Source organism: Microchirus variegatus (genome assembly GCF_963457635.1).
Source record: "Microchirus variegatus genome assembly, chromosome: 16".
In the NCBI taxonomy this organism is placed as follows: domain Eukaryota; kingdom Metazoa; phylum Chordata; class Actinopteri; order Pleuronectiformes; family Soleidae; genus Microchirus; species Microchirus variegatus.
In genome coordinates this window covers 2,287,277-2,425,236 of record NC_139817.1, presented here as the reverse complement: position 1 = coordinate 2,425,236, position 137,960 = coordinate 2,287,277, and the positions used below count along the sequence as shown (strand labels likewise).

The window sequence follows — 137,960 nt, the reverse complement described above, 5'->3', positions numbered from 1 at the left end:
GCAACAAAGTTCTTCGCGCGGTTTCAAGATTTACATTTTGGAAAATTCCGAAAAACGGTTCAATGTTTCAGGTGCAAACGTGTTTGTCCTCAGATCCTGATCCTGGATCCTCGTCTGGTTTCTTTATTTACGTCCTAAAAATACGCATTTTGTAGGTTTATCGATACGCAGATGACGCCACGCTGTTCGTATAACAGTATAAAATGTAAAGAGATATGAAGTTTGATTTATAATAATACATTCATTTCTAGATTTGATCACACAGCCCGGTGTTCCTCAAGGCTGGATTCTGGATCCGTTTCTTTTCTTGATTCATACCCTGAACATACGCATTCTGTAGGTTTATTGATACGCAGACGACGCACAACTGTTCGTATAACAATATAAAATGTAAATAAATATACAGTATAATTATAATTTCGGACGGACAATCAAGAACTTTGTTGATTGATACCAGAAAAACGACATAAATTCTTTTCTAGATTTGATCAAAGAGCCCGGTGTACCTCAAGGCTGGGTTCTGGATCTGTTTCTTTTCTTTATTTATACTCTATATTTACACATTCTGTAGCTTTATTTATACGCAGACGATGCACAACTGTTCATACAACAGTATAATTGTTATTTCAGACGGACAATCACAAACTTTGTTGAATGAAAAACGGAAAAACTAGAATCGGACTAAAATCGGACTCATTTCAGTCCGCTTTAAAAACAAAATTCAAGGATTAGCTTTGATTGGATTTTTCGTAACAGCGAATCACAACAACAACACGACGTTCGCGATGTCATTAAGTTCTTCGACACCGCGACACTAACCGTGAAAGCAAAACGTACGGTTTTTTTCTAGTTAGCATCGGTTCTCGATTCGATCACAGAGCCCGGTGTACCTCAAGGCTGGATTCTGGATCCGCTTCTTTTCTTAATTCAAACCCTGAACATACGCGTTTTGTAGGTTTATTTTATACGCAGACGAAGCACAACTGTTATATATAAGAGTATATGTGACTAACTTTTAATTGTTATTTCATTACGGATGACATTTATACCAATAACATATAACGACTAACATTTATCCGCATCAACGCATTCTGTAGGTTCATTGATACGCTGATGACGCACAACTGTTCACGTAAAATTATCATTATTATTATTTCAGACGGACAATCAAGAACTTTGTTGAATTAAAACAGAAAAACTACGATTGGACTAAAATCGGACTCCGTTTTGAAGCAAAATTCCAGGATTAGCTTTGATTGGATTTTCGTAACGCGAACATTTATCCGCAAAAACGCATTCTGTAGGTTCATTGATACGCTGTGACGCACAACTGTTATATATAAGAGTATATTTGACTAACTTTTAATTATTATTTCATTACTGGTGACATTTATACCAATAACATATAACGACTAACATTTATCCGCATCAACGCATTCTGTAGGTTCATTGATACGCAGATGACACACAACTGTTATATATAAGAGTATATTTGACTAACTTTTAATTATTATTTCATTACTGGTGACATTTATACCAATAACATATAACGACTAACATTTATCTGCATCAACGCATTCTGTAGGTTCATTGATACGCTGATGACGCACAACTGTTCACGTAAAATTATCATTATTATTTCAGACGGACAATCAAGAACTTTGTTGAATTAAAACAGAAAAACTACGATTGGACTAAAATCGGACTCCGTTTTTTAAAACAAAATTCAAGGGTTAGCTTTGATTGGATTTTCGCAACGCGAACATTTATCCACATTAACGCATTCTGTAGGTTCATTGATACGCAGATGACGCACAACTGTTATATATAAGAGTATATTTGACTAACTTTTAATTATTATTTCATTACGGATGACATTTATACCAGTAACATATAACGACTAACATTTATCTGCATCAGCGCATTCTGTAGGTTTATTGATACGCAGATGACGCACAACTGTTAATAAAAGAGTATATTTTACTAACTTTTAATTATTATTTCATTACGGATGACATTTATACCAGTAACATATAACGACTAACATTTATCTGCATCAACGCATTCTGTAGGTTCATTGATACGCTGATGACGCACAACTGTTCACGTAAAAGTATAATTATTATTTCGGACGGACAATCAAGAACTTTGTTGAATAAAAGCTAGAATTGGACTAAAGTCAGACTCATTAAAGTCTGTAACTAAAAACAAACAGAAATTTGAGGATTAGCTTTGACTGGATTTTCCTGAACAAACTGCATCAGTGAGTCACGACGACGACAACAAGTTCTTTTTTTACGGGCGGCCGACGCTTTGGGTTTGACGTCGCCAAACAAAACCGCGAACTGTTCGTATAGAATGTAGGTTTCCCCCGGCTGAGTGTTGCATTGTGGGCCGGGCCACGCCACGCCGGGCCGGGCTGGGCTGGGTGGACACAATGATGTCACAGACTCTGGACGGAGGTTGTTTAAAGCGAGACAGAGCAGCCATTGACGTCCAACAGACTCCTGTTGTCCCCCCGAGAGACAACGGGACACTTTCTGAGCGGCTGCATGATGCATTAACTCTGTGTTCAGCACTAATGTGCCTCTATACTAATGGAACACCATGTTCTGTCCCCCAACCTATCGCCCCCTGGTGTGTGTTTTCTTGATTTTTTTTTTTTTTTTCTTCCTTGTTTGTGTTTTTATTTTCTTATTTGAACCCCCTTCAGGCGAAGAAGCCTCTTTGCCTTCCTTACCCTACTGCCATCCTGCCTTTGGACTGACTATCTTTTGGCTTTTTATATTAATCCTTGGTAAGTAAGCACCTGCTGGCCAGAACCACTGCACCTCCGGGGCATGACTCAGCAGAGCCACAGCCAACAGTGTTGATCACAGACAGAGTTTCAGGCTCCATTTCAACCCAATATTAGAGTTTAGTCAGGATTCTTCTGGTTTTGACCAAATCCCCTGAAAAGAATCAACCCCTTTTCATTTCTGGGTCATTGATTTTTTTTTCTCCATGTTCTTTTTTTCTCCATATTAGCACTTTAATTAAATATGTAATATCAATCATACTTTCATTTATGTCACTTTTATGCAAAGTTCTAAATTGTTTTAACTAATTAAATAATCAATTAATTAATTAAATAATGAATTAATTAAATAATTAATACATTATTAAATTAAATAATTATTAAATTAATTAATTAATTAATTAATTATTTTATTTATTTATTTATTAAATAATAATCAATACATTATTTAATTAATTAATAAATACATTATTTAATTAATTAATTAATTTTTGGGTCATTGTATTTTCCTCCATGTTTGCATTTAAATCAAATATATAATGTCAATCATACCCCCATGTATTTTGTTGATTTTAACGCAGACAATACTCTTCTATGGGGGCTAACCCCAAAGACATCAAACGTTTTAGGTAATAAAAAAATACTTCCCCTTTACATAAAAAAATACAGAAATACAGACTTAATTTAGTAATAAGAAGTAGAGGATAATTTTTTTTTTTATCAACTTAAAGCTTTTAAATTAAATATAATTTACTAATTTATAGCTAATTTAATTTAATTCAAGGAAACACTTACAAATTGCAAAAAATAAAATGAAATTAAATAAATAAAGGTAAAAAAATGATTCTGCATCTGTGACACATTTACTTTTACTGTTTCTGTCCAATAATAAAAAGTATTTGTCAAAGAAAATACTAGATGCAGATCATTTTGTCAACAACAAGGGCCCTAAATATGAGCCTTGTTGAACACCAGATTTAAAGAACAGTTTTATTTATCTGTAAATTATATTACGTTAATATTTTGATATCCGTCTGATCATGGGATTTGAGAAAACCAGAATTATACTCTATTATATATTATACTCTCTCCTACACTGAAATTCCACTCTTATTCTGAAGGAAACAGGAAGTCTCGTTGAACTTTGTCTCGTCAACGCTGTGTCTGTGGGTCAAGCTCTTAAAAAGTTACACTCGGCATGTTCCTTTTTTAACGTGTGCGCGATGTAGCATGCTGCTAACTGACGATGCTAACCGTGGCTTTGGGTTGTGTCTTGCATGCCGTCGTGTGTCTTTGCCGCCGTAGCAGCGAGACTGTGTTAGCGCTCCGTAGAACAGTTTAACGTACGTGTTCTATATGTTTAACGATGCATGCGTCACAGAGTTTAAATCAGATTATATCTAAACACAGACGCATGACGTGTTCCGTGTAAATAGAAGCATGTTTCATGTTTTAGGCGACATTGTTTATTGTATTAGAAATATATATATATTCATTGTTTTTATAGGTTTTTAGTGACGAGGTGAGTTTTCTGAGGTTAGAAGGATGTATGGGGGGCCAACGCTGCCAGAATTACAATGAATACTTTTAAATACATATCTCAATGTGTGACAGGAAGAAACATATTTAATACAAATACACATATGTATATGAACTTTAAAAATACAAAAATGTATATGCTGTAATTATATTTCATTTTAATGTTGGCAGACTTGTCCCCACATTTATTAAACTTAATCAATTACTATTATTATCAAAATATTTTTTCAAATTTAATAATTTAACATAAAATGCACATTTTTTGTCACATTGGTTGACAGTAAAATAAAGCCATAAATTAAATTAAATTATTAAATTATTTATGATTTTATTGTAATTTATAATCACGAGGACAATTGTTGTTTGTGTATTTTATAGGAGCAAGACAGCTTTAAAGAAACGGAAGCTAACAAGGTAACACGACTAAACAACAACGTGTGTTCGTGGCCTTCATCGTTCTCTTTTCATTCATTCATTTATTTATTTACTCTGTGTGTGTGTGTGTGTGTGCTGCCGTAACGCTAATTCAGCCGGAAAACGTCGGAAAAAAGTGTTTTAAATTCAAGTCGAAACAGAATCAACAGATGAGAAGAAACTGAAGGAGAGAAAAACAAGAATGTGGGAACGTAGAAATGTTAATGTGGTTAAAGTAAAAAAAAAAAAAATTTCTTCTATTACCACAAGGTGGCAGCACAAAGTCAGGATTTAGTTAGTGGACTTCATGTGTTTGCAGAAGTGATGAGAGATTTACCAGGGTCTCTGAATGCATCTCGTTAGCTGCTCTCGTTTAGCTATGAACCCTGCATTATTTTTACTAGCTCTAAATTTAGAATATATATTTATAATAATAATAATAATACAATTTAGAATAATAACGAAATATACCATTGAATATTTTTTTTTTCTTTCTTTCAACTCATGAACATCATATTTTTAGTTATATTTTTTATTCATTCCGTGAATGTGAAGCATAAACAACAAATATTTGTAAACAATTGTATGCCTGTTTTTTACTTGAATATTTAATTTGTTTTTTTTTGTTTTTTTTTTACAATTTTTGAATTCTGTCTATTTTATTTTATTATTATTTAATGTCTTTTTAGTCTGGTACAGCTCGACGACTTTGACTCTTACTTCAAAGAAATGGGCAAAGACTCGGCGTATAAGTTCTCGCTGCAGTTTGAGGTGAGTTCACTTGCAATTCGTAAGAATTGTTATATTATATATTTTTCACAAGATATTAATCATAAAAACACCTTTTTGCCTGTAAATTTTATTTAAAAAAAAATGTGATTAAATTATTTAATTATTAATTATAATAATTTTTTAATGATTCATTTTTAATTATAATAATTATTTAATGGTCCGTTATTAATTATAATAATTATTTAATGGTTAATTATTAATTATAATAATTATTTAATGGTTAATTATTAATTAAAATAGTTATTTAATGATTCATTATTTATAATAATGATTATTTAATGATTCATTATTAATTATAATAATTATTTAATGATTAATTATAATAATTATTTAATTATTAATTATTTTCCTTGTTGAATTTTGTCATGTGATGGAAACAAAATTAAAATGTTTGTTTTTAAGTCTTTGATTATTTTTATTGTATTGAGATTAACCTTTTTTTGCTGAACAGTAACCAGGAGGAAAAATCTAAATATAAAATTTGTGTTTAACTCTCTGGTGACGACATTGTGATTCTGTGTATTAACATAATTATTTAATCATTATGACGACATACTAAACGTCAGGAGCTGAAAAGCGTCGGCCTGGATCTTTCCCACGACGCAGCAGATCTGCCCATCAACAGACCCAAGAACAGATACACCAACATCCTCCCATGTGAGTCACACTTTCATTTCATTAAATCATTAAATATTCATGCGATTCTTAATCACTGATTCCTGGTTTACAGAAACAGTCTGTACGACAGACGCATGCTTGTAAAATCACTTAGCGGTAAGCGCTATTGTGCGGGAAGTTTTGCGCAGAACCGTCAATGTGCAGCAAAGTAACCGGGCACTTCCTGTTTCGGAAGAACTACTTCCTGTTTGGAGATCATGGTCCCTGGTCTCACATACTAAATTTCAAACAACGGTCAATGTATGGAAAAGTTAGCTCCTTTATTTAAAGCCATAATCGCGCGTTTTTGCTCACATTATTTCATAATCCACGTACATCTGTAGCGTATTTTTCTTAAAACTACGATGTTTTCTTGTTTTTGTGCGATTTATTTCCCCAGACGACTTCAGTCGCGTCAAATTGATCTCGATGCACAACGACGAAGGTTCCGATTACATCAACGCTAACTACATACCCGTGAGTACACGTCAACAAAGTGTACGATGACGTAGAAGTTGTTTTTTTGCGTGTAATTATCGTGTAATTTTTTTTGTTGTCGTTGTCGTTGTCGATCTTCAGGGATACAAACACGCTAAAGAATACATCGCCACCCAGGGTCCGCTGCCGGAAACTCGCAACGACTTCTGGAAGATGGTCCTGCAGCAGAAGTCTCCGATCATCGTGATGCTAACGCAGTGCAACGAGCGTCGGAGGGTCAGTCTCGCGTCGCTATGTACGAAAGAGTTCGTTTTTCCTCGACGTTGAACCAACAAAGGTGCTTTGTTTTCAGGTGAAGTGCGACCACTACTGGCCGTTCACGGACGAGCCCGTCATGTACGGAGAGATCAGCGTGGAGATGCTATCGGAGACCGAGGATCCGGAGTGGATCATCAGGAAGTTCAGACTGGGATACGTGAGTTTACCAAGCTGAGGGGCGGGGCCTAACATCAGGTCGATTTTAAAGCTAAAAGTTTGAGTAGCTAAACAAATAAAACTGCATGTTTACGATATTTGCGAACTTACTACCCTGACATTTGTACGATGTTTTTGACGCCTAACTAACCTGACATTTGTACGATTTTTGACATCTGACGAACCTGACACTTGTACGATGTTTTTTGATGCCTTACTAACCTGACATTTGTACGATGTTTTTGCCGCCTTACTAACCTGACATTTGTACGATGTTTTTGCCGCCTTACTAACCTGACATTTGTACGATGTTTTTGATGCCTTACTAACCTGACATTTGTACGATGTTTTTGCCGCCTTACGAACCTGACATTTGTACGATGTTTTTGATGCCTTACTAACCTGACATTTGTACGATGTTTTTGCCGCCTTACGAACCTGACATTTGTACGATGTTTTTGATGCCTTACTAACCTGACATTTTTACGATGTTTTTGCCGCCTTACGAACCTGACATTTGTACGATGTTTTTGATGCCTTACTAACCTGACATTTGTACGATGTTTTTGACGCCTTACTAACCTAACATTTTTGAGTTTTTCGTCACCTTACTACCCAGACATTTTTACGATGTTTTTGCCGCCTTACTAACCTGACATTTTTACTATGTTTTTCGGCGCCTTACTAACCTGACATTTGTACGATGTTTTTGCCGCCTTACTAACCTGACATTTGTACGATGTTTTTGCCGCCTTACTTGCCTGACATTTGTACGATGTTTTTGACGCCTTACTAGCCTGACATTTGTACGATGTTTTTGCCACCTTACTAACCTGACATTTTTACGATGTTTTTGCCGCCTTACGAACCTGACATTTGTACGATGTTTTTGACGCCTTACTAGCCTTTTTTACGATATTTGACGTTTTTCTACCTAGGCTTTTTGTTACGATCACACCTTACTAACCCGACACTTTTACGATGAAAATAAAAGGCCAACGTCAAATATAAGACTGAAGAACCTCTCGTTAGACATTACTTGACGTCTCCGTCGCCCCCTACAGGCTGATGAGAGTCAGGACGTCCTCCACCTGAACTACACCTCGTGGCCGGATCACGGCGTGCCGACGGTGAACGCCATCGAGAGCATCCTGCAGTTCGTCCACATCGTGCGTCAGCAGGCGAACAGGACCAAAGACCCCATCGTCGTCCATTGCAGGTTAGGCCACGCCCACTCACTCCGTGTCATTCTACACTGTAAAAAGCAAAATGATCGGAAGTGTCAAAAATGTGGTTTTTCGCTAACAGGAAACGAAGCGTCTCGACTGAAAGACTCTAAAGTCACCGAGCGGGAAATCAATGCAATAAAAGCTCAATTAGACGAATGATGTCACGTCCATTATGTCGTATATTCTGGTCTGTTTGTGGTCGTTACGGTAACCGAGTCTGATGATGTGTGTGTGTGTGTGTGTGTGTGTGTGTGTGTCAGTGCCGGAGTGGGCAGGACCGGGACCTTCATCGCTCTGGATCGACTCATGCAGCACATCAGAGAACACGAGTTCGCCGACATCCTGGGGATGGTTTCTGAGATGAGGTCACATCGTCTGTCCATGGTCCAGACGGAGGTGAGTCTGAAAACACACACACACACACACACACACACACACACACACACACACACACGTCAATAAATAATAATAATAATAAATAAATAAAATCAGGTTCAGGCTTTTTATGAACGTCAGGGTCACGAGGGAAATCGCGAAAAAACATCTGCAGAATGTAAACGTAAACCGCTTTCGCTAAATTAGCTTAAAAAAAATCTCCACAATTAGCTTAAATTTGATAATAATTTTATGCTAACGCTATTTATTTTTCTTTTCCTGCCAAAATTTTAATTCACCCCCGAGTTCGTGAAGGCTAACATATTTTGGGCCCTACGTGATATTTCACGCAAAGAGCGTAGCTATATTTCCGAATAAAAATTAAACGGTACGATGTGTACGACTTACTGTTTACTTACTGATTTACTGTTAGACCAATACGATTAAACAAGTTTGTTTTGACGCAGCCATTTTGGAACGCTAACTCAGGTCACGTGAGATTACTCCGAGTTTCAGAGTTTTCCGAGTTCCGACAACAACAACAAACGGAATGCATCTCTTCCGTAATAAGAGTTAGATGGCGCTGTTTTCATTTTCGTCTCAGTCCCAACGCCGTTTGGCTTTCGCGACATCAAAAACAATATTTGTGCATACCGAACTCGAGGCTAATGTTGCGTTCCATTTGTAGTCGGAACTCGGAAATTTCCAACTCAGAAACTCTGAGTAACCTCACGTGACCCGAGTTAGCGTTCCAAGATGGCTGCCTCTGCTACTTTTACCTTTTAATCGTATTTGTCTCACAGTGAATCAGTCGTACTGTTAATTTTTATTCGTAAAATATTGCTACGCTCTTTGCGTGAAATATCGCGTAGAGGTTGTTATCGACTCGTACTGCTAGCTTGAAATATGTTAGCCTTCATGTTTTTTTCGCGACATCAATAAAGTTTGAGTAGCTAACAAAAATAAAACTGCATGTTTTAGATGTTTGCGAACTTACTACCCTGATATGCGATGTTTTTGACACCTTACTAACCTGACATTTTTACGATGTTTTTGAAGCCTTACTAGCCTTTTACGATATTTGACGTTTTTCTACCCAGGCTTTTATTATGATCACACCTTACTAGCCTGACATTTTTACGATATTTGAAGCCTTACTAACCTGACATTTTTACGATATTTGAAGCTTTACTAGCCTGACATTTTAACGATGTTTTTGAAGCCTTACTAGCCTGACATTTTTACGATATTTGAAGCCTTACTAACGTGACATTTTTACGATATTTGAAGCCTTACTAGCCTGACATTTATACGATATTTGAAGCTTTACTAGCCTGACATTTTTACGATATTTGAAGCTTTACTAGCCTGACATTTTTACGATATTTGAAGCCTTACTAGCCTGACATTTTTACGATATTTGAAGCTTTACTAGCCTGACATTTTTACGATATTTGAAGCCTTACTAACCTGACACTTTTACGATGTTTTTGCCGCTTTACTAGCCTGACATTTTTACGATATTTGAAGCTTTACTAGCCTGACATTTTTACGATATTTAAAGCCTTACTAAGCTGACACTTTTACGATGTTTTTGCCGCTTTACTAACCTGAAATTTTTACGATATTTGAAGCCTTACTAGCCTGAAATTTTTACGATATTTGAAGCCTTACTAACCTGACACTTTTACGATGTTTTTGCCGCTTTACTAGCCTGACATTTTTACGATATTTGAAGCTTTACTAGCCTGACATTTTTACGATATTTAAAGCCTTACTAAGCTGACACTTTTACGATGTTTTTGCCGCTTTACTAACCTGAAATTTTTACGATATTTGAAGCCTTACTAGCCTGAAATTTTTACGATATTTGAAGCCTTACTAACCTGACACTTTTACGATGTTTTTGCCGCTTTACTAGCCTGACATTTTTACGATATTTGAAGCTTTACTAGCCTGACATTTTTACGATATTTAAAGCCTTACTAAGCTGACACTTTTACGATGTTTTTGCCGCTTTACTAACCTGAAATTTTTACGATATTTGAAGCCTTACTAGCCTGACATTTTTACAATATTTGAAGCTTTACTAACCTGACATTTTCGCGATATTTGACACCTTATCGTGACCCACTTGACATTTAACCCAAACGTTGCGTTCACGTCCCGCAGGAACAATACGTGTTCATCCATCAGTGCGTCATGTTGATGTGGCAGAAGAAGAAGCAGCAGTCCATCACGTCCGACTTCATCTACGAGAACGCCAGCAAGACATAATGACACGTGAGTCGCACCCGTTTTTTTACGTTTTCGAATTCAAACGCCGTCGCTTTAAACCCGACGCGTCTCACCGCCCGCCCTGTGCTTCGTCTCGCAGGCCGTGGCCACGCCCACTCTCCACAGACGGCTTCAGGCGAGGAAGAAGAAGAGGAAGTTCTTCGTCGTCAGAATCGAGAAAAAAAAACCTCCGAACATCGACAAACAAACAACAACAACACGAGCAAATTCACGAAAAAGAGAAGAAGAAAATTCTTTGTTTTGGTTTGAATTGGTTGAAAAAGCCTGACACGAGGACCGAGGAGCGTTAGCGTTAGCGTTAGCGAGCTCCGTCTGCTGATTGGACGTCTGTGCTGTGACGAGTCGTCACGATGAGTCAGCAATTTTTTGTTTTTTTTATCATCTGTGTTTTTTAAATCTCAGGAGTCGCTGAAAGGAAAGACGACGACGAAAAAAACTAACAAACAAAAAACGCCGGGAATCTTCATCGCGATCAGTTCACACGACGACGACGACGACGACGCTCCACTGCCAAAGGTTACGAAAGAAACGTGCCGAGTCACCGCGAGGACGACGACGACGCGGCGAAATCTTCACGGAAACACAAACCCAGCAAACGTCAACAACAACAACAACAACAACGACGAGGAATCTGGATTTTACGTTTTTAGCTATTTTTAAAAAAAAGAAGTTAGACTTTTATTTCCGTCCGGGGTTGTTAGCGTTTTTCCCGAACTTTCCTGAACTCGACGAAAGTTCGGATTAAAGGATTCTAAAACATCTGCACAAGAACTTTTACAAAAAGGCACAAAAAACAAGAATCGAAGGCTGAGGCCGGAAACTACGAGAAGAACAACGTGAAGATCGCTCGATGCTACGTCCGACGAAGATCGACGTCGAAACCGCCGAGGGAGATTTTCACCTCGCAACAATCTGCAGAGCGACAGATCATCTCCGACAGTAAAGAGACTGAATCAGTTCAACTGTCTTCACCGGAAACGACGATGACTCAGCAGATTTCTGCTGCCTTGGATTTTTCGTAAAACACTTTAATAAAACTGCAATTACGATCGTTACGATTATCATTACAATAACCTGAATGTTTACAAAAAACGTAGCATCTTACGGTCGCTGCTTTTGTTTCCACGCCCCCAAATTTTTTTCTGTGTTCAAAAATTTGGCGAAAAATCTTATTTTAGAGAATTTAAGTTTAGAGTTAAACAAAAAAAGTGTTCACGTAATAACCTCCACGTTTCATACTATTTAAAAATTTGGCACCAAATTTGACGAAATTCAAAAATTTGCGTCCTTTTAAAAACAGATAAAAATATAAAAGTACTTTTTTTTTTTAAATTTCATAAACCCAGAATTTTTGTTAAAATGTGAAATAAAAAGCCAAAAAGAAATATTGTCATATATTAATTATATGTAAATGTAAATGTCATTTGAAATTGTAGACAAAATGTTAGCATTGAATCCAAATTTTCTATAAAAATGAATTCTTGCGAAATTTAAAATTTTGTTTGACAAAATTAAAAAAAAATGTGGCTTCTTAAAAAAGGTAAATAAATAAATACTCTGTGCTTCCGTAAAATCCTCTCGTATTTTTCACGGAAAAAGATTTGGGGGAATTTTAACTCAATCACCGGCTGTAACGTTAAACGCGATAAACATAAACGACATTAGCGCTAATATTTGGATGTTTTTTCGACTTAAATCACATCCCAGTTATTGACGATAATTTCACCGAAGATTTGACTCACGTTGACCACGGAGAACGTTTCCGAGTCGTCGACGCCATCGAACCAAACTTTGATCTCCATAAACAGGTGTCGTCAAAATAAAAGCACACAAACTTTAAAAAAATAAAATATGACTTTACTTTACGTTTAAAAATTTAAAATCTACTGCCAGAATATTTGAATTTCACATGACCATGAAAGTAATAAAAAAAAAAGTTTTTGGATTATTCTCCAATAATCTGATTTAATTGCGATTTTTGCTTGTATAAAATATTAGATCAAATTATTTGCCTCACGTGTTTAAAAATCTAAGACATTTCACGGAAATCAAACAGAATTTTTTACTGAAATGTAAAAAATTCTCCAATAATTTGGCCGTTTAAATAATTATAAAAATTTTTTTTAATGTGGTTTGATTTTTCTTTGCACAACTTACGTACAAAACACACAACAAATTTTATTTTTTTTATTTTTTTAATGCACTGCATTTTTTTGATTTTTAGATTAATTCTAAATACGATCTAATGATTTGAAATTTATTTAAAGGAACCTCAAATTTTTTAAGAAAATAATTTTTTTAAAAGTGTCTAAAAAGCTGATTTTTGTCGTAGCTTTGTGGTTTGAACTGATTCCGTTTGTTTTGTTTTTTTTAAATATTAGATTTTTTCAGTTTTTAAAAAATTTGGGGGCGGCGCCAAAATGAAGACGCCGTTTATTTTTGACGACACCTCGTACGTTGATTTTCAGATCGACAGATTTAAACCAAACGAACAAACGCGTGAGCGCGGACTCGTGACATCGTTCATCTTTGTGGCCTTGTGGTTTTTAAAAAAAAAACAGCCGACGTCCGTTTCCTGTTTTTTTTGCTACGTCGTCGCCACTCGATCTGGACTAAGTTACGTTTTCCTCTTGGATTTCAAACGTACTGTACATATTCACTACTACGACTACTGCGTTCTTTACGTTTCTACTCGTCACGACAAAGTAAATTCTTGTGTTTTTGTTTTTTTTTGAAAAAAAGAAGCTGTTGTGTACGTGAATCATCATCATCATCAACTTAAAACCACAAGACGAGTTCTCGGCGTCGCCCGCGTCACGCGAAGACGCCGAGAACTCGTCGGTAGGAAAACGCACTTTTGTACGATGGTCGAAAAAATGAGGAAAAAGTAAAAAAAAAACTTTAAAAAAAGACGTCTGCAGCAAACTGTAAAAACTCTTCTCCGATTCTTTCTCTTAGTGTACGTCAAACTTGTGCGTCATTGGTGCCATTTTCTCGTGCTTTGTTGTCACTTTGGATTTTTGACGACGATCGGAACGCGATCGGTCGTCGTCGCAGAGTTTTAATGTGTGTGTGTGTGTGTGTGAACAAATAAATTGTTGCAGTTAAAAAGTGTCGCGTTTTACTTGTGTTTGGGTCGTAAAAAAATCGGACATCGAGAAAGATATATCACGATATCCGTCTTCTATCGCAATATATCGATAATCGCAGAATCGTCGTATCGTGAGCTAACCTGCGATTCCGAACGCTTAATAAAGATATCAATGTAAACGTACAAAACCACGTTATCACAAAATATAGTTACGATTATAGAGAAAGTTATTCCAAATTAGCGATAATACAAATTTTACATTGGTTTTCCTTTTTAAAATTGTGTATATTTATAAAATGTTGCGTTACCAAATGCGATGTTAGCTTAGCAGCTCCGAATACCGCGTATTTCGCAAAATTAACACACATTTGAAAAAAAAAAACTGTTAATTTTCCTTCTCCACATTCCACTGCAAAGCCAATAGCTAGCTAGCTAACGTATTAGCTATATACGACAGTGACATAAGTGAATTAAATGTGGAAAATCACAAATTAGCGATAATACAAATATTACATTGGTTTTCCTTCCCAAAATTGTGTATATTTATAAAATGTTACGTTACCAAATGCGATGTTAGCTTAGCAGCTCCGAATACCGCGTATTTTGCAAAATTAACACACAATATTAATTATTTTTTTTTTAAATGTTAATTTTCCTTCTCCACATTCCACTGCAAAGCCAATAGCTAGCTAGCTAACGTATTGGCTATATACGACAGTGACATAATTAAATGTGGAAAATCACAAATTAGCGATAATACAAATTTTACATTGGTTTTCCTTCCCAAAATTGTGTATATTTATAAAATGTTACGTTACCAAATGCGATGTTAGCTTAGCAGCTCCGAATACCGCGTATTTCGCAAAATTAACACACAATATTTAAAAAACCAGTTAATTTTCCTTCTCCACATTCCACTGCAAAGCCAATAGCTAGCTAGCTAACGTGATAGCTAGCTAGCTAACATATACGACGGTTTCCACATTTAAGAGAATTAAATGTGGAAAATCACAGCAATTTCATGTGCACAAAACAGACGTTTCTTTTGTCGTAAAAAAAAAAAAAGATTTAGCGACATTAGCTTAGCTCCAAATAGCAGTGACATTAGCTCATTAAATGTGTTGAAAACAGCAATAAGTGAACAAAGATAAAAGCACTCACCTGAACATGTGACGCAAACTTACAATAGTTTTGACCTCGAATCAAAGTTAAGATTAAAAAACAACAAAAAACGCGACAAACGCGGAGATTTTTGTCAAACTTTTATTGCAGGATGATCAGAGTGAAATGGAAAAGGCACCATGAAAACTACACAAACGCTTTCACGTGGTTTTAATTCTTCTCCGATCGACTTCTACAACCCTTTCAACTTCAAAGGTTTCGCTACAAACACGTTTACAGCACTGATTTAGCTACGCTTCGTTATTATTATTATTATTATCGTTATTAACGTCGTTACAGTTTTGTGCTACAGTTCGGACTAAAAATCTTCTCCGTTTACAAACGACGCCCCAGTGAGTTCAGGTCGTGTTCACAAACATTTCTGCTGTCGCTTCTTTTGCCGACGACCGTTTGATTTATATCCCCAAATCGGGGGACGCTCAGTCATTTTTGGGAATTATCGCGATTCTCGGACATTCACGAGCCAGCATGAACGCTGAGGGGTGGGGGCGGGGCTACGCTGGCTAATCTGACCACTGTGGGCGGGGCCTGAAGAAAACAGCAGATTTTGAACACTTTGAATGATTACGTGTAAAAAAAAAAAAAAAGATAATAATAATAATCCAGGTCTGACGATAAATTAAGAGATTATTCAGGTTTTAATAGAATTATCTTTAATAAATAACTGAAACTTTTGGTTTAACAACAAAGGATTATTTACGATGATTAGCACGTTTATCTCGGACCAAATGTCAATTTAGATTTCTACGATTCACAAGAGGCTCCTCCCTCTTTAGGAGTGGACACCAGATTTTTTTTTTCCAGCACAATCACATTTTATTTATTTATTAATTAATTTTTAATCTTAATTTACTTCATTTTAACATGTTTTGTCGTCGATTATCGACGACAAACATTCGCTCCTTCGTCCCAAACGTCGTCTTTTTTTTTGGTCGTTGCCGTCGTTTCTACGGCGACGAGACGAGCACTTCCTGCCGACGCCGCATGATCTCCACAAACTCGGCGCGGTCGGCCGCCGCCTGGAGGTGAAGAGCGAGAAGAAAACAAAACGTAGGAGAAAAAAAAAAGAAGAAAAAGCAGCAAAAAGAGTGAAGGAAGGAAGGAAAGGAATCAAGGAAGCAAGGAAAGGAAGGAAGGAAGGAGCTCAGTGGGTGCTGCCTTCGTCAAAAGACTCCACCCCCGAGTCGCAGGTGTTCGCCGCCAGTTTCTCCTGACGCCTCCTCATGATCTCCTGGAGCTCCGAGCCCGAGACTTTCTGGAGACACAGAGGACGAAGACGAGGACGAGAAAAACACAAACAAACTGTTAGGAAAACAACAACAATAACAACAACAACAACGTTAAAGAAAAGGTGAAGGAAGTGATGTCAGAGACTCCCGAGAGACGGAAATTCGGAAATCGTTTTTTTTCTGTTCACCGCGCGACAAAAGCGCCGGGTTTTCAGTCGTTATCGTTCGATGCTTTTTATTTCACTTCCTGTTCCCTCCAAAATAAAAGATCTTCCCTTGAAATGTTAGAATGCAAACAAACTTTGAAATGTTAAATCACCGGAGATCTAGAAAAACGCTGCCCCCTACTGGTTCTCCGTGATCGGTGACGACCGTTTATCTCGTTGCATACAGAGAGTTAGCGTTAGCTCGATCGTAACGTAGATATTTCGCTAATTAAACCTGTTTTTTTGGTTTGCTTTTTGACCTTTGGCTAATTTTTTTGGGCCAAAACGTTTATTTGTTTGTTTTCTCGTAAACTTTTCAATCTTGTACAAAAATTGCAAATTTACGAGAGAAAAAACTGGTTTAATTAGCGAAAAATCAACGTTACGATAGAGCTAAAGCTAACGCTAACCCTCGGTAAGTAACGAGATAAACGTTTGTCACCGATCATCATGCGCCGTGGTTCTAAAAGGGTTAAAACTGCTATTTGACCGTTATTTTCAGAATAAAAGCCTAAAAAACAGGGCAGTGTTTTAATGCTAGCGGGCCAGTTTTGGGCCCACGGGCCACCAGTTGCAGACCAGTCGTTCCCTCGAGAGTCTCTTCCTGTGACTGAGGTCACGTGACTCCACAGTTTATCACGTGACCTCAGTCGAATCTCATCTCCTTAAGAAGCGTTTGCCGCCGTCGCCGCCGCCGCTGCAAGCTGTGGAGAGCGTGAGGATGAAAAGCATGCTGGGAAATTTTCTCTGAAACTGGTCACACAAAGATCTGAAGTTTTAACCGTTTCAAAAATAATAAAACTTTATAAATTATAAATAACTTTTTAAAATAAAGTCAAATTTTAAATAGTTTAATTCTGTGTCTTTGTGGAAGCAGCTTTAAAGCGTTAAAAGCCGATCATTAAACTCATCATTTATTTATTTATTTACTTTTAACTCATTTGTATCTTTATTGACAAAAATGATCACGAACAAAATAATTTTAAATAATTAATTATTAAACCTAGTTCTTTGATTTTTAAACATTATGCAGCCATTAAAACAATGCTAATCAATGCTTAGCTAACACATGTTAGACTATCTACATCCTGGTATCTACAGGGGTCAGGTGAAGGTCAGAGGTCAGAGGTCAACAGGAAGTGGGGGTCAATGTTCTGGAGGGATTTAAGGTGGACTGACGTCACTAAAACAGCCACAGCAGCTTAACAAACACTGGAGCTACCTTAAAACCACGAGAGCCTCGCTCTGACGGCCAGAGTCTGAAGGTGTCAGCGAGTCCAGAGTCTAGATCCAGGACCAATGAGGTCCGAGTCAAGTCCAGTGAGGCTAGACTTAAGTCCAACGAGTCTAAAGTCAAGACCAATGGCTCAAGCTAGTCCAGGGTTAGGACTGAAGGGTCCAGAATCAAGACCATCAAGGTCCAAATCAAGTTCCAACGAGTACGAGTCAAGTCCAGGAAGTCCAGAGACGGGACCAGTGAGATCTGAGCCGAGTCCATTGAGTCTAGACTTAAGTCCAACAAGTCTTAAGACAAGATCAATGCAACAAGCTAGTCCTGAGTCAGGACCCATGAGGTCTGTCAAGTCCAATGAGGCTAGACCTAAGTCCAACAAGTCTAAAGTCAAGACCAAGGGATCAAGCTAGTCCAGAGTCAGGACTAATGGGTCCACAATCAAGACCAATGAGATTTAAATCAGGTTCATTGAGTCTAGACTTAAGTCCAACAAGTCTCATGTCAAGACCAACAAGTCTAGAATCAAAACTCAATGAGTCCAGAGTCAAGTCCAGCCAGTCCAGAGTCAGAGTCCTGAGACAAGACCAGTATGTTCCAAGTCAGGACTAAAGAGTCCAGAGTCAGAGTCAGGAGTAACTAGTCCAGAGTCAGGACCAACGAGTCCAGAGTCAGGACTAACTAGTCCAGAGTCAGGACTAACTAGTCCAGAGTCAGGACTAACTAGTCCAGAGTCAACAACAGCAACTTCTGAGTCGGGATATTTGATCAAACTCTAGATCAGTGATCCTTTAAATCTGGCCGACAGAGCGATGGCGCTAACGCCACGCGATGAAAATACCTGAGTAACCGTGGAAACAGACTCAGGAGATCAAAGGAGGGTCAGAAGAAAACCTGCAAGAGGAAACAAACACCAAAGACCAGAGGACGCAAAACGGTTTGGGGACAGAAAAACTCAGACACAGAAAAAAAACACTCTGTCAAGTTCCTGCCACTAGGGGTCGCCTTTGTCTACACAATTAAAACGGTGCGGGATCATGGGATTTGTTGTCTCGCTATCGTTAGCTCGGCTCGTCTCTTTAAAAAAACACTGCCACCTACAGGTGAAACTTCATTTCACAGAGCATAGTGCCCCCTGTGGTGGAGACATGCAAATGCAGCAGTAAAAACTGATGAAATAAAATCTACCTTTTTTTCCCCGATAAAAAACTGTTTGGCCTTTAACAGGATTAAAATATAAAAAATATACGATTAATATTTGATATGTATATTTCAGGCTGAAGTAGATCGAGAAGACCGAATCATTTTAACCAATCATTAATCATTTGACCAATTTATAATTAAAGATTACACAATTTTTTAAGTAAAATGTTTTAAATTAAAAAAAATAATAATAATGATAATTATGTCTGGAAATTCAACATAATAAAAAACTTTACACTTTAAATTTCTTTTCCAAAAATTATTTTCCAAGAAATTTCTTTTCCAAAAAAATTATGTTCCCAAAAAATATTTCACAAATTTTTTTTCACAAAAAATATTTCACAAATTTTTTTTCCCAAAAAATATTTCACAAAAATTGTTTTTCCCAAAAAATTCAAATTTTTTTCCCCAAACTTTTTTTTACAAAACTTTCAAAAAATGTTCAAAACATTTTTTCCCAAAAAAACTTTCACAAAAAAATTATGACAAAAATGTTTTCACAAAAAAATTATTTTCACCCAATAAATTATATTATAAATTAATATAAATTATAAAATTATATTTCCAAATGTTTTTTTTTTCTTTGAAATTTTTTTCCCCCCAAAAAAAGTTTTCCCCAAAATGTTTTTCCCAACACTGCCACCTACAGGTGAAACTTTTTTACGCAGTTTTGAGGGGTTTTTTAAACGCTCACCTCCAGCGCCGCCTTCTGCACCGTCACCTGACTGAAGACTCGGGCGCCGTCGTCGGGACAAACCGTCTTCAGCTCGTCTTTGTTGAGGGAAAACAGCTGAGCGCCGGTGAGGACGCCGAGGCTAGCGATGGTGCTGCGGACGAGGAGATTGTACGACAGCGTGAGCGTCGACGTACGACACGACAACACTTTAAGAAAAAAAATAAATAAGAAAAAATCACGTAGACTCACACGGGGCTAAAACCTTTAGCTTCCATCCACGATTTCACGTCGGCGGGCGTCGAGTCGTACGTGATGTTGACGACGGGCGCGTTGGCGCCGCGACACGGACCCGGGAACTTCTTCTGCGCGCTGCGGCCCAGAGTCAGTCTGTGCAGCAGCTCGTCCTGAACCTCCTCCATGTTGGACTTCCTGCCTGCAGGGGGCGACGAGAAATGATTAAAAACGCAGATTAAAATAATAAAAGTTTATTTTTTTTTCTTTAAGTGAACTCACGGTTGAACTGCGTCGGTCTCTGGTTGTGCTCCCTCATGGCGACGCTGCCTTGCTCGCTGGACGCGGTGCTGTTCTGCCGGCTAACGCTACTGCTGCCGCCGCCGCCGCCGCACGTGGCCTCTTTGGCGGGCTCGGCGGCCGGAGGAGGAGGCGGCGTGGGGAGCCTGGCGATGGGGGCGGGGCCTGGGGGCGGCGGCGTCGGAGGCGTTGGCGTTGCGGCGGGTTTGCTGCCGATGTGGTCGGTTCTGTTGGTTTGTTTCTGAGGGGAAACGGGTTTGTGTTTAGCGCGGCGGCTAAAATCGGAGCCCGACATCAGCCGTTTGTTTGTTTTGTTTGTGTCGTTTACCTCGTTCAACTCGCCCAGTAGTTGCTGCCGACGTTGAAAAACATAAACATTAGCACGGTACAGATGGAAAAATATTTAATTTCACTTCACGGCAAACTCACGGCAAACTGGGAAAAATCTACGGAGGATTCGACTCTACGCCGACGACTTAACCAACTACACTCGACATCACACGCGGCCTCGCCGTCCTACCTTAAACAACTCAAACTCCTTCTTTGGCATCATTAGCTTCATTTTTTTTTTTTTTTACAAACAAGGAGGAGAAAAAAAAAAAAAGTGACGTCATGAGACTCTGCGATAAAAAAAAAAAAAAATCACGTTAAATACATCGCGTCGAGTCGGAGAAGCCGCTCACCTGGATCGTGTGGCTGTAGACGGGCTCGGCGCGGCCGGTCACGTCCACCGCTTTGGTGATGTCGAGGATGTTGTTTGGCACGTAGCCCGACGCTCCTTCGCCGTTACGAACTTTCCACCACTGCTTCCTGTCGTCGAGGACCTGGAGGCGGAGTCACAGGCGGATTGAATTAAATTACCGTATTACAGCTAATAGTATACGTAACAGTGACACGAGTAAAGGGATATTTCAGGGTTTGTTTTATTTTATTTTTTTTTTTTTTTTTTAAGTGGTTGTATGAGGTACTGACACAGAGCATAGTGCCCCCTGTGGTGGAGACATGCAGGTGCAGCAGAAAAGACCAAATCATTTTAACCAATCATTAATCATTTGACCAATTTATAATTAAAGATTTCACTATTTTTTAAGTAAAAATTACAAAATTTAAAAAATAAGAATTAGAATAATTCTGTCTGGACTTGCAACATAATAAAAAACGTTGCACTTTAAATTTCTTTTCCAAAATTTTTTTTCCAATAATTTTTTTTCCAAAAAAAGTTCCCAAAAAAATATTTTCTCCAAAAAAAAAATTCCTAAAAAATTTCCCCAAAACAATGTTTTTTTCCAAAGAAAACAAATATTTTCCAAAATAAAATTTTCCCAATTTTTTTTTTTTTACAAAAGATGTATTTTCCCAAAAAAAAATATTTCCCCCCCCCAAAAAAATTGATATGTATATTTCAGGCTGAAGAAGATCAAATGGACCAAATCATTTTAAGTGGTAAAAAATATTAGCGTGATGTTTTTACAGCAGTTTTTGTGAAGGTGACGTTTTTTGCCGCTAGGAACAAATTAGTCAGTTTTTTTCCCGACGGCCAAAACGGCTTAAAAATAAAAACGGAACCACAGAAAATGTCCCTCAGAACTCTTAAGGGTTAATGACACGTATAATAAAAATAAGCGTAAACTTTGGTTACCTCGACGACCTCGTCTTTGACGACCGACAGCTCCGTGTTGTTTCGTGCCACAAAGTCGTATTTGGATTTGGCAAAAACTTTGGGCTGGACGGACTCGAAACCTCTGGAATCAACAATTCAGATATAAATAAAAAAAGAATTCTCATCAATATTTGACTCTATGACAAAAATACGTACAAAATGACATCATTATTTCAATAAAATTCAAAATAAAAGTGGACTTAAATAACGAGATTTGATGAACAGGAGCCGTGGAGAAGTGTTCCCACAGAAAATCTGATTTAAGAGTCTTTTTTTTTTTTTTTTATGATTTGAGAAACAGTTAAATAGTTAAATAGAATCAGAGTTAATGGAAAAACAGAATTAAAAAAAAGAAGTTCAAAATTAAAGAAAGATTTGCAGATTGAAGGGAGATTCTATGGAGGACCAACAACGACATAATTGCATAAAATATGAATATAACTGAATAAATTAATTTAATATTTCACACAAAAGTAAAATAAATGTATAATCACAATAATAAAAGTACTTAAACTCAACTTTTTCATGAAAAAAATAAAATAAAAAAATACTGATTTGGTCGTAAATTCACAAATACGGAACTAAAGTGTTTTAATGCAATTTCATTTTTGCCCAATTAATAATTAGAGATTTTACAATTAAACTAAAATTTATTAAATAAAAATAAAAATAATAAAAAAAAACAAAAAAACTTGACACTTTAAATTTTGTTTTGTTGCAACATTTTTGATTTTATAGATAAAAAAAAATTATATTCTTTTGTATTTAAGACATAAATCATTTGTACACAACTTTTATGAAATAATTAATATATATTTGCATAATTATAATATATTAAAATGAGATAAAATATAAAACAATTGTAAATAGAATACAAAATGTACCACGCCTAATATAAATAAATATAGAAGTAATATTTGTCATAGTTGATCCTCCAAAGGTTAAAGGTCATTTTTTTTTTTAAAAAGGGGCGGGAACAGTTCTCCAGGGCGTGGGGGGGGTCACGTGACCTCGTGTTACCGGTCGACGCGGCGGCTGACGGCGTGTTTGAACGCAGCCACGGCCGTGTCGCGGTCCAGCGTCTGCGTGCGTTTGTGCGAGAAGTCGGAGAAGACGTACCCGTCTGCGGGAGGGTATGACTGCAGCGCCACCTGCTGGACAAACAACAACAAAACAGGTTAAAACGTAACATTTAACGTTTCACGTCACGGGTTTAAAAAAAAAAAAAAAATAGGACGACGCCCACCTCCTGCGCCAGCCGCGTCGCCAGCTCCTCCTGCCGCTGGACGTCGGCGTTGGCGAGACTCTCGGCGAGCTGCGTTAGCTCGCGCTCGCGGCTCGGCGTCACCCCGGGCAACGCCGGCGGCTCCCAGCCGTCGCGGAACCTCAGCGGACACGGCGGGAAGAAGTGGTCCTTCGGCCACTCCAACCTGACAAAAAAAAAAACAAACGGAGAAAGGTCACGTGAAGGTCGGAGACGGCGGCGACGGCGGCGGCTTCTTCTTCGTCCTCGTCGTCCTCACCTGCTTTTCGTCCACCCGTCTCCCAGGGCGACCCACAGGTGTCTCTCCTCGGGCGTGCCCGACGCGTGCAGGAAGTCGACGGCGTCCCGTGTCAGGAGAGGAACCACGATGCTGCGCGCCAGATCCACGCCGCCCGACTCCTGGATCACCTGAGGACGGAGGGGAAGGGGGAGGGGTCAGACTGAGGCCCCGCCCACATCTACTTTTACAAGTGCTTTTTATCAGAGAGGGGGCGGAGTCTGACCATCCTGAGCGGCGTGAACAGGAAGTGAACCAGATCCTCGGAGCTGGGATTCTGGATGTGATCTTTGAGTTTGGCCTGTGTGGGGGGGGGGGGGGGGGGGGGAACAGAGAATCACAGGAGGTCAGTGAACGCATCACCACTACAGTGTGTGTGTGTGTGTGTGAGTGGAGGTCAAAGTTCACCCTCACCAGCTGGTTGAAGGCGTGTTTGAACTTCTGCAGGCAGTCGACAAACTCGTCCTCTGTGGGGGGTTTGGAGCGCAGCGTCAGGACGCCCTCTGGTGGACACATGCAGACACTACTTTAATGACACTGTTCATTATTCATTCATTGTTTTAATCATAAGGATGATATTTAATTAAATGAATTAGTTTGTAAATATATATTTAAAAAAAAGGTAAAATCATTTTTGATAGAAAAATACAGATTTTTTTAAAGCTGAAAATCTACTGATAAACACTGAAATAAGACAATTAACAATTAAGAGTCAAATGTATTATTTTATTTTTCCAAAAAATTCCTTTTGCAAAATTTATTTTGCATAAGTTCTGTTTCCAAAAAAATCATTTCCTAAATGTTTTTTCCCAAAAATGTTTTGCCAAAAAGATTATTTTCCCCCAAAAAATTTTTTTTCCAAAAAATTTATTTTCCCAGAAAATGTTTTTCAAAAAAAATGTTTTTCCAAGAATTTTTTTTCCAAAAGATTTATTTTCAAAAAATAAATGTTCAAATTTTTTTCTCCCAAAAATCTTTAAAAAAAAATGTGCCCAAATTTTTTTTTTCAAAATCCGTACTTTTTTTACATTTGCCCATAAATAACTACGAATTTTTATTCTTTTAGTGAACATGAGCGTTCTCACCTCCTGGACTTTTCTTCTTGCCTTTCTTCACCTTCTTCCTCTTGTTGAGTTCGTTAAAAGCTTCGGCCGCTTTCTGAAGTTTGGTGACGAAGAACTCCACGTCGTCCAGGATGTGGTTCAGGATTTGCTGTAAAAAATACAAATGAAGTGAAGCTCAGATTTAAGCCTGTTGACCTCTGACCTCTGACCTCAGATCACACATGGACTCACCACGTCTCTGTCCACTCTGGCCGCCGTCATCTCCACGGGTCCATCGTCCTCCGAGAGACGACGCTGCTGCTTCTCGTCTGAGGATGAACGAACAAACGTCCGATATCAGACTCACTTCACGCTAACAGAGAAATGAAGATTTAACTCTTACTTTGAATTTTTGTTTTGTTTTGCAAATTTAGCCATTAAGATTTTTAAGTAGTATAACATTACTTAATTCGACCTGACGAAATCAGCAAAAAAAGGGTTTTTTTTCCAAATGTTAAGTAGTATTTCTAAAAACATTGTTTTTTTCCCAAATATTTTTTTTTTTCAAAAAAAGTCAAATTTTCTCCAAAAAAAATATATATATAAAAAAATTTCCCCCCAAAAAAATTTCCAAATTTTCTCCCAAAAAAATATATATATAAAAAAAAATTTCCCCCCAAAAAAATTTCCAAATTTTTTTTTGCCCAACATTTTTTTCCAAAAAGATTTTTTCAGAAAATTTATTTTCAAAAAAGAAATATTTCCAAAAATTTCTTTCCAAAATATTTTTCCCAAAAAAATTATTTTCAAAAAATATTTTCCAAAGAAATATTTTCCCAAAAAATTATTTTCAAATTTTCTTTTTCAAAAAATGTTTTTCCCCCCCAAAAAATTTTTTGAAATTTTTTTTTTCAAAAAAATATTGAATATAATAGTAATAATATTTTACGATAAGGATTTTAGCATTTAGCCTGTTAGCGTTCAACATTTCAACAAACCTGATTGATTTTACGTATGTGCGAAGCACGGCTACTTTCGCACATACATGTCCGACAAATCGGGTTCTAGTTCAGCCACAGTTTAGCATTTTAGCATGCTAACATGTCACACACACACACACACTGACAGTGGAATCACTCACAGTCTTGCTGCTCATTGGTCCAGGCCGACCACGCGGCCGCTCGGCTCTTCACGTCCACCTGATCGGACACCGTCGGGGGTTCGGGGGCGGGAGCGGGAGGGGGAGGCGGGATCACGCCGTCGCTCTTCAGGATCATCCTGCGAACGCAGGGACGCACAGGAGGATCAGCCAATCGGCCGCTAAAAAAACAAACGGCGACGCTAATGAAACGCGACGACTTACTTCAGAGCCTCGGGTCGTTTCTTGACTTTGCCTCCTTTGGCGTCGGTCATGGCACTTTCGATGTCGGCGTGGATCAGATTAGCCTGAAGGAAACGACGTCAACATCTGTTTACTTTGTTACACTGTGTCCAATACAGATGATGAAAGTCCATTTTATGACTTTTTATGACCTACTTTTTTTATATTTTACACTTAATTTAACATAAAAAAAGTGTCTTTAAAAATGAGAACAACTCTTACGAGTAATAAAAAATACAATTACTTATGCAACACAATTTCGTACGATTGTATCATGCGCTTTAAGTCTGAAATACCTAAATTCGGCCCTGAGGTGTACCACAGGGCTCGACCCTGGGCCCCCTAAACTTTACATTAAATCTGGTTTTAGCACAAAACGAGACAGTTCTGTCTTTCTGTCTTTGTCTCCCTCCCGTTTTTTTTTACGGACCAATAATTCAACGCTTATCCGAATTTCCGTCGATTTCAAGAATTTCGTCGCGAGGAAACGAGAACGTTTCACGACATAAGAAACGACAACAAAAACAACTTTGATTCCAATGATGCACATTTTTTTTTTCCTAATTATCAGTCAATTAACAAAAACTAAATATTGTTTTCCGATATCGTAAAAAAAGACTTTACTACGAATGTTGTTAGCTTAGCATTAGCCTCGGGAGAGAAGTAGCCGGTTGCGTCTACTCGCAAACGATCTCGAAATTATTTACGTAAATAACGCGGCGTAAAAGGCATAAAAAAAAAAAAAAAGAGGCCCCTCAGTTCATCAGCTGATCACGTGATCACACAGAGGAGCCAATCAGAGGCCGCGTACCTTGATGTCGTCGCACTGGAACAGGTGCAGGTCGGGTTTGTTCTGACCCGACTCTTTACAAACCAGCGCGAGGATGGAGTCGTAGCTGCAGGCGTTCATCACCGCCTGACAGTGCTGCACCGTCCCGATGGGGAAGTTCTCCAGCTCGTTCTGATTCAGACAAACAAACAAACAAACAAACAAAGGCGTCAGAACGTCTGTGGACCGTGCATGAAGCCCCGCCCCCTCCACCCCCCCCCTCGCCAACAGGTGCGACGCCCACCTTGGTTTCGTGGTCGACGAGGCTCACGCTCTTCTCCTCCACCTGCAGCAGCATCTCCTGAGTCCAGACTTTCCCTTTGGCGTCCAGCAGGCGGAGACGTCGGACGCCGTCGTCCACCGTGATCATCCCGTCTTTACGGTCCAACACGAACGTGGTCAGGTGCTGAGGACGTGGGGGGAAAAGTCGTTATTTACTTGTTTATTTGTTTATTTATCTACGGCGACGTGGTGGAGATAAGAGTTTAGAGAAAGTCTCACCTCCACGTGATACTGCGACGTGTCCGTCAACCCGTTGATGCTGTTTTTGGTGAAATGTTTCCTTTGTTCTGATTAAAAAAAAAAAAAAAACAACCGTTAAAAGTCAACAAATGTCAGGGTTTTTTTTCATCCAAAGTTTTTTTTCTCAAAGTTTTTTTATTTTTCCAAAAAACTTGTTTTTTTCCCCAAAGAAACCCAAATATTTTTAATATAATAATATTTCAGAATAATGAGTTTAGCATTTAGCCTGTTAGCATTCAACATTTATAATATACTGTGTATATATATATACAAACACACACACGTATATATACACACACGTGTATATATATATATACACACACACACACACATATATATACACACACGTATATATATATATATACACACACGTATATATATGTATATATACACATATATACACACACACACGTATATATATACACACACATATACACACACACACGTATATATATACACACACATATACATATATACACACGTATATATATACACATATACACACACGTACATATATATATATATATATATATATATATATATATAAACACACACGTAAGTATATATATGTATACACACACGTACCTATATATAAATATACTATACTTGTATATATATATATATATATATAAACATATATATTCACACATACACTCACACATATACACACACACGTATACATATATACACACTCACACACATACACTCACACACATGTATATATACACTCACACACACATGTATATATACACACACATACGCATATACGTGTATATGTGTATATACATATACACATATACATATTTACACACATGTATGTATATATATATATATATATATATATATGTATATCAAGATCAAAGTTCTGTCATTTGTTTCCCTGTAAACATCAAAGTAACAACACGTTTCCTGTGACACTCAGAGGTCAAAGGTCAGAGGTCAAAGGTCAGAGGTCAAAGGTTAGAGGTCAAACACAAACACACAGCAAAAGGAAACCAAACAAACAGCAAAGTATCACATGACGTGGAAGACGTTAAGATGAGCATCGTTCACGTGTTAGCATTCATACGACAAAACAAACAAACAAAAACAAACAAACAAAAAAGAGGCGGGGCTACGACCAGAGTAAAGGGGTGGAGTCGAGCCAAACAGGTCAGGCGTTCATTTTTCAAGAGTTAATTTGAAAACATTTCAGAAGGACAGAGCAGTTTATATGTGGGTTAATAGAAGTGATGACATTTACGAGGTTTCTCGAATGCATCACGTTAAACTGTGAACGCCGCGTTACTTTGACGAACTCTGGAGTTTAAAATAAATATATACGGAGAAAATAAAAGCATTTTTGACAGAATCTGGAAGATTCTACACACACACACACACACACACACACACACACACACACACACACACATGCAGACACACAAACACACACTCTGCTCACTGTGACTTTTCTTTTTGTGTTTCGAAGACGAGCGAAGGAAATAAATGTCCTCTGATCCTGTTCATGTGGACAAATGAGACACTGTGAGTGTGTGTGAGTGTGTGTGTGTGTGTGTGTGTTTGTGTGTGTGTGTGTGTGTGTGTGTGTGTGTGTGTTTTCCACGACGACACAGTCACAACGGAGATTAACGCAAAGTCTTTGAACTCACCGTACAGAGCTTTGGCACGAGATTTGACTTTTTGTTTCTGAGGCTCCGAGTCGTTTCCACTGCAACACAAAAAGAAATGTAAACAGATATACGTGAACTGTGTACTTCACCAACAGTAACAAAGTATTTGTACTTTGAGTTGTGGTCAGTGAATGCCACATATATATATTAAGACTTTTTTAAATGGTCAGTGAACGCCACATGGAGATTAACAGACTTTTTAAGTGTTCAGTGAATTCCACATATATATTAACTGACCTTTTAAGTGGTCAGTGAATGCCACATATATATTAACAGACTTTTTATGTGTTCAGTGAATGCCACATACATCAACTGACCTTTTAAGTGGTCAGTGAATGCCACATATATATTAACAGACTTTTTATGTGTTCAGTGAATGCCACATACATCAACTGACCTTTTAAGTGGTCAGTGAACGCCACATATATTAAGTGACTTTTTAAGAGGTCAGTGAACGCCACATATATATTAAGTGACTTTAAGTCGTCAGTGAACGCCACATAGATATTAACTGACCTTTTAAGTGGTCAGTGAATGCCACATAGATATTAAGTGACTTTTTAAGTGGTCAGTGAACGCCACATAGATATTAACTGACTTTAAGTGGTCAGTGAACGCCACATATATTAAGTGAGTTTTAAGAGGTCAGTGAACGCCACATACATTAAGTGACTTTTTTAAGTGGTCAGTGAACGCCACATACATCAACTGACCTTTTAAGTGGTCAGTGAATGCCACATATATATTAACAGACTTTTTATGTGTTCAGTGAATGCCACATACATCAACTGACCTTTTAAGTGGTCAGTGAACGCCACATATATTAAGTGACTTTTTAAGAGGTCAGTGAACGCCACATACATTAAGTGACTTTTTAAGTGGTCAGTGAACGCCACATATATATTAAGTGACTTTAAGTCGTCAGTGAACGCCACATAGATATTAACTGACCTTTTAAGTGGTCAGTGAATGCCACATAGATATTAAGTGACTTTTTAAGTGGTCAGTGAACGCCACATAGATATTAACTGACTTTAAGTGGTCAGTGAATGCCACATATTAAGTGAGTTTTAAGAGGTCAGTGAACGCCACATACATTAAGTGACTTTTTTAAGTGGTCAGTGAACGCCACATACATTAAGTGACTTTTTAAGTGGTCAGTGAACGCCACATACATTAAGTGACTTTTAAGTTGTCAGTGAACGCTACATATATTAAGTGACTTTTTAAGTGGTCAGTGAACGCCACATACATTAAGTGACTTTTAAGTTGTCAGTGAACGCTACATATATTAAGTGACTTTTTAAGTGGTCAGTGAACGCCACATATATTAAGTGACTTTTTAAGTGGTCAGTGAACGCCACACAGATACTGACTTGATGTGTGAGCTGTAGGAGCCGAAGACGCCGGAGGCGAGGGGCGGAGCTTCGTGTCCGTTCATCCTGCGTCGGTGTCGGCGTCAGCTGAAAAAAAAAAAAAAGAAAAAGAAAATCGTCTTCATTATCACTGTGGGACATTTAGAGAAGGACACGAGGACGTGACATAAGGACGTTTAGAGAAGGACATGAGGACGTTTCTGAGAATCTCTATTGCTGATTATTAAAAAGTGAGTTCTGTCTCTGTGTCTTTGTCCCTCGGTGTCTTTGTGTCTTTGTGTCTTTGCGTCTCCGTCTTCGTCCTCTTTCATGGACAAATGATTAAAAACCTGGATTAAGAGACGTGGACATGGAGACGCGTCTCCGCAGTCCCACACTGAGGCTGATGAGCTTCTTCCTGTTTGCTCTACGCGGCGGACACGTCTGATTGCTTTTCCCACCGCCCGTCTCCATGGCGACAGCAGCTCTGTGCGCCTGCGAGACAAAGCTGAGGGAGACGTGGTCAGTGTGTCTGTCTGCCCCCCCGTCTCTTTGTCTCTTTGTCTGTCTCCAGGCATATATTAAGTGACTTTAAGGGGTCAGTGAATGTCACATAGATATTAAGACTTTTTTAAATGGTCAGTGAACGCCACATAGATATTAACTGACTTTTTAAGTGGTCAGTTAATGCCACATAGAGATGAAGTGATTTTATAAGTGGTCAGTGAATGCCACATGGAGATTAAGTGATTTTGTATTACGTGGTCAGTGAATGCCACATAGAGCTCAACAGACTTTTTAAGTGGTCAGTGAATGCCTCATAGAGATCAACTGACTTTTTAAGTGGTCAGTGAATGCCTCATAGAGATCAACTGACTTTTTAAGTGGTCAGTGAATGCCTCATAGAGCTCAACAGACTTTTTAAGTGGTCAGTGAATGCCTCATAGAGATCAACTGACTTTTTAAGTGGTCAGTGAATGCCTCATAGAGATCAACTGACATTTTAAGTGGTCAGTGAATGCCTCATAGAGATCAACAGACTTTTTAAGTGGTCAGTGAATGCCTCATAGAGATCAACTGACTTTTTAAGTGGTCAGTGAATGCCACATGGAGATTAAGTGATTTTATAAGTGGTCAGTGAATGCCACTTGGAGATTAAGTAACTTTAAATAAAATACAGACGTACCCTGAATGCCTCACATTCTCAATCATCATTTGACGCAATAAAATACAGACGTAGCCTAAATGCCTCATTAGTTGATGCAATAAAATACAGACGTACCCTAAAATGCCTCATATTCACCAGGTGGCGATAAAATATTCAGACGCACCCTGAACGCCTCATATTCACGTTTCAGTAGAGATTGCAATTTATCAGTAGACGCGAGAAATTATAGACATACCCTAAATGCCACACATTCACAACCACCACATGGCGCCATAAAATTCCGACGCACCCTAAATGCCTCACATGGCATACAAATGGCGTACAAATATCAGTTGACGCTGTGAAACACAGACGTGCCCTGAATGCCTCGCATTCCCATAAGTTAATATTCCAAGTTACTCCAACTGAAACCATCAGTCGACGCTATAAATTACAGACGTACCCTGAACGCCTCACATGGACATTTATAAGTGAATGCTGTAAGATACAGACGTCCCTTAAATGCCTCATAGTAGATGTTGCAAGATACAGAGGGACCCTGAACGCATCACGCGCAATTATCAGTAAACACTAAAAGTTACTTGAACATGAACATTAAAATTGTAGATTACAGTGAACGGCTCACACACAGATTTACGAGACTCCACAATTCACGGACGTTCCACAAACGCCTCGAGTACGTGCGCACGTTTATCAGTGGGGTCCTTGAACGCGTCGCAACACGACGATAACGCAGCTGCATAAACAAAACTGGACTGAATCGGTGATAGAAGCCTCAAACCAGAGGACTCCGTTTCCCACAAGCCCTTGCTCCGTCTCATCCACAGACCTGAACATTAAAGGGGTTTATTTTCCAAAAAGTTGTTGTTTTTCTTGAGATAAATCAAGATGAGAGTGAGTTTTAAACGGCGTCAGTGTGAGTGTGCGACAGAGGAAAGTTAAGAGGATTGGTAAGAAGATTTAAGACTCACACACACACTATAATCTCCTGAACAAAGGATGCTGGGATACGTCTGTGTGTGTTTCATAGACAACAGTAACTCAGCGGACAGTAGAAAAGCTGCAAAGGTCAAAGTTCAAACGTCAGACAGCCACAGAATCTCATGATGTCTCAACTTTAATTAAATTAAATTATGAACATGTTCATGTGACTGCACTCAGTTCAACTGCGTGTGTGTGTTAATGACAGAGCGACACGTGTGACCTGTCACACACACACACACACACACACAGAATGAGAGCAGCTCTGTTGTGCGTCGATTGATTAGTTGTCCTCAGTTTGAGATCGAGGCCACGCGGCTCCACAGAGAGCAGAGTAACCTACATACTGGACCAAGTTCACTGCGGAGGAGGAACGAGATATATTTAATCTCTTTAATCTCGCCGTCAGACTGACTTTAGCCACTGATTCACGCTCCCGCACCAAAGTCCATGGAGAAAATCACTTGATTTTAGCTGTTGAGGTCACAGAGAAACACGTTTGAAGTTCCTGAAGGGGGCGGCAGTGGATCAACAGTCTTTATGCTAAGCTAAGATGCCCCCCCTCCCCTTGTTAGCATTCTTTATGCTACAATAGCGGTCTATATGCTGCGTTAGATTAACCATTTTACCCTGTACCCAGATGGTATGCTATGCTATCAGTCTCTCCTTGTTAGAGACTTCATGGTATGCTAAGATGACAGTTAACAGTCCATGCTAGGCTAAAGATATCCACAGGTTTACAGTCTTTATGATACGTGTTCCCTAGCCAGCATTCTTTATGCTACGGTAACAGAATTTATGCTATGCTACCATATTATTATACCCGTTAAAGTCTTTGTGCTATGCTACGATAACAGCTTTCCTGTTTCCAGTCTTTATGCTATGCTATGCTATTCAACTCTTCTTGTTACAGTCTTTATGCTCAGATAACAGATTTCCTGTTTCCAGTCTTTATGCTATGCTGCCAAACCCTTCTTGTTACAGTCTTTATGCTAAGCTAAGATGCCCCCCCACCCATTGTTAGCATTCTGTATGCTATGATAACGGTCTATATGCTGTGTTAGATTAACCCTTTTACCTTGTTCCCAGATTCTACGCTATGCTATCAGTTTCTCCTTGTTAGAGTCTTCATGCTATGCTAAGATAACAGTTTCAAGTCCATGCTAGTCTAAAAAATATCTGCAGGTTTACAGTCTTTGATATGTGTTCCCTAGTTAGCATTCTTTATGCTACGGTAACAGTCTTTATGCTATGCTACCATATTATTATACTTGTTACAGTCTTTGTGCTATGCTACCATAGCAGTTTTCCTGTTTCCAGTATTTATGCTATGCTACCACACTCTTCTTGTTGCAGTCCTTATGCTAAGCTAAGATAACAGTTTTCCCGTTTCCAGTCTTTTAGGCTTATCATCTCCACAGGTTGACAGTCTTAATGCTCTACAAAGCTAACAGTGGCCCCTTGCTTCCAGAAAGTATGCTATGCAAGGATCACAATTTCTCCTTGTACATTGCTGCTAAGTATGTTGAACAGTTTCCCTTGTTAGCATTGTTTATGCTGCGATAACAGTCTTTATGCTGTATAAGGTTAGCCAAGGTTAGGTTTACAGTGTTAATGCTCTGCTAAACTAACAGTGGCACCTTGCCTCCAGGATTTATGCTGTTGTATACTCATTATGCTATGCTAAGATACCAGTTTCTCCCCCCCCCCCCCCCCCCCGAGTCGAGCATTTGTGCTTAGACAAACTCTGAGTTTCTGATTTGCACAGCATGTGTGCTACGCTAAGAGACACTCCCTGTGTGTGCTAAGAGAGGTGTGGTCCTGTCCTGTATGTAGCCGACGCAGCTGTTTGACCCGATTAGCACGTGTGTTATGCTATGTTACAGCTTTTGATTCAGATTAAATCAACATGTCCAACATCCGCGGCTCCTAAAGGGCAGACACGTTAAAACCAGCTAATAACAATAAACCATAATAATCCTCACACTGCTGAGGGTCGATTACCAGACCCTTTAATCCCTGTGTGATCAAATTAAGTAAAAACATAAGTGTAAAAATACAATTAACTTGTTCTTTTTTAACCCAAGAGACACATAGAGAGGGATTATTGTGATTTTGACAGATTTTATGTTCAGCAGATTAATCTAATCATGTTAGGACGGAGTTTAATAAATAAACCAGAAACTCATGAAGGAATAAAAGTGAACAACAACATGAATCCATGTTCACTGGGTCACAGTCTCTAAATTAAAATCAGGAGTTTCACATGAACACAAGTCTGAGCTCTGCGTTAGCGCTCGGGCGATTCTCACGTCCTAGCACATGTTAGCGGTATGTATGTAGTAACTAACCGTGCTAGATGCTAAGTGAAAACTATAAGCAAAACATAACCAAACTATGGTTTAACTCTCTGGTAACAGATAACAGCAGGCTAACGTCGAACACTTAGCTAACTGAAAGCTAATAATGTCTCATTCTCGGCTAACTATGTTGAACTCTTCTGAAAAACTAGCAGCAAATTACAAGCTATTGACTGGTAACAGATACTAGTATGCTAATGTTAAACTGTGAGCTAAGAGCTAAGTGTAAGCCAATGTTTGATTCTCAGAACAGTAGACGGCATGCTAACATTGTTGAACTCTGCCAAAAACTAGCAGCTGACGTCTAACACCAAACTACTAAACTCTTTGCTAACAGATACTAGCAAGCTAAAAGCTAACTGAAAGAAGCTACTAATGTTTACTTCCCTGTAAATGTAAATATCGATAAACTCTGCTGAAAACCAACCACTATTTTTGCTTTGTTGACGGCTAACGGCAAACTACAAGCTAATAACGATTACCTTTTGGCTAACTGCTAACTACAAGCTAATGATATTTACCACTCCACTCACAGCAAATTACATATTATGATGTAAAAGTCTCGGCTAACAACAAGCTAATTATGATTAACGCTGCTAACAGCAAATTGCAGCATAAAGTGGAAATATCTGGTGCTAACAGCTAACAAACCACAACAATAAGCTTACTAGCAACTACACAAAGGAGCTTAAAAAAAAACAAAAAACATAACTTAATAAAAAAATACATTTGTTTTTATTACCGTTTATGTTGAGCTGGAAAAACACTTGGTTTTAATAGCATTCTAAATAATTAGCCTCATGCTACGTTCACGGACAGACCAGCGTCTTACCTGCGTCTGTCTCCGTGGACAGTAAACCGGGTCACTGTGGACAGATTAGCAGCAGCTCGTCGTTCTCAGCTCGAGCTCCACTTTAAGCCGCTAATTAATAAGTCGTCGTAGTCGTAAGGAGCAGGTGGAGGGGGCGGGGCCAGGGGGCGGGGCAGAGGGCGGGGCTTAACGTGAAGAGAAACAGGATATCGCGACAGTTATATTTGAATACGAGGTCACACAGGTCAGTTTTTATTCACTTTTTTGTATTTAAAGTAACAAAAATACAGAATTTTGATTGTATTTTGAATTAAATGTAATAATTTAATGTATATTTACATATATTTTTACTTTTTTATAACTTATTTTTCAGCGAAAACATATTAAACTATATTAACATGTATGTTTCAAATGTTTTTTGGTTTGTTTTTATTGTAAATTTTTAGTTTCTTCAGCATAAGTTGGATTTTTATGTACAGAATCTCGATTGATTGATTGATTGATTGATTGATTGATTGATTGATTGATTGATTGCCTCTCGTGTAAACTCCCTTCATCTTCTTCCAAAGTGAAACGCGACTCCCGTCAAATCAGCTCCAGTTTCCTGTTCCTGTCACCGACCTATAATTCAGCCGCGGGGCCCCGCCCACCAGATCGCGGCAAACGCCCGACAGCTACGATTACCCCGTCGTCACGGCGACCAGCGTCTCTCACACACACACACTCATAGTAGACGCCTGGTAACGGACACCACACCCTCTTTTTTTTTTTTAACACAATGTCTCAAAAACCATCGCGGATCAATATTTAATTAATGTAAGCGATCAATAATTGAAAAGGATCCAAAAAGTTCTTCCAGGACAAAACGTCCCAGCTGAGAAAATGTCCACAAATAGGAGCCGAGTCTTGTCCCAGAGGACGAGACTCTGGGACAGAGTTTTCCCACCGACAGGAAGTAAACAGGATCAGCTGTGGCGCGGCGACAGGAAACAGTTAAAGGGACAGTTCCTGGTATGCTAATGTTTGGTTCTCAGAACAGTAGACTGCATGCTAACATTGTTGGACTCTGATGAAAGCTAAAAAACGAGTCGTTTCTAATAAACAACAAACACAGAGTGAAAGATACGATCTGGAATGCTAGCTCCCCGAGAGGAGTCCGCTATGTGTTGCAATCTGCACTTTCACCACAAGATGTCACTCGTAACCACACATTACATGCTATTGACTGGTAACAGATACTAGTATGCTTATGTTAAACTGTTAGCTAAGAGCTAAGTGTAAGCTAATGTTCGATTCTCAGAACAGTAGACTGCATGCTAACATTGTTGAACTCCGCTAAAAACTAGCAGCTAAACACTCTTTGCTAACAGATACTAGCAAGCAAAAAAACGAGTAGTTTCTAAAACAAAAACAAACACAGAGTGAAAGTCTTGAACTGCGCCTTTAAAAAAAAAACACCAAAAAGGAAGATAATCAGCAGCATTTCACAACAGCCTTGACTCAAAGTTCTGTTTTTCGTAAGAACACGACGACCTTTGACCTCGACCTCACCCAGTGACAATGAGACAGAGGGGGGGGGGGGGGACAGCTGATATCAGCGTGATGACGTCACAGGGTGTCAAAACATCATCATCATCACCAGGTAACATCACCTGAGATCTGGGCTCATAATAAGCTCAGGTCACAGGAGGAGAAGCTAATGAGCTGCAGCTGATTAGCACACACACACACACACACACACACACTGTTTTTTAGCGATAACCCGGGACAATACGCTGCCGTGCTATCTGTGTCCTCCTGACAACCATGCAGATCCAGGCCAAACAAAGAGACACACACACACACACACACACACACACACACACACACACACACACACACACACACACACACACACACACACACACACACACACACACACACACACACACACACACACACACACACACACACACACACACACACACACACACACACACACACACACACACACACACACACACACACACACACACACACACACACACGACCTTCATCATCTCATTAAACAACAATTCAAGCTCAACTTCAGCTCCTCACACCAAACCCCCATAGAAAATCCTGTAGATTTAATCTTCAACGTCGCTATAACGACACACAAACGCAACATTCGACATTAAATAAACGTTTCCCCAAACGCACCAGGTGCCGTTTTCGACATCGGCTTTAGTCTGATTTACTGTCGATCTTTACATTTTGGCCTAAATCGTGTTTCTGGGTCACGCTTCCTTTGACGTCGACCCGCCGCGAAGAAGTGCGTGTAAAAGTTGAATTTGCGTAAATATGTCGTATTTAACGGGTGACGCCGAATGAAAAAAGGAGACGCGGATTTTGCGTTTAATGCGGTAATATGTGGTGGGGTTTTTTTGCCCCGGAAAAACAAACACCTGCAGCACAAATGCATGTGACCGTTCCAATGCGGTGTGGTGTCGGCGTGTGTTCTCCGCTTACACCGCTCCTCTGCCTCCACACGAGCCGCAGGTGGATCGGGTTCCCTCCGGTTTGTATTTTAATACAGGCCGATTAAAAAACCAGTTGAACGTGATCGTGGAAAAAACAAACAATAATCCTCCGGAGGGAAAGGGGACCGTGGGTCAGCGAGGGGTGTTTGAAGTGGCCTGTTTTGAAGCTCACCTGCGGGCGGGATCCACTTCGCGCACACCGCGGTCCGTTAGAAAAACATGGCTCAGACACGCAGCTCCGCTCCGGCGTACTTCAGCGGCTCCCCCGGCCTCGGTGTATCCGACCCTCTGAGCTCCACCTCGGTCAACTTCGGCGGCTCCTCCGGCCTCTGTGTACCCCGACCCCTGTGAGCTCCGCGCCGGGTCACTTCGGCGGCTCCTCCGGCCTCAGTTGTATCCGACAGTGTCACCTCTCCTCCGGGTTTTTCTTTCGGCGGCTTCTGCTGCCTCAGTGTATCCGACACTGTCGCCTCTCCTCCGGGGTCACTTCGGCGGCTCCTCCGGCCTCTCTGTGACCGTCTGTCGCGCTCCTGACTCGGGGATTAAACTCCGCTCGACTTTGAATCGCGGTGATTAAAAAAAAAAAAAAACCTGCTGCACACACGTAAGGGGCGGGGCTTCACTCATCAGTGTTTGACTGACACCGGGGACACGCCCCCTTTTTGGTATCCAGGTTACCGCAGATCACGTGACAATTATTGTTGTTATTAAACAATCAACGAGCAATAAAACCGCTATTATCAACAATTATGGGATGTTTAAAACAAAATTATAAAAACGAATAAAAATACAACACGTGCGTTTTGATGCGAGCGTGCGCGTGCGTGAAGCGGCTCCTCTGATTGGCTCGCGCTTCCTGTCTCCAACTCAGTCCAGGTGACAACAGTGAGTGCAGGGTTAGAGCGCCCCCTGCTGCTGCTGCTGCAGGCTGATGGTGTTTTATCTGCTAATTGATTAAGTTGATCAGTTTAATCAGATTAATCCTCTGTTCAATCACAAAGTCTCTGTCCTACAATCAATTAGAGATATTTACAAGTGTGTTATATATATTACACAACATGTATTTGGGCTTATTTACTGTGTCAAATGTCATACAATACAATACATTATATGTTTTATTTTATAGGTCAAACATTGAATGTAATACTGTATGTAATATATGTTGTTTGTATTATATACATGTTGTCTTAAATATATACTGTGTGTTGTTCTATTCATGTTTCTTAAACATTATACACGCATATATACACACGTATGCATATATACACACGTATACATACAGTATATACACGCATATATACACGTATACACATATACACATATATACACGCATATACACACATATACACGCATATACATATATACATATACACGCATATACATATATACATATACACGCATATACATATATACATATACACGCATATACATATATACATATACACGCATACACATATATACATATACACGCATACACATGTATACATATATACACATACACACGTATACATATATACACATATACAAATATATATATGTTTAACACTGTACATAACGAAAATTATATTTTATACACTACATTAAGTCATGTTTCATGTATAAGTGTTATACGTGTGTCATGTATGCATTTCCAGCGTTGCATGCGAGTGTAATGACACAAGTTGTCCACCAGAGTGCACTGTTGAAACATGGGACACTAAAGACTCCACACACTGACACACGTCTCCACCTCCCCCCGTTTCACTTCAGAGTCAAAATGAACTTTATTTGACTAAAACAAGTGAACATGAATCATCAAGTGTGACGTCATCATTTCTTCTGGCAGCGCAACACACACACACAAATGTACACACATGTACACACACACACACACACCTGAGAGTCTTAGTGAGGATCTGTGCGGTCGGGCGGGGGGAAACGTCACGCGTGTTCATCAGAGTCTGTCGTCATGGCAACACACACACACGCGCACACACACACACACACACCGGCAGCATCCCGATGCTCGGCGACAAACTTTATACGTACGACACCGCCGCCATTTTTCAAAACAGCAGCGTGTGATGTTGTAGGGAAAAAACGGCCGATAAAAAACCGAAAGAATCTGAAATTTACACGATTTATGACGTTTTACTCACAATGTAATAGTTTTTTTTTTCTTCTTCATGTGACAGCGGCCGTCACTCCCACCCTCACAGGGGTCATGTGACCCTCGCTCTTCAGTCCTGTGAGACGCGGCGGCGGCGGCGGCGTCGGGTGGAAACTGACGGCGACACATCCCGCGTGTCATGGCGTGGACTGGGCACTAGGTGGCGCTGCGTGGGGTCCTCAGGAGACCTCGATGACCTCCATGCTGCCGGAGAAGCTGGACTGACTGCCCACCTTCCCGAGCTCCTCCCTCGACCGGCTGTCCGTCATCCCGTCCCCGAACTCCATCTGGCAGCTCCGCCTCTTCAGCTGCTTCTCGAAGCTGCTCTCCTCGTGCCAGCTCCGCCTGGAGTCGCCGCGGTCGCCCGTCCTCTGCCGGGCGCTGCTGCGGCGCCGCACCGCCTCCAGGCCGTGACTGCAGCTGTACGCCGCGAAGCCGGCGCCGCCGCCGCCGCTCAGGAAGGACGTGGAGTAGAAGCGCGCGGAGTCGGAGGCGAGGTACCAGCCGCCGGCGAGCGAGGACGTGGAGACGGCGACGGGGCCCAGCAGAATGTCCGAGTGCCAGCCTTTCAGGGCGCCGCCGCTGCCGCCGCCGTGTCCGGCGAGGTGCTGCTGGCTGCGCGAGAGGCCGAACAGGAAGCTGGTGGCGTTCTCCGTGCTGCCGCTGCGGTGCAGCTGCTGGGAACAGTGAGGTTTAGCGAAGCCGCTCGACGGCGGCGGCGGCAGCGGCTGCGGCGCGTTAGCTTCGTCCTTGTCAGGGCTCTGCTCCGGAGTGGACTGCTCCGAAACCTCCTCCACCGGTGAGAACTGGCACGGTTTACTCGCCGGCTCTTTAAACGCCGTGGGTTTGTAAAAGTCCGCAGGGTCACCTGACCCGCCTCGGTGCGAGGGCGCCGCGCCCGCCTCGCCGAACGACTTGATGTCCAGAGAGAACGAGCGCTTGAGCCGCGCGTTGTCCTCTCCGCCGTCGCCGAGCTGCAGGCCGCTCAGAGCCTGCGGCAGCGCGCGCTCGTCGGTGGCGGCGTCGGCTAAGACGCACGGCAGCGTGAGCGGCTCGAGCACGCTAACGCTAACGCTAAAGGCCTCCGGGCAGGGCTGAGGATCCAGGTCCTCGGCGAGAGACGGCCCGTCGACGGCGGGCGACGCCAGCTTCCTCTGCGGACTCTTGATCTTCTTCTCAAAGTCCAGCAGCTGACCCAGGAAGTTGAAGTTGGGCGAGATGGTCGGACGCTTCTCCTTCACAAACCTGGAAAAAAAAGAGCAGAGGAGGCGGGTTCATTAGCGCCCATCACGGCGAGCGCCTGCTAACGAGCGGCGGCGCGGGGGTTAACGAGCGGTTTAACAAAGGCTGCGACTCGTGAGGACAGAGCGTCCGCTTTGTTCCGAGGAATGCGCTCAAATCTGACTTCAAACGACCCGAGGTCACGCGACGCCATCTTTGGCGTCTAAGATCTCAAACAAACAGGAAGTAGTGCGACCGACCGACCTGTAGGCCTCGTCCAGCGTCATGTCCATCCTCTTCATGATGTAGGCGATGGCGATGGTGGCCGAGCGGGAAATCCCGGCGAGGCAGTGAACCAGGACGCGAGCGTTGGACGCTTTGGCCTTTTCTGAAACAGAGGAAGCGGAGACTGAGCGGCGGAGTCACGCGGCGTTTAGTGTTAGCATAGTTTGACGCCGGCGGCGGCGTCGTCGTCTGACCTATGAACTCCACGGATCTGTCGAGCCACGGCAGGATCTTCTCGCAGAACGAGTCGTTGACGGGGACGCGCAGGAAGTGCGCCTCGTGGATGAAGTCGGGTTTGGGGCAGGTGTTGCTGGCGTTGAGGACGTAGACGATGTCGTTCTGCAGCATCAGCTCCTGGGAAAACAAAGCGGACGTTTTCAGCTCATGAACGCGAGACGTTCTTTTTCCGCGTCGCGGTCCAGCGGGTTTGCGTACCTTGTTGAGGACGTCCCTCTGGCAGCCCAGGTACAGGTGCGGCAGGATCCGGGTCGGTCCCATGTTGGCGACGGGGAGACACGGCTGAGACATGCAGGAGGGAACCAGCGTGGACTTGCCTTCGCAGAGACCAGGGAACAGGTGAGAGAACTCGGAGAAGCCGCCTGAGGGACGAGGACGAGGTTAGAGAGACATCAGATCTTAAGGTCAAAAGACCTCCAGGATCTACCTGGAGGACAAGGTCAACAGGCAAGATCAGGGTAACGTTTACCAAATCTGGCCAACCCTGCTAGCCACCGTGCTAGCATGTCCGCCGACGATCAGAGACCAGGTTTAACAGGGTCTCTGCAGGTTTCAACAACTCAAATTTAAGACTTTTTAAGATTTTTTAAGACCATAATGAATACAATTAAAGACCCATTTCAAATCCATACTGGCAAAAAAGCCGGGCAGTCTTCCGTTTTACTTTTTGCTATTTTTTTGGCTAACGTTTAGCTATTTTAGGGTGATTGGTCTATTTTTTTAACTAACTTACCTGTGTTTTGGTCAACTATTAGCTATTTTTGTTGACAAACATTCCTACTTTGAGGATAAGTTGTCTATTTTTTACCAACTTATCGGTCTCCTGTTTGTTTCAAGGTGATTTGTCCATTTTTGTTACCAACTTATCCGTTATCTTTTAGCAATTTTTGCTAAATTTAGCTACATTTTGTCACTTTTAGCTATTTTTTGGTATCTTTAAATAACTTTAGGGTAATTTATCTACTATTGACAACGTCTTTTTGGTTGTTTGGTTACATTTTATTATTACTTATTTTCTCCGCTGCTATGCTAACCTGCAACACTCCGCGGCGCGCGCACAGCACGCTAGCTAGTGGTGCTCGATAAATTGTCACCGGGCAGCACAGGCGACCTACTTTAGTTCCGTGTTGTAGTTATTGTTATCGCATCCTCAAAAATACAAACATTTCAAAGCAAGACTGAAGTTTACGCATGTTTTAAATAAAAGTTACGTTAATAGATTTTTAAGACCTTTCAAAATTGTATTTTAAGACCTTTTAGGAGATTTTAGGAGACATTTTAAGGCCTTAAATTACTGGATTTAAGACTTTTTAAGACCCTGTTGAAAGACCTGGTTTTAAGGTTTAGAATCAGGTTGATGTTAGCGTTATGAAGTGTGCGTTTGTGTTGCTCTGCCCTCGTCTCTTGTTGCCAGGCAACAGCGCACTCCCAGCATGCACTGGGTGGCAAAACCCTGGTTATAAATGTTGTGGAGTTTTTTTTTTTGCTTTGGCCACAAAAGTCAGTTCAGGTTTTAGGTGTAAAAATCCGAGGAGATTCATTCGACAGGCGAGATAACAACCTCCGGCCACCGGGTGTCGCCGGTGCGGCAGGTTTTTAAAGGCCTCACCTGACAGCAGGTGCACGGAGGGGAAACTTCGCTCCAGTTTCCCCAACAGGACGCCGAGGAACGACTCGGAGCCGAGCGCCGTGGCGTCAGAAGAACTCTGATCGTAGACGACCACTTCCTGCTCGCCCTGCAGCTCCAGCTACACCCAGGAAACAGAGGTGAGACCAAGATGGCGGCACAAGTATTTGAAACACAAGGGAGGCGGGGGAGGCGGGGGGCGGGGCTTACCTTCTTCTTGGCCGAGTGCTGCAGCAGCTCGGCGATCTGCACCTTGTCCTGCTGCAGCCGCCGCTTCATCAGCTTGGAGCAGTTGACGTTCACCGCCTCCAGGATGTGCGACACGTTGTAGTCCACGAACGGCCGACTGTCGATCAGCACCACGCGGTCCAGGCCGCCCTCCAGCAGCGCCACCAGGGCCTCGGCGCCGATGCCGCGCACGCCCGCCGCCGCCGTCGCACACCTGGACATGTTACAGCGCCCCCCGCCCCACCCTGCTGGTAGTGCCCCGCCCACTCCTGGGTGTACCCGAGCCAGCGGTCCGGGCGCAGCGACGCAGCCTGGCGAGGGAAACTCAGAGGATGAAGAGCTCCATTGTGTCGGGCCGGTATGATGTCATCCAGAGAGAGAGAGAGAGAGAGAGAGGCCTAACTGTGTGTGTGTGGACGCTGGAGGAAGTGTGTGTTCCTGTTATATATGCGTGTGTGTGTGTGTGTGTGTGTGTTTTGAGGGGGCGGGGCTTCATTCACACCACAGCCGGCGGGAAACAAAAGGCGTCTTTTCTCCTGGACTGAGGACCGATGACATCACTGCGAGGCTCAAAGCTGGCCGTCATGCTGAAGTGGATTCAGACTGAAAAAAAAGAAAATAAAGAAAGAAAGAGGAAAAAAAATTAAAGTTTGTTCAGTTTTGTCATGAAGTCGTTTTAACACTTTAAACTTCTGCTGATACACGAGGAAGAACTGAAGAGATCTTATGTCATTATGTGCGTTTACCTTTTTGTTTATCTACTTGTTTTGACTAACTTCAAACTATGCTAACTCTGCTCATTTTTGGCAACTTTTATGCTAATCTTTAGCTACATTATGACTTACTTTTATCATTCTCATGCTTAACTTTTATATAACTGTAAAGTTAGACAACTACTTTGGGGATGTTTTTTTTGCTATTTTTGATGAGCTTAACCGTCTTTTGGTTGACTTTTATTTGTTTTGCTAACGTTGAGCTGTTTTTTGCTAACTTTTAGCTATTTTAGGGTGATTTGTCAATTTTTAACGAACGTATCCATCTCTTTTGGTTAACGTTTAGCTATTTTTTTGTAACTTGGCTATCTTTTTGCAAACGTTGAGCTGTTTTTTGCTAACTTTTAGCTATTTTAGGGTGATTTGTCTATTTTTAATCTACGCATCCACCTTTTGGTTATCTTTTAGCAATTTTTGCTAGCTTTTAGCTACTTTTAGCTATTTTTTGGGTATCTTTGAACTACTTACTACTTACTTATTTTATTTTCTAATGGTTAACCGTTAGATACTGTAAAGCTATCTAACTATTTTGGGGATGATTTTTTGCTATTTTTGACTAGCTTGTCTGTCTTATGGTTTACTTTTAGCTATTGTTCTGGCTAACTTAAATAACTTGAGGTTTAAGTTGTATATTTATGACTAGCCGTTTTTTCCGCTAACGGCAAGCTATTTTGAAGATAATTTGTTGATATCTGACCAACTCATCTGTCTTTTGGTTAAATTTTAGCTAATTGTTTTGCTAATTTTTAACTATTTCAGGATGACGTTTTTTCTCTCCATTGTTTTGGTAACAGTTTAGTTAACAATGTATCTTATATCTTTAGGCTAATGTTGAGCCACGTTTTACTTAGCCTTTAGCTATGTTTTCATTACCTTTCTGCCTCACTTCCTGTACATTGCTGCCGATAACGTTCCTCTACGGTACATGTATATACACATACATGGTAAGGGGGTGGGGCTAACCACCTCTTTGAGACGGGGGGGGGGGCTTTTAAGCGGATGTCCCGACTGACGCAACCCTGACCATTTATCCGGGCTTGTAAGGGAACCTCGTGGACTCGGGTTGCCTGGCTAAGAGGTAACACGCAGCCCTTTGGTCTGACAGGATTTGAACTGGCAACCCTTTCAGTTACAAGCCAAATTCCACTTTCCACTGGGCCGAGAGCCAAATCACTCGGAGGACCAGCATCAGTGATGATAAAAATGAGTCTGGTCCCGACGTGTCTTCAGAGCTTTTTAACTTCCTGTTAATGTTAACACACACACACGCACACACACACACACACACACACACTGACTCACAGGTCTACAGCAGGAATTTCCCTGATGTCGTACAAACCTACAGTTACACAGACGACTAAAGAAGAAGAAGTAGAAGAAGAAGAAAATCCCCAGACACATCACACCTCATAAAAGAAGATTTAATCACTGCGATGATGATGATGATGATGATGATGATGATGCTAACTGCTCTCAGACCTGCACTGAAGTAACGGGAACACGTCACTGAAACTAAAAGCGTCTGGACGAGCCGCCGTCGCCGCGGACGCAAACGTCGCCGCGGACATTTTCCAGAGCTCTCGGCTCAGACGTCTGGATAACGTCGGCGTTAGCTCGCGTGAGAAAAAAAACGCAGCTTAGCGGGAAAAGCTCCAGATTAATCCACAGCGAGCCACTTTGGACAGTTTTCCTGCCGCCACCTGCAACTCAGACCAAGCTCCGCCCCCCTCTCCCCTCCTCACCTGAATGTTCCAGACGTTCTAAATTCTGAATAAAGGAAAGTTCCATCTATTTGTTCTCCCTTTAGCAGAGATTAGAGTGAAACTACGTGAAAATGACGACAAACACGAACAACCAGCGACGCAAATTATAGCGTCGCTTCTGTCACCTACGCCAAAATCGTCTGCCGTCGTCTGGTCTTCAAGAAAACCCCTTAACGCCTTTCCTTGAATTGAACTATTAGCTATTTTTTGGCTAACTTTTAGCTATTTTAGGATGATTTGTCCATTTTTGACAAAGTTTTATCTTTCTTACGACTACTTTTTTCAATATCTAATGGTTAACTGTTAGATACCGTAAAGTTAGATAACGATTTTTTGCTATTTTTGACGAGCTTATCTGTCTTTTGGTTAAAATTTAGCTATTGTTTTGCTAACGTTTAACTTTTTTTAAGTGTGATTTGCCTATTTTTGACTATCTTGTCTGTCTTTTGGTTAACTTTTAGCTATTGTTTTGGCTAACTTAAACACACTGAAGTTAAAGTTGTCTATTTTTCGCTAACATTAAGCTATTTTGAAGATAATTTGTCTATTTTTGACCAACTTAACTGTCTTTTGGTTGAAATTTAGCTAACTGTTTTGCTAACGTTTAACTTTTTTTAGTATGATTTGTCTATTTTTGACTAGCTTATCTGTCTTTTGGTTAACTTTTAGCTATTGTTTGGATAACTTAAATACTTTAAGGTTTAAGTTGTCTATTTTTCGCTAACATTAAGCTAGTTTGAAGATAATTTGTCTATTTTTGACCAACTTATCTGTCTTTCGCTTAACATTTAGCTAAATGTTTTGCTAACTTTTAACTTTTTTAGTAAAATTTGTCTATTTTTGACTAGCTTATCTGTCTTTTGGTTAACTTTTAGCTATTGTTTGGCTAACTTAAATAATTTAAGGTTTAAGTTGTCTATTTTTTACTAACATTAAGCTGTTTTGTGGCTAACATTAAGCTATTTTGAAGATAATTTGTCTACTTTTGACCAACTTATCAGTCTTTTGGTTAACCGTGAGCTATTTTTGCTCGCTCTAAGCTATTGTTATTGTAACTTTTAACTATTTTAGGATAATTTGTCTACTTTTGACCAACTTATCCGTCTTCCGGTTAACTTTTAGCTAACGGCTTTGCTAACTTTGAACTATTTTAGGATGATTTGTCTACTTTTGACGTTTTGGTCACATTTTAGTTAACAAATTTGAATTTGCGACATTCTCCGTTAACAATGGAGAATTGTTAATTAACACGTCTGACCCAGAAAATGTCCTGTTACGTTCTTCACCGTCACGTCATCGCAAACACACGACAGGTTAAACCAGATCGAGGGGGGCGGAGTCAAAGTGACCTCGAAAACGTTTCCTGCCCGTAACTAAATTTGAAAAATTATATCAACAAGGAAATATAATAAGATTATGAAAACACTTTTACAAAGTTTGAGACGAACATTTTAAAAGTGACGCTTCACGCAAAAAAATATACAGGGTTTTTTTCCCCTAATTTCCATGGGATTAATGAATGTGTTATTCGATCAATTCGATTATTTAATGAGGTCATGTCTGTTTAAATCCATGTAATATATATTTTACAATTTTTTTTACAATAATAAACAATCACATCTGTAACTTTAATGTCAGTTTGGGATTATTTAATGAGGTCATGTCTGTTTAAAGTCCATGTAAAGTTAATGTTGGCGACTTTAAAACAATCTCAAATCATGTTTTTTGAAGCTAACTTTGGTTGAAGCTAACTTTTGTTGGAGCCAACTTCCTTTTTTATGAGTTTTAATAAAATAATAAAAGATAAGCCGTTTATTTCAAGTGATGTGACAAACCTTGACATGGGATTCAAATGACCACGAAAAACAGGTGTCTTAACAACGTTTTATAATAAAATTAATACACAATACATTGTTTTAAAAAGTTTTTAAAACAAGGCATGATCCACTTCTTCAAATTTTTTTCCTATGAGGTTTGGTATTGAACGAATAAGACTTTTTAACTTTTTATATTATATTATATTAAAATATAAAGCAGCATTTAAGTCATAAACAACAACAACAAACAAGGAATGATATAATAAATAAATATCAGGAAGATGAAGTGCAGGTATGTTAATAATGAAGTCTTTATATTCACTTCCTCCTTTAAAATGTACTTTTTTCCCATTGAGGTTTGGAACAGGGGTTTTTTTTATATTGTGTCACGTCCACAATATGGTTTTTAAGTGGTATTTTATTGAATAAATATATTAAAATGTGCTAAAAATGAACTTAATGAATCTAAAATGTGCTGTTTTTTCAATGAGGTTTGGTAATGAGCCACTGTGTATAGTTTTACTTTTACTATTAACAATATTTAATGATAAAGGCGTGAATAAAAGTGAATAAAGTCTCCTAAAATGTGCCGTTTTGTTCAAAAATAGTGTTTTTATGCGAATACATGCTTTATTATCGAGAACAGTTCATAGGTGAGTTAAAGGAAGTGAAAGAACCCTCTTCTTCTTAAATGTGCTGTTTTTTCAATGAGGTTTGGTCTGGATTACAGGAGATTATTTCATTAAATTACGTGGTTTAACGTTAATTTCAGGCGGTCAAAGCTTGTGTAAATACTATTATATAACACGGTGTGTGTTATTATGACCAGTTTACAACATTTTGCGAGCCGCCTGCGTGTTTAAGGTGTTAAGACAAGTCAATGTTTGTATACTTTTACGGAATAAAATACGCTGTTTTTTTCAATGAGGTTTGGTCTGGGATTACAGGAGATTATTTCGTGATGAAACGGAGTGTTTAAGGTTAATGTCAGCTGATAAAAGCGTGTTTAAATAGTGTTATATAACCAGCCGATGTGTGATATTATGAGCAGTGTTTAACATTTTAAAACTAGTGGCGTGTTTAAGGCGATACAGTAAAAGTACATGTGTGAATACTTGTAAAAATGAGCTGTTTTTTCAATGAGGTTTGGTCTGAGTGACTTATTCTTGTACTTTTACTGTGAGCTGATGAAAAACCCTGTTGTTTCGTGGTTTTCGACATATTCGGACATTACGTGAACATTCTCTTCGTACCTCCGGGGACCGAGTGTCCGCTCAAACCGCGACGGTTCGCGGTCACACTCGGTTCAAAACTCGAGGACTCGGTTCAAACTTGAGGGCCCCCCTCTCCCGGTAACGGAGCTCCGGCAGCTGCCGCGGCTCATTTACGCGTCTGTTTTTTTTTAAACGCGTTAAAGCGGCCGATGTGACGCTAAACTCACCGTTTAAAACTCGACGTCAGAGTCCGAAACTCCACCGGAACCGTCCGGTCCGGTCCGGCCTGGTTCGGGGGGCTTTGCGGAGCGGTTCGGCGGCGGCGGCGGTCAGCGGCCGTGACGAACCCCGGGTGAAGACGAGTCTCTTGACGGGACGAGAAGCGAAGAAAGTTGCGGCGAAGACGCGGAAAGCCTCGGTCCTCGCGCTGCCATAAGAGATGAGGTCACCGCGTTAAAAATACAGCGATGTCGTCATCGCTGCTCCAGTCAAACGTGAACTCAACAGGCTGCTTAAAGGCGCAGTGACGTCCACACTGAGCCGACACTAAAAAAAACAACATGGCCGACCGTACAATTTAAAGGGACAGTTGTAGAAAACTCTCCAAAACAAATCCCGTGAACGTCTTTCCCAGAATTCAACTATTAGCTTTTCTTATGACTACTTTTTAGATATCTATTGGTAACATTTAGCTAATTGTTTTGCTAACGTGTAACTCTTTTAGTATGATTTGTCTATTTCTGACTAGCTTGTCTGTCTTTAGGTTAACTTTTAGCTATTGTTTTGGCTAACTTAAATACTTAAAAGGTTGAATTTGTCTATCTTTGACAAACTTTTATCTTTCTTGTGACTACTTTTTAGATATCCAATGGTAACATTTAGCTTATTGTTTTGCTAACTTTTAACTTTTTTTGTATGATTTGTTTATTTTTGACTAGCTTGTCTGTCTTTAGGTTAACTTTTAGCTATTGTTTTGGCTAACTTAAATACTTTAAGGTTGAAGTCTATTTTTTTACTAACATTAAGCTGTTTTGTGGCTAACATTAAGCTATTTTGAAGATAATTTGTCTCTTTTGGTTAACGTTTAGCTATTGTTTAGGCTAACTTAAATACTTTGAGGTTGAAGTCTATTCTTTACTAACATTAAGCTGATTTTGGCTAGCATTAGGCTATTTTGAAACTTACTGCTAGCTTAACTTTTACCTATTTTTGCTCCATCTTAGCTATTTCTTTTGCCACAATTAACAATTTTAGGATCATTTGTCTACTTTTGACCAACTTATCTGTCTTCCGGTTAACTTTTAGCTATTGTTTCGCTAACTTTTAACTATTTTTGGATGATTTGTCTACTTTTGACAAACTTTTATCTTTCATATGACTACTTTTTACATATCTAATGGTAACATTTAGCTAATTGTTTTGCTAACTTTTGACTTTTTTGTGTGTGATTTGTCTATTTCTGACTAGCTTGTCTGTCTTTAGGTTAACTTTTAGCTATTGTTTTGGCTAACTTAAATACTTTAAGGTTGAAGTCTATTTTTTTACTAACATTAAGCTGTTTTGTGGCTAACATTAAGCTATTTTGAAGATAATTTGTCTCTTTTGGTTAACTTTTAGCTATTGTTTTGGCTAACTTAAATACTTTGAGGTTGAAGTCTATTTTTTTACTAACAACCTGATTTTGGCTAGCATTACGCTATTTTAAAACTTACTGCTAGCTTAACTTTTACCTATTTTTGCTCCATCTTAGCTATTTCTTTTGCAACTTTGAACGATTTTAGGATCATTTGTCTACTTTTGACAAACTTTTATCTTTCGTATGACTACTTTTTAGATATCTAATGGTAACATTTAGCTAATTGTTTTTAACTATTTGTCTATTTTTGACTAGCTTGTCTGTCTTTTGGTTAACTTTTAGCTATTGTTTTGGCTAACTTAAATACTTTGAGGTTTAAGATTTCTATTTTTTTTACTAAGGGTTTTACTTTTTAATATCAGTTTATCATACTTTTAGTTAGTTTTATATGAAAGATTTTTTGTACAATATATGGATTACGTGAACAAATATAAATAATCTTCATGGATTTTTTTGGAGTGTACGAATCAGGGGTTTAATGGCGAGCGACTCAAGGACAAAAGGCCGTGATGAAGGAGAAGTTTTTCATTCTGGAGCAATTATTGCGCATGAATAAGCCGCAGTGATCAAAGCTCAGTGAAGAGCAGGACGTGAACGCTTTCTGCTGCTCTGTGGGTCGACAGTGACGGGAGTCAACATTATATTTGTTGTTTCACTTCATTTAAATTGCTTTTTAAATTAAAATTTTAAACGTATGAAAGACGAAGTACATTTTTCGTACTTTTTAGGTGATAAAATATAAAGTAGGACGTCGTACAATACGCTTAAGATATAAAAAACAACAATTTAATTGAAGTTAGACGATTGAAAATAACAATATAACTTACAATCAGTGTTGTATAGAGTACCGTAAGGAAGTATCTTACCAGAAAATGACTTTGGTAGAAGTTGAAGTCCCTTTTTATAATATTAAATGGGTGAAAACTTAGTATAAAACAGTTAATAGACCATAATACCAATTTTATTAACAAAGACAGTTAGAGGAAATAGAGTAAAAGCAAAATATTTACTGTTATCTGAATTTTGTACTTACAGTAAGTACAGTAACGCAGTATTTGTACTTCATTATATTACAACACTGCCTATAACATTATATAAATGTACTTTAAATTCCCTCCGTCAGATTTAATGTATTATTACGTCTTTTATTTTATAAACGCGTAAAGTTCAGTGCACTTCCTCATTTTCACGCTCCATTTCCGTCGTGACTGTCTTTGTCAATAAAGTTTTGTTGAAGAACAAAACCTAAAAAAAAAAAAAAACACATCGCTGACATAGGCGCGTTACGTCATGAGGAAACACGATGTAAACAAAGTGAGACAGACCAATAACCCGGGTTAATTCCGTCTGATTGTGTGTGTTGTTTAGCCTCTGATTCACGCCGCGTTTACTGCTCGTTTGCCTCGGCGTGAGCGTTAGCCGTTAGCCGCCTGGAGCTAACGCCAGCTAGCCGCCAGCCCGTTAGCTCCCCTGACCATCATGGATGATAACAAGGTGAGAAGCTAACGGTGGCTAACCCCAGTTAACCAGCTTAAAACCAGCGACTCCTCGCAGACTTGTCCGCGGTCGGGTAACTGGTGGTAACGTATGGAACCCGGTTAGCTAACCGTCCCGTCGGCGACGAACTAGCTCGCTAGGCTAGCTGCGGGAGCATACGTACTTTAAATGGAAGCTAACTGCAGCTAACAATAGCAGCGTTGCAGCCTCATTGAACGTCGTGAATTCAGCTCATTCAAAGTCTTTAATTCAATTCCTGAATGATATATATGACAATATTAGTTATACGATGGTTATTTGTGCTCGTGTGTAGTTGTTTTACGTCTCCTTGCGGTTGTTGTGGGTCTTTTTGTAGTCGTTTTGAGCCTCTTTTTGATTTTAAAGCTGCACTCTGTGACACCTCAGTGTCGTTGTCGTTGTTGTTGTTGACGACTCCTCGGACATGCTAACATACGTGTGCTGTGTCGTGTCAGATGGTGGGCGGCAAAGTGAAGAAGCCGGGCAAGCGCGGCCGCAAACCCGCCAAGATCGACCTGAAGGCCAAGCTGGAGCGGAGCCGCCAGAGCGCCCGAGAGTGTCGCGCCCGCAAGAAGCTGAGGTACCAGTACCTGGAGGAGCTGGTGTCCAGCAAGGAGAGAGCCATCTGTGCTCTGAGGGAGGAGCTGGAGATGGTGCGCTCGCGTTTATCTTCCCCCAGATCCACAAACCACAGTCACAGGAAGCAGGAACTGATGTGTTGTTGTTACCGTTTGTTTGCTTGTTTCGTTTGTCGACAGTATAAACAGTGGTGTTCGGCGATGGATCAGGGCAAGATCCCGTCGGAGATCAAAGCTCTTCTGACCGGAGACGAGCAGAAACCGCCTCACAGCGGCGGCGGCGGCATCAAGGCGTCCAAGAACAACAAGAACAACAGCAGCGTCGGCACCAACGGTCAGAGCTAGAGCTGCTGCAGAGCGTCGACGCGAGAAAGCCTCGCTTTGGACGGACGTTGAAGACGAGGAGCGTCGCTCATCCACACACACGCACACGCGACACTTTCGTACGCCGCGACAACGGAAAATATCTCTGTTCGTCGCAAGACGGGGGGGGTGGGGGGGGGGAAGTGGTGTAAAACATCAGAATTAGGTCAATTATTGACGGTCACTGAGTTCAGTGAGAGAATCTGATGAGTCGTCGTTTTTTAACGCCCGATTTAAACGAATCGGCGAAGAAATTCAGACGCAAACGAGTCCCAATTTGACAAATTCAAGTACAACTTGAGTCACATGACTGATGAATGTCTAAAGAGGAAAGGAGTGTGTGTGTGTGTGTGTGTGTGTGTGTGTGTGTGTGTGTGTGTGTGTGAAGTGTTTGACTGACACAGTGAAGGTCAAAGGTCAGAGCAGCAGAGTCCAGATGTGACTCTGATGTGTTTCGGCTTCTGCTTCTCTGTGATCGTCAGTGATTTAAAAGAAAAAACTGCTTTTTGTGTATATATTTACGTCTATTGTATCGTAGCGATTTACTGTTACCATTTAATTTAGGACCAACGTTTGTGCACTTTTCTTCACTTTTGCACCTTCTTTTTTTTTGTTTTCCCTGAGAAAATAAAAAAAATGTTTGAGAAACCGACGTCGTAATTATTGCGTAACTGTGTGATCGGTTATTTAACGTTCGATTACAAAGAGCTGAAGTGAAAGGGAGAAGTCTCTCAAAGGATCGCTAAAAGTTAGTCAACCTATAGCCTCAAGTTAGCAAATAACCAAAATATGTCCAGAAAAGCAAAAAGACACCCAGTAAATAGCAAAAAAAAGCATCTGTTAGCTAATAGTTAGCAAATAACAATGCTAGAATTTAGCCAAAAGATGGCAAACAGATTGTAGTTAGCTAAAAGACGGCAAAACAAGTTTGAGAGCTTCAAACTGTGGAGGGTACAACCTGCCATAAATTATTATTAGAAGAAAGCTAGAGGTTAGCCAAGAGATAGCAAAACAATTTTGAAGTTAGCCAAAAGACGATAAAACAAGTTTGAGAGCTTCAAACTGTGGAGGGTACAACTTGCCATAAAGTATTATTAGCAAAATTATGTAGCACTTAGCCAAGATATAGCCTCAAGTTAGCAAATAACCAAAATATGTCAAAAAAAAGAGCAAAAAGTTACCCAGAAAATAGCAAAAAAAAGCATCTGTTTGCTAATAGTTAGCAAATAACAATGCTAGAATTTAGCCAAAAGACGGCAAACAGATTGTAGTTAGCCAAACTTGTTTGTCAAGTTCAAACTGTGGAGGGTACAACCTGCCATAAATTATTATTAGAAAAATTAGGTAGCACTTAGCCAAAATATAGCAACAATTGGCCAACATATAGCATCTGTTCGCCAATAGTTAGCCAATTTAATTTAGCCAAAACAAGTTTGAGAGCTTCAAACTGTGGAGGGTACAACCTGCTATAAATTATTATTAGAAGGAAGCTAGGGGTTAGCCAAGAGATAGCAAAACAAATTAGAAGTTAGCCAAAATACAGTATAAGATTTCCACAAAAAATTGGCTAAAACATTAGCCACAGGTTAGCAAATAACAATGCCCAAAATATGTAAAAAAACATACTAGAAGTTACCCAGAAGATGAGATAAGAGTTAGCAATGCTAGCTAACAATGCTAGAATTTAGAATTTACAAACAGGCAGTAGTTTGCAAAAACAAGTTTAAGAGCTTCAAACTGTGGAGGGCAGCATTATTCTTCTTAGTGTACAACCTGCCATGGATAATTGTTATTAGAAGTAAGCTACGCGTTAGCCAAAAGATAGCAAAACTAGGTAGACGCTAGCCTAATATTACATGTTCAAACAGCGCGATGTTACCCAAAAATTCATCGGTTAGCCCAAAGTAAGCAAATAACAATGCTAGAAGATAGCCAACTAGCTAATAGTTAGCTAAAAGCTGTGCTAAAAAGTATAAATTCACAGAAAGACACATAAAATGAAAATAAAGGGAAAAACAAAGTGACATCGTTCCGTATACAAATGTAAATAAACACATTTTTTTTATTGTCAAATCAACAGCGTTTTCACTCTGAGCGGAAACCTGAAAATACATTTAATCCATTATTTATATTTGTCGTTAATTCATTTCTCGTCATAAACTACTTGATTCATCAGGTAATTATTACAGCGCTGAAATCTGGTTAATTTCACCTGGAAATACTGAAAACAACATCTGAACCATAAATATGAAACATTAGTGCCTTCTGATGTAAATACCATCCTCGTGTCGTATGGATTTGATAAATTTTAGTTGTAAATAAAGTTTGGGATTGTTTAGACTAATAAAGTTTAGACTATTTTCCCCCCGCTGTGTTCATTCCTTACGTCACGCTAACTTTATCCCCGTGAATGAGAGCAGCCACGTGTCAAAGGTCATCAGTTCAGGTCGCCAGAGAGACCACGCCCCTTTCCTGGGCGACAGGAAACGGAAAAAAACAACAACGATATAATGTTTTTCTTCACATATCGTAAAAGTTCACGAGTCACACTCGAAGGCACCGTATTTCCCCGAGTCATTTTAAAATCGTTCCAGAATCTTTTGAGTTTCCTACAAACTGAAATTTGTTCTTAAGACAAAACAGGAAATTAGCATCTTTTTTTAGCGATCTTTGTTCGCAGAACTGGAAACATCGTGGCCCCGCCCCCCCCTCCCCTGATTAAAGTGAACCTTCGGGGCTTCAGCGAAACAGTGACGTCAATGTCAACAAATTGCTACTAACGTTAGCTTCGACCACGTGCATTACTGACAGATGGCCACAGACTGCCGTTAGCGAGCTAACAAGCTAATGTTTGCAAAAACACAACATTATGGTGACAAAAACAGTCCATCGAAAAACACGTCACGGAAATGAGTATCGATTCAAACCTTCGGTAGAAAATCAGTTTGTTGCTTTTGGGGACTTCCAATATGGCTGCCGCGAGGCCTGACATTAATAAAAAGCCCTTTATATCGATGGAACACTTACATTTCGTTAAAGTCAAATACATAGTGAGGACGTTAGCCTCCAGTTAGCTCACCTGTCATCGCTTTTTGAATAAATAATAAAGTTCATTTCACAGTTTCAAATTCCCCAAGGTCGTCTACACAAACGTGTTCGGCGGGTTAGCGTTCGTTAGCCACGCGACCTTCTTTTCCTTCGCATCTCGGTCAAACGCGTCGTAGACCGCGTCCTTGGCGACGGTCTTGGCCTGCACGGGGATGTCCACCACGCCGATGTAGTTCTTTTTGGCCACGCGCGAGCTCGCCGTGATGGTGTACGCGTTGCTGCGGTAGCACTTCATGGACGACATGCAGAAGGTCTCGCGCATGCCCCTCCTGAAGTTGGCGTTGTAGACGGAGTACAGCGTCGGCTTGGACGCGGTGGAGCTGAAGGAGACCCAGGTGACGGCGGCGAAGAACAGCAGCCCCCGCCGGCCCGGTCCATCGGACTCCTGCGGGTGCCACAGCTGCGCGACGTAGAAGGGCGTCCAGGTCAGGAAGAAGACCAAATTCAGCATCAGGAACATCTTGATGGTCTTGACTTTAGTCCGCGGCACGATGTTCATGGTGCGGCGCACCGTGTGGCCGTCGGCGCTGATCCGCCAGATGTAGCGGATCACCCGCTGGTACAGGGACACGATCAGCGCCACCGGTACCAGGAAACCGACCAGCAGGTGAGCGGCCGCGTAGCCTATACCGCCCCAGGCGTCCGGGAGGAAAAAGTCACAGTGGTTGTTGGACGAGGATCCGTAGAAGAAGAAGCACGGCGAGATGAAGGTGGCGTCCAAGAGCCACGACGCCAGGATCATCTTCTTGGCTTTCTCCCTGGACACCTTGAAGCTGAGCGGGTAGACGATGGTGTAGAAGCGGTCCACGGAGATGGAGAGCAGGACGTACACCTGCACGCCGGGGCACAGGTGCTGCAGGTAGCGCACGGCCTTGCACGCGGCGCCGCTTAGCGGCCAGCGACCGGACGCCACCTGCACCAGGACGAACGGCGCGCAGCCCAGGCTCATGAGCAAGTCCGCGCAGGCCATGGACACCACAAAGTAGTTGGTGGTGGACTGAGTCCGCCGGCTGCGGTGGATGACCAGGCAGACCAGAGCATTTCCCAGGATGGAGGTCAACCACAGAACCCCGAAAACCAGTCCCAGGATCGCAACCTCGCCTGAAGTCAGCTCGTAAGAGACGTCGGTCCGGTTGGCCCGGCCGGAGGAGGAGCCCTCGAGGCTGCACAGGGGGGTTGTGGGTAAGGTTGCCAGGACAGTGGAGTTTTCCCTCTCCGAGTAGTTAAATGACATCTGATAGGTGAGCGACGGAGAGTAAAGGGAGGGGTTGACGCCGAGGGACGACTGCGCATAAACCATCGCTATGAGGCTGCACCAGAGAGGGGGCGCTGTGGAGACAGAAGCGGATTCAGCGTTAGTACGAACCGCAGAAGAACCTGAACCAGACTCTGGTCCTCGATCTCTTTCTGATGGTTGGTCGGTCAGGTGGTCGGTCAGGTGGTCGTTAAGGTGGTCGGTCAGGTGGTCGGTCAGGTGGTCATTAAGGTGGTCGGTCAGGTGGTTGTTAAGGTGGTTGGTCAAGTGGTCCGTCAGTTGGTCCGTCAGGTGGTCGATCAGGTGGTCAGTCAGGTGGTCGGTCAGGTGGTCGGTCAGTTGGTCCGTCAGGTGGTCGTTAAGGTGGTCAGGCAGGTGGTTGTTAAGGTGGTTGGTCAAGTGGTCCGTCAGTTGGTCCGTCAGGTGGTCTGTCAGTTGGTCAGTCAGGTGGTCCGTCAGGTGTTCGTTAAGGTGGTCGGTCAGGTGGTCAGTCAGGTGGTCGGTCAGATGGTCGGTCAGTTGGTCCGTCAGTTGGTCCGTCAGGTGGTTTGTCAGGTGGTCGTTAAGGTGGTCGCTCAAGTGGTCCGTCAGGTTGATCAGGTGGTCCGTCAGATGGTCGTTAAGGTGGTCGGTCAGGTGGTCGGTCAGTTGGTCAGTCAGGTGGTCGATCAGGTGGTCGGTCAGTTGGTCGGTCAGTTGGTCGGTCAGGTGGTCATTAAGGTGGCCGGTAAGGTGGCCAAATGGTTGGTTGGTAGGTGATATAAGACTTTTGGTTGGTTGCTAGTTGGCGCACGCGGCGGATTAGCGGCGAGAACTGTTGCCTTTACAGCAAAAAGTTTCAGGTTTCAACCATCAACCGAACTGCCTTTGCCGTTTTTTTTCTCTCTTTCCTGGTTCCACATCGAGACGACGACAAACAACAATCGAACGACCTTGTAAGTAAATAAACGTATCGCCAGTGAAACATGAGCAGCAGCAGCAGCAGCCTGTGTAATTTCATTAATCCAGTTAAGTGTCCACAGGGAGGCGCTGTCCTCCGGGGACGTCCATTAAAACCAGCTGAAGAAGCCCAAGAGGAGAGGTTCTGTTTATCATCTCCTCTGTGTTTACGCTGATTTAGTTTCCTCCTAGCAACACACACACACACACGCGCGCGAGTAATTCCACTCCAAATCTCATCATCTGGACGCATTTCGTATAATTTTTAGCCAAACTAACACAATATTTCTGTTTTGTCTGTTCGGGGCTACCGTAGAAACAAGGCAACACAAGATGGCGTCTTCCGTAAAATCATGGTTCTTACACAAAGTACGTTAAAAAACAAAACAATTGCGGCGTGTTGATCTCGCTAGCTAGCTATTGTTAGCAATGGCAGTCGTTTCAAACGTACTATTTTACCAACAAAAACATGTAATTAGAAAAAAAATAATAGAACAGTACTATTATACGTACGACGCGATTGTTATTATCGCAAGTGGCAGCCATTTTGTAATCCCGCGTCGGAGTTCGTGAGGTTGTTTTCCGACTTTCCGAGTTGTAAATCCGACCCGAGGGGAGCGTTCCAGACTGCAACGTCCGACTAGGAAGTCGGAAATTCCATCTCCCAACTACAACCGGAACGCGTCGTCGTCAGTCGGAATCTACGAGATCTACGAAAACAAAAAAAACAAAAAAACAACAACAATATTTTCCACTGAATCCATTTAAACGTGAAATAATAACGTTATTCGCGATAAGTCAAATAAAACCCGAGCTGTGATTGGAAACAGTATCGATCAGCGTCAACGTTAGCGCTGTGTTGCTATGGTAACCGCGGCTAAATGTACCATTGCTCCAGATACACAAACAACATGAGGATGATGATGATGATGATGAAGAAGCTGCGTTTCATTCAGAATTAATCATCAATCAAAAAAAAACAAATAAAAAAATAAACACACAATAAAAACAGGTTGATCTCGCGCCGCGTGCGTCATCACAGCTCCTTCAGCGCTCGCGCACACACACACGTCATCGATCGATCACTGATCAATCGATCAGTGTCAATAAGATGAGGAGCGCGAGGACAGAGTCAGGCCTGAGAGTCCGACATGTTTGCTCCTGATGATGAAGATGATGATGACGACGGAAACAAACAAACAAACAAACAAACCGTCAAAATAAAAGCACAAACAAACAAACAAACAAACGTCGCCGACGGTTCGACGGTGTTCGCTCGGTTACAGTCGGCTGTTGTCGGTGAACTCACCGGAGGAGAGAGGAGGAAGAGACGCTGCATGATGAGGAAGAGGAGGAAGAGGAGGATGATGGTGTTTTTCCGTGATTCAGAGGAGGAGGTGTGCGCGTGAGAGAGAGAGAGGGAGCAAGCAGGGGCGGGAAAAGCTGCTGTGAGGACCCCCCCCCCCCCCCCATCTCACCTTAAAGGGACAGCAAAAAAAACACCACCAGATTTTCTCAAGGACAGATTTAGGCCACGCCCACTTTCTCATCTCCAAAAATCAACGTTAGCCGCGCACGCTAAGTATCTGCGGACCCTTGAGACGTTTGGCTACGTTTAGCGTTTCAGCGTTCAGCGTTTTTTCGGAACGTTCCGACTTCACTGACGTTGTCGCGCTTTTTGGACGAGACGTCGCGACTCAACGTGGATTAAATATGAATAAAATAAAAGTCAAAAACTGGATTAACAACATAAGTTAGCGTTAAAACAGCGGTGAGGGAAAAACGCTACCACGCTATCGTAAAAGAAGGTCAAATAAAAATAACGTAAATATTAGTGAGTAAGTATATTCAAAGTAAACGCGCTACACAACAAGGATTTCGGTATAAGCATTTAAAAATGCCCATTGCGACAAATCAACGTTATTTTTCTGACCAAACTGTCACCTGTTATCGCGAAATAAAAAAGGTTGCGACATACGTCATTTTCATTATGGCAACCCATAATGCTTTGAGTTTGCCGCGTTCTATTTGTGGTCGGAAAATGGGAGTCGGAAATCATGCAAATGTTTCGGGCTAGCTATTGTTAGCAATAGCACTCGAGGACAACGTTCTACGTGGGGTTTTTTTTATGCACACAAACAGAGTAGCGTAACATTTACGCTAAAAAAAATTAAACAGCGTTTACGACAAATTTAACGTGAAACAAATATGACGGTAATATTAAACGTAGCAGAGTTCGTACGGTGGACAGTGAGAGAGAGAGAGCGCTTTACGAAGTGCGATAAAAACGCGAAAATGTTCTCAAGATAACTTAAGCCTGAAGTGAAGTCGGTAATAAAGGGTTAATTCAACTCATGTTAATGACAGTGTTTGTTGATGACATCATTAACCTACGATGTCACCGATGACATCATTAACCTACGATGTCACCGATGACATCATTAACCTACGATGTCACCGATGACATCATTAACCTACGATGTCACCGATGACATCATTAACCTACGATGTCATCAATCGTCGATCAGGTTCACGTCGTCATCGTCGTTAAAAAGCAGACGATGTCGTCGTCTTCGACAATTACTGCTGCGATGCTGACGCCGGCTGCTGTCGCAGCATGTTGCCATGGCAACCGCCGGGCGCCGGGGAAACTGATTTTCCAACAGGCCTGTTGCTACGGGCAACCGGTGACCGAGAGAGAGAGGATGATGATGATGATGGAGGAGGAGGAGGAGGAGGTGAAAAACTGTAAAAAAAAATATATATTTTAGAATTAAAGCGTTTGCGATAAACGTGTGAATTATCAATAAACCACAATCGCTGAGTCATGGATGAGTCGGCGTTTCTCTCTCTCTGTTGTTGTCGTTTCAGTCACACGATCAACAGGAAGTCGTCGATTCTTCAAAATGTACAATTTACTGATTTATTTCATTTTATGTTAAAATAATAAGCTAAATATTTGGGGGAAAAAAGCAAAATGTTCCCCCCAAATTTTTTATAATTTGGTCTGACCCGCCTTGACGTTCTTTTTCGGCCAAAGATCGTAAATAAAAAAATAAATAGCAATTTTGTCGGTTGTTTCAGAGCGAACGCAAGAGCGATAAAACTGTCTTTCAGAATTTCAGATGCTAACTTTACTTTTGACAAAAGAAAAATATTTAAAACGTTTTTTTTTTTTCACCAAATTTTTTTTACGCAAAAAAAAAAAAAAAATCGGAAAACTTTCCATGTCAAATTTTTTGGTCGAGCTGACGCAAAAAAAAAATTTTTTTTTACGCAAAAAAAAAAATATAATTGTAAAAAAACAAACAAAACAAGGTCTGTTTTTTTTTTTTTTTTAAAGTGACCAGAGATAAAAATATCAACACATTCAGGTGTTTGTTGTTGTTTATTTACATGTTTGTCAAATGAGAGTAAAACATGTTGCCATGACAACCAGGAAGGAAAGAAACGTGACAATTATGACGATTATTATTTTTTACGATCGATCAGACGTTTGAAAGAAGAATAAATAGAAAAAACCTAAAACCTAATTAAAGCGTAAAAAAATGCTAATTTCTTCGTTTATAGATGATGAATATTTTACAAAAATCATTCTCAGGTTAAAACGTGTGATTCTTTCGTTACAGTCATTATTGATGTTTCCGCTTCTTAAATGTAAAGATAAACAAATAAATCGAAGATTTTTGGTTCGTGGACAAAAAACAAAAAGACGTTTTGAGAACTTTTTTAAAGTTTGTGAAAACACTGGCCGACGTTTTTTAAATGTTCTTAAACATTGATAACAAGCGCTGAAGAAAAGAAGAGTTTGTTTACTACGTTTGAGTAATATTTAACGTTTTTATACGTCCTTATCGATTAAAGGGGAAAAGTGTCAGACTGACGGAGACGGTGAAGGACGCCCGTCCTCCGGGGGGCGCTCTGGTACGAGGTCCGCGTCTTTCCGATGTGATTTTCGACTCCTCACAGTTTCCCTCGCTGACGAGCGCTAGCTAGCGCAGAGTTCGTACAAAAACAACCGTCTCCACTTTATTTACACAAGTTTTTTTTTAAGACGCGACGTCTTCAGCCTCGCAGGCCTCCGTCCAACGTCAGCGTCCCGAATCTGAGGAAGAGACAAAGACACGGACAGATTAATTTACGAAAGACGAGGATAACGAGCGACAATAGCTCGGTTTTTATCGTTAATTTCAATCAAATTTCAAAAAATCATGTTTTAATTTAAAAACAAACGACGTTAAAGTCTCTTAGATTCACACAGATAATGCTAACGCTAACGCTACATGCTAACACTTATTTTTCGCTCTGAAAAAAGCGCACACTGGTGGCAGCACAGAGTAACTGCAGATTTGGAGAGACTTTGATTAGCTTGGTCGAGTCGATCAATCAGGCGGATATTTTCTAATGTTCGGCATTAGCCGCGGTAAAATCTCAATAAAGAAAAATAAAAAAACGCATTGAGATCTAATTTGAATTAAAACGTAATTTTAGATACATTATTTAAAAAAAAAAAAAAAAGATTTTGCACGTTTGTCGCGCAAAATTGGGAAGTGGGAAGTCACGCGTTCCAGTTAAGAAGTCATAAAAACAAACGTATTTTATGCTAGCTCTCGTTAGCAACACCTGTTGATAAAAAACGCTTTATTTTAACGGACACAATCTACGTAGCAACACATTTCCGATAAAAAAACGAAAAGTGTTTTACTTCTTTACTACTACGTCAAACTTACCGTGAAATGAACGCTAACACGAATACAATACAAATGGAACATGCTAAAATCGTCGTGACGTGTCGCGTGCTAAGCTAGGCTAACGCGAGGCTAACGTATGTTCCGACCTCTCTAAGAAGTGGTTGTTCTCGGCGAGCTCTTTGACCACGCCCTCCATCTCCTCCTTCAGCTTCTTCATCCTTTTAACGACACAAAAAACAAACATCGTCATCGTCCGTTTTGATGATGATGATGATGATGACGACGACGACGAAGAGGGAATCGAACTCTCACCCCAGCGTCATCTCCACCAGCGTGTTCTGACTCAGGTACGCCTGAGGCTTCATCCCACTGGACACTAGAGGGAGCACTTTCTGAGGCAGCTGCTCCTGCAGCTACAACAACAACAACAACAACAGGTTTGTTTGTTATTGTGCGTTTGTTGATCACATGATGACATCATCGCGGCGTTTACTACCTTGATGCCTCGCTCCATCACCATGGTGACCTCCTTCTCGATGCCGATCAGCTGACCGCTCAGTCCAACCAGCTGCTTCCTCACGTGATGAACTTTCCTGGAAGACAACAAAAGTAAACACGCGACATTTATTGTTGACGTGGTCGCTAAGCAACGGAGGAGGTCGCGGCGAGGTCATGGCGAGGTCACGTTACCTCATCCACTCTTCACTCTTGGAGATAAACAGACGATACTTCATGGCGCATTCTTCCGTGAACAGGGAGCGAGCTTTGCTAGCGTGGAGGACCAACTTCTGTCTGCACACACACACACACACGGGTCAGGATTTCACAATAAAAGCACAGAAACAGGAAGTACATGTACAAGTAATAACTCACTTGTCAAACTTGTGGATCTGCTCCTCGTTGTACGGCAGACCTGAACACAAACTCACGTTACTTTACTACAGACACACAACATGTTATATATATATATATATACACATGTATATATATATACATATATGTATATATACGTATACTGACGTCGCTCTGCCTTGTCCTTCTTGAACTGCTGGTAAATGGCCGTGATGGCGTCCAACAGCACTTTGATTTTCTCCACGCTGCAACGATGACATCACACAGGTCACATGTTGGCAGTAATCAGAGATTATAATCAGATTAGATTACACACACACACACACACACACACACACACACACTCACTTCCTGTCTTTAGGGTGCGTCCCCACTTGCTGCGTCCACACGTCCGTCAGCAGACCTCCGGACAGGAACTTGCTTTTTATGTCTTGCGTCGTTTGTTCGACGGGATCCAGAGAACTGGAGATCTGTGTGTGTGTGTGTGTGTGAGACATGTTAACAGTAACCATGGCAACCACACACACAACCATGAGAGACACAAGAAAACTGCCAAAACAACATAAATGTATGCATATAATGTATGAATATATATATATATGTGTATACACACATGTATACAGTATATATACAATATATACATATAGAGTATATATATTTATACATACACATATATGTTGATAATACAACACTATTACTATGACATGTATACAGTTTATACACACATATATTCAGTGTATATGTATTTATACACACAAAAATACATACACATGCTGATGGTTATATATGTATGTATATGCTGATGATGCAACACTTGTACTATGACATTTACTGCACATATATATGCTGATATTTCAGTTTTACTATGACATGTGTGTGTATATATACACTGTATGCCATATATATACACATATATATATACACACACATATATACACTAATATATATGCATATACACTGATATATATGCATATACACACATATATACACTAATATATATGCATATACACATATATATGCATATACACACATATATATATTATACACTAATATATATGCATATACATATATATACACTAATATATACACATATATACACTAATATATATGCATGTATACACAAACTAATGGCATTTCACTGATTTAATGTGACGATATTCTGACGATACTTTGTTGTTTTACTACGAAGCAAACACTGTTTTACTGTGACGTATATGCACACACACACACATATATACATATATATATATATATATACATACATAGAACACAAACATATATATATAATATAAATCTCCGTTTATGTCGTTGAGTCACAAACAAACTTACTCTGACGACTTTCTTGTGAGTGTCTGAGATCTCGTCGTATTCACTGGTCAACATGTTGGCCTGCATCAGCACCTCGAACCTGCAACACAGTCACACGTCACTCTGTGTGTGTACACGTGTGTGTACATGTACGTGTGTGTGTGTGTACATGTACGTGTGTGTGTGTGTACATGTACGTGTGTGTGTGTATAAACACTTGACGTACAGCGGCTCCGTCTTCTCCAGTATCTGAGTGCAGTAGTTGCACAGATGGAAAACCTCGGACTTCTTGTGCTGGATCTCGCTGTAGTCCTCCTTCATCAGCTCACTGCACAGACAACAAGGTCAGAGGTCAGAGGTCAGAGGGTCAGAGGTCAGAGGGTCAAAGGTCAGGGGTCACAGTTCAGCCACGCTCGCGTCACCTGCTCTGATCTGGTGAACTCACATTAAACCTCGCACTCCTTTCCTCACGAGCTCCTGATAAACCAGCAGAGACTCCGACGTCTTCCACAGGTGTCCGACATCACCGGCGAACGTCTGCGCGGCGACAGGGGGGAAAGGGGGCGGAGTTACAGAGGCGTCAGCCAATCAGAGAGACACACACCGAGACTCGTTCACATTATAAAGCGGATAAACGCACAATACCTTTGCGTAGCTGGCGTCTAAGTCGAGGTCGTAGCGAGGCTGAACTTTGGGAGGACTCGCTGTGAAAACGCAACATTTTACTCTTTAATATTCAACGTTATGACAAATTTATGTTAATTTAAGAATCATTAAACGACTGCGTGGACGCACGATCTTCAAAGATGAGTCCGACCGTGGCGACGGACTCGCGGCTGATGAGCATGATGGGGTTGTCCCTGGACGTCTTGGGGAAGGTCTTGGCCTGGCGGTTGGGGTCGAGGGCGAGGCGGCGTCCCTCGTAGAGCAGCTCCTGGTTGTGGAGCGGGATACTGGTCCTGCGGGACAACAGCTCCTGGAACAGCGCCGCCCTGTGGACACGAGGGGAGAGTTTAACCGCGAAAGGTTTTCAAACATGGAAGACACAAAATCATACATCTGACATTTGTCCTTGGGTCTTCTTCAAGGAGAACCTTAAAGAACATCCAGTCCATTGGGTTTTCAAGAACATCCAGTCCTTGGGTCTTCTTCAGGGAGAATCTTAAAGAACGTCCAGTCCTTGGGTCTTCTCCTAGGAGAACCTTAAAGAACATCCAGTCATGGCTTCTTCAAGAACATCCAGTCCTTGGGTCTTCTTCAGGGAGAACCTGAAAGAACGTGCAGTCCTTGGGTCTTCTTCTAGGAGAACCTTAAAGAACGTCCAGTCCTGGGGTCTTCAAGAACATCCAGTCCTTGGGTCTTCTTCAGGGAGAACCTTAAAGAACGTCCAGTCCTGGGGTCTTCAAGAACATCCAGTCCTTGGGTCTTCTTCAAGGAGAAACTAAGAGAACGTCCAGTCCTTGGGTCTTCTTCTAGGAGAACCTTAAAGAACATCCAGTCCTTGGGTCTTCTTCAGGGAGAAACTTAAAGAAAGTCTAGTCCTTTGGTCTTCTTCTAGGAAACCCTTAAAGAACGTCCAGTCCTTGGGTCTTCTTCTAAGAGACCCTTAAAGAAAAAACACCCAGTCCTTGGGTCTTCTTCTAGGAGAACCTTAAAGAACTTCCAGTCCTGGGGTCTTCGAGAACATCCAGTCCTTGGGTCTTCTTCTAGGAGACCCTTAAAGGAAAAACACCCAGTCCTTGGGTCTTTTTCAAGGAGAACCATAAAGAACCTTCCAGACCTCGGGTCTTTTTCAAGGAGAACCATAAAGAACCTTCCAGACCTTGGGTCCAACCAAGGTCTGGATGTCCTGCCACACCTTGTAAGCATCCCCTTTGAAGGACTAGAGAAGATTACGAGGTGTTTCAGGACGTCCAGACCTTGGGTCTTCTTCAAGGTTCTCCCTGCCCCTCTTGAATTCACCGGTCCACTATTGCACACTTGACAAAGGTGGACAACCATGTTAGCATGAGTACTAAAACCCCTACTTCTGCAGATGTTTGCTAAAACCATGACGCCTGAGCGTCTCAGTGTCTCTTACGTGTTGTACTCGTGGATGTAGACGTGGTGCAGCGTGGCCTGCTGCAGGCTGAACACGTAGACCACCGCGCGGTGCAGGATGTCGTTGGTCTCGGCGAAGAACTGGTCGAAGCCCCAGCACTTCTCCTGATCCGCCTCCAGGATGTTGGCGAGGACGGGGGTCAGGAGGCTCTGGAGACCCCTGGAGGACAGAGGGTCAGAGGTTGACAACGAATGCGTAGAACACGAGAAGACGGGGTTATAAGACGGCGGACGGGAGAACGCGGGTTCTTACTTGGACAGACTGCAGGACACCGGCATCTCCGTGCTCCACTCGATTTTACCGTTCTCGCACTTCTGATGACCCGAGATCGTCCCGGACGGTTTTTCTGTGATGATTTTGTACCTGAAATAAAACAAAAAACGCAGATGTCAGAGTGATGTCAGACCAGGATCTGGATTCTGGATTCTGGTTCATGCTCTTACATGACTTCCTTGTTCCGGCGCGGTCCCTCAAACGGTCTGAAGGGCAGGCTGCCGGTGGCGGCGTGGTAGAACGTGACGCCGATGCTCCACAGGTCGACGGTGGCGCCGTACTTCTTCTGGTGGTCTTTCCTCAGCACGGCGCGCTCGTACATGTCCGGGTGCTGAGGACGAAACGCGGGATTAAATAAAACTGGACTGGACTGGACTGGAAAGTCCGTGTCGCGTCTTTGAGGACTCACCAGGTACTCCTCTGTCCCGTACAGGGACACAAACTGCTCGTCGTCCTCCAGCTCTCTGGCGGCGCCGAAGTCGGTCAGTTTGTAGACGGAGCGTCCCTCCTCGCCGATGACCCTCATGATGTTCCCCGGTTTGATGTCCCGGTGGACGATGCCGTACTCCCTCAGGTGGTTCATACCTGCAACTGCAGGAGCCACAGCAGCCAAATCACAAAGACAAACAGTGAACAAAAAAAAACACACAAAGTGTCTCCGTACGGTCGCGACGAGTTCGGCGTCCGTCGTTCCACGGCGAGGTCACGTACCCACGTCGTGCAGCACGATGAGGAACTCGTCCTCGGGGAGTCCGTAGGCGTTGGTGGACTCTTCCAAGACGGTGTAGAGACTCCCGCAGGGACAGTACTCCATCACCAGGACCTTGTGACGCGTGTTGGACTGATGAGGACACGGGGGACGACAACATCAGAGACACTCACGCTAACACAAAGACAAAGTGTAAGTGAGTGAATGTGGACGCGGGGGACGGCACTGACCTCTTCCTCCACAGCGAAGAGTTTGACGATGTTTTTATGGTTCAGCTTCTTCAGAACCTCAAACTCCCTCATTTGGACATCGAGAGGACGCAGGAAGCTCAGGTTGTTGAAGACTTTGACGGCGTAAAGGTCCCCGGTTTTCTACGAGACACAGATTTGCGCTTAAAGTGTGAAGTTCAGAATCAAACCGTTTGTCACAGCTGCTGCAGGTGTTCAAGCTTTGTTTTGGCTAACTTAAAATGTGTTAGCGAAGATTTGAGTATCTTGACGATGTTACGACAACCTTTTCACTATTTTTGCGATCTTTTCACTACCTTGCAGTGAACTTAAAGCTACGTTGTGGCTAACGTTTAGCTAAGTTATGACTATATTTTTATATATATACTTTTGCTTACTTTAATCTACCTTTTGGGTTAATCTTAAACTATGTTTTAAGCTAAATTTTAGCTACCTTTCAGTTAAGTTTTAGCTTTTTTTTTGCTTTGACAGGCTCAACTAACCTACCCTTTTGTTAACATATAGCTACGTTTGGAATAACGTTTAGCGATGTTTTTGTGAGTTATATTTTTGCTAACTTTTAACTATTTGTTACCATGTTTTGACTATCTTTTAGTTGTTTTTGCTAACTTTTCACTACCTTTCAGTGTACTCAAAGCTACGTTGTGGCTAACGTTTAGCATCTACCTTTTGGGTTAACCTTAAGCTATGTTTTAAGCTAACCTTTAGCTATTTTTTTTGCTTTACTGAGGCTCAACTAACTTACCCTTTTATTAACATATAGCTACATTTGGGATAACGTTTAGCTATGTTTTTGCTAACTTTTAACTATTTGTTGGTTAACTTTCACCGATGTTTTGACTATCTTTTTGATGTTTTTGCTAACTTTTCACTACCTTTTAGTGAACTTAAAGCTATTTTGTGGCAAACGTTTAGCTATGTTATGACTATCTTTCCTATATACATATATATATATATATAAATATATTTTAGCTAACTTTATCTGATTTTGGGTTAATCTTAAACTATGTTTTAAGCTAACTTTTAGCTACCTTCCAGCTAAGTTTAAGCTATTGTTTTGCTTTCATTGATTCTCAACTAACTTACCCTTTAGGTATATTTTTACTAACTTAACTATTTTTTTTGGTAACTTTCACCTATGTTTTGGATGTTTTTACTAACTTTACACTACGTTTACAGCAACATTTTGGTTTACGATTAGCTATGTTCTGATCTTTTAGCTATCATTTAGCTTACTTTTAGGAAATTTTGAACTCCTAACAACTCACGTTGGCTAACTAGCAGTCGATCACTGCTGTTTATATTACACTAGCTGCTCACGCCACCTCATAACCACATTTGGTGAAGGGGGCGGGGCTAATTACTTTTGAATTACCGGCCTCTGACGGGATAAAGTGGGAAAGTTCCTGCTGAGACTTAAGAGACTTGAGTCAGCGAGTAAACACCCGGAGCTTATCAAAGTGTTTGATAGCGATTACGAGGACGTAAATCACCGACTGCGAGCTTTAAGATCACATCTGAGCATCAAGGTTCAAACGGATCCTCGGACTCTGCAGGGGTTTGTGGGAAATTCCCCCCGCAGCTCACTTCAACTTTCAACCTCACACACTTTTTAGATCTTCTGAAGGAAAACAACAAACGGAGGAGACTCGGTTGAAAGAAACTCGACACTTTTCAGATCTGAGGCGAGGGGGGAAAAGCCCCAGGGCGGAGTCAGGCAAAACAAATCCAGGAGGGGGCAGTAGCGCCGCAGCTAACTGCCAAAATACACATTTTAAAGATGTCATTCCACAATTGCTGGAATTAAATTAGCGGTAACTTTTTGCGCACACAACAAACCAATTCTTTCACTACACCGATGAAGTCACGTGACCCCGGTTTCGTCGTACCTTGTGTCGCCCGCGGTAGACGTTAGCGGTGGCTCCCTGACCGAGCAGGTCTGAGATGAGCCACAGGTAGTTGGTGGTGCTCTGCATCGTGACTGTGGCGGCGGCGGCGGCGACGACTGATCCTGAAAAACAAACAAAAGAAAACAAGCTGATGTTGTTTATGATGACAGTTCAACATGAATGACACACACACACAGGCATTAAAGGACCAAAGGTCAAAGAGAACACATGTTTACAAAGAATTCAGCGATAATCATAGCATAAAGCGGTAGAAGATGAATTAAAGAGTTATTTATCTAAACTTTACGTGTTTTTTTTTTTTTACATTATAATGATGTTTTTCGAACTGGTTTAGATTCACCGATTTGTATTTTATTTTTAAACATAAAATGTACAATTATATAATTAATTATTATAACTTATTTTTTAACAGTTAGCATAGATAAGAATTTTAAATAATATTTTTTTTTCATTACTTTAAAGATTACATTGTTTTGAAAATGACACATTTTATTTATATTTTTCACATAGTCAGTGTTTTTACTTTACATGTCATTTACATGATTATACATATTTTAGTTTTACACCATATGTATGTATTCCTTTAAATAAATACATATTATATATTTAATTAATATAACTTATTTTCAAACCGTTAGCATAGATTAGATTTTCAAATAATACATTTGTTTTCATTACTTTCTAGATACGGCTTAATTACATTCTTTTGTAAATGACACATTTTATTTTATTTATATTTTTCACATATTTAGTTAAGTGTGGTTATGTTTAATTTTATACACTTTGATTATTTACATATTTTTATTTTTACACAATAAGAATTTGTAATTAATGAATTAATTGTTTTTTATTAATTGTATAAAACAACAACTTTGTATTCATTTACGTCTTTATTTTCGTATTTAAAATTACGTTTATTAATATTTTTAAAAAAAATTACATCTCGACTGTTTAGCTCGGCTCGTGAGGTCGTGACGTCACCAGCGGGAATTTCCCGGTTGAGGCCGCAAAACCTCGTTAATTTTCCGTGACGTTGCGGTGACACGGTTCACCACTTCACCCTCTTTATGACACACGATTTTTTTTTTCATTTGATGAACACGTTATTTATTTAGCACGCGCACGCACGCACGCACGCACACATACACACAAACAAACACACGGAGCTGTTTAAACACCGTCTTTTCACCGTCTTCTTCGCCGTTAACGTCTTTCACGTGGAAAACGTCCCGGTCGTGAATCACGGGTTCTGTCTGTGACACGTTTTCACATCGCTTTCATTTTCCGTCATGAAACACGGCAATTAAAAAAAATAACAACCTGCGACGTGCTAACAAGCTAACAGCTCAAACGGACCCGGGTTAACAGCAGCTTCCGGTCACGCGCTAAACCACGGAAACCGCGACAGCGAACAAAAACATCACAAACGTTTGTTTGTTTTTTAATCGTAAGCAAATTAATCCCTCTTTAAGTTTTTGTTTATTTCCTCACCCTTCTCTCTGCGGCCGAGCTCTCCACTTCCGCTCTTCTGTCGTCATCTGACAGACGCGGACCAATCAGCGTGAGGAGTCATCGAAAGAGGCGGGGTTTGACTGTGACGCCACCGTTACCGCAATGCGTCAAAGAAAAGGGCCATACAAAACAAATATGCGCACTTTTTTTTTTTAAACATTAACGTCAAATGAAATCCAGACAACTTATTTATTCTTTGTTCTTCCGTTGTTGTTTTCTTGCGTTAATAAGGACCTAACGTCACTTACGTATATGCAATTCTTTATTTGTAACGTAGAGAGCTGAGAACAGGAGCTCACCAGCTTTCAGCCGTTATTACGGTAAAAACAGGAAACGGCTCGAAAACGAAAACGATACTTGGCGATTTCGTTAATTATTTTAAAGTATTGACAACCGACACCGAAACTGCGTCATATTTATATGAATCATGCTAATTTAGCCTAGCAAAGGAATGGTAATTTATACATAAAAATCAAAACACCATACGTTTTTGTTTGAGCTAATATTTCCTTACTACGGAAGAGCATTAGGGACATTTTTTTGTAAAGTAAAAAATATATAAAACTGAATTAATTCTGAGAAAATTTCAAATTTTGTCTATAATTAAAGACAGAAGTTATGATTAATTTTACGTTATATACTTTCTAATCTTGTAAATAATCTTATCAGATTAATATATATATATATATATTTTTTTTACACTGTTGCTCGTTTGTGCTGCTTAAATAAAGTCAGATTTAATTTCACAACAGTTTCACTGTTCGTACACAAGGGGGCAGCAGAAGCCAGAAACAGGAGACTGACCAGGTGAAAGATAAACATATATAACATATATAATATATATTTATATATATATATATTTTTTTTTAAATCAGGACACAGACACAGACGGAGGACAAAGTTCACTCACTTTATATTTAACAAAAGGAAAAATAAAAATCAGCGTTATCATGAGTTACATCAGCTTATGCGGCAGCCGGACGACGCCGACGCGTCCATGCGTTTACAGGTGAAAGCGTAGTCGCCATCGTAGAAAAGTCGAGAATCGTTTTCCGTTCGTCGCCAACGTCCTCGCAAAGCACCATGGGAACAGAAACCAATGAAGGACATTTTAAAAAAAAAAAACAACACAAACGACACAAACTTTTGTTTCCTGTTTGAACCTGGAGACAAAGTGCTTTTCTTTAAAAACAAAAAAAACAAAAAAAGTAACGTACCAACTTTCTTTGACCTTTTTTTTTTCTACTCACGCTCTGAAACAACGCGTCACAATGTTTGAAATTCAACTTGATTCATTTGAAGTTTGGACCCATTTTTACGTTTTTGGTAAAAAAAAAAAAAAAATCCCACAAATTTTAACAAAATCTTTCATATTCGCGAAATTCTAATTTTTATTTATAAAATTATGGTTAAAAACCTTTAAATTTGACGTGATTTACGAATTTGAATCCCGACTCAAATTTATTTTAATCTGATTCTTTACCCATTTTTTGTCAGAATTTTGATTTATTCTATTTTTTTTTTTTTTATTAATTTAAAGTTCAAATCTGATAGATTTCTGTTTTAAAAGTTTGAATTTACTCACAATTTTGCCAATTACCTGCATCCTGTCAGATTTCTTTATTTAAATTTTTTTTTCAATTTTTTTCAAATTTTTCAAATTTTTTCAAATTTTTTAAAAATTTCAAATTGTGGTACAAATGTCTTTTTGTTGCCACTAATGAGGCTCCATAGATCCAAACTTTGAGCGCTTTATTTTGAAATTCATCATCACACAACTTCCCTCCAGCTGCTCAACAACCACGATGTTTGTACCGGTAAAAAACTAAACAAAAGAACAACAAAAACAAACAAAACAAAACAAAAACAAAAGTCCTGTAAAGTGCAGTTAGCGAATGAGAACCTTTCCCAAAAAAAACCTTCCGTCTGACGCGGACTCTCCTGACGAGCAGGTGAGCGACAGGTGAGTCGTACGCGGTCGTTAGCGGTGAGACGACGTCACATGATCACGAACTGGCCCGAGAAAAAATACAATAAAATTCCAAAAAATGTTTTTATGAGAAAAAAAAAATAATCACATACTTTGGCACTGTGGGCTCCGTACATCTGTTTTTTATAAAAAAAAAATATACAGGAAGTGACATCATCATGATTTTTGTTGTAAGAAGAGCCGTTTGAGCAGCTTTATGTAACGTCTGAAAGAAATTTGGCAAATCTGTAGAGATTTAAGAAAATTTTGTCACATTTTAGCAAAATTTTAGCAAAATTTAAGCAAATTTTTAAGCTAAATTTTGTCACGTTGTCACATTTTAGCAAAATTTTGTCACATTTTAGCAAACTTGTTATATTTTTGTAAAAACGGTTATGTGCATTTAAAAATTTGTTTTTTGGGGGGGATTTATTTTGAAATTCCTGATTTTTTTTTTTTTTTACTTTTCATACTATAACCGTTTGGTCACAAAATGGCTGCTGTGAAAAAATATATATATATTTTTTTAAAAAAGCGCCACATTTTATTTTAAAAAGTCCACCCCTCAAAACACATTTCCGATAAAATTTAAACAAAAATTAAGAAATAGGATTCAGTTTACCATTTTAATTTTAGAATGTTAAAAATTCTTAGATTGTCTGAATTTTTTTTTGTTTTTTGGATTTTTTACCCCCCAAAACGACGAATCAAAAATTTTTGACCAAAGGCTAGCTCTGAAAACGCATCTGCGGTCGTCGTGGCGACCTAGACGAGGGGGCGGAGACCAAAAAAAAAAAAAAAAAAAAGTGTTGTAGTGTCATGTTTGACCGTTTCAGCACCGCGCGACGTCTGCCACCAAAAATAAAAACAAAAAAACCGAAAACGCCGTTTCCATGGAAACCTGAATATGTTCTGATCTGAGATTGTCGCCGTACGTTTGAGTGATTTTTCTGTAGAAAAATATAATGAGGCAATATATATAATATATATATATATATAAAAACGGAATGAAAAGTACTGCAAGAGTTCAATGGATAGATTTACAATGATTCTCTATATAGCTTATAAATACGTTATATCTACACAATATGTGGTACAAAAATACTATAGAGCATTTATGAGTAACTGGAGTTCCTTTTGTTTTCTTTCCTCAAAGTAAACAACAACAACAACGATAAAAAAAACAGATATGAAGGTTTGAAACTGCTCAGGCACAAGATCGTGTTTGTGTTAAAAAAAAAAAAAAAAAATCGTATTGAGGACGTGGAGGAAAACGATGCAGTCGAGAGTTTTAGTGTCTTTTCGTTGAAAGAGGAAAAAGAAAAAAATGTAGAGTCGAAAACAGGCGTTTGTTTTGGTTTAAATCTCATCTGCGAGTCACGTGACACCAACGTCGCCACTTCCTGCTTCGTGTTAACGTTTCGTACGCAGGCTCAGAGCGGACACGAGGAATTCTAGGTAGTACGAATAAAAATAAACAAAATTCTTTAAGAATAAAAAAAAGAAGAGGCAGAAAGTTTTTGTGTTTTTTTGATAAAAGAAGAGATTAAAGGATTAGCTCGTGTCCTCTCTGGGCTTCCGTAGATTTAACCTTGTTAGCATCTGTTGCTGAGAAACGCTCCTCTCCGGGCTTCCGTAGATTTAACCCCTTTAGCGTTTGTTGCTAGGAAAAGCTCCTCTCCGGGCTTCCGTAGTTTCAACCTCGTTAGCGTTTGTTGCTGGAAAAAGCTCCTCTCCGGGCTTCCGTAGATTTAACGTTGTTAGCGTTTGTTGCTGGGAAACGCTCCTCTCCGGGCTTCCGTAGCTTTAACCTTGTTAGCATTTGTTGATGGGAAACGCTCCTCTCCGGGCTTCCGTAGCTTTAACCTTGTTAGCGTTTGTTGCAGAGAAACGCTCCTTCCTGGGCTTCCGTAGATCTCAATAAATATGTGCCTTTTTTGTCTTTTTTTAAAAAACGCAATCTATTTTTTTCCGTAAATGACAAGTTTTGCTTCACGTTTCTCTGAAGTTCCAGTTCCCATGGCAACCGCAGACAAGATGGCCGCCGCCGTGACGACGTTGGCATTTGGCATCAGATAAGTCGTACATTGCGTCGTGTGCTGTTTTTTTCCGTCGTCCTCCTCCTTTAAGGCAACGTATGTTTGTGATGATTTTAATAAAAACCTTTTTTTTCTCTTTTCCTTTAAAAAAAAAAAAAAAAAGTACAAATTGTCTTAATACAAACCTCGATGACGTCATCAGTAAACACTGTATAGAAAATATATAAATATGCTTTTTTTCTCTTTTCAATGTACAAATGTTCGCAGCTCCGTTTCTCTTTTGTCTCCTGTTGTCGCCGCGAGGCTCCGCCTCCTCCTCCTCCTCCGTCACGCCAGTCTCTCGTTCCCGTTTTTAGCCTCATATATGCACAATTGCTATTTACAGTGAGGGGGCGGAGCTGTGTGGAGGAGCAGTGAGGGGGGCGGGGCAGAGAGCGTGGGGGGGCGGCTCACGAGGAGTCCGTGCAGGGCGACGGCGGCGGCGGGTAGAGGTGGTGGGAGTAGCTGCGCTCGGTGTAAGGCGACGGCGGGCAGCTCTCGCAGTTCTCCTCCGCCGACAGGTATTGGCTGCGCGGCGTCGGCGGCGGCGGGAAAGGCTCCGAGTCGTAGTTGAGGTCGCTGGTGTAGCCCTTGGCGCCGGACTTGGGCGGCGCCCGGCGTCCCGGCGTGTAGTCGCTGTCGCACACGTCGGTGCTGCAGGGGGTGGTGGGCGGGGCAAAGTGGCGGTAGGTGTAAGGCCGGTAGCTGCGAGAGAGACGAGGACATTCAAATTTAACTGTGTTAGAATATTGTTAGCTTAGCATTAGCCACAGGCGAGTCATTCTTACTCACGGAACTCAAATTGATACCACGAACAAAGTTAGCTTAGCATAAGCCACAGGTGAGTAAGAACTCAAATTGATACCATGAACAAAGTTAGCATAGCATTAGCCACAGGTGAGTCGTTCTTACTCACGGAACTCAAATTGATACCACGAACAAAGTTAGCTTAGCATAAGCCACAGGTGAGAAAAAACTCAAATTGATACCATGAACAAAGTTAGCTTAGCATTAGCCACAGGTGAGGAGTTCTTACTCACGGAAATCAAATTGATACCATGAACAAAGTTAGCTTAGCATAAGCCACAGGTGTGTAAGAACTCAAATTGATACCATGAACAAAGTTAGCTTAGCATTAGCCACAGGTGAGTCGTTCTTACTCACGGAAATCAAATTGATACCATGAACAAACTTAGCTTAGCATAAGCCACAGGTGAGTAAGAACTCAAATTGATACCAGGAACAAAGTAAGCTTAGCATTAGCCACAGGTGAGTTGTTCTTACTCACGGAAATCAAATTGATACCATGAACAAAGTAAGCTTAGCATTAGCCACAGGTGAGTAAGAACTCAAATTGATACCATGAACAAAGTTAGCTTAGCATTAGCCACAGGTGAGTCGTTCTTACTCATGGAACTCAAATTGATACCATGAACAAAGTTAGCTTAGCATAGGCCACAAGTGAGAAAGAATTCAAATTGATACCATGAACAAAGTAAGCTTAGCATTAGCCACAGGTGAGTACTTCTTACTCTCTTCTCTCTTTCTGATTTTGTTTTTTTTTAACCAATATCACGCCGATAGCCAACTTTGAACGCAGCACGTTCGTAAACACGACGTCTTCGAGAACGCTCACCTGTACGATCTGTGAGTCGACGGACTGTTGGACGAGTAACCGAACTCCAGCGTGTACTGAGAACGCACGGTGGCCGGAGACGGAGGAGGGTTCAGGATCTGAAACGCAAAACAAAACAAACAAACAAATAAACACGTAAGCTAGCTAAACATAGATATATAACGTATTTGTATTATTTTTATTTTTTTTCCCGTTGTGGGACAAATAAAGGACCGACTTATCTTACTTGTATACCTAACATAAAATACAACAAATTAGCATAAAATACAACGTATTTGCATAAAATACAACATAGTAGCATAATATACGAGCAAGACTTTCCAATTGTCCCTGAACTCAATGCGATTCTTTCAGAAAATAACTATCGATTATTGTAAACTTGACACATCTCCCCGCCCCCTTTCTTGGCCCCTCCCTCTCTCACCGGCGGAAAGTACGTCCCCTTCGTACTCGACGAGCTGCTGGACGACGCCCCGGTGACGTGGGCGCGGTCGTACGGCGGCCCGCTGCTCCCGCCCATGATGCTGAGCGAGCCAATCACAGACTTCCCTCTGGACATTCCTGAGGATGTTAGCAAACACAAAAAAAACAAACGTTAGCGGCGGAGACGGCGACGACATCACACAGTTTTATTTTGAAACATTTTTTTGGCGCCTGACCGGGCAGCGAGCTGGACAGCGAGCTCGGGTGCGGCACGTATCCCAGCGGCACCGACGACGGCCCGTGGACCACGAAGTCGTTGGTGACCGTCTCGCCGTCGTCCTTCATCTGCGGACAGAGGACGCGCTGACACACGAAGTACACGGCGCCGACCACGAACAGCGCCATGACCACGGCCACGATGGAGCCGATGGTGGTGTTGGGCGGAGGAGGCGGCTCCTCGGTGGGAACTGAAACCACAGAAGAAGAAAAAGAAGAGACGTTAGCACCGCATGGCGATTAAAAAAAATTAGCGTGCGTGAGGACGCAGGGGTTCGCAGACTCACAGCAGCCGAGTTCGTCCGAGTTGTCGGAACAGTCCATGTTGTTGTCGCACTTCTTGTGTTTGCCGATGCACTGACCGTTAGCGCAGGTGAACTGGTCCAGAGGACATCGCACTGAGGGACGACAAACAAACAAAAACAACATCGTCAGCAAACGTTTGTCCAATAAATAAACGATCATAGATAAACTTGTCAATAAAGTACAGTTGTAATAAAGTTTTCTAATGTTTGCTTCACGTTTAAATACATTTAAACTGTTAACAACCGCTTACAATGCTAACTAGCCATTTTTGTCCTCTAAAGTCCAGATTTCCTCAGCAGCTAACGAGCAGCTAAGTCCGTCTTAAAACATTAGATATATACATATAGCTTGCTAGCCGGCAGCTAGTTTTTCTGACGTTATGTTGTGAGCCGAAGCTCGCTCTGTGCTCCACTTACTGATGCTAACAGGCTAACTATCTCGCACCTGCACTTTAACTGACCGACACCAACAGGCTAACTATCTCACACCTGTGCTTCCCTGACTGATGCTAACAGGCTATGGGCTACTTACCCTTACCCCGCACCTATGCTTTACTGACCGATGCCAACATGCTAACTGTCTCGCACCTGTGCTTCCCTGACTGATGCTAACAGGCTTACTATTTTCACCTGTTCGTCACTGACCGACGCTAACAGGCCAACTATCTCACACCTGTGCTTCCCTGACTAAGGCTAACTATCTTGCACCTGAGCATGATCATCTGCTTCACTGACTTATTGCTAATGAGTCAACTTAGCTAGCTGTTTTGACACAAGCTCGACTCAACATATTAATACACTGATAAAATGTTACTAAAGATGATTTTTAACAGTCAAAAATAAGATTGTAGCCTTTGAATTGTGTTGTTTTTATTTCCACATTTTAACTCAATCAAAAACCGGACGAGAACCGCCTGGATTGGCGTTAAGAACTCGTCCCGTGCGCGTCTGTTACCTGTCACACCTTCACACTTGCTCTCGTCCGAACGATCCTGACAGTTGAAGTCGCCGTTGCAGCGCAGGCTCTGGTCGATGCACTGCAGGCTGTCGCACTGGAACTCCAGCTCCGAGCACACGGGACAGTTCTCCTCGTCGCTTTTGTCGTCGCACTCCGCGTAGCCGTCGCAGCGCCACGCGTGCGGGATGCAGTCGACCTCGCCGGACGTGCAGGCGAACTGCTCCGGGGAACACGTGGGCGGCTCTGAGGGAACAAAGACGATGGTGAGATTAGCACGTTAGCTCCGACAGAGTTCAGAGATACGAGGTCGTTTGAGCCGCGCGGGTGCGATCGATTCGCTCACCTCCACAGGAGAGCTCGTCCTGCATCAGGACCAGGTGGACGGGACACGAGCAGCGCGTCGTCCCGTCGCCTTTCACGATGCAGATGTGGGAGCAGCCGCCGTTATCCCACGTACACGGATGTTTACCTGGAGGGCGACAAAGGTCAGGGGTCAGGACATTTTCCCTGTATCAAATTGATACCGTGGACAGTTAGCTTAGCATTAGCCACAGGTGAGTACTTCTTACTCACGCAACTCAAATTGATACCATGAACAAAGTTAGTTTAGCATTAGCCACAGGTGAGTACTCACGGAACTCAAATTGATACCGTGAATATTTTTTAGCTTAGCATTAGCCACAGGTGAGTACTTCTCACTAACAGAACTCACATTGAAACCATGAACAAAGTAACCTTAGCATTAGCCACAGGTGAGTACTTCTCACTAACAGAACTCAAAATTGATACCATGGACAAAGTTAGCTTAGCATTAGCCAAAGGTGAGTCGTTCTTACTCACGGAACTCAAATTAATACCATGAACAAAGTTAGCTGAGCATTAGCCACAGGTGAGTACTCACGGAACTCAAATTGATATCGTGAATTTTTTTTTAGCTTAGCATTAGCCACAGGTGAGTACTTCTCACTAACAGCACTCAAAATTGATACCATGGACAAAGTTAGCTTAGCATTAGCCAAAGGTGAGTCGTTCTTACTCACGGAACTCAAATTGATACCATGAACAATGTTAGCTTAGCATTAGCCAAAGATGAGTCGTTCTTACTCACGGAACTCAAATTGATACCATGAACAATGATAGTTTAGCATTAGCCAAAGATGAGTCGTTCTTACTCACGGAACTCAAATTGATACCATGAACAATGTTAGCTTAGCATTAGCCAAAGGTGAGTCATTCTTACTCGTATAACTCAAATTGATAGCGTGAACAAAGTTAGCCTAGCACTAGCCACAGGTGAGTCGTTCTTACTCACAGAACTCAAATCGATACCATGAACAAAGTTAGCTTAACATTAGCCACAGGTGAGTCGTTCTTACTCGCATAACTCAAATCGATACAATGACCAAAGTTAGCTTAGCATTAGCCAAAGGTGAGTCGTTCTTACTCGCATAACTCAAATCGATACAATGACAAAAGTTAGCTTAGCATTAGCCACAGGTGAGCTCTTCAAACTTACAGAACTCAAATTGATACCATGAACAATGTTAGCTTAGCATTAGCCAAAGGTGAGTCGTTCTTACTCGCATAACTCAAATCGATACAATGACCAAAGTTAGCTTAGCATTAGCCACAGGTGAGCTCTTCAAACTTACAGAACTCAAATTATCCAACAAATCAAAATCACGCAAAACGTATTTGTTTACTCACTGTACTCCCTCATGTCGAGCTCGTGGACGGCGTGGATGTCGCTCAGGTACGCGATGCGCGCCTGGATCTTGGTCCGCCCCTCGCGCGTGGTCTTGTCGATGCGCTCGATCATCTGCAGCTGCTTGTCGATCCAGTACAGGTGGTTCCCGAACACGGTGAGGCCGACCGGCTGCAGGATGTTGGAGTCGGCGATCACGATGCGATTGGCTCCTGGTTTGTTGTTATTGTTGTTGTTTTTTAAAAAAAGAAGGTACCGGGGGAAACAAAAACAAAAAAAACAAGGTTGTAGGGCAAAAAACTTGCAGGAACAAAGGCAACACAAAAGAGGGTGAGAGAGACTGGAGGGGGGGGGAGGAAGAGGAGGAGGACGACAGTGACACACTGAGGTCAGCGACATCACACAATAAGACGTGACACAACAATGACAGGCAGGAAACTCAAGTTTGTACACCACTCACTCTCCCACACCAAACCCCATAGAGAAAATCAACTATTTTACATCACAGCACACAGGGAGTTGTTGATCCACTGCTGTGTCCATCACTGAGTTCAAATGTCTTATTATGTTGAATTCGGCTTTTGAAATCCGTCGTTCAGATTAACCTCAGTGACACAAAGGGACCACACGAGGCAGCAGTAGACCAGCAGCTCCTGTGTCCCCGTGAGCTAAAATCACTGATTTTTGTCTATGGGGTTTGGTGTGGGAGAGTGAGTGGTTTTCAAACTTCAGTTTCCTGTTGGAAAGTCTTTCTAACAGTGAGATAAAGACGTATAAATGTTTGTATTTACTTCGGTGATGCATATTTTCAGTCCTGGTCAGAACTTGTGAAAATGTAGTTTTGATAAAATCTCAAATTTGATCATTTTGTGACTAAAAAGTATGAATATGGGGACTTTTAATTTGAAATTTCTCTAACACAGTAGAGTGAAAACGTCTGATTTGTAGTATGCTAGTAGTCATAGATGTCCTGAACTCAACCTAGTTAGTCCTGGTCAGAACTTATGAAAGTTTCTGTTTTTATGAAATCTCAAATTTGCCAATTTTTTAAAAAGTGAGAATATGGGACTTTTAACTTGAAATTTCTCTAACAGTACAGTGAAAACGTCTGATTTGTAGTATGCTAGTAGTCATAAATGTCCTGAACTCAACCTAGTGCGTCCTGGTCAGGTCTTATGAAAGTTTCTGTTTTTATGAAATCTCAAATTTGCTAATTGTTTCGATTAAAAACTGCCAATATGGGACTTTTAACTTGAAATTTCTCTAAAACTGTACAGTAAAAACATCTGATTTGTAGTATGCTAGTAGTCATTGATATCCTGAACTAAACCGAGTTAGTCCTGGTCAGAACTTATGAAAGTTTCTGTTTTTATTCAATCTCAAATTTGCCAATTTTTAAAAAAAAGTGAGAATATGGGACTTTTAACTTGAAATTTCTCTAACACAGTACAGTGAAAACGTCTGATTTGTAGTATGCTAGTAGTCATAGATGTCCTGAACTCAACCTAGCACGTCCTGGTCAGAACTTATGAAAGTTTTTGTTTTTATTAAATCTCAAATTTGCCAATTTTAAAAAAAAGTGAGAATATGGGACTTTTAACTTGAAATTTCTCTGCGACTGTACAGTAAAAAATGTCTGATATCCAGTACACTGGTAAATATCAACATGCTCAACACAAAACTTTCATCCTTATTCAGAATTTCAAGAGAAATCTCTTGATACGTTTGCTCTAAATCCAAGTATTTGGTCTCAAAAACATTATTTGACCAATTCTATCACTTCCTGTTTTCCTGATACTTCCTCCCCCGACGACTCTGTACTCACCGGAGAGGTCGCTGCTCTCGATGCGCCGCAGGTCCGAGTCGACCCAGAACAGCTTCCCCACCTCGTTGTCGATGGCGAGCGCCACGGGTTTCCCCAGGCCGCTGAAGAACAGGACCTCGCGCTCGGTGCCGTCCAGCGCCGCCCGCTCGATCCTCGGCGAGCGCTCCAGCAGGTTGGTGAAGTACATGTACCTGTAAGAGGCCGAGGTCACGTGATCACGGAAGTTCCGACTGTTTTTGCCTCGCTCAATTGAGAACCAGATTAAAACGCCAACTCACCCTCGCTCCGGATTGACCACGATGGCGCGCGGCCTGTCGTGGTCGTTGCGCAGGACCACGCCCACCCTGCTGCCGTCGATGCGCGTCACGTTGATGTCGTTGGTGACCTCGCTGGTCCAGTAGATGAAGCGGTTGTAGATGTCGATGCTCAGGTCGTAGAGCTGCAGCCCCTGGTTGGGTCCGCCTTGAACGCTCCCCACCACCGTCATGCTCTGTGTGGGCGGAGTCAGAGAAAGAGGTTGTGAGGTTAAAGTGGCAGCTGCGGCGGCGGGAGATTCAAACGCTAACAAACAAACAGAGACGGTGACGGACGCTCACCTGGTTGCCGTCCTCCTGCGCCCGGCGGATGACGTTCTGCTTGCAGTCGATCCAGTAGAGCTGTTTGTCCAGCGGGTCGTAGTCGATGGCGCGGACGTTCCTGAGGCCGTGGATGGGCAGGATGATGTCAGGACTCTGCTGCTCGTCGATGACCATGCGGTTTATCGCCGTCTTCTGGCTGAAGAGCAGGAACGACGTCGGAGCTGAGGACGGTGAAGAAATAAAATGACGTTTTAACAATAGTTTCGCTGAGGAAACGGGAAGTCTTGGACCCTTATCCAAAATTTGACAAAAAAGAAAAAAAAAAAAAGTAGAAAATTTGACCAAAAAAGTAAAAAAAAAAAAATTGTCCAAAATTTGACAAAAAAAGTCAAAAAGTAATAAGTCCAAAATTTGACTAAAATGTTTTTTTTTTTTTTTTTTTTTAAATATGACAAAACTGTCAAATACAAAATGTGTCCAAAATTTGACAAAAGTCATAGGTAAGTATGTCGTCTAAAAATTTGACAAGTGAAAAAAAAAAATGAATTTTTGTCCAAAATTTGACAAAAGCAAAAAATAAAATTGTCTAAAATTTGACAGAAAAAAGTGATACTTTAGTATGTCGTCCAAAATTTTACATTAAAGTTAAAAAAAAAAAATTTGTCGAAAATTTGACCAAAAAAGTAAAAAAAACATTTTGTCGAAAATTTTACCAAAACAGTAAAAAACCAACATTTTGTCCAAAATTTCACAAAAAAATCCAAAAGAAATGTTCAAAATTTGACTAAAATGTAAAAAAAAGAAAAATTCAAAATCTGACAAAACAGTCAAATAAAATATGTCTGATATCTGATCATCTGATATAACTTATTTTTCAATTTCTTTTTCAAAAAATGTATTTTATTTTTTATATTTTTTCAAAAAAATGTAGTTTAAAAAATAAATAAATAAAATTTGTTGAAAAATTCGAAATATAAATATTTCTCGAAAAAATTAAAAGCAATTTTGGCAAAAATAATTTTTTCATTTAAACGGGAACCTGTGGCGGCGTGTGCGTCACTCACCGCTGCACGTCTTGTTGTCGTAGTTGAGGGAAAAGTGGGCGGGGCAGCCGCACACAAAGCTGTTGACGGGGACGGCGAGGCACAGGTGCGAGCAGTGGCCGTTGGTGGCGGCGCACGCGTTCCAGCCGCCCTGCCGCGACGAGTGGAACACCAGGATGTCCATGACGTAGTCCAGGTGTCCCTGGATGACGGTGCGGTTCTGCCCGCTGGTCTTGTTGGCGCGCTCGATGCTGCGCTGGCTCCAGTCCGTCCAGTAGATGTAGTCCTGGTACTGGGTCAGGCCGAACGGGTGAGGGAGGTCGTCGGCGATGACCTCGCGCTCCAGCCCTGGAAGGATAATGCGTTAAAACCGACTGTCAGGCAAAACTATCAATCAGACCTGACTGAGGTTTATTTAGTAAAAAAAAAAAAGATTCAGAAGAACATTTTTCCTAAGTTACCGAGCATGTTGCACGACTCGATGAGCGTCGTGTCCAGGTCGGTCCAGTAGAGGCGGCGCTCGGCGTAGTCGATGGTTAGCCCGTTAGCTCGGCCCACGTCTGCGACCAGAGTGTTGCGACCCGTGCCGTCCATCGCCGCGCGGTCGATCTTGGGCTTCCCGCCCCACTCGGTCCAGTACATGTACCTGTGATGACACACAGAGAGAGAGAGAGAGAGAGAGAGGGAGCAGTCAGAGTGAAGCTCGCTTTATCTCTCGCACACAAAGATCTTTAACTCCATGACAAGAGTCCTCACCCCTCTGCAGGATCCAGAGCCAGAGCTCGAGGACTGTCCAGGTCCTTCCAGACCAGGACCTGCCGGTGCTGTCCGTCCAGCTTGGCCACCTCGATGCGGTTGGTGCCCGTGTCGGCCCAGTACAGGTTCTTCCCCAGCCAGTCCACCGCCATGCCTTCTGGGTAATCCAGGCCGAACTCCACCACGTGCTCCAGAGCGCTGCCGTTCATGAAGGCGCGGCTGATGGTCTGCAAAAAAAATATAAAAATGTTCTTTTCCAAAAAAGTTGCTTTTTCCCTTCAATTCTTGTTTCCCAGAAAAGGTATTTTTTTCATAATTAAAAAAAAAATGTTGAAAAAAATATTTTCTAAAAAATTACTTTGAAGAATTTTGCAAAAAATATTTTGAAAAACATTTTTGAATTTTTTCCAAGAAATTTAACAAATTTCTCAAAATGTGTCCATAATTTCTCAAAATTTGTCCAAAATTTCTCAAAATTTGTCCAAAATTTCTCAAAATTTGTCCAAAATTTCTCAAAATGTGTCCAAAATTTCTCAAAATGTGTCAAATTTCTCAAAATTTGTCCAAAATTTCTCAAAATTTGTCCAAAATTTCTCAAAATTTGTCCAACATTTCTCAAAATTTGTCCAACATTTCTCAAAATTTGTCCAACATTTCTCCAAAAATGTAAATTCCTCAAAATTTCAGAGGAACAAGAAGAAGGAAAAAAGAGGAAGAAGAAGCTCCACCCTCACCTTCAGCGTGATGTCGGTCCAGTAGATGCGGTTGTCGGTGACGTCAAAGTCGAGCGCCGACGCCTCCTTGACGCCGGTGAGCGGGATGGCCACGTTGTTGTTGTTGGTTTCCAGGGAGATGCGGCGGATGTCTGTATGTCGGGAGAAGAGCAGGAACGCCTCGGGAACGATGCAGGTTCGCATGTCTGCGATGAGCTCCAGGCCGATGGGACAGCTGCACTGAACGCCCACAGGTTTGAAGAGGCACAGGTGGCTGCAGCCGCCGTTATTCTCCGCACACGCGTTTGTACCTGAGGTGACGGGAAAAACACGACGTGTCAGAGTGCGTACAGAATAATGGCCATAACGTCACGACACAGTGAGTCAGTTTGTTACTTGGGATGATTAAGGATTAGTAAATAATTAAACTGTGGATCATTCTCTTGATTTATTCATGTTTGGTCCATGAAATGTTCATTGTTGTTTCCTGTCGTTTCCTTCCTATTCAAAATTTGACAAAAAAAAGTCAAATATTTGTCAAAGTCCAAAAAAATTATAAATTTTGTAATTTCTTGTCAAAATGTTTAAATTTCTTTCAAAATTCCTCAAAATCTTTTTTCAAAAAAAATTGATTCAAATCTTCTTTTGAAAAAAAATTGATTCAAATTTTTTTTTCAAAATTTTTCAAAACCGTATTTTTCCAGACATTTCGAAAAAAAATGTTTTGCCGTCTAAAATTTAAATAAAAAAAATATATATAATCCCCCCTAATTTTTTTTCTTTTCCCAGAAGTCTGAAACTTGCAAATTTTACGACATTTTCTTAACAAGGTTCAAAGGGTTAAATAGCTAAAATTGCGAAACAGGAACTCACATCTACTTTTATGCTAAACTGAACGACGTCACATCGAGTAAACCAAAAGTGGGCGTGACCTAATCTCACCAGAGTACTTGTGCACGTTGGTGGCCTTCAGGCCCATGAGGTCGGGCAGCTGGTCGATGATGAACTCGCGCTCCGCCGTGTGCTTGTGCACGCGCTCGATGCTGCGCCGCTGCCAGTCCGTCCAGTAGATGTAGTCGTCGAGCAGCGTGAAGCCGAAGATGTGGTGAAGCTTGTCCTCCACCAGCACCCGTCGACCCGTGCCGTCCATGTCCATCACCTTTTCACACACACACACACACACACACACACAGCAGAGAAACGTTAGCTAGCTCCCTCAGAAGAGCCGCTAATTAGAAGCAACAGCTGCAGCAAACAAACGGCGGCGAACATGTGGACGCCACATTTCCGCTCTTCCTCCTCTCAGAGCCGCGATGACGTCGGAGCTGGAGTCAGTTTAAACAAATCCACCCCGAACGAGACTGTGACGCGAGACGGGAAGCAGAGAGAGAGAGAGCGAGGGGTCGGAGGTCACGCGACCCTGAAGCTACGTCGCGCCGTGGACGCTCGGAAATGTGTGCGGAGGGATAATTGTGTTGTGGACGTGTAAATGATTCAACTGGTATCAATCTGAAACTCGCACAGAAACTTCCAGAGTGAAGAAATGTCAGGAATCCAAGGAAAGAAGAGAAAACTGAGGTCAGTGAACTGCTCACGGTCCCTGAACTCATCAACACAGCGTGGAGCGACGCCATTCGCTGATCCCAGAACAGCCCCCAGCGTGGCCGGCTGCCATGTTTGAAAACATCCTCCGCTTTAACACACACACACACACACACACACACACACAGTATATAAATATAAATGTAGTTTCCATCCTGGTCTCTCCTCCTCCTCCTCCTCTGGTTCAGGACTGGTGACCGCTCTGCGGTGATGGTCTCAGATTCTGGTCTCAGATTCTGGTCTATTCTAAACAGAGCTGACCGCAGCTGCAGCGCTCGCCCGCAATTAGAAGCAGATGTGGGAGCAGCCGCAGAAACTGGGTCCTCTGAGGAACCTGAGGGGGAGGAGGACGGGGGAGGAGGAGGACGGGGGAGGAGGAGGAGGCCCCTCACTACCCCGACAACAGATCCAGGGAGTCTGGGCGAGAGAAGAAACAGCGATGGAAGGTTCACGTGGGGTCGGCCAGGACGATGGCGTGAGGACGCTGACCACAGGGGACGAGAGCGAACTCCATCACGGCCATGTTTTCTCACGCAGGAGGAGGAGGACGACTGTCAACACCAACACCAACAACCCCCTCACTTAGGAGGACGTGATTGGTAACAGAGACGGGACGGGACACAAGAAATATACGGAAACAAAAGAATACGAAGAGACAAGAGACACATGAGGGACAATGAGATGGAGATAAGAGAGACAAGAGAGTCCAGAGAAAGACAAGAGACAAAAATATAGAAGGAGAGACAGATATGAAAGAATCCAGAGAGACATTGAAGGACGAGGACAGTGAGATGGAGATAAGAGAGACAAGAGACACAAGAAATATACAGAAACAACAGAATACAGAGACACACAATGAGATGGAGATAAGAGAGACAAGAGTGGAAATAGTCCAGTGAAAGACGAGAGACAAAAGAGAAGCACAAAATATAGAAGGAGAGACAGACATGAAAGAGTCCAGAGAGACAAAGACATGAAGGAAATGGACAATGAGATGGAGATGAGAGAGACAAGAGACATGAGGGACAATGAGACGGAGATAAGAGAGACAAGAGAGTCCAGAGAAAGACAAAAGAGACACAAGGAATATACAAAAACAAAAGAATACAGAGACACATGAGGACACAAGGACAAAGAGATGGAGATAAGAGAGACAGGAGACAAAAGAGACATAGAATATAGAAGGAGAGACAGACATGGAAACAATCCAGAGAGACAGAGACATGAAGGACAAGGACAATGAGATGGAGATGAGAGAGACAATAGACGTGTGAGGGACAAGAGACAAAAGAGTCCAGAGAAAGACAAGAGAAAAAAGACACAACAAATATAGATGAAGGAGAGACAGAAAAGAAAGAATCCAGAGAGACAGAGACACATGAGGGACAAGGACAATGAGATGGAGATAAGAGAGACAAGAGACAAAAGAGTCCAGAGAAAGACAAGAGAGACAAAAAATATACAGAAAGAAAAGAATACATGGAGACAGAGACATGAGGGACAAGGACATGGAGATAGGAGAGACAAAAGAGTTCAGAGAGACAGAGACATGAAGGACAAGGACAATGAGATGGAGATAAGAGAGACAGGAGACAAAAGAGACATAGAATATAGAAGGAGAGACAGACATGGAAACAATCCAGAGAGACAGAGACATGAAGGACAAGGACAATGAGATGGAGATGAGAGAGACAATAGACGTGTGAGGGACAAGAGACAAAAGAGTCCAGAGAAAGACAAGAGAAAAAAGACACAACAAATATAGATGAAGGAGAGACAGAAAAGAAAGAATCCAGAGAGACAGAGACACATGAGGGACAAGGACAATGAGATGGAGATAAGAGAGACAAGAGACAAAAGAGTCCAGAGAAAGACAAGAGAGACAAAAAATATACAGAAAGAAAAGAATACATGGAGACAGAGACATGAGGGACAAGGACATGGAGATAGGAGAGACAAAAGAGTTCAGAGAGACAGAGACATGAAGGACAAGGACAATGAGATGGAGATAAGAGAGACAAGAGACAGGGATGGACACTGAGATAAAGACAGAAAGATGGAGACGCGACACAGCGGCCTCTATTGGACACGTGTCCAACAAGTTTTCTGTTTGTCCCACCCTGACAGCCTCTTGTTGCGTTTCAGGAGTTTTATTTTGAAGTCAAAGAGGAAGTGATCCGAAGGAAGTGACGTCACGCTACATAAAATCAACCTCACGTTCTTATTTGGACACATTTTACAGATCCAGCACCACACTGACCTCGATCTTGTCCGTCTTGGCGTCCCCCCAGTAGATCTTGCGTTCGTCGTAGTCCAACGCGAGGCCGTTGGGCCAGCCGAGCGACGTGTTGACCATCACCACGCGCTCCAGTCCGTCCAGATCCGCCCGCTCGATCTTCGGCAACTCCCCCCAGTCCGTCCAGTACATGTACCTGCGCGGGTGGACCAGCAGATGTCAGTCAACACATCGCCATGGCAACTGCGTCTCATTTGCGTCAACGAACGCACCAAACAATGGCGAAACAATTGTTTTCATTGTCAATTTAACTCATTAACCCAAGTGCATGATGGGAAATGTCGCAATTAAGACAAACTTACCCGGCCACAGGGTCCAGGACGATGGCCCTGGGCTCGTCCAGGTCCTCCGAGATCAGGATCTTGCGCATGGTCCCGTTGAGGCGGGTCACCTCGATGCGGTCCGTGCCCGTGTCGGTCCAGTACAGGTTGCGGGCGATCCAGTCCACCGCGATGCCGTCCGGGTGGTTGACCTGCGACGTGACCACGAACTCGGCCTCGCTGCCGTCCAGCAGCGAGCGGCGGATGGCCTTGACGTCGTCGTCCGTCCAGTAGATGTGGCCGTCCACCGGGTCGTAGTCGATGGCGATGGCGTGGCGGATGTCGTCCACCTGCAGGATGATGTCGGTGAAGTCCGGCATGTCCAGGGAGATGCGCCGCAGGTCGGTACGCCGCGCCAGCAGCAACACCTGAGTCGCACCTGGAGGAAGGGGGGGCGGAGCAGGGTAATTAAAGCTACCGTCAGTGATTTACAACCACGAGTGTTCTCATTCTACAACTCTTTATCGTATCAGGAGCCAAAACTCCACAAACAGGGGCAACAAAGAAAAGTGTTAGCTAGATGCTAAATGTATATGCATCTACTATATAAGAATGTGTTCACTGCTTTTTGTCGCTGTGAAGAGCGACTTCACAAACAGGAAACCGACGTTTGAGGTCACTTCTCCAGTACCAAACCCCATAGAGAAAAGTAGCGTTTTTAGCCCGCGAGGGACATTTACACTTAGTTCAAAATAACTTTTTCCTAAATTTTTCCCAAAAACTTTTTCCTAAATTTTTCCCAAAAACTTTTTCCTAAATTTTTCCCAAAAACTTTTTACAAAATTTTTCCCAAAAACTTTTTACAAAATTTTTTTCCCCAAAAACTTTTTACAAATTTTTTTTCCCCAAAAACTTTTTACAAATTTTTTTTTCCCCAAAAACTTTAAAAAAAAACTTTTTCCAAAATGTTTCCCAAATTTTTTTCCCCAAAAACTTTACAAAATTTTTCCCAAAAACTTTTTCCCAAAAACTTTTTCCACATTTTTTTTTCAAAAAACTTTTTCCAAAGAAAATTAAAAAAAAAAAGTCCAACAGTGAGATCAAGATGTAAACATGTTCTTAAGATATTATATACTATAATAGATTGTGTTTATTAATACTATGTAAACCACTCACTCTCCCACACCAAACCCCATAGAGAAAATCTGTGATTTTAGCCAATGGGGACACAAGAGGTGCTAGTCTACTGCTGCCTCGTGTGGTCACTTTGTGTCACTGAGATAAATCTAAAGAAAGGTTTTCAAGCAACTTAAACTTAGCGATGGAGGCAGCAGTGGATCAACAACTCCCGTTTGCTGTGATATAAAAATCGACGTTTTTCTCTATGGGGTTTGGTGCGGGAGAGTGAGCGGTTTACAAAGTGACAAAAACAGCTAATTTTCCTGTTTGAAAAGTGGTAAAAAAGATATTAAAGACTAAACCTGATACAGATTTTAACAGGTGAACTTTTTAAAGTGTTTTTGCTGGATCTTGCTCTGCTGCTGCTGCTGCTACGGATTAAACCAGGACAAAGATCTATAAGTTGGAATCTGGTTTTTTTTTTTTTTTTTTTTTCAGCGAGTGAAATTGAAGCGGGAGGATCTGGACTGTTTAGAGTGGAAACATAAGAGGTTCCAGATCTGCTTGTGACGTGCGTCAGCGAAAATGGGAAGGGAGTTATTGGAGAATATCTGTTATTTTCAGAGCGAGAGAGAGAAAAAGAGGGAAAAACAGAAGAATTCAGCCCCAAAAAACAGCCACATTGGATTCATTAGTGTGCGTGTGTGTGTGTGTGTGTGTGTGTGCAGCACTGGCACCAAACCCCATTAGCCTTTTACTCTCATTCTAAAACCAGCATCTTGTTGTTGTCGTCGGCTGAGAAAGGTGTCGACCTGCGGTTGCCATGGCGATCCCCGCTCCATCACCAGAGCTGTGTGAACGCCAGCCCCTCCCCCTCCTCCTCCTCTCCGCCTCTGCCGCTCCTCTGTTATTTACATTTTTTTGCTCGGGTGACGGTCGGCTGCAGAGTGACAGAGCGGCGAAGGTGGAGCGGCTTTTGTGAAAGGACGCGGTCACGTGACCTTTCGCCGCAGACAATGGCTCCTTTCACTGCTGAGCTCTGACTGTTTCACTGGAGCCTCTGTGTTTTTCTGCTGCAGTGAAACGTGGCCACGGACTGACCTGAAGGTTATTGTTGCACTGCAGCCGCGCCCCTCCCCCCTCCACACACACACACACACACACACACACACACAAGCCGCAGCGCTAGCTCCAGGACGTTTAAACTTCTCTCATTTGTTGCTTTTGTTCGCCGTGGCCGCAGAGTAAACACACACAGTTTTGTTTGGTTTAGACTCGGACAGACGGACGCTTTTCCAGTTTGAACGTCGAGGTTCAAACCCGCGAGGTCCAGAGTCTGTGTATAAATACGATCTCTAAAGTTAAACCACGCCGGCAAATAATTACGCCTTAAAGTTCAACGTCTCGGACGACGAGGACCACGGCGTCTCTGCAAAACTCGCTGATGTGAGGACATCGCGGATCTATCGTCGGGAAAACTGTTCCCCAAAATTGTTTTTAAAAAAACTTTTCCCAAAATTGTTTTTCAAAGAACTTTTCCCAATTCTTTTTTTCAAAAAACCTTCCCCAAATTTTTTTTCAAATAACTTTTCCCAAAATTATTTTTCAAAAAACGTTTCCAAAAATTGAAAAAAAAAAAACTTTTCCCAAAAATGTTTTTCCAAAATACTTTTTCCAATTTTTTTCCAAAATACTTTTCCCAATTTTTTTTCAAAAAACTTTTTCAAACTTTTTTTTTTCAAAATACTTTTTCAAACTTTTTTTTTCAAAATACTTTTTCCCCAAAAATTCTTTTTCAAAAAACGTTTTCCCCCAAAATTTTGAAAAAACTTTTTCCCAAAAAATTTTGAAAAAACTTTTTGCAAATTTTTTTCATAAAAAAAACAAAAAATATATAAATACAATCTCTAAAGTTCGTCGGAAAATAACTGCGCCTTCAGACTCAACGTCTCGGACGGCGCGAGCCGTTAGGACATCGCAAATCTACGTCGGGACATCACTCAGGGTTATCACCTAAACGACAACAAATTGAAGCTCCCGTTAGCATTTATTTGTGATTATTCTTCAAATTTTGTCCAATGGTTAACCAGTATTAACTACCTAGCTTAAACTGTTCTTAGTGAGATTTGAAGCTTGAATCTTCAATTCATATCGTTTGATATCAACATATATTGCAATATCTTGCTTACAAGATAAAGCCAGGAGATATGGCTTACAAACATCTCGATTTTTAACCTGGGGGCATTTCACTAATTTCTTCAATGCAACAGACTTTAAAACCAGGAAACCCCACATCACTCACCGTCTCTGCAGGTCTTCCCGTCCTCCAGCAGCTGGACTCCCGTTGGACAGGCGCACTGATAGTGAGGCTTGTTGGGCGACAGCAGGCAGAGGTGAGAACATCCGTCGTTGTTCAGCGTGCACGGACTGTTCACTGCGACACAAACACAAACGTTATGAATCAAAACATTAAAATCTGAATTAAATAAACATGAAAACGTGGAGGACACACAGGGGTGAGACACTCACAGGCGGGCTGTCTCTTGGCGCTGAAGACGTGGATGTCCATGGGCGAGAAGATGTCCGAGTGGACCACGCGCTGCTCGCCGCCGCTCTGCTTGCGACACGAGTGAATGGAGTGGGTGTTCCAGTCGGTCCAGAAGAGCGTGTCCTCGTAGAGGGTCAGGGCGAACGGGTGAGGCAGCTCGCCCTTCACCACCACCTCCCTGAAAACACACAGAAACACAAGGGGTCAGTGAACGCAACGTTTCCACTCATATATTCATCACTTCGTACATTTGAACTCATTTTCAGCGTCTTAAATGTGAATATTTTCTTCTTTCTTTGCTCCATAAAATAAAAATAAAAAATCACAAAAACGTTACATTTTGGTTTGTTGACAAAATTTTACTTTGAAAATGATTACAATGATATGAATTGTCATCATTTCTTGTGACATCACAATAAATCCATCACACTACAAGTCTGTCATATCATAAATATAAGTGTATTATTATTATTATTTGTATGTTTTTTTGAACACTTCCTGCCAATCCTTCACAACAAAAGCACGCCATAAAGGCAGCTTTTAGTGTGAAACATCAACAGGAAGTGAATGAGTTTCAATGGAGGACGTAAAACAGTGATCAATAACTGCAATTAAATCAGTTGTATAAAAAATTAAATCTTGTGTAATTATTGACAATTGATTACATCAGATTGAGTGATTAAAAAAAATAAAAATAAACACAATTTTCCAGAATTTTCATCATCTTAAATGGGAATTTTCTGGGTTTTTTTTGCACTACAAACTAAAAAAAGGTCATGTTCAACGACATAATAATCAATATTATGTCTCTACAAATCTGTTATATCATAAATATTAGTGTATGGTCAATTTTTTTGATAATTTTTAGGTTTCTTTTGAACACTTTTGATTTCAGTGTGAAAAATCCACAGGAAGTGAAGTTGTAGTTGTAACAGCGGAAGCTAAACAGTGATCAAAAAGTAGAACTAAATCAGAAAAAAAGATAAAACTGCTGAAATTCAGTTTCAGGACGTCCTACATGTTCCCCGAGTCCTTGAACGCACCATCACACCTGCGTCGTCTTACGGTGTCACAGATTTTTCGTACCTGTTGGATCCGTCCAGGCTTGACCGGTGGATGAAGTTGTGTTTGGCGTCGGCCCAGTAGAGTTTCTCCAGGCCGTAATCCAGCGTCAAACCGTTGGGCCAATAAATGTCTTTGTCGATGATCATGGATCGGTTGGTGCCGTCCATTCCCGCCCTCTCGATCTTCGGCACCTCGCCCCAGTCGGTCCAGTACATGTACCTGAAAGAGGACGGATTTAACGCGTTATTAATCACAAACTATGACCATTAAACCCGTAAAATTTTTACGCAGATCTACTTTGGTTTAATCTGCGTTAATGGGAGGTGAAGTCACTCCCAAGTTCTGACTTCCGACCTAACTGGAACGCACCATAAGGGAAGAGAATGCTAACGGTAGTAAAGGACAGGAAGTAATTCAAAAGCTAGCTAGAGTTTGAGCCAAACAAGCAACATCAAATTTCTTAAAGTCAGATTAGCACTTGACCAAATGTTTTCGTAAAGTGATATCGGAGTCGGAACTTCCGAGTTCAACTGGAACACCCTCTCATGTCTGATTTCCAACCCGATACGTCCGCGCAAACTCACCTAGCCCAACATGGGACTCCAATATGGCCGCCGCTCCAATCAACAGTGAATATTTTTGCTATTAATTGCGCTCTTTCTGTTCCACGTTAAGCGAGTTGTAAACGAAGCTGTGTACATTTTCTATACGCGGATGTGTTGCTACGATGTTTGTGTGCGCAAAATAAATTAGAGCAACTGCTAACAATGGCTAACGGCTCATTTTTTTTCAACCGCAACTCGGTCAACTCGGAGGTAAAGTCACTCCCAAGTTCTGACTTCCGACCTAACTGGAACGCACCATTAGGGAAAAGAATGCTAACAGTAGTAAATGACAGGAAGTTAGCCAAACACTCGCTAGAGGTTGACCCAAACCCTAGCTTAACGTTGAATCAGAGGACAAAAGGTGATATATGGGGCGTTCCAGTTGCAGTCGGAATTTTTTCCGAGTTCAACTGGAACACCCTCTCAAGTCCGATTTCCAACCCGATATGTCCGCGCAATCTCACCTAGCCCGATATCGGACTCCAATATGGCCGGTTATGTGCACAAAATAAAGTAGAGCAATTGCTAACAATGGCTAATGGCTCGTTTTTTTCAACCGTAACTCGGTCAACTCGGAGATAGTGAGTTCTGACTTCCAACCTAACTGGAACGCACCATTAGGGAGGAGAATGCTAACGGTAGTAAAGGACAGGAAGTTGGCCAATAGCTAGATAGGGGTTGACACAGAGCCTAGCTTAACTAGCTTAACGTTGAATCAGAGATGGAGAAATTGGACAAAATCTAATTTCTTAACGTCAGATTAGCACAACTTTAGCAAGAATTGGGTATTCTTAAGTGCATGGATGTTAGGAAAACTCAACATGCTAACAAAGCGGGGGGTGGACTGCCCCACTACAGCGTGTAAACTGGGACAAAGACAACAATCAAAGTTAAATGTCGTCTTCCAGCTGTGATCGTAGGAACATAACGACCGTTTCCTCTCAGCGACAGGACGACGGTCCGCTTGACCACCGTGCGGCTAATTCTTCACTTTGTTTGTCTTAATTATCATCACAGCTGGACCCCTCCACCCCTGAACCCCCCACCCCCCAAACACACTCCATCAACCCTCCCCCACGCCCCCCCCCCCCACAGGAACTGTGGACTGAACCTCAACTCAAACTCCACTAAAAATGATTTAATGTTAAAAACACATCACTGTTGCTATAGTTACACACACATGACCCTGGAGACTTCAGGAAGTGCTGCACGCTCTGCGTTTGAGTTTAAAAACACCACTCACTCTCCCTGCACCAAACCCCATAGAGAAAATCGGCAATTTTAGCATCAAAGCACACAGGAGTTATTGATCCACTGCTGCCTAAATCACTAAGTTAAATGTGTTATTTTGTTTTTAAAATATTCTGTGTTTAAAATACTTTGTTCGGATTTACCGCAGTGACACAAACTGACCACACGAGGCAGCAGCACACCAGCAGTTACTGTGAGCTAAAATCGACCATTTTCTCTATGGAGTTTGGTGTGAGGAGAGCGAGCGGTTTAAAAACTTCAGTTTCTTGTTATAAAATGACACCTAACAGTGAGATAAACACGTAAACATGTACTTCAGGTAGTGCCGAATTAAACAAATTGACATTTTATAAGGTGAAGCTTGTGTTAAGCCATGGTGCAGCCACTTAAACCTGAACTACGTTGTATTTAAGCTAAAATCGATGATTTTCTCTATGGAGTTTGGTGTTGGGAGAGCGAACGGTTTACAAACCTCCACGAAAATGATGCCTAAGAGTACTATAAGTATGTAAACATGTATTTAAGTATAGACGAATTAAACAAATTGACATTTTATAAGGTGAAGCTTGTGTTAAGCCATGGTGCAGCCACTTAAACCTGAACTACGTTGTATTTAAGCTAAAATCGATGACTTTCTCTATGGAGTTTGGTGCGAGGAGAGCGAGAGGTTTAAAAACTTCAGTTTCTTGTTATAAAATGACACCTAACAGTGAGATAAACACGTAAACATGTACTTCAGGTAGTGCTGAATTAAACTAATTGACATTTTATAAGGTGAGGGTCTTGTTAAGCCATGGTGCAGCCACTTAAACCTGAACTACGCTGAATTTAAGCTAAAAATCGATAATTTTTTCAATGGAGTTTGGTGTGGGGAGAGCGAGAGGTTTAAGAACTACAGTTTCTTGCTTTAAAATGACGCCCAACAGCGAGATAAACACATAAACATGTTCTTCTGGTATTGTTGACCTGAAATAATTGACATTTTATTCGTCTTCATTAGGCTTTTGTTGCAGCAGCTTAAAGCCAAACTACGCTGAATGGTTAACAAAGGTGAGACTTTAAAACAGGTTGAATCCAGGGAAGAAACCTGAAAGCTAATGACCCACAAACGCAGCAGCAGCAGCAGCAGCAGCAGCAGCAGCAGCAGCAGCAGCAGCAGCAGCAGCAGCGAGGCCTCTGCGCCTAATCCCATTCACACGACGACACAAAAGCTAAACTGATATTCTGCCCAGGAGCTACAAACTCCAACGGCCTTTAAACGCAGCGGCCCCGGTTAGGGTTTCAGTGCAAACAAAGCAAACAGAGTATGGATATGATGCAGATATGATTTCACCTCCTCTCTCTCTCTCTCTCTCTCTCTCTGCACAAACAGTTTAGAGGGGGAGAGAGAGAGAGAAAGAAATGGCGTGCACACAACACATCCATCCCCTCGCCACAAGAGCGTCTTTGTGTTTGGTACCTGATGCATTAATCATCGCAGTTGAACCCGGTCCAGCTCTGCGTTCCTGCCTCGGTTTTTTTGGAGAAACCAGTTCCTCTCAGACTTGAACCTGACTACACTCTGAAAATATGTGGAGAGACGCCACGCGTTGTGTTTCTGTGTGTGTGTGTCGCGCACAAACCCTGCATCTTATACTTTAGATTTTTACGTTAAAACACAGATGTAGGACATTAACGTACGCGCATTTAAACTGCGTTTTGGCGTCTTAATTCTGTGTTTTCGAAGAATCAGGGAGCGGGGAAACCACATTCTGATCGTCGTCACCGTCGGCGTCCGCCGACGTCACGCTGACGTCACGCTGACGCAGCGATTCGTTCACACAAACATCACAACACTTAAGGTAAAACCCCCGTTAGCACCCACAGGACAATTAGATTCATCCATCTGCCAAAAAACGAATTAACTAATGGTTATTTCCTCCATTCAGCGACGACGTTCGGTCCCGAAAATGTTGAAAAAATGACTACGTTTTGATGCTTTCTTTGTCAAACAGAGCAAAGAAAACAGGAAATAGTCACATTTAAGAAGCTGAAAAATCAGCAGAAAGTTGTTTTAATTCTTGTAAATGTTCTGTAACCTTAACTCCAATTAATTTTTTTATTTTTTTTTATCAGTTTGAATAATTTTTTTCAATCATTAAACACACATTTTCTGACTTTTCGGCTTCTTAAATCTGAATATTTTCTGGTTTCTACGAAACAACAACAACAATTTTCAACATTTTACAGACTAAACAAGTAGAAGACAGATTAACCGATTACAAAATTAATCAAATAATATTTATTAATTTGCAGTTATTGAACAACACTAATGTCTCTCGCTCGACGATCTACACTGCAATTATATACATAATTTTTTCAAAATAAAAACAGGTTATAAACTTAACTATTCAACAACTTGCCCATAAAATATAAAGCTGTAGCGACTCGGCAAGGTTTGCCCGATAATTAGCCGACTCGATAAATAATCCCTGTTATTTTAAAAAGCCACAAATCGGATTTATTTCTCATGGAAATCGCTTCCTTGCAGCTAGCTTTAAAACTGCAGTTACTCAGTGCAGCCACTAGAATATGCTGTTATATTTATATGACAGAAAATATGCATTAAAGCTGTTTTTAGGACAAAATCAGACATTATTCTGGGGTTTTGGAAGACGCCGGTGAACATTTTTTAGCTTTTTCCTCTATAAAGTGGACTGAACACTTTCTCTATTGATTGAAAATGAAAATAACAGCATTTTCCTGCCGTATCAGAGGCGTTTTTCTCATCATAGCATCAACAATACATTTTTATCTTGGTATTTTAACGTTGACGATCAATATTTCCCCAGGTACAACTTCATATAAAAAGTGCACGTAAACAAACTATCGACAGAAACAGACCCCTTCCCTTGGGCATCTCGACACAGAGGACGTAGCTAGCTTGTCGCTGCCGTTGCCGTGTTTTTTTCCGCCTGCCTCGCTGGCTGCTGGGAAAACAAAACTGTTGCCATGGCAACAACAACAACAACAACAACAACAACAACAGCACCCCACAAAACAACGACGGCAAAGTGGAACGTATGCAAAACATTAGCGTTAGCGCATGCTAATGAGGACGTGATGTACCTGTCCTCACACACACACACACACACACACACCAGACCCTGGTTTATATACAGACACAGGCTTTTACTTTGTAAAGTGTGACGACGGCGTCGTCGGCGTGACTTTAATCTCCGTGACGATCAAACAGTTAAAGAGGAAGAGTTTTCCATGAATAGAAACAAGAGACGACGACGACATTTAAATAAAACTAATGAATACATTAACGGACCCTCTTTCATCTCAGTCCTAATGGATGTGTGTGTGTGTGTTTTCTTTGAGTCGCCAATGGAACAAACCAAACTTTTACGTAAAAAAAAAACCGCTTGCTCTCCCTGCACCAAAGTCCAGAGTGAAATTCAACGATATAAAGTGACCACACGAGTGTCCCCTGCAAGCTTAAATCCCTGATTTTCTCTACAGAATTTTTAAATCTTCAGTTTCCTATTGGCAAAATGACTCCCAACAGAGTGATAAACACATGAACATGTACTTCTGGTAGAGCCGAATTTAACTAATTGACATTTTGTTAGCTGAGGCTTTTTGTTAATTCATGATGCTGCCACTTAAACCTGAACTACGCTAAATATGAGCTAAAATCAATGTTTTTCTCAATGGAGTTTGGTGTGGGGCGAGCTAGCGGTTTAAAAAACGTCATTTTCTTGTTATAAGATGACGCCTTATAGTGAGATAAAAATGTAAACATGTTCTTTAGATATAGCAGAATTGAACTAATTAACATTTTATTATATGAGCATCTTTTTAAGCTACAGTGCAGCCACTTTAACCTGAACTATGCTAAATTTGAGCTAAAATCGATAGTTTTCTCAATGGAGTTTGGTGTGAGACGTTTGGAGCTGTTTAAAAACTTCAGTTTCTTGTCATAAAATGATGCTTAAGGGTGAGATGAACACACAAACATGTTCTTTAAATATTGCAGAATTGAACTAAATGACATTTTATTATATGAGCCTCTTTTTAAGCTACAGTGCAGCCACTTAAACCTGAACTATGCTAAAAATCTATGATTTTCTCAATGGAGTTTGGTGTGGGAAGTTTGGACCGGTTTAAAAACTTCAGTTTCTTGCTACAAAAAGATGCCCAATAGTGATATAAACACATAAAAATGTTCTTCAGATATACCAGAATTGAACTTATTGACATTTTATTATATGAGCCTCTTTTTAAGCTACAGTGCAGCCACTTAAACCTGATCTACGCTGAATATGAGCTAAAATCTATGGTTTTTTCCAATGGAGTTTGGTGTGGGAAGAGTGAGATGTTTATAAAGTGACACAAGCATAAATTTCCAGGAGGAAAAGTCCGTCTAACAGCGAGAAAAACAATATAATAACAATAATATAATATAATATACCTAATATTTTACATGGAAAGCCAGGTTATCTGCAGGGGGCGCTCACAGCACAAATTATCCCTTTAAATGAATGTTTTACACTTGTTCGGGGTGTCGGGGACCACAGTGCATTATGGGAATTGTTCCTCACCCTCGTTCTGGGTCCAGGGCGATGGCTCTGGGCTGGTCCAGCTCCTGCCAGAACAGAACCTTCCTCAGCGTCCCGTCCAGCTCCGACACCTCGATGCGGTTGGTGTCCGAGTCGGTCCAGTAAAGTTTCCTCGCCAGCCAGTCGCACGCCAGTCCGTCGGGCGACGCCAGGCCCGGCACCACCGTCTGCGCCGAGCTGGCGCCCGACTGGTTGAAGACGGTGCGCTTGATGGCCTCCTCGCTCACGTCGCTCCAGTAAATCAGGCCCTCGGCGTAGACGTAGTCCACGGCGGCGGCGTCCTCCAGCCCGCCCACCACCACCGTGGCGTTGGCCTTGTCGTGAGCCGCGTCCACCAGACACAGATCCCGGCGGTTAGCATACAGCAGCAGCGGCACGGCTGCGGGACAGAGACCGAGGGTCAGAGACCGAGGGTCGGTTTTTTGGTTCATTTAAGAGTTATTTGGTCCATAAAATGTCAATAATGACGTTCTCAAACCAAAACGAGTCGGTTTTAATGATGAAAAACACAGAAAATATTCACATTTAAGCTAAAAAACTCCAAATTGTCTCAAAATAATTGACAATAATCCAGCAATCGATTTATAATTATTTTGCGTCTTATTTTTGTTTTTCATGTCACTAAAACCTTTTTATCGTATAAAATCTTACTGTTTGCTGATAACAAATCAGGGCTGCAGCGATTATTAGGTCATTAATCCATGACTAAATCATTCGTCAACTATTTTGATCACCGTTTCGATCGGTTTTGAGATTTAATTACTGATTTTTCAGCTTCTTGAATGCGAAAATTCTCAATATATCTGACATTTTATGGGCCGATGAGGTACAAATCATTAAAGTAGCAAATATTTCCTTTTAAGAAGCTACAAAATCTGTCCTAAACGTCTCAAAATAAATGATTACTAATCAGGACTGCAGCTACTATGCAACTACTATTCGATTATTAATCCATTACTAAATCAACCGTAAACTATTTTGATCATCGATTAATTGGTTTGAATGTTTAAATTTAAGGTTTTCTTATTTTTCAGCTTGTTAAAAGTGAAAATTCTTGTAAAATCCATACATTTTGTGGACCAATCGAGTACAAGACGGATTAATTAATGAATATTCACATTTTAGAAGCTGTAAAATCAAAACAACGTCTCTTTAATTGTGTATAACGTTTGTTAAACACAATTAAAACAAACAATTTCAGCTTCTTAAACATTAGTCTTTTACTTTTTGAACATCTCGAGTTTTAAATATTTGTATTCATGGTAAAACTGATCAGAGCAGACAATAATCAATGTTTCATCAATACACAATGATGACGAGTTGACATTTTCTTGGCAGTTTTGTCAACAAACAAAAAAAGTTCTCACCAAAATAAAAGGAAAACAGGATGTTTTGAATCGCAGCAGATTCATTAATATAATCTCCTAATTTAATATTAGTCGTGTAGCATGAGTTTTATCAGATTATGTATGATTTGTAATGATATTTACTGATTTAATAATACAATATTGGTCAAATAAACCATGTGTAGTGAGTTTAAAAGCACGTTTGCATGAAAGAATTATCAGACATTACACATGACTTAGTAAGTATAGTTAATATTTCAGTATATTTGAATGAAAATGTCCATATATCGTGTTAAAAACATAGTTCTTAACATATTTAAGTGTATTGTTGAGAGTAAACCTGTTGTTTATATTGTTCTGATAACGTCGTATCTTATTTTAAATGTAATTTATGTGTATTTTTAAGTGGAGCAAATGTTTAATAACGTATATAGAAGCGTTTTTACTCTTTAAAAATGTCATGTTTTTAATTTGTGCTAGCTGACCTGCGTACATTAGCATGTGATGCTAACTGTTGCTAACCGAGCTTCTAAGGTTTCAAAGCCCGATTGAGTAACTCAAGCCAAAGTTAGCAGCAGCGGCTAACACCCGGGAGCTCGGTGGTGGTTGGGGAAGAAAAAACAACAACAACCCCGGTTTAAAACACACAAACCCGGGTAATGCAGAGGGGACACGCGGGTTGTGGTTACTGCCCGGGATAAGTTAGCGAACGCTGGGTCGTTTCTGTTTTCATTCCCCGGAGCTCCAGCATCGGGAGAAGCCTGGGAAGCTAAGCTAACGTTAGCTCTGCTCCGGGGAACCACAGCTCGGGAGCGGAGGGCCCGGACACAGCTCCCGACTATGCACCGCTAAAATAACAATCCCCCCGCTGTTTAAACACCAGTTTAACGTCCCCCGCAGATACAAGCAGCGAAGCGAGCGTAGGGGGAAAAGAGAGAAAAGCTCCAGAGAGACGAACTCACCTCGAACGACGAAACAAAAACTACACAACAACAGAGTCCGCAGCGCGACACCCATCTTCCCAGTTCTCTCGGCCCTGCCGCCGCGCTCCGCTCAGCGGCCCGATCCCATGGCCGTGCAGCCGAATCCTGGCGCACCGGAGGAGCAAAAAAAAGCGTGTGGGAAATACAAAGAAGCCTCGACGGCGGCGTCGCCTGCGGTGCGTGTTCACGCGGAGCCCGCGTCCATCCCGGCGGGGGCTGTGCGGGGCTGGATCACTTGCGTCTGGGGCTAAACTCCGTGTCGGTGTCTCACATTGTCTCCTGCAGGAGCAACGACGTCTCCTTCCGCTGTGAGGAAGCTGCCGCGTTACCGCGCTGCCGCTCTGCCGCCTCGCTACCGTCACCGCGCTGCCGCTCGCGGTACCGCTTCCCCCTGATTTCTATTGTTGTCCTGATTTACGCTTTTTACGTAACTACGTTAGTGCGTTACAACAAACAATGACTGTTGCTATATTGTGTTGTGTTACTGCAAATAAAATGTATTATTATTATTTACACTGAAATTAATCTGGTAGGATTTGTCTAGAATTTATTTTTATATGTTTACAATTTTTTTGCTCTCAGAAATAGATATTGTCGAACAATTTAAGGCTAATTTCTACAAAATGTATCTTCTTTGCTGACTCATTTTAAGTATATAAGGTTTATTTTACACATTTTTGTGTAAAATATACTGGAAGTACCAACACACTACGTTTTTTAAATTAAAAAATTCATACATTTAAAACAATATTTGATACAAAAGCATTATTTTATGATTTCCAGTCTAAAATTTAAATATAATCAAATTAAATAAATTGCTATTTTAAGATTCTACTAACTCACCAGGTAACTACATTTGACTGAGCTACTTGCTAGCTACATAATTAATAATAATACATTATAATAATTAATTTATATCGAAATAACTAAATATCTGATTGATTGACTGGCTAGCTAGCCAAATATCTAACAAACAAAGCAACTAACTAAATATCACTTTGACTAGCTAGCTCGCTAAATATGTGATTGACTGACTAGGTGACCAACAAACGCTATCAGAATAGCTAGCTAGCTAGCTACAAACCAGACAAACCATTTCACCAAATATCTAGATTTCAAGGCTAAAATAATCAATAATCAAATTAAATAAAGATAATTTCCAGATTAACTTAATCCTGAAATCATGTAATAAAAAACAACAAAACTAGAATATTTATTTGTCACATTATGTCCCCATTTGCCTTCCATACCTATCTATACAGCTTTATCACGTTCATATTTAAGCTCTTGCGTCTGAATTTAAGGGTTTAATTAAGGATAAACAATAAAAAAAAAGAATAAACACTATTTTTCAAAAATCACATATTTTAATCTTTACAAGAACAAAACATCCAATTTTTTTTTCCAAACTTATGCAAAAGCATCACTTCACGAGAAAAACAAAACCAAAAAACTATGACATCATCGTTAATTAAACAGGAAGTACAAATCAAAGCAACTTCAGTGAAACGTGTCAGTTTTTTTTTTCCAACAAGCCGACGCTGCCACCTGCTGGTGAACGGCGGCAGCGCAGCCTCAGCATCACCACCACCACCACCACCATAACCTACGTATCTCCACAATTCACAGACCACGTCCCGTACAAACTGAACTTAGCGATTATAGGAAAATAGTGCGCAGCCGGTGACTCGACTCAGCCGTGAAAAAACAATCTATCGTCTATTTAATATTGAAAAAGAAGCCGATCACATTTATCAAAAAACCACAGCAAACGATAGTGCATCATTTTCAGAGGGATTGCATCGAAAGTCTCGTCCCGTGTGTGTGAAACGGGAAATAGAAAAGAAAACAAACACAGTGAGAGAGAAGTGAAGCTCGTGTTAGTAAAAAGACATGCAGGTGGGCTTTTTTTTTTTTTGTCGTATTCACAGAACCGTCTACGTCCAGCGTTCACTTCCTGTTCCACGTCAGAGGTTTCCTGAGAATCAGAGAATTAAAAATATTGCTGTTCTTCTTCCCGCTGAAAGTCTCTCCACGGTCGACACGTTAAAAAGTCACGCTAGGGGTCGTTTTCCCCAACACTGGGTGGCGACGGGTTTACGATCTCTCTCTGGCTCATACGTAGCTTTGAAGCTAAAAATAAGTAGGAAAACAGAAAATAGCGCGGCGTAAAACACGATAAAGTCTCGATTCAGACGTTAGCATTCTGTAAAATGATAGTCCCCGAAAAAAATCTAGAGAAAGTTTCCGAAGAAAAAGCAAAAGGAAGAAATTAACATCTCCCGATGTGAATTGCGCTAACGAAAAAATTTATATCGGAATATTTTAACCCAAATAATTTGCTTACTTAAATTTTAAATTTGGGGGCTAAAATACGAAGATGTTAGCATTCTGTCATACTTCCGAAATTAGTAAAAATAAATTAGAGAAAGCGAAAGAACAGAAATGTTGGAAAACGTACGTCATTTACTTTTATCGTTGAAATATTTGATCGGAAAAATTAGCGCGCCGCGATGTCAAAAAAGCCACCCTGGCATGGAATTCACTTTAGCTTGGGCTAACGATCCGAATCCCGACGTGAATCACGCAAGTGTCCGAATCTTTTAAGCCAAAGAATTTTCTTACTGTTCCGTGTGAACGTAATTTAAGAAATAAAAAAAAAAAAATTAATTCGGAGGCTAAAACACGAAGATGTTAGCATTCTTTCCTACTTCCGAAATTGGTAAAAACAAATTAGAGAAAGCGAAAGAACAGAAATGTTGGAAAACTTACGTCATTTACTTTTATCGTTGAAATATTTGATCGGAAAATTAGCTCACTCTGCGTTGACTGGTATGGAATTCACTTTGGCTTGGGCTAACGATCCGAATCCCGACGTGAATCACGCAAGTGTCGGAATATTTTAAGCCAAAGAATTTTCTTTCTGTTCAGTGTGAACGTTACATTTCAGACAATAAAGAATGGGTTTTAGTTAAATTCGGAGGCTGGCATGAAAATTGCGAGGGTCAAAACCTTCGTAATCTTGAGTAGTTAGCTGTAGCCAACGCCTTAAAACACAACGGGTTAATCGCCCGTGGACGCGCGATAAGAAAGAAACGCACATTTTTCGTAGAACCTTTTGGAATCCGTACAATCTCAGAACGTTCCGGTGCAATCGTACGTAAACAAGCCAATGTGACAACGACACAACAATAACTTTGTGATAAACCACTCTGTGCCGTTTAGTTACTACCTCAGACGTTTATCGGATGCTAATCGATGCTAAACATTCATTTGTTTGAGCGTTTTTTTTGTCCTGAAACGTTTTTTTTTCTTCTTCACACCTCGTAGTGCAGGTCGTTGAGCTCCAGTCTCGTGTAATGTCGCCGGTCGAACGACTCCATCGCCTTCCGTCCGCCGATGGCCAGCGCTAGCGTTAGCATGGCCAGCCCCAGCACCATGAAAGCCACCATGCCGCTCTTCAGCGCCCCCCGCGCTGCGGACACTTTCCCCTGGGCGACGTCTTTGTGGACAATGACCAGGCTCACGGCAGGAGTCGTCCTCGCAGTTGACGGCTCGTCGGCAACGATAGCTGCTGTCGTAGCAGTTGTAGAAGTCGTAGTAGTAGGAGTAGTTGTAGGAGTAGTTGTAGTAGTAGGAGTAGTAGTAGGAGTAGTAGGAGTAGTTGTAGTAGTTGTTGTGGTTGTGGTCGGAGCAGTGGTGGTAGTTGTTATTGTCGTCGTTGTGGGAACAGCGGTCGTTGTGGTAGCTTCGGCATCTGGTTCAAGCTTGTTGGTAGTTCTCTGTTCGTCCTCTTCGCCTGACATCACTTCCTGTTGCGTTAGAGCAACAGGAAGTGGTGTCGTTGTGGTGGAGGTTGGTGGTGGTGGCTGGGTGGTGGTGGTGGTGGTAGTGGTGGTGGTGACAGGATGAGGTTTTACCATCTTGGTGGTTTTATTTCGTTTTCTGCTGGTTTTGTTGATCTTTTTCGTGGTGATGACGGCAGGAGCAGCTGTGGTGGTGGGAGTTTCTGTTGTCGTTGTTGTTGTTGTTGTGGTGGCGGCGCTGGTGGTGGTGGTTGTTGTGGTTGTGGGTGATGGAGGTATAGCAGGCATTGTGGCGATGATGAGGATGGGTGGAGGTGCTGTGGTGGTTGCTGGTACCTCTGTGGTGGTTGGTGCTATCGTGGTTGTCGTGGTGGTGGTGGTTGGCTCTGTCGTGGTGGTGGTGGTTGTTGTTGTTGTGGTGGTTGCTGGCATCGTTGTTGTTGTTGTTGTGCTCTGCGTGGTGGTGGAGGTCGCAGTGGTGGTTGTGGGTGTCGTCGGCGGTGGCGGGGTCGTGGTAGTCGTCGTGGTCTCTTTTGTGGTCGTTGTGGTGAGAGGCCTCACTGTGGTTGGATGAATCAACCCTGTGCAAAAACATTGACATGTTTAAACAAAACTAATAGCTAACTAGCTTAATGTTTGCCTGGCTGACTAGCTACCAAATATCTGACCAAATATCTAACAAACCACCCAACTAGACAGCCTAGTTTGCTATTTTATGATTTTACCAACCCACAAAGTAACGACATTTGTCTGAATAATTAAGCATTTAACTATCTGACTGACTAGCTAACTGCCTTTATATCAAAATAACTAAATATCTGATTGATTGACTGGCTAGCTAGCCAAATATCTGACTAACAAAGCGCTTAATGTGTGATTGACTGACTAACTGACCAACAAACTATATCAGACTAGCTGGCTAGCTAGTTACATACCCAACAAACCATAGCTATATAGCCTGAATAACTAAATAGTTGATCAACTGACTAGCTAGCTAGCCAAATATCTGACAAACAAAGCAACTAACTAAATATCAGTTTGATCAGCGAGGTAACTAAATATGTGATTGACTGACTAAGTGAGCAACAAACTATATCAGACTAGCGAGCTAGCTAGCTACATAACTGACAAACCATTTCACCAAATATATAAACTGACTAGCTACGCATGTAGCTAAATACCTGAATAACTAAATAGATGATCGACTAACTAGCTAGCTAGCCAAATATCCGAGTAACAAAACCAACTGCTTATAAATATCTAGATTGTTATTTAAAGATTTTGCCAACTAACCAAGTCACCAAATTGAATTTCTGACTGACGAGCTAGTTAGCTGTGTTTCTGACTAACTAGCCAATTAAACACTCAGAAACAGACGGGAAACTGTAGCGCCCCCTGCTGTTTGTACCTTTGTAGATGTCGTAGGTGTTGATTCCGTCCTGCGCCTTCATTAAAGGACAGTCCTGTTCGCTCTGACAGTGGAACAACATGCAGTTTTCCTCGCGTTTGTCGTTGTCGTCGTCGTGTTTGTTGCCGATATAGACGGCCATGTTGCACTTGGTACCTTCACAAAACACAGAAAAACAACAACAAAGCGATTCAAGAATTCACGTATGATGAAGGACAGAGTGCAAAATAGGCTAATTTTACGACATTTAACACAATTAATTAATCCGTGCGGATGTACAGTAAGCTAGCATGCTAACTTCCAATGAACGCAAAAACAAAATGGACGATACGGCAGCTCTAAAGACACCTGATCTGACCACATAACAGGTCCTAAACACCGCCCCCTGGTGGCCAGCTGTAGTGCAATACACTAAAAAGTATTATTTTTTAATTGATTGATGATTAAATATTGACTGTCACTGTGTGGGTGAGTCTAACCGGGCTGGACGTCCTCTGAGCAGCAGGCGAGGACACAGTCCCTCTCCGAGCGAACCAGTCGAGTGACCATCTGCGTCCCCGGTCTGTTTAGCGCTAGCTTGGCGTTGACTCTGGCGCTCTGGTGTTGTCTCGAGTAACAAGTCTCGGGCTCCACAGCTGACACGGGAAGAGACATCGTCAGCACCACCGTCATCATCATCATCATCGCGAGGGCAGCGGTGGCGGCGGCGGCGCCAGGCGGCGTCCGCGAGGGTCGACCGGAGTGTCGTGGAAACATGGCGGCTGAAGATCAACGGCGTGCGATCAGAAACAGAGAGAGCGGAGATCCACAGGAACGAGCTGCGGGACAGAAAACGGACATTTTAAAGGTTCAATTCAACCGAATGACTAAAAATCAAAATTAAATAAAGATAATTTCCAGATTAACTTAATTCTGAAATCATGTCACAACAACATTAAATAGAAAAAGATTGACTGACTAAGTGACCAACAAACTATATCAGAATAGCTAGCTAGCTACATACCCGACAAACCATTTCACCAAATATCTAGATTTCAAGGCTAAAATTTAAATATAATCAAATTAAATTAAGATAATTTCCTGATTAACTTAATCCTGAAATCATGTAATAAAAACAACAACATATTAAAGGCGCCATATGTAAGAATGTGGCCAAAAATGGTTACTACATTCAAATTCAAAATACCGAGGTCTTTTAGGTTTCGTTTTCTGACGTAACTGGCAACCCGTGGTTGCGCGGCAGCCGAGACTCTACTGACTGCAATGATTGGTAGACGGCAGTAGGTGGCGCCACATGACAAAACATGATTTCAAAACATAAACGTGATTTGCAGTCTGCAAAATATTTTTTTTAATGCAAATATTTTGTCTGTACTGTTGTTGTTGGTGAGTTCAGTTTGTTATATGAACATTATTCCTGAGTCTCTGTGACATATTAGGAGGATTTTATGGCCAGTTGCTTTAGATTTATTACATAATGCACCTTTAAATATGAGCTAAATCAGAAAACCAGAATATTAATTTGTCACATTATGTCCATATTTGCCTTCCATACCTATCTGTACAGCGTTATAGCGTTCATATTTAGGCTCTTACATCTGAATTTAAGAGTTTTAAGAATATTTGACTGTTTTAAGGCAGATAACGGCAGATATTCGTCTGTGTTTATAGGATTAAAAAGTGTCAGTTCCAGACGTCTCTCGCTGCTGCGTCAGATCCCAGTTCTGTCGACTCCAAACGCACAGAAATAGAATCATCGCAGGAGTAAAAATAGAAAAAACTAAAAATGGATCTGACATTATTATTATTTTAGGTTCCTGCGAAGGTTGGCGAGGTCAGTCGAGAACATTTCTGAAAACGGCGCTCGCTTAAAAACCACGACACGTTTTTGCGTTTGAACGTGTTTTTATCCTGAAAATAATACATTTATTTATATATACAGTGTTAAGAGCAGAATAACGAACTCACCAGGACGACGGCGTTGGCGTAAACAGTCCTCCATCAGATGTTCAGGCGCTCTGAGGGTCCACAGTCCACGCGGCAGGACTTTAGTCCGTCTCCTGTGACAAACGCAGACTTTAAATCACCTTATCTGCGTTTACGGCCGCTTCTATCTGAGCCGCGCCGTAGCAATCAGGCTAAAGAGGTAGTTCGGGTTCATGACAAAACTAAGGAAACTTTAGCTTATCTGCTCATTACCAACGTTTTATGCCCCTGCTAGCTAAACTAGTCAATAAACAAGACTATACGTGGGATTTTATCAACATAAATAGCATAGCTACATGGCTACTTTGATTAAAAATCACAGACTAATATGTTTATGGATAATTTACTGTGAAAAAAATATGACAAAAAATGCTATTTCTGGAAAAATAGCAATATTTTCAGAGTTGGAATTCACGACTTCCGACTTCCAAACGGAACATGAACGGCAATCCAACCATACGGAAAAAAAACGAACAACGCTGCGTCGTTCGGGCACAACATAGTCCGTGAATTACGTCAGTTTGACGTCGTTAGCTTGTAAACTGGTGGCTAATTGTCAGGAATCTTAAACGACTAAACTACTACGCTACTTAAACCGCGTCGCGCTTAACCGCGTCTAACCACTTACAAACGTCGTTAGCTTGTAAACTGGTGGCTAATTGTCAGGAATCTTAAACTACTAAACTACTACGCTACTTAAACCGCGTCGCGCTTAACCGCGTCTAACCACTTACAAACGTTGTTAGCTTGTAAACTGGTGGCTAATTGTCAGGAATCTTAAAAACGCTACTTAAACCGCGTCGCGTTTCCCGTGAGCGTTAACAAACTGTCAACACGATTAAAAATGAGAGACTAATATGTTTACGGCTAATTTACTGTGAAACAAATACGGTCAAAGTGCTATTTCTGGGAAAATAACAATATTTTCCGAGTTGGAAATCACGACTTCCGACTTCCAAATGGAACGCAGCATTAAAGCTAGCAACTAATCCAACCATACCGAAAAAAAAACTGAACTATCCCTTTAAATTATTACAGCTAAAACTACCTTATTTTATTTCAAATCACCATCACTTAACTTTTGTTTACGCAACATTTCTTCGTAATTGTCCCAATATTCTTCTAAACGTCAAATCTATGACATCAAGCGAACTTCAGGCGAACAAGAAAGTGGAGATAATTATTCAACTCGTGGCCGCGAACAGACTTCGCCTTCGCCGGAGGAAAAAGCTCCGCAGTAAAACCTCAAGTTCCAAAGCGAAGGACTTCGCTTGACTTCGCTTCGCGCTGCGTCGCTCGGGCACAGAACGAGCCCGCTATTACGTCAGGAGTTCGGGTGTTCGCGCTAACAAACGTCGTTAGCTTGTAAAACTGGTAGCTAATTACGAGCAAAAACGCGTCTTAAACCGTGTCGCGTTTCCCGGTGAACGTTAACAAAATGTCCACACGCAAAAAACAACACGCAGCGTTTACACGTAAAGTAAAAAAAAAACCACGAGTGGCGGTGGGCAAACAAGCCCGTTAGCACGAAGCTAACCTCCGCCTTTGTGTCAGTGTTCGCCCGCTTCGTCCACCTGCTCCCCATCACTTACCTGCCGGGCTTCCGCTCAGCGCTAACCCGGCTTTATTTTTTTTATCATTCTCCTCACCTTTGTTTTCACCGAGGACGCCGATTAACGCCACCCAGCGTCCCGCATCCATCCGCCGGTCCGAGCACAGTTGGAGGAGTCGGTGTTCGCGCGGAGGTCTTTACCGAACCGGTTCAGTCCCAGCGACCGCAGCCGAACCTCCATCCATCACCGAGCGAAATACAAATAGTCAACACACAATATAGACGTATTTATAAAGAATTGACGGGATGACGAGGGTTTATGGCGGATATAAAGCCGTGATTTGGCTGCTCTCTCCTCCGGGTGATGGTGATGATGAGGCTGGAGCTTCTCTCCAGAGTCTGACCCATTTTAGTCTTTGTCCTCCTGAGGAGGAGGAGGAGGAGGAGGAGGAGGAGGAGGAGGAGGAGGCAGCATCATCATCCCAGAGCAGCTCCACACACTCCGGCTCCTCATCACACAAACATCTACCGCCACAGATCCCATTTATACCTTTAAAAACTTACGTTAATTCAACATAAATGTGTTTTTACGCTGAAGAACTTCGTTAATAATTCACCCAGAACATGAAAACAACGTTTTATTGTCTCCTTTAAAACCACTTTAAAGAAGATTCGCCTTCGCGGAGAAGCTGAAAAACAACAAAAACTAACACATGACGTCATCGTTTTAAAGGCTGAATGAATGAATCTTCTTTTCTCAGCGGAGAAATAACAATGTTGACAAACGCTGACACCTCGTGGTCACTGCGCGGTACTGCAGCCACCCATAAAATCTTTTTTTTTTTTTTTTTTTTTTAAATGAGGGAATTGATCAGCCACCATTTTGAGAGTCAATGTCCTCACCGTCCCACACAGGAGGACAGCGTCTCATTCGGCGTCCACCATGTCTACGTCCTCCTTAGCTCCGCCTCCTCCTCCCGCCGTCGCCGCTGCCGCCGCCTTCTTCTTCTTCCTGTTCTTTTTCTTGGCCGGAGCTGCTGAGGAGTCTTGTTTCTTCTGAGGTGGAGCTGACGATGATGATGATGATGATGCTGCTACGACTGAGTTTAGAAGAAAAACAACACAGTGAGCGTCTGACGTGGACACATGACGACGTGGACAAGTTTGTCCTCGCTCACCTTCCATGGACATCTTCTCCCGCTGCATGTGCTGCAGCTGTTTGAGCAGCTTTCGCTTCTTCTTCCCCGACAGAGTGATGTTCGCCCTCGCACTCGACCTGAAAGAAGGAAAGGGAGGAGGTCAAAGGTCAGGAGGAGGAGGGGCGGGGGGCGGGGCCAGGTCGTGTCACGTGACAGACCGACAGCGCACTCACTTCCTCTTCCTCAGGTGATGGACGGTGATGAGACCCTGGTCGACCACGGCGCCGACGATCAGATGCCGCTTCCTCTTCTCTCGACTCAGGACGCGGCGGCGCTTGAACAGGTTCCGCCCGAGTTCCTGCGAGGAAAACGACGAGTACATGAAGTACTGCAGTACTGTTGAAATATACGAAGTACTATTACTGCAGTTTCAACATATTATGAACCTGAACCTGTTTTACCTCAGGAACCGGAGCTCTAAACGTCACCCAAGTTAAGCTAGTACCAGTTATTCTGAGGGTAATATTAGCATGTGGAGACTGGAACTTGCTTAACTCCCAGTTCCCGCTTCAAACTGGAATGCACTGTATAGTGCGAGTTAGGCTACTATTAGCTTTATAGTTCGACTTGCTAACTAACTAGCCAATCTAATGAAATGGAGTTGGAAGTTGGAGCTGGGAAAGACGTCACATCTGAGTTAAGCTAGTACCAGTTATTCTGAGGGTAATATTAGCGTCATAGCTAGCCTTTAAAGACTCATAAAATTTTCTGAAACTGTCTAATCCCAGACAAGTCTTTAAAAATAGTTTTAGATATCGATTGCAAACCTAGCTATAATGCTAATAGGACCGTGACCTGTGAAGTTCTGTGGAGACTGGAACTTGCTTAACTCAGGCGTGACGTCCTTCCCAGTTCCGACTTCAAACTGGAATGCACCGTATAGTGCGATTTAAGCTACTATTAGCTTTATGGCTTGACTTGCTAACTAACTAGCCAATCTAACCAAATGGATTTGGAAGCCGGAGCTGGAAATGACTGCTACTGAGAAGTACTGCTACCGCGGTACTATGACAGACTGTGGAGAGTGACATCGCGTACTTTTACTGTGACTACATTTCATGAAGTACTGCTAGTACTGTGCTGTTATTGGGAGTACACAAAGTACTACTTAAAGTACATGACAAACTATTACTGTGGCTACATGAATTACAATTACTTTGGTTCAGTTACTAGAGAAAGTAATGTTACTGTGACACCGTGATTACATGAAATACTATTACTGGTACAACTGCTTCATGAAGTACTGTAGTCCTGTGAATAAAGTAATTATGGTACTATGACAACATGAAGAACTGTTACTATGATACTAAGTACACTTACCACAGTACAGCTAATGAAGTTATTATTGTGGTACTGTGACAACATCAAGTACATTCGTCGTTATTACAAGACGTACCATTACTGTGGTATTTACTGAATGAAGTACTGTTACTGAAGTACACGACTGCTGCTACTCGTACTTGTACTTCACAGAGCTAAAAAGTACAGTAAAACTAGACATTACTATACGTTGTGTTCTGGCAGCAGTCAATGCTAACATCTAGCTCTACTAGCGCCGTCTTTAACTCAGTATTTTTCTACATAATTACGAATAAAACTGCGTTTTTTTTACTCACAGTTTTCGGTCTGTTTATTTTCCCTCCTGGCGGCGCCATGTTGAATCTCCCACATGTTCAGTTTCTTCTTCTACGTTTAAAAAGATATCACAGAATCACTTCCGGACTCGACACCGCCGCCATTTTCTTCTTCGTCTCTTTGAATGACGGCCTGAAATCAGAGTTTAACGGTGTTTTACTGACATCTGCTTTACCGGAGTTGAAGCAAATATATAAATTATTATTATATTATTTTTCTTCTTGTTATTATATGTTTTAATGTCGTGTTTGTAAACAAATATGTGACACGACGCCACTCTCAGAAGTATAGCAAAACACACAGTGCCCCCTGCTGGTTGACTGTGTTTAGACCTTGTTTTTGTCCAACCGTTTATCGTTTGTTTTTAACTTCATTTAACTAAAGTTAGACCAATACGTTTTCAGTTGACGGTGTAGTACAAACATATATGAGAGGTAAACAAACTAAGAGAGAAAAACAACAAATAAATACACACAAATCATATTTAAATACAAACAAAATGATATATAAATAATCTGTAAATTCTGTAAACGACGCGTTGAAAGTATGACGTCATTGTTTACGTGCCGCGACACCGGAGTCCAGGCACCGTTTACCACTTAGCTCCGCTCCGTTAGCTACATTAGCTTCTTTTAGCGCCGTTACCGTACCTACAGTCAAACTGGACCGGTCTGTTTATTAAAGGAAAAGAGCAGCGCTAACAAATAGCAAGCGTACCTGTGTACTAAGTATGTGCGCTTCTGTTTTCAACATTTAGCGCTACTTTAGAGACTCATTTTAACAATCGGGAGTCACGCAAACAACCGCGTTAACGTTTGACGGCGCGAATTTAAACGTATAAATACAAGAACGGTCCTGAACCACACACACATGCTAACGTTTCCCACGCTAATCGTGGACGTGTTTCCCTGCTGCAGAGAATCTCGGGGAATATTGATGACTGTAAACGACGCGTTGAAATAAAGCATTTAAACTAGCGTTGCGCAAAAAGTTAACGCCCGTTAACGCGTGGCGCGTTTCCATGACGACTGACCGGAAAAAGACGCGTTTGACGTCATGTTTACGTGCCGCGACACCGGAGTCCAGGCACCGTTTACCAGTTAGCTGCATTAGCTCCTTTTAGCGCCGTTAGCGTACCTGCAGTCAAACTGGAGCGGTCTGTTTATTAAAGGAAAAGAGCAGCGCTAACAAATAGCCAGCGTACCTGCGTACTGCGTATGCGCGCTTCTGTTTTTAACGTTTGGCGCTACTTTAGAAACTCGTTTTAGCAATCGGGAGTCACGCAAACATGATGTCGCGCGCGTCTTTTTCCGGTCAGTCGTCACGGAAACCGCGTTAACGTTTGACGGCGCTAATTTAAACACATAAATACAAGAACGGTCCTGAACCGCACGCACGCTAACGTTTCCCACGCTAACCGTGGACGTGTTTCCCGGCTGCAGAGACTCTCGGGGAGTATTGATGCCTCCTGACTGGTTAGCCTCCGAGGCCTGAGTGGATAATAAGTGTCTGGAGGACGCTCTCGGACCATTACAGTAAAAAGATCCGACTGTAATTGGTTGATTTTTTCCTCCCTCCCTCCAGATAAATGTCATGTGGACTGATCCTCAGTCAGGGATCCAGCTCCGGTCCAGGACTTGTCGACAGCGCTAACGAGCTCTGACACAACGCGAACGCGCTCGCGTCTGTCGAGGGTCTGAGATCAGTTTTACATGTCGACTTTTTTGCTGATTATTCATCGCTTTCCCTCGGAGCTTTCTGGAGGAGGTTCAAGAACTCCCCTTTGATCCGGGGCCAGTCAGGAAAACCAGGCCAAAAGCTTCTTTCTGGACCGGAGAAGAAACGAGTCACTGGGAGTTTTCAGACTCTCAGACTCTGCTACTGACAAACTCTGACACAGACTTTCAGGTTCGCAGGGTTTTTCACGCTGAGCTCCAGCAAATTATTAACAAACACATTATTCAGATCTGCAACAGATTTAAATCTGGATCTGGATCTGGATCTGTGTGTGGCCTGAGACTCTGGTTCAGGTTTGGTGCTACAATCTGTGGCTCCCTGAACCCGTTTTACCTCAGGAACCGGAGCGCTAAACGTGACATATACGCCCGAGTTAAGCTAGTAGCAGTTATTCTGAGGGTAATATTAGCATCAAAGCTAGCCTTTAAATATTTTCTGAAACTGTCAAGTCGTTAAAAGTAGTTTTAGATAAGATTTTGATCTAGCTTGAAAACCTAGCTCTAATGCTAATGCTAAGTTCTGTGGAGACTGGAACTGGAACGAGTTAAACTAGTACCAGTTATTCTGAGGGTAATATTAGCATCAAAGCTCGCCTTTAAAGATTTTCTGAAACTGTCAAGTCTTTAAAAGTAGTTTTAGATAAGATTTTGTTCGATATTGCTAACTTAGCTATAATGCTAATGCTGCGTTCTGTGGAGACTGGAACTTGCTAAACTCAGGCGCGATGTCCTTTCCAGTTCTGACTTCAAACTGGACTGCACTGTACAGTGCGAGTTAAGCTACTATTAGCTTTACAGCTTGACTTGCTATCTAGCTAGCCAATCTAATGAAATGGAGTTGGAAGTTGGAGCTGGAAATGACGTCACATCCGAGTTAAGCTAGTACCAGTTATTCTGAGGGTAATATTAGCGTCATAGCTAGCCTCTAAAGATTTTCTTAAACTGTTAAGTCGTTAAAACTAGTTTTAGATAAGATTTTTGATCTAGATTGCAAACCTAGCTATAGCGCTAATAGGACACTGACCTGTGAAGTTCTGTGAAGACTGGAACTTCCCAGTTCTGATTTCAAACTGGAAGCCGGAGCTACTATTAGCTGTATTGCCTGACTTGCTAACTAGCTAGCCAATCTAACGAAACCTAAGAACAAAATTTCAAAAATCGAAAACTGGAACTAGCTTAAATCACCAGTTGGGAGTCGGAGTCGGAGCCGGGATTGACGTCACGCCCCGAGTTAAGCTAGTACCAGTTCCCACAGTTTTCCGTCCTTGAACGCCACACAAGACAAACACGGTAACGCCCCCCTCTGGCAGGAAACGAGCATGACGACATGACAGCGGAACGCGCGACCTTCGTACCTGAACGTAAACACGTCACTCACGAAGGTGTTAGAACAACGTGTTGTTTCACGTTACAGAAACAGATGTTTTGTCTTTATTTCAACACACCGTCGCACTGATTTTCAGTTTGCTGAGATTTTTTGGCTCTCGTTTCTCAGACGTGTTGCTCCGACCTTGAGGCCTCGTCAGGAGCCTCCTGAGATCTTCTGACTCGAGTGTTTCTAACGTTTATTTTGGTTGGTGCACGGCGAACATCGCCCGCCTTGCCCCCCCCCCCCCCCCAACCTCCTCGGTGTCTCTCAGCTCGTCAAATCGCTGCCAAAGAAAACCGAATCCCCGTGTGAAGCCGCAGCGTCTGCGAGCGAAGCCGCGGATCAGGACTCGGGGGTTCACGGGCGAGAGCTGCTAACGTGTCGACGCTGCGAGTGAAAAGCTGCAAATGTGTTTTCCCCCCCCCGAAGCAGACGGCTAACACTGACGACCTGCAGATGTGCTGAAGAGTTAGCACCAGAGCTAACGTGTGTGAACAAAACACAGCCATGTTCCGATCTACATGAACGGCCCAGTATAGAACCCTGGGGAACGTCTCGGCTCTGAGATTTACACTAAAGCTTCATGTAGAGGTGCAGTTAAATTTCCCTTAATGGTCGTGATTTATGGTAATAGAAGATAAGATAGTCCCCCATAATGGGGACATTTACCATTTATCGGTTAATTTGGTTGAAACAGAAGTTTTGCTAAGGAGATTCATCACATTTTGATTAATTAATATTAAATCTACTGATTTAATTTAAATTTGATTGAAAAGCTGCAACAAAAAAATGACAGATTTTCGATGTTTAATTAACTTGTTCCATCATTTGACTCTAAGTGTGTCTGCCCCCTGGTGGCCAAACATATTGATATAGTGATTAAAAGGTGAATTAATCATTAATTTGACCAACAAAAAAAGACAAAAACATGATATAGGTCTCAAGTACAAGTACAAGTAAGCATTCAAGTACAGACTTATGAGTACAAGTACAAACTCACAAGTACTTCACTCTCAAGTACACCTAGAACAACTAGAAAGTACTAACTCAACAAGTACACCATATATTTCTATATTTAGTGATAAATACTATTTTATTTACTGTCATAATTTAAATTTAGTGAAGTTTGAGTACATCACTGGTGTATTTGTATGTATAAGTATGGTGTATTTGTAGGTATAAGTATGTACTGAAGCAGTACCAAGTGTCGCCACCAGAGGGCAGAGTAAGCAAACAAATAATCAACATCAAAGTTAAATTCAATTTAAATGATTTCAAACCCTTTCAAAACAAAACAAACATCACCGTTTTTCAAAATAAGAGTTTTCACTCACAATAAATGTATCTTTTAGTAAATTTGACATAAATGTTACTCAGAAATGATACACATTTATTTTTACTGTTATTAACTATATATTATTAAAGACCTCATATTGATTAAAGGGTGAATTAATGTGTAAGTTTTTACAAATCATTAATTCATAAAAAATAGATGAAAACATATATTAGGCCTCAGTGAGATTTGAACTCACGACCCCTGGTTTACAAGACCAGTGCTCTAACCCCTGAGCTATGAAGCCACACCTGTCAATCACTGTCCGACAGGTAACAGGTACCTCACAGGTGGCCACGCCTACCTCACAGAAAGCAAGAAAGATTGTCTGCCCCCTGGTGGCCAAACATATATATTTTTTAAAATACATAAATACATCAGCATTGAAAGATTATGGGGCCCAGGGCAGAACCTTGGGGTGCCCCACAACCAACGAGGGTCCGAATGAGCACGTTTTAAACGAAAGTTTCTTCTTCTTTTAGCGGCAAAAACAAACAACTAGGAACCAGAGGTTACTGTCAAATGTTTAATCCATTCAGTACAGAGTGTTTATCTCAGTGCAAGTGCCAAAAACAACAACAACAACAACAACGACAACGACAACAACAACAACATCAAGCCGTGTTTTTTTTTTTTATGTTTATGTACAAATTATGTCCTTTGGCATCGAGAAGCAGAGCGGGTCGTGGAGGAGACAGTGAAGGCAGCACGAGGGTCAAATACAACAGGTGAGACGGTAAACACACAAACAAACACACAAACAAACAAACAAACAGGTAATGTGATATGACAAACAAAAAAAACAGCAGCAAACAACCAAAAAGTGGACGTGTGAACGGAGCGATTTACGCTGACGATGACGTTTTTCTTCATTACAGTCAAACACACACACACACACACACACACACACACACACACACACACACACACACAATAAACAAATTAATGGTATATATATTTATATATCTAAAGTGCATTATGGTACAAAAATATAGAGGGTCAGCAGCACCTCGATACATTTACAAAATAAATACACCATTCAGACAAAATAAATTACTGCAAAAACAAAAACAATATCCGACATATTGGAATTTTTTTTAACTGAAAAAAAGAAAAGAAAAACAAAAGCAAGGATTCACGAAGATTAAAGTCTTTTTTTTTAATCATATTCTGCGATCTATTCTGCGATATTTAGAATATTTACAGACAATAAATATTTTCCAATTTCTTTCCAAACAATCACTATTACAGGAGACTGTAACACGAGTATTTAGGGGTCCGCCTCGACGGTCTGTGGCATTCTGGGAAAAAAAAGAAGAAAAAATACGATTTAGTTTGAAAAATATGGTAAAAAACGATAATAATTCACATCATTTATAAAATCATTCGATGTATTTTATTTTGAAAAACTACAAAAAATATGGACACAATTTAACGCTGATTCAGCATTTCAATGACGTTAGCATGACGCGTCAATTTATGCTACATAACTATAATTATAATTTCAAATTTTTTAATCACATTAGCAGTTTATATTAAATAAAATAAAATATTTGGAGGTTGATTTTCCCTGTTCTGCCACAGGGGGGCACCGCTTAGCTGCGTTGCCGTAAATCAAAACAAACCCGCGCTCACCTGTGTCAGAGTCTGACAGCGTTTCAAAGCAGCGCCCTCTGCAGGCCGAGCAGGGACCTCCACTCCAGGTGGAGTCCACTGCCGTGTTCTTGGTCCGGCCTCCAGCCGAGCGAACGCGCCCTCCTCTTCCTCTTCTCGCCCTCCCTCCTCTTCCCGGAGCGTCCCTTCTTCTTCTTCTTCCCCGGCGCCTTGAGGACGCCGGGCTTGTACGTCTGCGACTTGTTGGTCTCCTGCGGCAGGTTGGTTCCCTCCTCCTCCTCCAGCCTGAAGCTGATCGGGAGGTCTTTGGTGCCCCCCGGTGGTTTGGAGTGCAGGGTGCTGCCCGTGGTGCTCAGGCTGACGCCCGGCAGCCCGACGCCGGCGCCGCTAGTGCTGCCGCCGCCGCCGCCGACTGCTCCCGTGGTCCGGACGGGAAGGTCGCGTATCTCCGGCGTGTGGACTTCCTCCAGAAGCTCCTGCAGCCACATGCGACGTTTAAAGTCCTGCAACATCCGACCTTTGTCGTGCATCAGCTGAGCGTGACTTACCGAGCGCTTTCTGCAGAGAAAAGAGACGGAATGGTTCTTTAATGACAAACGTCACACACTTTACAAGTACAAGTACAAGTACAAGTACACTGACTCTGATGTACAGACTTACAAGTACACTGACTCAAGTACAAGTTCAGACTTACAAGTACACTGACTCTGATGTACAGACTTACAAGTACACTGACTCTGAAGTACAAGTTCAGACTTACAAGTACAAGTACACTGACTCTAAAGTACAGACTTACAAGTATAAGTACAAGTACACTGACTGAAGTACGGACTTACAAGTACACTGACTCAAGTACAAGTTCAGGCACAAGTACACTGACTCAAGTACAGACTTACAAGTACACTGACTCTGAAGTAGAGACTTACAAGTACACTGACTCTGAAGTACAGACTTACAAGTATAAGTACAAGTACACTGACTGAAGTACAGACTTACAAGTACACTAACTCAAGTACAAGTTCAGACTTACAAGTACAAGTACACTGACTCTAAAGTACAGACTTACAAGTATAAGTACAAGTACACTGACTCAAGTTCAGACTTACAAGTACACTGACTCTGATGTACAGACTTACAAGTACACTGACTCTGAAGTACAAGTTCAGACTTACAAGTACAAGTACACTGACTCTAAAGTACAGACTTACAAGTATAAGTACAAGTACACTGACTGAAGTACGGACTTACAAGTACACTGACTCAAGTACAAGTTCAGGCACAAGTACACTGACTCAAGTACAGACTTACAAGTACACTGACTCTGAAGTAGAGACTTACAAGTACACTGACTCTGAAGTACAGACTTACAAGTATAAGTACAAGTACACTGACTGAAGTACAGACTTACAAGTACACTAACTCAAGTACAAGTTCAGACTTACAAGTACAAGTACACTGACTCTAAAGTACAGACTTACAAGTATAAGTACAAGTACACTGACTCAAGTACAGACTTACAAGTACACTGACTCTGAAGTAGAGACTTACAAGTACACTGACTCTGAAGTACAGACTTACAAGTACTCTGACTCTTAAGTGCAGACCAACAAGTACACTGTCTCACAAGCACAAGTTCAGACTTACAAGTACACAGACTTACAGGTACAAGTATGCTGACTCTTATGTACAAGTACAGACCTAAAAGTACATAGACTCACAAGTACACAGACTTACAAGTACACAGACTCACAAGCACACAGACTTACAAGTACAAGTACAGACTTACAAGTACAAGAACACTGACTCATAAGTACAGACTCACAAGTACACAGACTCACAAGTACAAGTATGGACTCTTAAGAACGAGTAAACTGATTTTCAAGTACACGTACAGACCTGTAAGTACACAGACTCACAGGTTCAAGTAAAGACGCATGAGTACAAGTACAGACTCACAAGTATACTCGCTCTCAAGTACAAGTGTGGACTATCAATTACAAGTACACAAGAACAACTACGAACTCACAACAAGTACTAACTCAACAAATACACCAACTCTTGCAGCGTGTACAATTATTTAAATACACAAAAAACATTTTGGGAATATATTTCTATATTTAGTGATAAATACTTTTTTATTTACTGTCATAATTCAAGTTTAGTGAAGTTTGTGTACAGCACTGGTGTATTTGTATGTATATGTATGTACTGAAGCAGTACTAAGTGTCACCAGCAGAGGGCAGAACAAACAAACAAATAATCAACATCAAAGTTAAATTAAATTTAAATGATTTCAAATCAAAACAAACATTAGAAACATTTGTCTGCACTGCCTTTTCAAAATAAGAGTTTTTTCTAACGCTCTTTCACAATAAATGTGTCTTTTAATAAATTTGACATAAATGTTACTCAAAAATAAAATAACGACTTCAAGGTGAATTAATGTGTGTAAGTTTTAAAAAAATCATTAATTCATAAAAAAAGATGAAAACATAAATTAGGCCTCAGTGAGATTTGAACTCACGACCCCTGGTTTACAAGACCAGTGCTCTAACCCCTGAGCTATGAAGCCACACCTGTCAATCACCGTCCAACAGCTAAAACATACCTCACACCTCACAGGTGGCCACGCCCACCTCACACAGAAAGCAACCAATCAAAACACAGGATGATTTAAATCTTTGTGTGAACTTTACACTAAACCTCATTGAAAAAACACTCAATTTATGCGAGAATCACAAACAAAGCCACGCCCACTGACGCCCAGAGCCGAGGTCGCTTTGGAAACGTGACCTCTGACCTCTGGTGTCATGTTTGGCAGTGACCACACGGTGGTGCTGTTTCTGCGTGTGTGTGTGTGTGTGTGAGAGAACACAGACTGGGAACAAGTCAGAGGTCGAGAGGCAAGCGTGGACCTGAGAAAGAGGAGGAGGAGGAGGAAGAGGAGGAGGAGGAGGAAGAGGAGGAAGAGGAGGAGGAGGAGGAGGAAGAGGAGGAGGAGGAAGAGGACGATGAAGAGAAGGAGGAGGATAAAGAGGAGGAGGAGGAGGAGGAGGAGGAGGAGGAAGAGGAGGAAGAGGAGGATGAAGAGGAGGAGGAGGAGGAGGAGAAAAGTAAAGTTTGCTTTTTCTAAAAACACGTCGTGAAGCCTGGGAACGAGCGAGCGCTAACATCAGGCGTCCTCACACACAAACACTGAGAGTTTTCCCATCATGCTTTGCTCCGCCTACTCCTTCATCTGCCACCGACACACACACACACACACCACAATTCTCAGAAAAAGAAAAAAGATAATAATAATTATAATAATAATAATAATAATAATTAATCATTTTAAAAATGAAGTAAATAATTCTAGATTTACAGATTTTACCTGAAGGCATCATCAAACTCTTTGCTTTAATTCAACTTTTAAAGACGTTTTAAATTTTAAAATTAAAGTTTCAGCTTTAGTCAAAAATCAAAAAAATGTTATCATTTAAATTTCACATTTAATTTAACACTAAATATAAATGAATAATCTGCAAATTCTGATCAATAAAATATATATGAAGAAAACAGTGATGCCTTCACTGTCCGTCTTTAAAAATTAGAATAAACTGTTAGAAAACTATATAATCATCAGAGATAAAAGTGACTTTTTCTGCATTATTTATCAATTTATTGATCATTTTAATCCTTTATATTTTTATAAATGTAGACAAATTATATAGAAAGAGAAAAAACGTGTCAAAAAACAAGAAAAACAACTAAAAACATCCAGGTTTTTGTTGTTTTGTTTTAAATCTGAGACACAGACGCAGGTCAGAGGTCAGAGGTCAGAGGTCAGAGGTCAGAGGTGTACGGCCAACTATGTCGCCACACACACACACACACACACACACACACACACACACACACACACACACACACACACACACACACACACACACACACACCCTTAAAATTCAAAAGAAAACATTTATTCTGTTTGTCAGCGAACGCCTCGTCAGAACCAAGACCAGAAGAGACCAGGACCAGAGAAGACAGACTAGGGAGACAATAGGACGGATTCAAGAACAGACCAGAACCAGGACTGACTGAGAAACACCAGCAGAGACCAGGACCTGAACCAGACTGGGCAAGACCAGTAAAGACAGAGACCACGAGGATAAGCCGGGACAAATTTGAACAATTCAAGAGAGACCAGGACAGACCAGGACAAACGAAGACCAGGACAGACCAGCAGGAACTCTGGACCAGAACCAGGACAAGAAGAAGAAGTTTGGTGGTAAAGTTTATCGCGAAAAAGGTAAACACTCAAGGGACACAGAGGGACAGACATAGAGGGACACAGACATAGGGGGACACAGAAACATAGAGGGACACAGACATAGAGGGACACAGAGACATAGAGGGACACAGAGGGACAGACATAGAGGGACAGAGACATAGAGGGACAAAGAGGGACAGACATAGAGGGACACAGAAACATAGAGGGACACAGACATAGAGGGACACAGAAACATAGAGGGACACAGAGACATAGAGGGACACAGAGACAGAGGGACACTGAGACATAGAGGGACACAGACATAGAGGGACACAGACATAGAGGGACACAGAGACATAGAGGGACACAGAGACAGAGGGACACCGAGACATAGAGGGACACAGAGACAGAGGGACACCGAGACATAGAGGGACACCGAGACATAGAGGGACACAGACATAGAGGGACACAGCCATAGAGGGACACCGACATAGAGGGACACAGACATAGAGGGACACAGACATAGAGGGACACAGAAACATAGAGGGACACAGACATAGAGGGACACAGACATAGAGGGACACAGACATAGAGGGACACAGAGACATAGAGGGACACAGAGACAGAGGGACACCGAGACATAGAGGGACACCGAGACATAGAGGGACACAGACATAGAGGGACACAGCCATAGAGGGACACCGACATAGAGGGACACTGACATAGAGGGACACAGACATAGAGGGACACCGACATAGAGGGACACAGACATAGAGGGACACAGAGACAGAGGGACACAAGAGATACAGAGGGACAGACTCAGATGGACACAGGAGACAGAGACGGAGGAAGTTTTAGGAGAACATGAAAAGACACTGAGAAGACGTTTATCCTGCTTTTTCCCAGAGTTCCTGCTGAGCTGTCAGGTCACACACACACACACACACGCACACACACACACTCACACACCCCCCCCCACACACACACACACACGCACACACACACACTCACATCCTGCCGCTGAGCGCGTCCATCGGTCGTCCAAAGAGCGGCGCCGGCGAGCAGAGCAGGAAGAGAGCGAAGCTCCAGCGCTGCAGAACTCTCCTGGAGCAGAACATCCTGGAGTCTGTGAGGAGACACAAAGACAGACATGAAGACCTGTGGTCAGAGGACAACATCACCACCACCACGTCCACCACGTCCACCACGTCCACGCAGGGACATCTCACTGCTGAGGAACTTACTGTCCCACTGTGATGACTTATGTCCCGTCCTCAGAGCGTCCACTCAAAGAATCCAGGTGAGGACACACGTGAGGACACACGTGAGGACACCTCAGGACAATCGGACGTCTTTAAAAAATCCCCTCAGACGTTTGTGTTATTCCCTCAGAGTGAAAATCCCACGTTGTCCTCCAGGTGTCCACGGGTCAAAGGTGAGACGCTCCAGCTGCGTCTTCTTCTGCTGCAGGTTCTTCTGACTCTGACGGCAGCTTCTGCTGCAGGAACCCTCACAGTCTGAGCGGAGGGGGGGGAGGGACGTCTCAGCAAAGAGGCGGGGCCTCAGCGGCATGACTCCGCCCCCCCTCCCTCACTCTCTCTCTCTCTCTCTCTCTCTGTTTTACACTGAGTGAGGCAGTGAGACAAGTGGAGACAGACAGACAGGAAGGTGGCGCTGGAGCAGCACCGAGCGAGACAATGTCCTCAAGATGTTTGTCAGCAAAAAAAATCCTTTCACTAGTTTTTTTTGGTCACTATATTTCCTTCATTTTTCAGCCGATTTCATCAAATCCCATGTTAAAATATCTGCTTCACTCAGAACGTGACTGATATTCATTTTCTTCTTTCTGACATTTATACTTTTTGATATATTTGACTTTTTCCGCAGTTTTTCTCCCATTGGAAATGAATGGAAAAAAACCCCAGCATTCCTAATAGCTAATCCCAAATACCTCGACCGATTTCAACCATTCAACTATCAAATCGTTCAGCTTCTCACGTACGTCCAGTCTTGTGAAAATCGTGTCAAAATTCTTCTTAGTTTTCTAAATATTTGGGTTTCGGTGCAAAACTCTCCCATTGAAAATGAATGGAAAGTACCCAGCATTCCTAACTGAACTTTCTCAGTAAATAAACATTGAAAAACTTCAAACGATGACTATGAACTTCGAAAATTGTTATCAAAAGACAGATATTAGCTAGTCAGGAATGCTAACTGCTAATCCTGAATACCTCGACCGATTTCAACCATTCAAGTATCAAATCGTTCAGCTTCTCATGTACGTCCAGTCTTGTGAAAATTGTCTCAAAATTCTTCTTAGCTTTCTAAATATTTGGGTTTTGGTGCGAAACTCTCCCATTGAAAACGAATGGAAAGTACCCAGCATTCCTAACTGAATTTTATAAGTTAACTAACATTAAAAACGTTTAAAAACAATAACTGAGAACTTTAAATTGTCGAAATTATTATTAAAAGAAACACGTTAGCTAGTCAGAATGCTAATAGCTAATCTTGAATACCTTGACCAATTTCAACCATTCAAGCATCAAATTGTTCAGCTTCTCACGTACGTCCAGTCTTGTGAAAATCGTCTCAAAATTCTTCTTAGTTTTCTAAATATTTGGGTTTCGGTGCGAAACTCTCCCATTGAAAATGAATGGAAAGTACCCAGCATTCCTACCTGAACTTTCTCAGTAAATAAACATTAAAAACATTTTTAAATGATAACAAAGAACTTAGAATTGTCCAAATGATTATTCAAAGAAACACGTTAGCTAGTCAGGAATGCTAATAGCTAATCCCAAACACCTCAACCAATTTCAACCATTCAAGTATCAAATCGTTCAGCTTCTCACGTACGTCCAGTCTTGTGAAAATCGTCTCAAAATTCTTCTTAGTTTTCCAAAAATGTTGTTTTCAGTGCGAAACTCTCCCATTGAAAACGAATGGAAAGTACCCAGCATTCCTAACTGAATGTTCTCAGTAAACTAACATCAAAAACTTTAAAAAAAAAAACTGAGAACCTCCGATTGTCGAAATTATTATTAAAAGAAACACGTTAGCTAGTCAGGAATGCTAATTGCTAATCCCGAATACCTCGACCGATTTTAACCATTCAAGTATCAAATCGTTCGGCTTCTCACGTACGTCCAGTCTTGTGAATATCTTCTCAAAATTCTTCTTAGTTTTCAAAATATTTGGGTTTCGGTGCGAAACTCTCCCATTGAAAATGAATGGAAAGTACCCAGCATTCCTACCTGAACTTTCTCAGTAAATAAACATTAAAAACATTTTTAAATGATAACAAAGAACTTAGAATTGTCCAAATGATTATTCAAAGAAACACGTTAGCTAGTCAGGAATGCTAATTGCTAATCCCGAATACCTCGACCGATTTTAACCATTCAAGTATCAAATCATTCAGCTTCTCACGTACGTCCAGTCTTGTGAAAATCGTCTCAAAATTCTTCTTAGTTTTCTAAATATTTGGGTTTCGGTGCGAAACTCTCCCATTGAAAATGAATGGAGATGTGGTATGGTAGCTATGGTATGCGATGGTAGGAAATCAAAGGCAGCGACGTGAATACGTTTACATTTCCGCCTGCCAATTACCCGTTCAATTCATTTTTCTCCATTGAAAATCAAAGGATAAGCCTGGCTTTGTTGTTTTCAAGATTAAAACAAATAAATGCCTTAAAATTACAGGCATAAATACATAAATAAGTGAAATAAATAGAGCACAGAGGTGAATTACACACGACCCTGAACCAGAACCCTTCAATTAAACTAATTAATAACAAATGAATCAATTGAAATTCTACGAGGTTTTATTTATTTAAAACTGCTCGACGATGCGTTCATGAACGTCCTGTGAACCGTAAATGATGATTCATTAAAACCGTGATCGTCGAGCGTAAAAAACGTTCGTCATGTGAATAAAACGTCTTTAACGATCACAGCGTCGCCGTTTCTTATATAACGCGCATGTCACGTGACCAGAACGAGCCGCTCACCGTCAGCGGGGGAACGACATCTGGTTCTAAAGGTTAGCCAGCGCTAATACGGAGGACAAGCTAATCATAAATAATTACTCACAGATACAAATGACTCATCTGTTTTCAAGCTAACGAACAAAACAACACGGAAGTTATCATTTTAACAGTTAACGTATGGGCTAGCTAACTGTTAGCTAGTTTACGTTTTTAAGCTACTCTGTGACACAGGAGCTAAGAGATAAAAATAACAAATGTTGAATGCTAACTTGAGCAGGGGAATTAACACTGGTGTTGAAAGAACTTGATAAACAAAAGGAATAAAAAGTGGATAAACAGCCGCTAACGCTAATAGCTTAGATACAGCACAGACAATGTTAATTCAACTGAATTTATTTAACAAATTAAAAGATTAGCTACAATTACTGCACAAAGATGGCGAACACGACGATAGCTTTTAACAGTTAACCTATGAGCTAGCTAACGGTTCGCTGTTTTCTTACCGTTTATTTTATTCCATGTCCGAAGAAAAGCTGCTCTGTGCTACGGGAGCTAATGGTTGCTCGCTAATTGCGCTACTGTAAATATAGCAAATGTTGTAAAAGCAACAGACCGCGCCTTGGCTAGCTGATTAGCATGCTAACTTGAGCAGGGGATTTACCCCTGGTGTTGAAAGAACTCGATAAACAGCAGCCGACGCTAATGTTGGCCAAGAAACAACGCAGATGACGTTAATTCACCCAAATGTATTTCCCAAACTAACAGGTGACCTGTGGAGCGCCCCCTGCAGTGTAAAATCGCGTACTTCACGTTAAATATCACTTATTTTCACTTTATTCTCGGTGCACACATGCGAAGCGTTGATGTCACATGTGTGTGTGTGTAAACATTTTTCCCACAAATGATTTCCACACAGAGAGGTGGTGTGTGTGTGTGTGTGTGTGTGTGTGTGTGTGTGTGTGTGTGGGTGTGTGTGTGTGTTAATTGCAGGGGGCGACAGCTGGAACATATTTTTCTGATATTTCAACACTCGTCAGTCAGTGTTTGTCTGATGTGAGGTTAACTCGGGGAACTAAAATATGACGTAACTTACATCTATTTTTTAACGTACGTTTATTCCTCCATTTTAGCAAATTATTCCACGTTTAGCGACAAAACCCTGATGTGCGCAGTAACCCCCCCCCCCCCCCCGCCCCCCGCTGAGTGGCTCAAACAACCAAACACAACGAGACGTTTCCCCTGGAGGCTTTAAAGTCTGTGAGAAACGCCGTAAAAAATATTGTGTTTTGAGTTAATCACATCGTAAAAATATACTTTAAACAATTCAGGCCGTAAATAAATTCAAAGTATTTTAAATTAGCTTCACTGACTTGACAAGGGTTTTTTTTTTGCTTTTCCTGCTGTGTCTCCAACAGTTAGCTTGCTAACGTTAGCTAACTGGCACTAGCTTTATTTTCAACCTCGTTCTTGGTTGTAAAGTTAGCTCAACATTTGACCTCACAGTGACACAACAGTGTATGGACAATCTACACCTTTGCTAGCGTGTGAGGAAGCTAGGCTAAACGCTAAATCATCTTTATTTTAAAAACAACAACACAACTGTAACACCAAATTAAGCATGCTAAAAAAACACCCCACCCACCTGCGCCATGTTAGCTTCATGCTAACAATGCAAAACTAAAGCCCCAAAAATAATAATTTTCTTTCAAGCAAGCTAACATGCTAGTCTTTGATTTAAGTCAGGTTTTTCAGCAATATTTTCTGTTTACTTTATCAATATAACAAAAAATCATAGTAAATAATGTTTATTTTGACACCTTTTCAACAGGAATTTTCCGTCATAGAGCGTCCTCACTGAAGAGTCATGAGCGCAACGTCTGTTAATCTCCAACAGTTAGCTAGCTAACGTTAGCTAACTGGCACTAGCTTTATTTTCAACCTCACACTCGTGGTTGTAAAGTTAGCTTAACATTTGACCTCACAGTGACACAACAGTGTATGGACAATCTACACCTTTGCTAGCGTGTGAGGAAGCTAGGCTTAACGCTAAATGATCTTTATTTTAAAAACAACACAACTGTAACGCCAAATAAAGCATGCTAAAAAAAACACTGACCCACGCTGTGTTAGCATCATGCTAACAACGCAAAACTAAAGCCCTGGAAATAATCATTATTTTCTTTCTACGCTAGCTAACGTCCTAGCTTAGGCTAAACACTAAATCATCTTTATTTTAAAAACACAACACAACTGTAACACCATATAAAGCATGCTTAAAAGAACCCCCACCCACGCTCTGTTAGCGTCATGCTAACAACGCAAAACTAAAACGCTGGAAATAATAGTTATTTTCTTTCTACGCAAGCTAACGTCCTAGCTTTTTTATTGTCTTTGATTTAAGTCAGGTTTTTACACCAAAATGTTCTGTTTTTACAAAATCCGATAACGTACAGATATTATTATTATTCCAGGACTCCGGACACGCACACACACACACACACACACACACACACACACACACACACACACACACACACAGGTAGAAGAAGAAGAAAAAGGAGTTTTCCTGGCTGAGTTGGCAGCGTCTCACAGAGTCTCGGCCAAGAAAGCTGTTTCACATTCGTTCGTAAATTGCTGCTTTTTGGCACAAACTCCACACGTACACAAAACAAACGCACCCCCACCCTCTCACCCTCTAATACTTCTCACTCTGCTACAGCTCGACAAACGCACACACACATTAATGTGATCTGCACCGATTTACACGCTAATGTACGGAATCCCGAACAGGTCCCAATTCAACCTTTGTATGGTATGCAGAAATATAGAAATATAATGACCTTAAATTGTCATTATCTATTATTTTTTTATTATTAATTAAATATCTATTATATGTATATGTAAATACATATATATATATATATATATATACACAACTATTATTATTATTCAGTTTGAGTGTTTTTTAAATAATAAAAACTTTTTTTAATTGAAATTTTTGCTTCTTAAATGTAAATATTTTCTGGTTTCTTTGCTTCTCATAACAAAAAAAACAACAACATTCAATCCAAATAATTTTGGTTTGTAATTCTAATGTAATTATTTTCTTTGTACGCTAGCTCACATCCTAACTAACTAATTCATTCATTCATTCATTAATTAATTAATGAATGAATTAATTAATTTTATGTTAGCCTAAATGGGAAAAAATAACAAAGAAATCATTAAATCATGAATTATTTTTTGTAATGTAAAAATAGTAACATTTTATGTTCAAAAGTAATACATGTCTGTTAAAAATGTAAATATATATATATATAAAAATATTTGTTGGTATTAGTTGAAGGGCTGTGTTTTGTCTTTTTTTTCTGGTAAAAATAGTTTAAAATTTTTATTTGGCAGTCAAACGTACAGTTTTTGTTAAAAATTGAGATAAATATGTAAATAATAAATAATGTATGTAAATATAAACATATAAATCACCTCTTTGTAAAAAATATGGGGTAAAGTTCAGTATGTGATTAAGGTTTGGTAGGCAGTAAATTCCGATCATGGTTTGATTTTTTTCGAGTTTACGTTTAACAAACTCACGAGTCGGGACGGTGGAGTCACGACTCGGCAGTTTTTCATTGATGTTGTTGCAGATAAACATAAATAAAGAGTTCCATTCCCGCGGCGTAAATAAGCAGGAATGTCGTCGCTCAGCAGCAGCAGCAGCAGCAGAGCGTTTTCATTCCTCGAGCTCTTTTTTTTTTTTTTTTTTTTGGCAGATCAGCGGGCGAACGTGCTTCACGTTAGCGTAGCACGAGATGCTTGCCGAGGCCGGCGCCTGCAGTCTGTCTGTCTGTCTGTCTGTCTGTCTGTCTGTCTGCGCACATGTCGGCAGAAGATGGGCGGACGTGATCTTCTAGTTGTGTCACTCCTGGATCCGTGAGGCAATCGCGTCCCTGCGCTCAATTACATCTGATTATGGTTTGAACGCCGCTGCCAGAAAAACTGGATCAGAACACGGGGGGAAGGACACAAAGTGGTTTCGGAGCACTTTGTGCTCTGTAAACAGTCGTGATGTGCAGCAGCCGCGGCGGCTTTAGCGGCCGTGATTCGATTAGCGTTGAAGCACAGAAAAAATATGTCGCGCCGACTCTGAGAGTTGTTTTCAGGTCAAAAATCTGCGTTTGATGCGTTAGCGACGACACACGTCTGATTTTAGTTTGGAGCGTGGGAGGAAAAAAAACCCCCGACTTCTAACGAGCTAATTTAAAACAAGCCACGCGAAAACAAGCTAACGGCAAATCTGGGCTAATTGAAAACAAGTAATCTCGCACGTGAAAACAAGTCCTGTGAAAACTAGCCAGAGCTTGAGTTTGTGCTGAAAAAAACAAAACGCAAAACTAGCTCAGAGCAAATGAGCAAACAAGCTCACGCTAACTGAAAACACGTTTGTAATAAAAACACTGCAAAACTAGCTTGCAGCAAATGGGCTCACAGAAAATAAGGAAATGCTAATGGAAAACAATCCAGTGAAAGTAAATAAATCATGAGTTATAATAATTAATGCACAGACACAAATACATTCAAGCTAACGTTCACGTTGGTGCGAGAGAGTTTTCTTACCTTTACCAGTGTCCACGTCGCTTTATGATCGCTGCAAATCCAGTGAAGGTCCAGGTTTCTCTGTCCTCTGAGGACCTCTGCTGCTCTGGAGGTTCTCTGAAGGTTCTTCTGCTTCTCGAGAGGTTGTTTCTGCCTCTCTGGAGGTTCTCTGGAGGTTCTTCTGCTGCTCTGGAGGTTCTCTGGAGGTTCTTCTGCTGCTTTGGAGGTTGTTTCTGCTGCGCTGGAGGTTCTCTGGAGGTTCTTCTGCTTCTCTGAAGGTTCTTCTGCCTCTCTGGAGGTTGTTTCTGCTTCTCTGGAGGTTGTTTCTGCCTCTCTGGAGGTTCTCTGAAGGTTCTTCTGCCTCTCTGGAGGTTGTTTCTGCTTCTCTGGAGGTTCTCTGAAGGTTCTTCTGCTTCTCTGAAGGTTCTTCTGCCTCTCTGGAGGTTCTTCTGCCTCTCAGGAGGTTGTTTCTGCCTCTCTGGAGGTTCTCTGAAGGTTCTTCTGCCTCTCTGGAGGTTCTTCTGCTTCTCTGACGGTTCTTCTGCCTCTCTGGAGGTTCTTCTGCTTCTCTGACGGTTCTTCTGCCTCTCTGGAGGTTCTTCTGCTTCTCTGACGGTTCTTCTGCCTCTCTGGAGGTTGTTTCTGCCTCTCTGGAGACCCTGACGGTTCTTCTGCCTCTCTGGAGGTTCTTCTGCCTCTCTGGAGGTTCTTCTGCCTCTCTGGAGGTTGTTTCTACCTCTCTGGAGGTTCTCTGGAGGTTCTTCTGCCTCTCTGGAGGTTCTTCTGCTGCTCTGAATGTTCTTCTGCTGCTCTGGAGGTTGTTTGTGCCTCTCTGGAGGTTGTTTCTGGTTCTCTGAATGTTCTTCTGCTTCTGTAGAGGTTATTCTGCCTCTCTGGAGGTTCTTCTGCTTGTCTGGAGGTTCTTCTGCCTCTCTGGAGGTTGATTCTGCTTCTCTGGAGGTTGTTTGTGCCTCTCTGGAGGTTGATTCTGATTCTCTGAATGTTCTTCTGCTTCTGTAGAGGTTCTTCTGCCTCTCTGGAGGCTTCTGATGAGCCTCTGCACCGTGTGCTTGGTTGTGAAGGTTGATGAGGCTCTTTAAATAAGGGTAATCCCTCCTGATGACATCACACACAGGTCATCACCATCATCACGGCAGCAGAAGAATCAGCTGAGGTGAACTTACTCACTCGCTCCGTCCTCCTCCACCTCCTCTCTCTCTCTCTCTCTCTTCGTCTTTTCCTTCGCTCGTAAACAGAAGCCACAGCTAATGACACGTGTTGTGTTTTCCTTGTTCCTCACTTTGTCGTCACGTCGCTGAGGCGCAGAAATCAAACCTTAACTCAGGCTGAAGCCAGCGAGATGAAAACAGCTCTGTTTTTGTCTGACTTTAAGTCCACTTTATTAAATAATGACCCCCTGTGGTCAGACTGGGTTTGACTGTCGGAGAGTCCAAAACGTGGTCGTAGTGGTTTGGTCCATCACCTCCTCCTCCTCCTCCTCCTCCTCCTCCTCCTGCTGTGGTGAAGCCGACCTTCAAATCTCCAAAGTTCTCCACTTTCCAGTTGTTCTTCTGGTCTGAGGTTCTCTATCTTTAGCCCGAAGAGTCGCGGTTTGGTGTCGCGAAAACAAAACAAACACCAGCACCGAGTCCAAGTTAGACTCCGCCCACTCACCGTTTACATTTAACGTGGTCACAGATTTACGTACCGCGTGTTTTTGTTTTTGATTCACAAGTGAATCATGGATTATCTGATGATAACAGAACAAGAAAAAAAATCTGGATTATGGAGATTTTAAAGGTTCATTAGATCAAAATGAAATAATACAAATGTTATTTATTTAAAATTTATTTGGGTTTAGGGCCCCAATATCACGTTAGGGTTCTCTTCCCACTAGACCATAAAATATTAAAAATGTTTTATGGTCAAATGCCCAAAAACACTGCAAACGAGCTAACAGAAGACAAGCTAATGGAAAACCAGCTAAGAGGAAACACATTTTGAACCCAAAAAACACTGCAAACGGGCTAACAGTAGACAAGCTAATGGAAAACAAGCTAAGAGGAAACACATTTTGAACCCAAAAACACTGCAAACGAGCTAACAAAAGACAAGCAAATGGAAAACAAGCTAACAGGAAGCACATTTGGACCTAAAACACTGCAAACGAGCTAACAGAAGACAAGCTAATGTGAAAACAAGCTAACAGGAAACACATTTAGACCTAAAAACACTGCAAACGAGCTTACAGAAGACAAGCTAATGGAAAACAAGCTAACAGGAAACATGTTTGTAGCAAAAACGAGCTAACAGAAGACAAGCTAATGTGAAAACAAGCTAACAGGAAACACATTTAGACCTAAAAACACTGCAAACGAGCTTACAGAAGACAAGCTAATGGAAAACAAGCTAACAGGAAACATGTTTGTAGCAAAAACACTGCAAACGAGCTAACAGAAGACAAGCTAATGGAAAACAACCTAACAGGAAACACGTTTGTACCAAAAACACTGCAAAACTAGCTCACTGCAAACGAGCTAACACAAGACAAGCTAATGGAAAACAAGCTAACAGGAAGCACATTTGTACCAAAAACACCGCAAACAAGCTAATGGAAAACAAGCTAACAGGAAACACGTTTGTACCAAAAACACTGCAAACGAGCTAACAGAAGACATGCTAATGCTCATGGAAAAAGCCTAAAAATCATTGTTTTATTCTCCACATTCACGCTAATCTGCGTCGACGCGTTAGCAAGAAAACGCTCTTCAGTCCTGGGAAAGGTTTGTCATCTGCGACGCCAGATTAAATCACGACTCCTCATTAAACGCGCGGCCGACGCGTCTGACGCCGTTAATATCAAAGACTAAAGATAGAAGTCGGCTAACGAGGATCATGATGACGCTGACGTTTGTTCTGCTCGACTGATTCTGTTTCTGTTTCTCTCAGATTTACGAGCTTCATCCTCGCAGATGAAAATCCAGCTGTGAAACGTTTCCGTCCGCGTTTATTGCGTCGACGTAAAGATGAAAGTCGTACAAC

General features: G+C 41.4%; 10 protein-coding genes across 18 annotated transcripts in view; 2 read left to right on the top strand and 8 right to left on the bottom strand.

Annotated features, from left to right (window-relative positions):
• Nucleotides 1-11,215, top strand: part of ptpro (protein tyrosine phosphatase receptor type O) — a gene marked incomplete at its 5' end in the record, with an annotated part of 20,734 nt that extends 9,519 nt beyond the window's left edge. The window contains 11 exons of the mRNA XM_083902841.1: nucleotides 2,714-2,797; nucleotides 4,715-4,750; nucleotides 5,440-5,521; nucleotides 6,109-6,199; nucleotides 6,600-6,676; nucleotides 6,779-6,913; nucleotides 6,990-7,112; nucleotides 8,176-8,330; nucleotides 8,601-8,736; nucleotides 10,888-10,998; nucleotides 11,093-11,215. Coding sequence (XP_083758967.1) covers nucleotides 2,714-2,797; nucleotides 4,715-4,750; nucleotides 5,440-5,521; nucleotides 6,109-6,199; nucleotides 6,600-6,676; nucleotides 6,779-6,913; nucleotides 6,990-7,112; nucleotides 8,176-8,330; nucleotides 8,601-8,736; nucleotides 10,888-10,992 — 1,024 coding nt within the window. The 3' untranslated portion in view covers nucleotides 10,993-10,998; nucleotides 11,093-11,215. The remainder of the gene's footprint in view (nucleotides 1-2,713; nucleotides 2,798-4,714; nucleotides 4,751-5,439; nucleotides 5,522-6,108; nucleotides 6,200-6,599; nucleotides 6,677-6,778; nucleotides 6,914-6,989; nucleotides 7,113-8,175; nucleotides 8,331-8,600; nucleotides 8,737-10,887; nucleotides 10,999-11,092) is intronic.
• A 5,174-nt stretch (nucleotides 11,216-16,389) lies between these two features.
• eps8a (EGFR pathway substrate 8a, signaling adaptor) lies at nucleotides 16,390-38,703 on the bottom strand. 2 transcript variants are annotated; one of them, XM_083902722.1, is made up of 24 exons: nucleotides 38,357-38,703; nucleotides 30,385-30,471; nucleotides 28,988-29,046; nucleotides 28,780-28,836; nucleotides 27,318-27,385; nucleotides 27,061-27,222; nucleotides 26,799-26,948; nucleotides 25,970-26,052; nucleotides 25,748-25,884; nucleotides 24,859-24,935; nucleotides 24,649-24,775; nucleotides 23,978-24,066; nucleotides 23,790-23,864; nucleotides 23,546-23,694; nucleotides 23,269-23,452; nucleotides 23,043-23,173; nucleotides 22,002-22,104; nucleotides 21,046-21,186; nucleotides 20,691-20,714; nucleotides 20,345-20,603; nucleotides 20,081-20,264; nucleotides 19,850-19,982; nucleotides 18,794-18,846; nucleotides 16,390-16,541 (listed from the first exon to the last, which is right to left on the bottom strand). In XM_083902722.1, exons 2-23 carry the CDS (start codon nucleotides 30,447-30,449, stop codon nucleotides 18,835-18,837), a joined length of 2,469 nt encoding a protein of 822 aa, XP_083758848.1. In that variant the 5' UTR covers nucleotides 30,450-30,471; nucleotides 38,357-38,703; the 3' UTR covers nucleotides 16,390-16,541; nucleotides 18,794-18,834. The 2 variants fall into 2 exon arrangements, with proteins under 2 accessions (XP_083758848.1, XP_083758849.1); XM_083902723.1 differs by lacking the exon at nucleotides 28,780-28,836.
• A 1,237-nt stretch (nucleotides 38,704-39,940) lies between these two features.
• dusp16 (dual specificity phosphatase 16) lies at nucleotides 39,941-49,917 on the bottom strand. Its single transcript, XM_083902736.1, has 7 exons — nucleotides 49,726-49,917; nucleotides 43,914-44,534; nucleotides 43,686-43,824; nucleotides 42,275-42,438; nucleotides 42,034-42,193; nucleotides 41,819-41,942; nucleotides 39,941-41,578 (listed from the first exon to the last, which is right to left on the bottom strand). Exons 2-7 carry the CDS (start codon nucleotides 44,151-44,153, stop codon nucleotides 40,513-40,515), a joined length of 1,893 nt encoding a protein of 630 aa, XP_083758862.1. The 5' UTR covers nucleotides 44,154-44,534; nucleotides 49,726-49,917; the 3' UTR covers nucleotides 39,941-40,512.
• A 2,442-nt stretch (nucleotides 49,918-52,359) lies between these two features.
• crebl2 (cAMP responsive element binding protein-like 2) lies at nucleotides 52,360-54,214 on the top strand. Of its 3 annotated transcripts, none has more exons than XM_083903065.1 (3): nucleotides 52,360-52,448; nucleotides 53,105-53,302; nucleotides 53,408-54,214. In XM_083903065.1, exons 1-3 carry the CDS (start codon nucleotides 52,425-52,427, stop codon nucleotides 53,570-53,572), a joined length of 387 nt encoding a protein of 128 aa, XP_083759191.1. In that variant the 5' UTR covers nucleotides 52,360-52,424; the 3' UTR covers nucleotides 53,573-54,214. The 3 variants fall into 3 exon arrangements, with proteins under 3 accessions (XP_083759191.1, XP_083759193.1, XP_083759192.1); XM_083903067.1 differs by having other exon boundaries at nucleotides 52,399-52,439; XM_083903066.1 differs by lacking the exon at nucleotides 52,360-52,448 and adding an exon at nucleotides 52,461-52,628.
• Nucleotides 54,215-56,732: 2,518 nt separating this feature from the next.
• Nucleotides 56,733-58,022, bottom strand: gpr19 (G protein-coupled receptor 19; the record flags this gene model as incomplete). The annotated part of the gene is made up of 1 exon (XM_083902203.1): nucleotides 56,733-58,022. Exon 1 carries the CDS (start codon nucleotides 57,996-57,998, stop codon nucleotides 56,733-56,735), a length of 1,266 nt encoding a protein of 421 aa, XP_083758329.1. The 5' UTR covers nucleotides 57,999-58,022.
• Nucleotides 58,023-62,265: 4,243 nt separating this feature from the next.
• On the bottom strand, nucleotides 62,266-72,513 carry tbk1 (TANK-binding kinase 1). Its single transcript, XM_083902233.1, has 21 exons — nucleotides 72,476-72,513; nucleotides 70,964-71,085; nucleotides 69,057-69,197; nucleotides 68,829-68,958; nucleotides 68,527-68,708; nucleotides 68,288-68,448; nucleotides 68,097-68,207; nucleotides 67,824-68,003; nucleotides 66,539-66,735; nucleotides 66,389-66,447; nucleotides 66,189-66,280; nucleotides 65,970-66,071; nucleotides 65,765-65,843; nucleotides 64,784-64,905; nucleotides 64,604-64,680; nucleotides 64,457-64,496; nucleotides 64,274-64,375; nucleotides 64,080-64,176; nucleotides 63,896-63,996; nucleotides 63,730-63,801; nucleotides 62,266-62,997 (listed from the first exon to the last, which is right to left on the bottom strand). The coding sequence occupies exons 2-21, from the start codon at nucleotides 71,048-71,050 to the stop codon at nucleotides 62,958-62,960; spliced, it is 2,172 nt and encodes a 723-aa protein (XP_083758359.1). The 5' UTR covers nucleotides 71,051-71,085; nucleotides 72,476-72,513; the 3' UTR covers nucleotides 62,266-62,957.
• A 4,440-nt stretch (nucleotides 72,514-76,953) lies between these two features.
• Nucleotides 76,954-104,636, bottom strand: lrp6 (low density lipoprotein receptor-related protein 6; the record flags this gene model as incomplete). Of its 6 annotated transcripts, XM_083902518.1 has the most annotated exons (22): nucleotides 104,423-104,636; nucleotides 102,097-102,493; nucleotides 94,568-94,764; nucleotides 94,341-94,472; nucleotides 90,962-91,358; nucleotides 90,624-90,795; nucleotides 87,704-87,920; nucleotides 86,783-87,072; nucleotides 86,049-86,275; nucleotides 85,754-85,938; nucleotides 85,314-85,640; nucleotides 84,268-84,470; nucleotides 83,950-84,161; nucleotides 83,672-83,862; nucleotides 81,849-82,058; nucleotides 80,485-80,610; nucleotides 80,148-80,384; nucleotides 79,166-79,276; nucleotides 78,839-79,069; nucleotides 78,604-78,740; nucleotides 78,180-78,277; nucleotides 76,954-77,248 (listed from the first exon to the last, which is right to left on the bottom strand). In XM_083902518.1, exons 1-22 carry the CDS (start codon nucleotides 104,475-104,477, stop codon nucleotides 76,954-76,956), a joined length of 4,647 nt encoding a protein of 1,548 aa, XP_083758644.1. In that variant the 5' UTR covers nucleotides 104,478-104,636. The 6 variants fall into 6 exon arrangements, with proteins under 6 accessions (XP_083758644.1, XP_083758641.1, XP_083758642.1 ...); XM_083902515.1 differs by lacking the exons at nucleotides 102,097-102,493; nucleotides 104,423-104,636 and adding an exon at nucleotides 95,673-95,870 and having other exon boundaries at nucleotides 83,627-83,862; XM_083902516.1 differs by lacking the exons at nucleotides 102,097-102,493; nucleotides 104,423-104,636 and adding an exon at nucleotides 95,673-95,870.
• A 1,279-nt stretch (nucleotides 104,637-105,915) lies between these two features.
• Nucleotides 105,916-113,551, bottom strand: mansc1 (MANSC domain containing 1). Its single transcript, XM_083902703.1, has 5 exons — nucleotides 113,293-113,551; nucleotides 111,626-111,717; nucleotides 110,137-110,475; nucleotides 109,658-109,813; nucleotides 105,916-108,830 (listed from the first exon to the last, which is right to left on the bottom strand). The coding sequence occupies exons 3-5, from the start codon at nucleotides 110,411-110,413 to the stop codon at nucleotides 107,761-107,763; spliced, it is 1,503 nt and encodes a 500-aa protein (XP_083758829.1). The 5' UTR covers nucleotides 110,414-110,475; nucleotides 111,626-111,717; nucleotides 113,293-113,551; the 3' UTR covers nucleotides 105,916-107,760.
• Nucleotides 113,552-113,820: 269 nt separating this feature from the next.
• On the bottom strand, nucleotides 113,821-116,130 carry c4h11orf98 (chromosome 4 C11orf98 homolog). Its single transcript, XM_083902583.1, has 4 exons — nucleotides 116,011-116,130; nucleotides 114,568-114,692; nucleotides 114,374-114,471; nucleotides 113,821-114,295 (listed from the first exon to the last, which is right to left on the bottom strand). The coding sequence occupies exons 1-4, from the start codon at nucleotides 116,047-116,049 to the stop codon at nucleotides 114,123-114,125; spliced, it is 435 nt and encodes a 144-aa protein (XP_083758709.1). The 5' UTR covers nucleotides 116,050-116,130; the 3' UTR covers nucleotides 113,821-114,122.
• Nucleotides 116,131-121,708: 5,578 nt separating this feature from the next.
• Nucleotides 121,709-137,960, bottom strand: part of pthlha (parathyroid hormone-like hormone a) — a 51,425-nt gene continuing 35,173 nt past the window's right edge. The window contains exons 2-4 of the mRNA XM_083902607.1: nucleotides 127,345-127,459; nucleotides 122,103-122,639; nucleotides 121,709-121,768 (exon numbers count right to left, since the gene is read on the bottom strand). Coding sequence (XP_083758733.1) covers nucleotides 122,126-122,639; nucleotides 127,345-127,451 — 621 coding nt within the window. The 5' untranslated portion in view covers nucleotides 127,452-127,459 and the 3' untranslated portion in view covers nucleotides 121,709-121,768; nucleotides 122,103-122,125. The remainder of the gene's footprint in view (nucleotides 121,769-122,102; nucleotides 122,640-127,344; nucleotides 127,460-137,960) is intronic.

Bases quoted from the DNA above. Each gene is read 5' to 3' on its own strand.
- dusp16 (XM_083902736.1), bottom strand. From the start codon at position 44,153: ATGTCCAGGTGTGCGACGGCGGCGGCGGGCGTGCGCGGCATCGGCGCC. The intron at 42,439-43,685 runs GTGAGGCCTTTA...CTCGTCCCTCAG, and splicing joins CTCCGTGCACCTGCTGTCAG to GCGGCTTCTCCGAGTTCTCT. The intron at 41,943-42,033 runs GTCAGACGACGA...CCTCTGTTTCAG, and splicing joins CAGATCCGTGGAGTTCATAG to AAAAGGCCAAAGCGTCCAAC.
- c4h11orf98 (XM_083902583.1), bottom strand. From the start codon at position 116,049: ATGGCGCCGCCAGGAGGGAAAATAAACAGACCGAAAACT. The intron at 114,693-116,010 runs GTGAGTAAAAAA...TTTTCCTCGCAG, and splicing joins AAATAAACAGACCGAAAACT to GAACTCGGGCGGAACCTGTT. The intron at 114,296-114,373 runs GTGAGCGAGGAC...TTCTAAACTCAG, and splicing joins GGAGAAGATGTCCATGGAAG to TCGTAGCAGCATCATCATCA.
- eps8a (XM_083902722.1), bottom strand. From the start codon at position 30,449: ATGAACGGACACGAAGCTCCGCCCCTCGCCTCCGGCGTCTTCGGCTCC. The intron at 27,386-28,779 runs GTGAGCAGAGTG...TTTTTTAATCAG, and splicing joins ACACAAAAAGAAAAGTCACA to AACAAAGGAAACATTTCACC. The intron at 24,776-24,858 runs GTGAGTCCATGT...TATTTTTTACAG, and splicing joins CCAGAGTGGACAGAGACGTG to CAAATCCTGAACCACATCCT.
- mansc1 (XM_083902703.1), bottom strand. From the start codon at position 110,413: ATGTTTCCACGACACTCCGGTCGACCCTCGCGGACGCCGCCTGGCGCC. The intron at 109,814-110,136 runs GTTAGACTCACC...TGTTTTGTGAAG, and splicing joins CTCAGAGGACGTCCAGCCCG to GTACCAAGTGCAACATGGCC. The intron at 108,831-109,657 runs GTACAAACAGCA...GTTTTTGCACAG, and splicing joins CACCTACGACATCTACAAAG to GGTTGATTCATCCAACCACA.
- crebl2 (XM_083903065.1), top strand. From the start codon at position 52,425: ATGAGGAAACACGATGTAAACAAA. The intron at 52,449-53,104 runs GTGAGACAGACC...GTGTCGTGTCAG, and splicing joins GGAAACACGATGTAAACAAA to ATGGTGGGCGGCAAAGTGAA. The intron at 53,303-53,407 runs GTGCGCTCGCGT...GTTTGTCGACAG, and splicing joins TGAGGGAGGAGCTGGAGATG to TATAAACAGTGGTGTTCGGC.
- tbk1 (XM_083902233.1), bottom strand. From the start codon at position 71,050: ATGCAGAGCACCACCAACTACCTGTGGCTCATCTCAGACCTGCTCGGT. The intron at 69,198-70,963 runs GTACGACGAAAC...TGTGTCTCGTAG, and splicing joins TCTACCGCGGGCGACACAAG to AAAACCGGGGACCTTTACGC. The intron at 64,497-64,603 runs GTCAGTATACGT...GTTTGTGTTCAG, and splicing joins GAAGGACAAGGCAGAGCGAC to GTCTGCCGTACAACGAGGAG.